The sequence below is a fragment of the Poecilia reticulata genome, chromosome 3 (genome assembly GCF_904066995.2).
Source record: "Poecilia reticulata chromosome 3, P_reticulata-male-v2, whole genome shotgun sequence".
Taxonomy (NCBI): domain Eukaryota; kingdom Metazoa; phylum Chordata; class Actinopteri; order Cyprinodontiformes; family Poeciliidae; genus Poecilia; species Poecilia reticulata.
In genome coordinates, this window is record NC_088832.1 from 19,725,588 (window position 1) to 19,869,157 (window position 143,570).

The window sequence follows — 143,570 nt, forward strand, 5'->3', positions numbered from 1 at the left end:
TTTTTATTAAATGAGATACAGATTTTCCTCTCCCCATAGTTAGATTTTTATGTTTTACATCTCAGGTTCATGGAGAAAATCACATTTAACATCCAATATTTAACAAGCTGCTTGAAGAAATGATCTAATACACCTATTATTTATTATTTACTTTTACTTTAGACATTATAGTTTATTCTATTACTGAGCGCTCAGAGGCTCTTTGTATTAATAATGGAAAACACATTCTACCTCATAAACCTGCATTATTAACCATTAAATATTTATACTGCCACTCAAAACTATAAAAATTCACAATAGTGAAATTCTCTGATTTTTAGATTCAGTTTAGATTTCAAGTGCTAATAAAATTATGAAACAAGTATGTATTAAACCAGAATTGTGTTTTTTAATCAACCCACTCAATAAAATGTACATAATTTGAATGGTAAACAATCTTTAAAATGCATGTTACTGTAGATTAAGACAGAAAAATGTGAATCCTGATGAGGTTTGATCAAATCATAACCAGGTTTTCTGATTAAATTAAACACTATTAAACAAAATAGAAATGAAAAGCAAAAAGGGAAATCTGAGTAAAAAACAACACCAAAATAATAAGTTATTTTTGATTTCATACAGAAAAACTTTTGTATGGAGGACCAAAACTGACATTAATCAAAAGTAAAATAATTTTAATTACGTCAGTTTTGGTCTTCCACATGTTTGACCTATAATCAGGTAAAAAGTTAGAAATCAAAGATTGTGATGTGAGGAATAAATCAACCAAAACTTCAGTTTATTTTGGAGAGATGTGTAAAAAGGGAACATGCAGTAATTTTATTTCTCACAGATATAAAATAAAATAAATCTCAGTTTGTTTCATTCTGGTCTTTTCATTCATGAGGAAGAAAATCAGATGCTGACGTCAATTACAGCTGGTAAAAACTAAGAGTCCACTGCACTGAAAACCTCCTGGTTTGTCCACCAAATATTAATATTTCTGAACTCTTCATGGGGTAAAACATTAATATTGTTGTTTCAAAATGAATATGAACTTGTTTTCTTTGCATTATTGGAGCTCTGAAAGCACTGCATCTTTTTGTTATTTCAACCATTTCTCATTTTCTGCAAATAAATACTACAATTTTGCTTGTAATTTTAGAGACATGATATCTGTAGCTTATAGAATAAAAGAGCAATGTTCATTTCACTCAAACATACATCAATAGAGAGTAAAACCAGAGAACCTGATCGTTTTAAGTGTCTCTTCATTTTTTTACTGCTTGACTCAAAGATCTGCGGCCCAGCCGGCTCTTTTCCTCGTGTTGTTGTTTATATTTGTGTCTGCAGTCGGTGCAGCTACACAGTATTTACTCCTCCTAACCTCTGGGTCTGCTGCAGCGGGACACAATAGGATCTCTGTTTTGCGCCACAGCTGGGCTTTCTGAGCATGCTCAGTGCGTCGCCCGGTCCGGTTCTGATTCTGAGGAGAAGTCCAGCCTCGGTAATGCAGCTGCTGCAGATGTTCAGTTTCTCTTCAGTGAACTCACAGAAGCTGATTGTATCAGATCCATTTGATAAAATCAATATTGATTTTAAATTGGTTTTAAGTCAGTTGAAGTTGTGCAAAACATTCAGCATCAGTATGGGACCCAGTTCTGACACAAAGCTTTCCTGAATCCATTTATTACTGAAATAAATACACATTTCATGTATCTGTGCTCAAGTAGATTTAGCATGAGTACTTTTGACTCCATTACGTTTCTACAATGTGTTGCGTTACATTCATGTCACAAACGCACTTTTTTCATTTATTAGTTTGACAGTAATTCATCTGTCATGTTTATATTTATATCACATTTCAGCAACCAGGCGCTTCAAGCTGCTTACGTCATGAAAACACAAAATTACAGAAAACAATCAATGATTTTAGTCGAGTTAACCGATTCAGAAAACGACCCCGCTTTCAAAATGACGTCAGAAAATTTAACTTTGCTCACAGGTGACCCATTTCAAGGTCGATTATGAAATACATTTTAGCTGTGGCGTTGATGACAAACTGAGGGGAAATTATCAGTGCCTGTTCCTCTGTTTACGTCTCTTTTTTCAGGCAGATAAATTATACTTGAATGTGTTCACTGCAGTTAAAATAACACTTTGATTTTGCTTTGTGCTAAATAAAAACATTCAAAAGCATAATCCTTCCTGTTTTTTATTTTGATTTAACTCTGCTATTTAGTCTCTGTGACGAAGCTGAACACAATAAAAATGTTCATTATCTGCAGAATTGTTCCTTAAAATGGCACAACAATCCTTATTTTTTAAATAAAATATACACATACAGGGTCACTTAATGATATTCTAGACCAGGAGTGTCAAACTCGTTTTCGTTTTGGACCAAATCAAGCTCTTAAAGGGTCAGAATGTATTGATAAAACCTGTTCACAAACTGTTAAGATATCAATAAATTCTTAAAATTAAATATTATTGAACATATTTCAGTCCCTCCAGGATTTTATGTTACTTTTTGTGTTTCACTTTTTTGTGTTTGTGGAACTAATTTGGAAATATTTGCAATATTTGAGTTCATTTGTGATATCAGTAAAGTCTGAAGCAGCTGTTTAGGACAAGTAAAAAAGTTTTTTGACAATTTTTGAAAAAAATCTGCAATAAACTCCCAATTATTAGTGAAGAAAAGTGCAGGGATTTGTTGATTTTGAATGAATTTCCACAATAATTCTCAAGAAACTGGAGGGACTGATTGATATAATTTGGCAGCAAACAGATAAAAACTGGCCTCGAGTTTGACACACGTGTTCTAGACCAAAACAAGTACTTTTACTTTTAAGTACTTATTTTTTGTCTGTTTGTAAATTTTACTTACATACAGTATTTGAGTAATTTTTCCAACACTGTTCCAGTATTAAATGCTGTCCTGGCGACAGCCTGCAGGGGGCAGTAGAGGGAGCATCACAGTCAGATGTTCGCTGAAGTTTTCATCAACTACAAAGAAGGTATAAGCCTCTGATTTAAAAAAGAAGTAGAAAAGTTTTTATAATTATCCCAAATACACAAGATAATTTCTGAAACACAACGGACAGTGTTTTACAGGAACTGATACACTGTAAAATCACAACATCTCACTAGCAGATTATTATATAACACAGGAACAATTAAATTAAAGGTGAAATAATCAGGCAGTATTTTTAAGATCAATATTCAAGAATTATTGACATAAAAACAAGCTAATATGTGTAGCTGAAAAATTACTTTTTTGTGGCTTTACTACAAGTGATGCAACACACTGCAAAAACAAAACATCTCATCAAGTATTTTTGGTCTACTTTATCAGTTTAAGGATGTTGATAAATGTTTCTAGAGGTCATCAAAGGTCAACCAGCACCAAATGACACCAAAACTAATGGTGTCAAACAACTGTGCTACAAAACATTAGCACCAAAATAGAACAATTAATTTAAATCAATTTAGTTTGATTTTGTTAATCCAGTGGGGATGGAGGCAGGTTGATCTCTGGGGGCAAAAATGTTCTTAAAATGTTTTTTTTTTTTTTTTTTTTTGCTGCACAAGCATAGCAGAGTTGATTGGCACCATGTTTTATTTGATTTTGTAAATTTATGATATATGGAGAAATTTACAGCTTTAAAATGAAAATGCAACACGAACGAAAGCTGCACAAATGTTTGACAACAGTTTTATTTAAATTTAATAAGATGGGAGGGCAACGTAGGAGCTATTTCTCTATTTTCAGTTAAATCTTAGAATTTTGATTATTTAGCTAATTTTTATTTGCTTATATTCTAGTTGATTTATAATTAGAATTTTTGTTTTAGTTATTTAGAATAGGTTTTTGGCTAGTAATTCAGTTAAATTAGTTAATTAATTTCAGTTTGGGGTGTTTAAATAGGCTTTAGGTGGTGACATGGTTTTTACCAGTCAGTCAGTCAATCTACTAGCCTGTAACTTGTTCTACCTGAACTGTGGAATAAATTTAAAAAAAATAACTGCATTTTTGACTTTTGGTATTTTTGAATCCCACGGTGCATCAAGTGGCTCTTTGAGTTGAAGTCACCTTTTTGCTTTGATCACTTTGAAATCTTAAGTTTTTTGATTTTTGGGATTTGAATTTTGGACAAATAGTCACTACAAGCAGCTTCACTCACAAACCAAGGAAATAATTTCCATCTAGACACTAAATGTTATCCACTTTAGTCCATAATCAGACAGAAATAAAAGTTTAGTGTGGAGTTTGTGTCTTGATTTCAAACCTTTTCCGCAGCAACACTGCAGCGGACGGAGAGTGGAGGTTAGAAAAGTGATAATTTTCCATAAATGAGCGCCTCTAAGAAGAACCGGAGAGAGAAATGTGACGAGATGAGGCTGGTTTGGTGCAGCTTGCCTCCTGAACGTTGGATGATCTCACCGTCAGCGCAGGAGGAGCAGCCGGCTCTTTGGGCCGCTTTCAAGGACGGGAGCCAAGGACCTTCTGTCAGCTGCCTCAGCCAGCAGCCATGACAGGAAGTCAGCCTTCAAACATGGTGGTCCCACTCCCACTGAAAACGTGTACGCCCACCACTCTCACACGCTCTGCCATGGATTTCGTCTGATGACAGCTCTGCGATTTACGCCGCAGACAGAAACGGCAGTCAGCGTTTTTTGGCCCCTTTGAGCGTCTTACCTCGGCGGGGCTGAGACCCACGCTGATATCGTGGAGATAACTCGGTGCAGATGTGGAGTCACAGCGTTTGAGGCACGCAGGGACTTTTGACAACAGAGCAGCGGACGGGCTTACAGAAACACTGAAAAACAAGAGAGAGAGAGAAAAAATGGACCAAAATAAATGAAACATTGACCAACATTTTGATTTATAACGATGTCACTGAAGAAAATGTAATGTTTACTGGTTTACTCTATGATGTAAAGGTTCTTATCTGCCTAAATAACTCACTTTATCTACGTTTGTTTAACAAAAAACCTTAATTGGATGAACTTGTAACAAATTAAGCCTTTCATGCATAGCGGTCGCTGCAGTGGACAGCTAGCTAAAAGACATTTTATTGCGTTTCTTCTGGATTTTTATGTTATAAATCCACACTAGTGGACACTTGTGCATCGTACAATACACTGCCAACTAGTGGTCATCCACTGCAAGTGCAAGAAAAGTTTTGTTAAATCCAATATGGCCGACAGACGAAAAACCAACTCATAATATTCAGTCCCTACTAAAAGTAATCCCTAAAGACTGAAGGTACTTGCGTGTTTTACAAATAACGACTTTGTATTTGGAGAAAATTACAACTGATCACCCAGAGAAAAAAAATTACAAAGTTTTTCCACAAAATTATATTTCTCCAACTTTTACCTCTGAATTCACTTTATTTTCAGCTTCTCTAAAAATCCAGTTAGGGGTGAAACTAGTGATTTTAGTTATTGATTATTCTGATAATTTAATCGATTAAAAGTTGGCCCATTCTACAGATTTTTTTAAATTTAATTTAGCCACTTAAATTAACTAACCTGTAGCCTGAAGACACTGACCCTCATTATCAAGAGAAATAGATAAATGAATGAATATAAATAAGAATAAAGAAGCCAATTACTTATTTATTTCCCTATTTAAGTTTGGCTCAAATGGCTCTCCATACTTCAGTATAAGTGAAATAATCTGCCAGTGGAGCCAGTAAATGTGATAAATATGACGGGATTATTGATTTCAAACAATCTCCTATAGCTGCTTGTAATTTAGTCGTATTTAAAGTGCATTAATATATTTTCTCCAGAAACTAGAAAAGAACATTTGATGTTGTGCTTTCGCTCCTGAACAGAGACGATGTCGGACGTTTCTTACCTGCAGGTGAAGGTCACTGGATCGTTGATGCACAGGAGAAAAATCAGATTTTATTTAAAAAATAATCATCTGAAGATCCAAGTTACCTCAGATAAACATACAAATCCTTTTGTTTTGGTGTTATTCTACAAAACAGAAGTGTTTTCATCCAAATCAGCAGAAACAAAAGCTTCAGGTTCGTCAGTGAGAGTCTCACTGTTTGAATTTAATAAATCTTTTAATGATATTTTACTATACTTGGATGTAATTGTATATCGGCTCAGTTCTGCTGCCACTGTAGGGAAACGTTGAGGCATTGAAGGACGACAGCACATCACGCTGCTATCACACTTTATTAAAAATAGAAACATATATATTCATATTACTTTTCATACAGACTACAATGGTCCACTGGTAAAAAGAAGTTACATACTATAAAACACTCATTTGGCCTAAATCCACTGTAGAAACGTCTCCAAAAGCAAAAACAGAAACAATAATAAAGTCTAATAATCGAGACTCTTTCTTCTGAGGCGACCTTCGTTTTCATTGCTTTACAGGAAAATGTTGCTGCGTTGGGGAGAAAAGGTAAAATCTGAGAGGACAACAGAAACAAAAACCTCTCTGCTCAGAGGGAAATGAATGCACATACAGTCCAGTTTAAAAAAAGATGGCACATTTATTGCAACATAAATGTTATATACATGTTTTCCTGCTGTAAAAGACAGAAAATTCAAATTCCCACCGCCACAGTTGTTTTATCTTTTTACCTTTGTCTTTTTTTCTCTTTTTTTTTAAAATGCAGATCGACACCTTTTCTTATTTGACACAAGATCAAATGTTTTATCAGCGAACAGCGGAGACCAAGGAGGAAGACGAAAGTCTCGGTTTCAGGAATCTGCAGCTCGATCGACGCCGTTTAAAGAACGACGAGCCGCAGCTCCGCCGCCTTCTGCCGCTTGTAAATCTCTTGTAATAATTGACAAGTTATGGTAAATAACCGTACATTTTACTATCTAACATAGTAAAATAAAGTAAGAAACTTTTTACTCAAAACTTTTGCTTTCAAAAATCTAGAAAGAGTAATATTTAGAATTCAAGAAATATTCTTACAGTATTATTATTGTATAAAAGACTAACTACAGTGAAAAATAAGCCAAATGTTTTTTTTTTCTTTTGATTTTCTTGTTTTTTCTCATATATTATACAAGGGAAAGCATCTGGGAATACAGCAAAGTCTAACTTGGCAAACAAAGGAGCAAAAAAAAAAACAAAAAAAAAACAAAGGAAGAACAGCAAACAAAATGAAGGAAATAAGAGCTGGAAGTGACACAGATGACACCCTCAGTCTGTCGACATGAAATACTGAAGGAGGAAGAAGAGGAAGAAGAATAATGCCACATTCAGTCAGAGGACACACATCATTTTACAGTTTTCGTCATAATAAATGTAAACTCCTGCTGCGAATCGTTGATTCTGGATGAAAACTCGTGAACGTGGCCGCCTGCCTCGCTTCGAATGGAGGAAGTCACATAATGTACAAAGAAATATATGGAATATAAAGCAAGTCTTAAGACCAAAGATACAAAAAGAGAGATGTAAAGCATGCACACTGCTGGGGAAAACAGAAACATGATCAACGTTTTGAGGTGTGAAAGGAAACCTGGCGTTTGTTCAAACTAACCGCCTCGATCCGAACTGGAGAATAACTTAGACGGCTGGAAGTCGAAACAAAGAACGGACTCGCAGACAAGCAGAACTCTGAATAACTGAGCTGGAAGATTAGTGAAATATCAACAAAAAGAAAACTGATATGTTCGTCGGGCCAGGAGATAGCATGGTCGTCGTTCTCTTCTTCTTTTCTTTTTTTGTAAAACTTCTTGCAACTTCTACTCTTTCACTACATCTCATTAAGCATTTTGATTCGCTGGTGGCGACAACGCCAAAAACAAAACAAAAAACAACAACAATGGGAAGGAAATGAGGCTAAATGCTGACAGGAGTCTGTAAAACCATTGACATGCTTTTTGTTTAACACTATATGGCAGAGGGACGCCAAGTCCTATTCTTACTTTAGTTAAGACACTAAATATGCTGGGAATGCTAACCAGTTTGCTTCTTAATGTCTAAACGGAGGGGAAACAAAAACAAAACTACATCTGAGCCTTCAGCGAAACTACAGTTTGCCAATCACCATTAGAAAATACACATTAGGTAGTTTTGGTTTCACACGTGGCCAGCGGCAAAATCAAGCAAATAAATATAAATAATATATCTTCTTTAACAAAAAAAACAAAAAAACATTGGACATTTCTGTTGTTCGCATCTAAAAGCTAGTATTTTTTTGGTTGCAGGGTATAAATATTAGTCTAAACTGGCCAATAAATTAATCCTCTCAAATGTTTTCCCCTGGTCTCAGCAGGGGGCAGTGCTCTGGTTGAACGGTGACACAGCAAACTATAGCTCGACTGAAAAGCCGCTCGCTTCTCTGTGATTTTACCAAACCTTCCCTTTCGGCAAACACCATACAGCTCAATAAATAGAAAAAAAACCAAAACAAAAACAGACAGACAGAATAAAATTGCTGTTACAATGCATTCGTCAATTCAGTTTAGGCACAAGGCAACTTCCACGTACGGTTGGCGGAGGCTGCGTAGGTCTCTGATTGTTCAGGAGCAACGCGCTTCTTCTTCTTGCAGACACTGATATGTGGGTTTTTTTTCTTTGTGGGGAGAAATTTTCAGATGAAAACTGGTCGGTGGATGGAGCTGGACGCTTGGCTCTCTTCAGTCTGAGGGCTGGGTCGTGTTGGACTCTTTTAGTTTCGCTTCAAGTGGTCTGACTCCTGCGACTGGTGTGGGAACCACGAGTCCAGTCCGTCACTGGGAAGCAGGTTCACCGGCTCACATGGGCCAGGAGTGAGCCGCGTCGCATCGATCTGCGGAGGAGACGCAGCGATCAGACGCCAATAATCAAAAATCAACCAAACAGAAGACGTAACTTTGACATATTTGACATGTTGAAGCCATTGGAGTCAGAAAAAAAACACATTTCTGCCAAAAGAACGGCCAGAAATTTCTGGTTGGAAAAGTAGAAAACAATTTTCATTAATCTCAGACATTTTTAATAGAAAAAAATACAAAAATTTTGAGGTCAAAAATTTGCTAGAAAAACTCAGGATTTTTTAAATTAACAGCAGAATTCTTTGAAAAAAAAAAAAAAAAAAAAACACGTTGAAATTTCCAAGTTTGAAAAGCAGAAAATTTGCTGGAAATTTTTTTAGATTAATCTCAGAAGTTTCATAGAAAAAATAAGTAAATTTCAAAGCTTCAAAAGTCGAACATTTGCTGGAAAAAACTCCAGTTCTTCTAGAACAGTCACAGAAATCTTTGAGAATTTTTGTTTTTGGAAATTTCAGAGTTTGAAAAGTAAAGAATTTGCTGGAAAACATTTTTTAATTAATCTCAAACATTTTGTAGAAAAAAATTTACTCCTCCGTTTTCTTCTTTACCTCACATGTTGTCGTAAATGATTCCTCTCTTACTTCATGCAAATAAAATTAACAGGTTAATTACAAAATTAACCAGACGTGTTTTGTGTTTTTCTGTTTCTTTCTTGTTATTTTGGTTGTTTGGTAATAAAAAACAAAACAGTTTGGAGAATCAGAAAAAACAGGTGATCCAAGTTAAAAACATTCTGTTAATTTGTTACAAGTAATAAAATTACATTTGTCCAGGTGGATATATTAAGTTTATTGAGTTGTCATGTTAAATATAGATAAATGAAACCCAGTTGGGAGCCGCTGCGTACCTGCCTCCTGCTCAGAGGTGACCCATGGGGTTGGACGTGTCGGTCAGGCCCGGATGGACTCCAGTGTGCCCCTGCTGGGCGTCACTGGAACTGCCGGAAACCTTCTCCTCCTCTCGTCTCTTAAGGCAGGCCGCTTTGGGGTTCAGGTTCCTCTCTGCAGATCCACACACACAGAAAACAAACTTATATTCCAGGTGGTGGAGATTCAGAATCAAACAAACATACAAGGAAAGATGGACAGATTAAAAACGTGTTAATAATTTCAAGAATAAGCTTTTACTAAAGGCATAAAGAATAAAACTGTCATTAAAAACTGAGCTATAAACACACAGGACATAAAGATGAAATCACTGACTTTCTGCAGGTTTTACAGGATTGGTGATAAAACTATCCGATATCTATATGCGAAGCTCCTAATACAGATATAATATTAAAACATGCGCTGAAAAAAATGGTTTTTTGAACCAAATTAGAAAAATTAATTATTTGTAGCTATAATTCTGATGTCAGAACAATTCAAATCAGAACCACAGCTATTAAGAGCAGCTGTAACAAGTATTTCTGTATGAATCTAATTTACAATGTGAATATTAGTCATACATGTTATCTGAAAAACATTTTATGGACGTTGAATTGCAAACTTTTTTTTTGCTGTTAAGAAATTAAATTTTCAGCCTTCAGCGAGGCTCATTTTTATTTTACGCTTCTCAAACTATTTCTACTTATTCCAGTTATTTTCCTGATTTTAACCCAACTTATTTCTAAATAAGCCTTTAAACTGCACAAATGTCATAAATATCTAAAATATTTTCGGCTCTGAAGATTTGTGGTGAAAAGGAAGAAAAATAATTTGTGATTTTTGAAGAATATCATATTTGTATCCAGTCATGTTGTGTAAAATAAAGACCAACTCCAGCATCTTTTCACATTTAAACCTTATTTCATAAATAAATCAGTTTAACAATGACTCCGTGAATAAATGAAAGCGTCTTACGCCCTGCTGATCTGCTTGTGTTTTAAAAGAAAAGCCCAAGGTTGACGTGATGTGAGGCAGCGTTGACATTTCATCTGCAGCAGCAGCAGCAGCAGCAGCAGCGCTGCAGCACTGACCTCTGACCTGCTGCTCCAAGCTAAGAATGACGGCCACCGCCTGATGCAGGATGAGTAGTTTAGTCTGGGGCTTCTCGCTTTTCAAGTGCAGCTGGCACATGCGGCCCAGCTCCTTGAAGGCCTCGTTGATGTCTCGGACCCGCAGGCGCTCGCGGGCGTTGTTCGCCATCCTCCTCTCGCGCTCGCGCTCGGCCTTCTGCTCCGGATTCAGATCCTCGTCTTCAGTGATGCTGCAAGGGAGAGAGTGAAAGAGAGAGAAAGAGGAGAGAGAGAGAGAGAGAGAGAAAGAAGAGAGAGAGAGGGTGGGAGAAGAAAACCAAACCAAACAGCTTATATTAAATATATTAATCCAATAATAATCCAGAATCTAACACTCAGATCCTTCGTTTTCTTGGATTAGGTGAATTCCCAACAGGAATGATTTCAAATTAATCTATCGATTGTCCTGACGATTAATCACATAAAAAAATGATACATTTTAAATATTTTTGATTTCGCCTTTTAATGCACCATTAGGAATACGTTAAAATATGCAAAAAAACAACAAATTTAATTCTTTTTAAATAAGAAAAAAACATTTCATTGCCTAAAATGCGATAACGTATCCTATCAATGCAATAACGTATCATTTCAATGCGATAACGTATCATATCAATGCGATAAGTAATCATATCAATGCGATAACCTATCCTATCAATGCGATAACGTATCATATCAATTCGATAACGTATTACATCAATGCGATAAGTAATCATATCAATGCGATAACGTATCATATCAATGCGATAACGTATCATATCAATGCGATAAGTAATCATATCAATGCGATAACGTATCCTATCAATGCGATAACCTATCCTATCAATGCGATAACGTATCATATCAATGCGATAACGTATCCTATCAATGCGATAACGTATCCTATCAATGCGATAACGTATCATATCAATGCGATAACGTATCATATCAATGCGATAACGTATCATATCAATGCGATAGCGTATCCTATCAATGCGATAACGTATCATTCCTATAGTGAATCTGAAGATAAATCGATTCCTCTCGAGTTTTGGCTGAAACACGTTGACAGACAAAAGTGTTTTTATCCTAGATGCATACATGTATATTTATATATTTTAAGCCGTTTTGACTCATTTATTGCTCTGAATGTTTTGCTTCTTTTTTCGTCTACTTCAGTTAATGATTGACAGATAATTAAATTAGTTGACGATTATTTCAGCAATCGATTAATGGTGATTAATCGTTTCCTACCTCGTGCGTTGGCCTGTCCTGGGCGTCTTTATGTCTCTCCCATCGCTCTCGTCGTCTGATTTGCTGTCGGACAGGCTGTCATGCATGTCGTCCTTCTCCTGCTTCTCGATCTTCAGCTCCAGGGAGGCAGGAATATGACCGGACAGCACGGAAGTCAGACCTGCGAAAAACACTCAGCGGTGAGACATCGCAGGGCTGCAGATCTTTGTGAGGAACACGAAGGGTGACCTCTGACCTCTGAAGGCCTCCACCTGGTGGTTGAGCTCCGTGGTGGACGTGGAGCCATGGCTGTTGGTGAGGCTGGCCGCGTCGTCGCCGCCCTGCTGGAGCGCAGACAGGAAGTGGATGAGCAGAAAGGAAACAGAAGAGCTTAAAATAAAACGAGAGGAGAAAACGGCCTGGAAAAGAGAAAACCTCGTTACGGTGAAGCTCTACCAGCAGGAAGATCTGAGAAACACTGATTTATTTTAAGAGCTGCTTCTAACAGGATTAATTTAATCTAATCTGAGATCCCTTTGGGATTAATAAAGTATCTTTGAATTGAATTGAATTGTTGGGATTATTCAGTTATTTTATTTATTTATTTATTTTGAACAGACAAAAAAAGTAAAAACAAGAAAAAATAAACAATAAAACAAATTATCACGTCCGTTTGTTCAAAAAGGAGCAGGTAGAATACACATGATATTATAATCGATTATTGAAATAATCAACTATTTTAGTAATCAAATAAGCGTTAAGTAGAGTGTGAAGAATAAACAGTAATTAAGGCAAAACTGTATAAAAATATATACATTTTGCACTTAAAATAGAAAAAAATATTTTTCTGTAAATATTTTCTACCTAAATTTCCTCTAATGGGATAATTTTAGCTTCGCTTGGTTCAAATTATGTAGAAACAGAATAAAAAGCATTAACTGCTTGATCAGAAATGGTGAACAGATCCTCCCTACACTGCACTGACATTAGTTAAAGCAGAAAATCTTTCCACATGCTGATGGTGGAAGTATCTTTGTAGCTGCAGATGCATGCATTTTTCACATTATATAACCTTATGTTTTTATTGTGTCTTTGTTTTATTCACTTTAATTCTTTATGCGATGCATAAAGTTTGCTCTTCTCTTTAATTTCTAAGCGGCGTTCAAATCGAATTCTTCGGAGCCACAAATAAAAACACGTCTCTTTAGCGAGGCTTCAACTCCCCAGAGTTTCTTTTCCAAAAATGTTCAACTGCTCTCAGTCCAAGTTCCTAAACTAAATCCCTTATTCTTTACAGATTGTTGCTATAAAACAATCAGCAGGATGGAGTCCGTCCTTCATCACATGCTGAAACACAAAACGGCTCCCAGTGGAGGAGCTGGGAGAAGAGTTTCTCCGTCTTTCCTCCAGGAATGTGATCCCCAGCCACTGCTGGCCTCTGTTCACCCTGCCACGCCGAGATCCTCCCCTTCCTTGGCGCTACGCTAATCTTTGCTGCGCGCTCAACAGGTGTCCAAACAACTCTTTGTCTGTGGGAGGAGGAGGAGGAGGAGGGAAAAAGGCCGGGGTCTGTGGTGAGAAAAGAGCGCTGCCATTTTCACGGCTGGGCCTGATTACCATACAGCTGAGCTGCTCTGTTTGGGCTCAGACACACGTTTCCAACCATTCACATTTCCTGGGCTGTTAAAAAGCGGCGATGAAAAGGGGAGCGAGGGGGCAGAGGGCGGGGAGTCGACCCGCGGACCCCCGTCTGGAGGGACCTCTTCCCGCACAGGAAGCGCTGTGTTAGCGCAGACACAGTATGTTCTATCTCACAGTCGGTCAGCATCAGAGCCACAAGCCAACAAACACCGAGCTCCTCTGACGAGCACAGAAGCGTTTCTGGTCACGACGACGACCCGCATCAGGAAACGACGACACAAAACACGCCGCCTTCAAACAGCACGAACTAAAACCCTGAAGGATGAACCTCCGTTCATTATCGACAGCACTGCTGGTCTCACATGTAAGGAAATAACATGTTTGTGTTTTTATGCTTTCCTTCATTTTGAGTCAAGTTATATTTCAACAACAGTAAGAGGTTGAAACACTGGAAGAAATGATAACATTTGGTCAAATGTGATCAACATACAGAGGTAGGCAGAGAGCACAAAGTAAAAGTAGCAGAACTTCATCATATCTTTACTCAAGTAAAGTACAAAGTAGCTGTCCAAGAAATTATCAAGTAAGAGTTAAAAAGTATTTGGTCAAAAGTCCTGAGTAACTGATTAAATTATTAATCATCTAATATTAACATTTACAGAATCAGACGGACCTAAATCTAAAGTTAAGTGAAAATGTTTGTATTTTAAGGACTAAAAGGACAATAATTCGTTAAAGTAACTAAAAGTATCAAAATCAGGTATTTATTTTCCTCAAATCAGTTTCTTTCAATATAAAACTTAGAAAATTTCAGCAGGAACTGCAGGTGTCTGTCTGTTCAGGGTGAATTTTTGTTAAAAGACGTTTGTTTTTCATTCAGTGGGTCCAGAAAATACAGAAATGTAACTCAAGTAAGAGTAGAGATACTTAATAAAATCACAAATAAATAAATAAATAAATAAAAAGGACAGCGTTGTAAAAAAAAAACAAAAATCTTAAAAGTTATTTTTTTTCAAAGAGTTACTCAAGTAAATATAACTGAGTAAATATAACTGTCAACATATATTTACTTTAACAAAGTAAAAGAAAAAAATGTGTCATATAATCTGTAATATTATTAAATCTCTGTTCTGCTAGTTAAAGTGGGTGGGATTAATGGCTTTGTGCCAGATTAGCTCATATTTTACTTCCAGGACCAGAACTAAATTTGTGAATCATAAATCTCGGTGAAAAACAACGTAGAGTTCCTCAGAGCTCCAGGTTTAATTTGGTTTAAAGCTCCCACTTTAATTTGGCATCTCTGCTCCCCTAATCTCAGATTACTAATCTCAACAACATTTCTCATGACTTCCTGAGTCCAAAGAACACCCAGCTGGCAAAAACCATCATCACGGACCAGGCCGTATTTTATTCTGTTACTAAACATTTGAACACAAAGCTGGAATAAAGAGTCTACCTGGGTCACAGAAAACCTCATGAATGGTTTCAGCAGGTTGGATCATTGAAATGGCGTCTCTTCCTGCTTCTTTAAAACTCCACCAGGCAGACGCAGCTAATCCAACGTCCGTCAAACTAAAAATCAAATTAAAAACCTGAATACTCTTAAAGGGCCGGTTGTGCCAGAATCTACTGATAAAACCAATTAAACTGTTAAAATGAAATAAGCTTCATTTCACATCCAGGATTCTGTGATTGTTTTTCTGTTTTTTGCAATCAGAATCACAGATTTTGTGGTGATAATTTGGAAATATTTTTTTATGATATTTATGCTAATGTATAATGTTAAATGTGACTTTCTTTTTTTAATCGCCCTACTTGACATCAAGTAAGGCTGAGGCAGCAGCCACTTAAACTCAATGTTTTTGGTCAATTTTGAGAAAAAATGTGGAGATCTGTTGATTTTGTGTGAATTTTGCTGATTTTTGAAAAACTGGAGCAAAAACTGGAATTCAGAGGGCCACATAAAAATCCACGACGGGCCAGATTTAGCCCCCGGGTCTTGAGTTTGACAGCTAGAGCCTCATTTCTTCAGGGTTGTGTTAATCAAATGGAGGCATTTGATTAAGTTTTTATGCTTGTTAAATTTGGATAAAACTTCCTTAAAACCCAGAACAAATTGTTAAAACGTCATTAAATAACTTTGAATTACCCTTTAATTGCACAGATAAACCTGCCTTGCTTTGTTGTTACAACAAGTAATCTGGATTTGCATCCATAATAAAACCGACATTGCTCGGCTTCTTTCATAGTTTTTGAGTGACCCAAATTATTTCCAAACAACTCCGGATTACAACAAGATGAGCTGTCCCGTTTTGATTTCCCCTGCAGATGTGTTCAAAACTCTTGGCTGCAGAAAATGAAATACCTCAGACTGGATGAACACATCCTGATTTATTCCGGGTTGTGCATTCTCCGTCTCCTCAAGAGGCTTCGACTTTAAGAGGAAAAGAAATACAAACAAGTCCTACGGAGAAGTGCAACCTCTCTTCGCTGCGCCTGCTTTTCTCATTCCTCCTTCACCCCGGCCGCTCTCCAGAGGAGGGTGAGCTTTAGGCCAGCCATTACGCTTATGGAAAATATGTCGGTATAAATTCAACTATTCATGTGTGGAAAACGTCTAGTTTTCACTCGTGGCGGCCCACCAGCTTTGAGCAGGTGGTTGAGCCTGCGATGGGGGGAGTTTTAATGCAAACCATACATGAAAACGTCAAAGCGTTCGTCGTACCATCGCCGCAGTCCGACTTGGAACGAGTGCAGAGGCGGGAAAGTTTGGTCCGATGGTTGTTATTGGCCCGTTCTGCGCCTGTCCCAGCAGGCTGTGAATGTCGCTGGGCAGGCTGGCGGTGGAGCCCACTGCATGGTTCCTCAAAACGAGGATTGCATCATCCAATCTGTCCAGGCGATCTTCCATCCGAGACTGGAAGGACCGGGGGGGATTGTGGAAACAAAGATTTAGGGAAAGAGTAGAAGAGAAAAGGAAGAACAGAGCAGCTTAGTATAAGCACATTAGGATGAAAACTGAAAACACTGATTGTATGGTGAGGACTTGGAGGGGCGGGGATGAAACAGAAGATAAAGACGGCCGTTCAAACTCAAGATAAACTCAGCCATTTCAGCTTGAGCTGCAAAGACAAACTGTCCGCTTTTGTTCTCTATTAATCGTCTGATCAAACAATCATTTATAAATCTGCACCAAACATAATCGCTGCAAGCTGGAATGACTGGAAAAGACAACATGACATGGAAAATAAAGGCAACTTGGGTAAAAAAAAATTTAAAAAATCATACTTTTAAAACCAATAATGTGTTTGTGCAACAAAACAAAAAGGTGAAGATGCATGGAGGATGCATGGATGTAGACTATCGGATCAGTACCTCGCAGACATCCTTTAAGAAAGACATGGCATCCTGGAGATGCTCATGTAACTGCTGATGGACTCTGTTTTTCTGGCAAAGTCAAATAAGAATAAAAAGAATTATAAGAAGAGATCAGAGCCTATAAATACCACAAACACACTCAAGATAAAGATTGCTTTTCTGAAGAAGTAAGGGATTTGGAGAGAAGCATGCAGCTGCTGACCGTCCACTTTGAAAAGATGAAAATGTTTCCACGTTTGCACATTTAACAGCCCAAACTACGCCACTGTTCATGGGGTTTATTCTTTAAATGTATTATTTAGATCTTATTTCGCTCTTCTGAACAGTTTATAGGGATGAAAAACTGAATGTTTAAGTTAGATGCATTTCTGCGAGCTTTAATAAATGACGTTTGGCAGTAAAATGACTCGTCTCTGCTTTAATCCAATTTCTGACTCTCTTCATCGCCTCCTGAACCTGATGGGACTTTTTCATTTTCCTGGTAGTTCTGACTCAACAAGCAGGGAAACTTAGGTTTTATTTCAACACTTTTAATCAAATCCTCATCATGAAAGCATTCCTTCATTGCGTGCCAGTAGAAATATTTATCACTTACAAGAAAACAGTGCAGAGAATGTATGTCTGCTGCATCCAGGCTGAATAAAAACCTAGAATCTTTTAGTTTAGTCTTCTATTACAAAATTAACGTACTACTTAGACTTAAAACATGGGAAATGTGTTTTATCAATCAATCAATCAAGTTTATTTGACTAGCGCTTTTCAGCAGCAAGGCAGTTCAAAGTGATTCACATAATAAAGACACAAAATTACAAAGTTATAAAGAAAACACCATAAAGTCAACAACTGAAGGAACATATTTTGATGAGTGCCATCAAATATGTTGGTGATTGTTTCATTTATTATAGTTCAAAAGCAAACAAGTTTAGTCTTTATTTTATTATTAGTGAAATAATCTGTGAGTGTAAGTTAGCTTTGTCTAATTTCAAATGGTAAGAAACGAAGATTCTGTGTTTTTGCAGTGTGGTGATTGTTTTATGTTACATGTTCCTGCGCCTCTAATTATCCGGTGGTTTGTGTTTAAAAGCTTGCAGGCTTGCAGCAGGTAATGCAAATGAACGTCAACAGGTAGCTGGGCTGGGTGAAATGTGATCCTCGGCTCTGGTTGCATGGCAGCGGAGGAATTCAGGAGAAGTGGCTCAGCAAACAGCTGCCATCCCTCCACACCCTCCCACTGTAGCCTGCTTAGCTCAGCCCTCCCCACCCCCAACTGTCATCCACGCCCGGGAGCGGGCCCTCGGAGCCGGGGACAGATGGCAGGCCCCGAGGGACGAGTATTGTTCAGTTTGGTTATCCCTCGACCCCCGTCTTCCTCAGCAGAACATTTGTCGGACAGGAATCTGCATGTAATGCTAGCTCATGGATATCGTATCTATCGCAGGGTCGAGTCGCCGGGAGCTTACCAGCGAGTGGAGGGAGTTCTCATAGTTTGGAGAGGAGGGAGTCTGTCCGCTCGCACGGGGCCACTGGTTGGCACCTGGGAGGAGAGGAAATGATGCGAAGAGGGTCGTAGTTAGCAACGCTGCGGCTGAGTTTCACATCAGCACAATCAGGAGCCGTGGGGAGTCCTGCTGAATCATCCACACGTCACACAAAAAGTAGCTGACAAACACAATGACATGCAGTCATAACACACCGACATCCTGATTTTCTGGCCTCTTCTTGTTCCATTTAAGATATTTTTATCTTTTAAAGATCCAACTGCATCACTTCCTGCAGGCTGGACTGCATCCTGAAATGTGAGCCAGCAAAGGGTTCGACTAACTCCCACTTCCACCCTGAGACGTTCACGGCATCGGGCAGAACCAAGATATGGTTTCTGCAGCGTCCAGAAACCATATCAGAAACCATAGTGAGCCCTGAAAACTCACACTAGTTTCTAGAGACTGGCTCTGTCTCTGAGCACATTTAACACGTTTTGACACAGCGAGGCCTCTTTGTTCTCCAACAGCTGGAGTCGAGAGAGACAGAACGTTCTCCATAGGTGCTTTAATTAAACAATATGGGAAAACACACTCAAAAATGGACGTTTGCTGAACAGAACAACACAGTCAGAACAGCAATGCAGCTAAAAAAGGGCAAAAAAAAATGCATTTTGTATTTAAGATGGAAAAAAATCTTCATTGTCTTGTAAATATGTTTTACCCTGAGTTTTGGCTTCATCAGGTTAAAATTTAGCAAAATACTCCAATTAAGTAACTTTATTATCCAATTATTAAACCTGTAACCCAAAAAAAAAAACAATCAGCAAATTAGAGCTAAGTAACGTTAAATCAAACAGAGAAAGTTTTCCCCATGTGTTGAGGTTAGAAGGATTTTAACTGCGTCCAATGATCAAGCGCTCACTAAAGGAATTTAATTATTTGTTCATTTGCATCTTGTATAAAATAAAAAATCTGCTGAATAAAACATTTTTTTTATCCAAGTTGCAGCTGTAAATATTTGCAAACATTTATTACACAAAGTTGGACAGAAATTCAAAATAAAGAAAACTACTGCATCTTAATCAGATTGTCCTGATGTAAAGTAATCAAGCTTTCTCTTCACTCGGGGTTACGATTTCCAGCTTGGCTTGTAAATGCTCACTCTGGATTCAGTGAACGTGTGAGAGCCAAGAGGCTGAGCTGCAGGCCAGCACCGGAAGACAAATCAAGCTGATTTGATCTGGTGTAAATTAAAGAAAAGGAATCCACATCTGCTCGTCACATTTGAAGCTACGCAACGCTTCTTCCCTTCGTTTTCTTCTGCATGACTGTCCTACTAACTTGTCTTGCACATGTAACATGAGACAATGTGTTAAAGTACATTTAAAAAATCTCAATGGGCTTAGACAATATTGAATCTTTCCAGGTTGTTTCCAGGGTAGGGTGTCTCTGGCCGGTCCGGCCCGCTCCCCTCTGGCGTCCTTCCCTGTGGACGGACGCCAGACTCAACCTACATGGTTGTAAATGAGACCTGCTGTCGCACAGCTCACAGATGGAGGCTTTCATACTGTTTTAATTAGTGTAAACCCTGAAATTCATTTATGAAGACAGCTATGCGCTTCTTACAACAGAAATGTATTTTTAAGTGTAGGGTTAGAAAGACCTAGAAAACCTACGGTTTCAAAACGCCTTTTGGATGTTTTCACACCTGAAATCTGGTAAAACTGCAACATTTGTTACATTTTTAGCTGGTGTGGTTTGATTTCACACTGCATTCAAATGCACCAAATTCTTTGAGAAACCTGTTCCCCTCCTCGCCTGTGGGGGCGCTGCACCAACAACCACTGATGAAAACGACATGAAAACCTCAGAAGACATGAACGCAACTTTCTTCTTCACAAAACGTAAATAGAAATGGAGCAGAGTCAGATTTTAGCTGCTGTAGGATTTAGTAAAAAAAACATGAGCTACCTCTCTCCAGCTAGCATCAGACTCTTGCGTTTGTTTTGGTTGTATTTACCCAGAATGCCTTGTGCTGTAGTTCACTTCCTGCTTTTGGACCTTACATCAACATATGCATTGGAACTGAGACTTTTTAGGGTGACCAGAGTTTGATTTCTTGGTCCGTATCAGTATCACTCCTCCCCAAACGAACTAGAGTCTGATTAAAGTGGACTAAAGACGGCTGGTGTGAACGGACTCTTTGTTAAAATGCTCCTGTGATTTAAATGGTATACGGACTGAACTTATATAGAGCTTTTCCAATCATTTTGACCACTCAAAGCGCTTTACAGTCCCTCATTCACATTCACATTTTTACACTGATCGGTGGGCAGTTTGGGGTTAAGTGCCTTGCCCAGGAGTGTGTCGACATGTGGCTGGAATCAAACCTACAACCTTCACATCACAATTCAACTTCTCTACCCACAGTCGCCCCTGTCATTTCAATAAGAATTAAGAGAAACTACTGGAATGATCAGAGTTTTCTACATGGAGCATATAGTAGCTGCACAGCCCCACCCCCACATGTTTCTGCTCAACCACCAAAAGAAGGCTCCGATTTTCCATTGTTTACAATTGGCTGTCTGGAAATAGTTTAGGTTGTAAAAGCCCTGGAGAGTCATGGTGTGGAGACCAATGCCTCCATCACATCAGCTGCATTTCAAGGGTGTAGGAAAAAATTAACTCATCGGAAAATCACCTCTCTCTGTAGCATGCACAAATAAAACGCCAGCTAACACAGACTGCCACACATGTTTACTGGCATCCGTTCTGCGTTTGTGTAATGTAAGCGTACTGCAAATGTGAACCTCTAAATTGCACATCTAGTCTAATTGATGCAATTTGAGCTTAAATTTGAGGTAAAGCTGTGTTTAAAAAAGCACTGAATTCCTCAACTTTCATCCTCATAAACATGCACTATTCAGAAAAGCATTAAAAACAACAAACATACTTCAAAACATGACAGGGTTTTTATGTTCAAATGATAGCGATGGGCATTTATTGTATCGCTTCTTGTTCATCATAAATAAGAATTGACTAAAATGTTATTTTTACTATTTTGTTCTTTATATTTTTCCATGAGAGCATCAATAAACATCAGTAAATTTGGGAATATGTTTAAATGAAGTCTCGATGTGCAGATTAGCTGTATAAATCAAGATCTTCTTTCAAATATGAATGTTTTAAAGCGCAGCACCTTGAATGCTGCAACACCTAAAAAAAGAAGTGAGGAATAGTTTTTTTTTAATCATTATTACAATAGTACTACAGAATATTGTGATAAACGGTACATAATATAACAGGAGAAACAGAATAATTTCTTCACTACAAACAGGGCAATGTATTTTTTAGCTGATGAAGAAGCACAAAAAAAAAAAAAGTTACACCTCCCTACCGCCAGGAAACCGTTCCCAGCATTTTCCATTAATTAATTCCACTGAAATGTCTGACTGAACCTCTAAAGTCTTTTGTGCTCGGGTTTTTATGTTCCCTCACACTCTGCCTTTGAGAAAGCAGACTTTAATTAACAGACTATTAAAAGTGAAGGAAATGAAAGTCTGCTCTGCCTCAGCTCCCTCCCAGGTGAGTGAGGAAAGCACTTCGCATGAGCATTCGCTGGCTGGCGGCTGTGAAAAATTAGCCTGAGGCTCAGTTCCCCACATGCACCGGAGAGGGCTAATTGAACAAACCAGTCTTGAGTAATGTGCTGTATATTGGTGTAATCCCGGTGATGAATGGATTTTGCAACTAACATTAACAGAGAGAAAATTTTGGGCCAATTTGGAAGACTTGCTCTTTTTCTGGCCCAATAAGAGCAAATAATTAGAGACACAATATCCCTTTGCTGCAGCCTGACATGAATGTATTCCATATTATTAGCTTAAGAGTTCAATTAATCATCATTGTTACGCTTATGTGATGCAAATAGATGAAGAAAGTCATCAGAGTTTGGATCAGCTGAGTCAGAGGCACCTTCCTTCACACAAAGGCAAATGAAAAGTCTTTTCCAGTCTGCGCTCTCTTTCTCTCTCTCTCCCTCTCTGTGTGTGTGTATGTGTGTGTGTGTGTGTGTGTTTGGAGAACAGCTGTCCGTGGGGCAGGGTAACAGCTGAGGATGAGGGGGCATACGTGGAGACAGCTGTCGCCACTCCATTACCGCACATGACACAACTGCCCGCTAAAACAACACACCGGGCTTTCCCTCACCGTTCCCCCTCGTTCTCTTTCCATTACTCTCCCACCTCTGTCAACACCTCTGACAGTCCTTATTACTGTAACGCACATCTCTTTTGTCCGTACTTAAACAACCGGCGCGCTACAAACGAGAACGAGTTTTTGCTGCTCTCTCATGCGTGAAAAGACGCGCTGAGCTGTTTTCTTTTTCTCTGTTTTTGCTCTGGGGTTTGGTGCAGAAACTAATTACAATTTAGAGGGAAACATGCGTGTCCGTCCTCAAAAATCATACAGTACCACAAAGCCCTTGTAGTGGAAAGCAGGATTACGTTACAACAAATCCACTCTCTAAATTCTCTCTCATTACAAAGGAGGGCGAATGCCAAGAGCTGCTATTATGAGTCAATAAAACAGTTTTGCACGAATGAAATGCTTTTCAAGAACAGTAATCCAGGACCCACTTCAAAGACTTTAAATGTAAGATTTTGGTATCCTTCACCACTCTAAAAGCCGCGGCGTAATTTCTTTTGTAAGAGCTTGCCCAGAGATGGTTTGGAAATTGGTTTAAATTGAAAATAAAGTCCCAGATAAGTCAAAGAATGAATGTTATTCTGTCGGGTAGGATGTAAATTAACAAAGCTGAGAGAAAAAGTCTCTCAATGTCTGCAGGGATTAGCTCTGTAAGACCAAAATATGTGGCGAAGAGTGGACCAACACAGCGCTGATCTTATGATTTTAATGCAAGTCTCATTATTATTCCTCTCATATAGCGCAGATAAGAAAAGGCCAACTTTCTTATTTGAGGTTAATGTTGTATTTGTTCACTTAAAAAGATTAAATTTCAAATATCATCAAAGTTGTTAACTGCACTGCTTAGAGGATGAGAGGCAAAGCTGGATGGATTCCTTAGAAACTGTTCACACATGGCTTAAAGAGCAAGTATGAAATGATTAGACTTACTCTAAAGCTGAAAGTGGTATTTAATTAAGTTTTGGAAGAACTTTCAACTAGCCATTCTGCTCAGGCTTTGATTAATCAAAGCAGAATGTAGCGCGCAGTAAAAGTCATTAAATTAATTAAAGTCATAGGGGCCTCGTATTTGTGGCTGTGCGACGGCAAGTGCAAGGAAATCTGCGACAGTTTGGCAAATACCAGACCTTGAAATTCACTTCATCTGTTTGGTGTTTTGGTGCCAAGCACAGAGTGCACAGCACATACAGTGGGTGGGAGGCGCACTCGAACGAGGCAGCATGAAGCCACTTGTTGGCTGTTTGGTGGAAAATATAAACATGAAGAATTTTTATGGATCTACAAAAAAAAAAAAAATTGATATGTTGTCCTGAGCTTGAAATCGCTGCAGCCCCTGAAGAAACCACTCCCTTTGATTTGAGAATTGCCAAACCAAACAACACGCACAACAGTGCGCTGTGTTTGCTTTAATTAAATCGCATGCAAATGACACCCGGCTGCTCCGAAGTCGCTCAGTTCAATTCTACAGGCAACAGAGCATTCTGCTGTGAGCAAGACTTGAGCTTTTATGAAGGGAAGGGAGATTACAGCAGCTCCTCCGTCAAGCCTCGTCTCAAACCTTCCTTTCAGTAAAAGTACTTTTGTTTTGATGCGCGACAAGAAACATTTAGACCAAACTTTTACCGTTCCTAAGAGATAATTACACACCTTACAGATGTTAGTTTGCTCTGCTTTATTCTGGATGCTGCAGTTCAAGGTCAGAGAAATAATCTCTGTTCATTCGGTCGTTTTCAAAGTTTACAGGGTTGATGGATGGAAACAGCGGGTTTCTTATGAGCTTGTTATTATTCTTCTGCAGTTAAAACTGGATCCCCATTAATTAAATCCTTTTAATTGGGTCAAAGCAAAACGCAAACACAATGTATGAACTGTCTAAACAGTGACACAAGAAGTAACTGTCAGATTTGCTTCTAGTAAAACCAGGACTTCTTTTTCTGAAATAAAAACATTGTTTTTCCTATTTTAATATCCTAACTGATATATAAGACTTTTAGGATTATAAAAAATAAAACATATGGCAACATAATGACTTGATACAGCACGTTCTTGAGGAAAGCACAAGCTTTGTTAGAGAGGCAGAGATTTGGAAAGACTTGCATCAAAAAAAGATACATTTGGCTCAGATCCTGAAGCTGTAAAGAAGCTTTTCCATGCTGGTATGGAATCCATTTATTTAATCTTACTGCTGGTATTTAGAGGTTAAGTTGTGTGTGTGTGTGTGTGTGTGTGTGTGTGTGAGAGAGATTAAAATCTGAAGGCTGGAGCTGTACCTGGCCTTGCAGACGGGGTCCCTGCGGCGCTCACAACGGTCCCGGCCGAAGCGGCTCCTGCTGTCAGAGGCGAGGGGGAACCCACAGGTGTGGACGGATTGGACGGGAAGCTGCTGCTAGTGTGGTCAGGTGAGTAAATCTGGAAACACGAAGAAAGACAGCCCAGAGTCAGCCCTGCTTAACAAGAAGCAAGAATGAGACACAAGCAGGTCAGTTTATGTGATGAAAACACCAAGGGACAAATAACTTGAGAGATTAAATGAGACGTTTCTCATTCAATCTCAGTTGTTTTCTTTGTTTTTCTTGAGCAGCTTTTCAAATAAAGACAAATTCTCAGCTTGTGTTGCCCTTGTATGAAGACAGTTGTGTTCGATCGAGTCACTCTGCTTATTATTCCACTGAGGTTTCTGGAGGTGCAGACGCCCAACCTGGAAACCCCGTTAAGCCAAACACAGAAAATCTCCAGGGCCATGTTTTAGTCTGCAGCCAGAGATTGTGCCGTGGTCCATACATCAACATCTACAAGGATCCAACCGTTGTTTATTTTTGCATCCGTTTGAAACTTTGCCGCTCCTGTAAAGAGGACAACTAGGACAAAAGTTTTCCATGAGACGCCACGATTATTAGTCATGTCGGTTTCAGCGTATCTTTTTGTTTCAGTGCTGCTCTGTTTGGTAGGTGAGGCAGAGTTCGTCGGGTTCTGCTTCGAGATTGAGGAGATCAGATCTTCATTTATTTAACCAAGCACTAGATTAAAATATAAACATATTCCTGTTTTTTTCCCCCTTTTAATCATAGAATGTTTATGCCATAAAAGAACATGTCTCACCACTGAATCCTGACTAATTAGCAAGGGGGGGAAAAACAGACTTCTGGGACGAATTAAGATCTAGTCGAACTTGAAAGCAACTGTTTCACTTGTGCAGGAATGATAGAAAGACCTCAGTCTTCTTATGGTTTTCCAGTCAACTTGGAGAATCAAGGTGGAGGTTCCTCTAGGTTTCAAACTCAAGGCCGGGGGGCCAAATCTGGCCCGCCGTAGCTTTTTATTACAATCTATAAGTCCCTCCAGTTTTTCACAGATCTGCAAAATTCACACAAAATCAACAAATCTCCACATTTTCTTCTGATTTTACTGTAAATTTTCTCAAAATTGGTCAAAAACATTAAGTTTAATTTACTGCTTCCTCAGCCTGACTTGAGGTCAAGTTATAGCCCGTAACTGATAAGACAAATGTTAAAAAGTCACATTTAACATCATACAGACTGCTAAAAAACACTAAAATAATCACAAAATATTGAGGGAACAACTGTTTATTGATACTTTAACAGCTTAATTGGTTTTATCAACATATTCTGGGGCAGCCGGCCCTTTAAGAAAATGAGTTTGACTCCCCAGCTCTAAAGTTTTTTCTGGTTGAGGTGAAGAGTCGCTCACTGTATCATTTATGCTTATTTTTCTCTCTGTTTGGACACACAGCAGGCAGAAACCAATAAAACTCTCCAAATATCTTCCCAGTGTCTAAAAATCAACCCGTTTATAACCGTGACTCCTGACCAGACGATATATTGGCTTTCTCTTCTTTTCATTGCATTGAAAGTGAAGCACGGCTCATTTTACTGGAATAAATGAAGCCCCGCCTCGTCATCAGTTACACTCCCGCAGGCGGCATGGGGCCAATAAGCCCGGCCAATTTAAAAGGGCGGAGAACAAAAGCCCCACAGAGGCGGGGGGGGCCGTGGAGTAGAGCCACAGCAGTTATAAACTCCCATGTGCCCCGTGATCCGCGCCCCCACCCGGGTCCAACCGTGTCCGTTTCACTCCGGCTTTGTCATGCTAATAGAATTGAGTCTGCAAATATAAAAGACTTAATTTGTTATTACCATCCCAGAACTCTCATTATGTGAAGTCGCAGAGGTTAGGAAATATCCTTCCTGAAGGAACAGCTTGTGCTTCAAGTTTTAGTTTTACCAAAATATTGCAGATCGCACTCGGTCGACCAGCAGCATTTTAGGACACTTTGTTGAGATCCACCACACATTTGAATCTTATCTTGCTCCAGACACAGACTGCACATATTCAAATATGTCACAGGGCAGTATAAATGATAAAAAACCCTCACAAATGACAATACTGTCCTCAGGCGTTGCTTTTATTCTTGAGAAACGTTTCTGAAGAGTAAATGTAGCAGAAGAAACACAACTTTCACCAAACGATGAGACGACAGAGTCCTGCAGGAACGTGGGGACTAAAACAAAGCTTAAGCCACGCTGAGTCTTCTGAGAAAAACAATGCAATAAATGAGCCTCCCACACAGAGTCCAGCTGATTTTAAAATGAAATGGTTTAACCTTTAAAGCCTGGTACAAGAAATTACACTCAGAAACTGCATATTTAATCTCATTATCAACAAATAGTTTTTTAAAACATTGTTTTTTTTGTATTGTAATTAAATAAAAAGCTTCAAATGTTGCGTTATAAAACCTTTAAATTTATCTTTAACATTTGTACATGATCCAGCGGGTTTTAAAGATGTCATCCATCTAGAATGATAAGTTTGATTATAAAACACACAAAATCTTTTTTATAATTCCATAACCGTAAATGCCTAATGTGTCAAATATGACACAGAAAGAAAAATAATATAAAAACAGGTTTATTTCACAGTAAAAAATATTAAATGAATTGTATCGTAAGGCTTTCATTTTAAAAATCAGCAGCAATCAGATGATGTCAGTGAGGTTAATTGGATGGTTTTTCTTAGAAGAATCAACACAACTGAAGCTTTTTTTGTCCAATACTTAATAATCTCTACCTTTCTGTTTGGCTCCATGAACCCTCTAAAGCCAAAATGTTGTTTTATTGTTATAATGCACACAAAATTCACCTTTGGTTATAAAAACAACATGACCAAAATAAAGAAAAGCAGGTGATGTTTCAAAAGATGGGATGTATTTTCTTTGTTTTAGTAACTGTTTCAAATAAAGTTACATTTGTAAAAAAAAATCTGTGTTTTTAGATATTTCTTCTGTCAACTGGTTAATGAAACACCTGACCAATTTTGACACTTTCCTATTTCATGACAACATTTTATTTAGCAGAGTGATTAAGAAGTTTGAGAAAACATTTATCAAACTTATACTTGGGGCTTCAGGGTTACTTGGATGGTAGAGCAGGTTTCTAACTCACCGAGGCCAGAGCCTTGCCCAGTGCATCTCCAGTCTGCGAGCTTCCAGTAGTCGTCCCCCGATTCGCAGCGACTGGGAGAACACAGAGTGCCGCCTTGTTAGTACAAACTCCGACAGATCGGTCATGATATACAGAAGCTGTTCAACTGACTCACAGCCTCAACAGAACGGACTTTGATCACGCTGAAGGTCAGCGGATTAGTCATGTTGGAGAAAACGTGCCGAGCCGTACGTACCCATAACCCCGTCGACGGAGTTGACGGATGAAGTGTGTGCTGCGGTGACAAACGGCGAGGTGCTGGTGTTGCTCCGGTGGAAGCTTGACATGGGAGGAAGACTGGCGTTGATATCCGGAGAGACCGAATGTGCGGGGTAATTCTGAGGGATTAAATATAAATAAATAAGCAGAAGCAGTTCGTCTTCAAACGTGGATGTGTGCACGTGCGTCAGGACAAAAACAGAGCTTTTTGTTCTCTAAATTGTAATTGTCCTTTGACATCTCCCAGGCTGTGATGGAGGAAAAGTTAATGGGGGTGGAGGGATGGAGATAAAGAGAGGGCAGGCAGCATCTGCAGGCTCCCTGTGATGCTCTGCCAGCTGAAGCAGGCAGGCAGACGAGGCCAGATCAAACACTGACAAAAACCGGGTCAATAGTGTCTTCTCTGATAATAACCAGACAACGACTTAATGCACATACACGCACGCACGCACGCACGCACACTGCAGGAGTGGATGCAGCGCTAAAAAGAAACAAGGAGGAGGGAGAATTTAGAAGCAACACAATTCACACACTTTCAGCAAAAAAAAAGTAATGAACATTAATTCATGACCAGTTTATCCGGGTAGGTCTTGTGCAGACTGCTTACCAAACGGTCATGTGAGTGCAGGCTGCTGTAGTTTCCCGTCTGGGCCATGTGAGATGAAGATCCTGCCAGCATTCCCCCGTAGCCGGGCTGACTGATCCCGCTGGACGAATTCCAGGGGTCAGACGAACTGTGGGTACCGTCTACCAGAAACACACAATGTTTCACTTTATAATGCAATGTAGCAACATGTTTTCACACAGCGAGACACTAATAACCCACTTTATAACTTTGGGCTCTATAAAGAAGGGCTTTTAAAGCTGGTTGGGTTTTTTTTTTCCTTTCTGGGACTGAAACATAACAGCTGAGATAACAAAGGAGCTCACGCCTGAAAGTCACATTAAAGCTTAAAAAAAGAGAAAATATAACAATGTCTAGATTGTTGTTCAGGTCTTTCAAATCTGTAAACTGGACTTCAATAAAACACATAAAAGTCCAGATTATTTTTGTTTGACAAAATAAGTAGACATTAATATTACTTGATCCATCAGGTCCTCTCTTTATAAAAGAATATCAAAAAGAAAAACCTCTGGCCACTTTGGACTGGAAAAATAAAAAAATAAATTAAAAGACTGCCCTGCTTTGAACTTACCAAAGAAAGTGCTTGCAAACATACTGCTGGAAGGTTTAGGCGAGGAGTACGAGGGGGAATCTCTGTTGAAGTCCTCTGAGTTTGGAGACGGTGCATACACCTGTCAAAACAACGCAGATTTACAACAACAACTGGCCAAACAAACACTAAAACACTCCAGCATCTATTTGTGCGTTTAGACAGAAAACTACAGTACAGCGTTAATAAAAAGATGAAAGGCGCTCTTGAATGTTTTCTTCCAGAAGGAAATGCGCGACCACACAGACATAAAACTGCTTAATCTCGCAACTAGAACCAAGTCCTGCTGATGCAGCCCAAAGCCAACAAATACACACACAAGCGCACGCTTTAATGACTAGCGAGCAATCAAGCTCACGAAGAGAGGAGTGGATTATCAGGAGTATTTGCATTTCAGGTCAACTCAGTCTCTAATGGAAGTATAATGATACCGCTTACGCTCAAAGACTAAAAGCCTGGCAAATTAAAGCATTCCCACAGAGGCAAAAATCAAATAAGTGCTACAAGAAGGGCCTGTTTAGCATTCCTCGCATCTGTACCTGCGTGTTGGGGTTGGGGAAAGGGAGGCTCAATGGGCAGGCTGTTGTACAGCTGAGTGTTTGTGCCAAGCTGGGCGGTGGGGATCAAAGGGACTGTAGGCCAAACACCAGTGATGTGGTCTGCAGCTTCACATGGTGGGAGCGAGTGTGAGGGTGGATTCTTCCTCCCACAGACAGAACTGGATGACCTTCGTCATCATGTAGCTCTAATCAGAGCCAGACCTGCCAGATACATGCACCTGCACGGTCCCAGCTCACTCACGCACGCACGCACACACACACACACACACACACACACACACACACACACACACACACACACACACACACACACACACACACACACACACACACACACACACACACACACACTCCACATGTTTAATCCCTCGTTTAATAGCCTCATTTCACACCCTGACGTTGACGGCTCACTCATCCAAACTGCTTCCTAGAGCACATCAGAGATGACATGTTGTTTATCTGCGTTGTTCTTGTCCGACACAACGCATTGCCCAAGTAAATGAATTCAACTAAAATGCTCAATTAATCAGATGAATCTTTATTAATCAATTATTGTAGTGATAGTCAACTAATTTAGTAATCAATAAACCGATAACCGGAGTACACAGACTCTAAAATGACAGTCAGAGCAGCGATTAAGCCAAAACTTTATAAAAGGCATTTTACCCCAAGTTTCAAATCTCTGCCTGGATATTTTTTGCCTATTTTAATTGTTTGCAGTTCTTTAAATGTCCTGTGATTAAATATATTTACCCATTTATCCATAACAACTGGAACCTTCAATATCTAGCAAGTTATTTTTACAATTTACCATCTATTAAACGACGGCCCCTCATATTAATTTCACTCCCTACTTCGGCGGGGGTGAAATTACCGTAATAACCAGATATTAGCTGGAAAGTGCAACGTCTCCCCTTTCAGAAACCGTTGCAATTTTTCAGACAGTTTGGCAGAATTACGGATCGCCGGCGCTATGTTTGGTCTGGAAAGATTAAGATATAAGAAACGTTTGTAAATATACCCAAAAGCTCATCAAGTTTCATTTTTAGCTTTACCTGGTTTGAATTCTGTAAAATAAAAAAATATATCCTGTTAACCACCTTTTGCTGTTGAATTATTAGTCAGATCAGCCCTACACTGTATGAATGTTAAGTCAACCAGAAATGGTTGAACTTTGCACATGTTGATGCTAGAAGAACTTTTAATCTGCAGAAAAATCCTTTCCTACAAATAATCAAGTTCACTAAGGAATATGTTGTTGCATTTTAGGCAATAACATGTTAATGTTCTTATTTAAAAAGAAGACCTTTTAAATAAGAACATTTAAGTATTTCTCATATTCTGTAAAATGAAAAGCTTAAGTGATTGGATAAAAAATCGGCAGACTTTTTTCATCCGATTAATCGATGACTCAGACTAATCAATAGACTATAATCATGGTTATCTGCAGCAGAGGGCGCGTTGTGGAGGCAGAACGTGAGTGTGAGCTGAGTGAGCAGGACTCCGGCGTTCTGCTGTCTGGATGTGTAATTAAAGTGCTCTGGGAGGGGCGGAGCTCTCCTGGGCCTTCTGGCTTACACATGTGACCCAGGTTGATCGTAGTCCACAGAGATCTCAGGTTAGCCAGGGCTTTGTCTTTTCCCCGTGTCAGACGCTCCACGGGCAGCATATGGCGCTGGATAATGCTAATTGTCCTTTTTACCCTGGGCTAACCAGTCCAAGCATTAATAAACCATCCCTAACACCGGGTGCCTCATTCCGTCGGCCTATGGAAGAGAGAGCCCGCCTGGGTTTCCTTTTACAAGGCCATTAATTAAAAGCCGTCACTCACACGGATCAGCACACCAACACAGGCTTACACCGGCTATTAGAGCAGCAGCCGGTAAAGCTTAAATAAAATGACCCGTAACAGTGACACCGGAGTTCAAAGCATTCATTCAGGCAAGATACTTTCTAAAACTTTTAACAAAACATTAGTTTTGTTTTTGCTTGTTTTCTTCATTTTTTTTAATGTTCCGTTACTAGAAACCACAAGTCAAGATAAATGCAAGACAAAAACGTCTGGAGAAAGAAAGTAAAGACACTCATTGTGCCCTGTTGACACCGAAAGCCTCGGCTGAGTGAATATTACACCTCTCCACATGTCTCAGAGCGAACCAGCCCGCCTTTGAAGCTCACGCCACACCAATCACAACATCACATGTTAAAACACAATCTGTCAACCATCACAAAGGACGAAGCACGACGACATGAAGGGGAATCTACAGCGATAAAAGTAAGGTAAAAACAGGCTCATGGCCAAACAGCTCAAAGGGAAGAACTTCAAACAAACTCTTAGCAGCGTGTCCTGTTTTTCTTTTCTTTTATTTAGGAGCATGTCATTACTTGGATTCAAACCAAATCACTTGGGGGCATTTTCAAGTCCAACTCCAAATCTTAGACACTGACAAGGCTTAGTTTGCCTTTTCAAACAACTACTAAGCTTAGCCTGCTTTTAATAATAATAACGTGAAATACCTATGAAAGGTTTAGGTAAACATAAAACACTCAAAATAAATAAATGTAAGTAATGTTTAAGCTCAACTTAACATGTAGCAAGTGATTACAAAGTACATAACATGTTGAATCATTTTAATATAACTGAGATGTACAGCTCTGGAAAAATTCAGAAATCACTTGAAATGATCAGTTCTTTGATTTTATTCTCTATAGGTTTACATTTGAGTAAAATGAACATTGTTCTTTTATTCTATGAACTACGGACAACATGTTAATGAAACTCCAAGCTAAAATTTTGTATCTATTTACAGAATATAACAAAACAAATGCAGCGCTTTCAGACCTCAAATTATGCAAAGAAAACAAGTTCATATTCATTTAGAAACAATAATACTAATGTTTTAACTGAGGAAGAGTTCAGAAATCAGTTTTTGGTGGAAAAATCAAGAGGTTTTCAATGGGGCTTAGAGCAGTGGGCTCTTAGATTTTACCAGAGCTGTATACAGTAAAAAATGCCAAAAAATACTTCAAAATCTAAATAAATGATTAAAGCATTTTGCAGACTTAAGTCCAAAGACATCAGTAAAAAAAATAAAATATAAAAATAACAATCTAATAAAAAAAAAAAATCTATTGAGGCAAGGATCTGAAAATATCAAAATAAAATAAAATAAGGTGTGACTCAGAATAATGGGACCAGTCAAAGTAAACACAGTCTATGTGTTTGATGCATACAGGACATGGTGGGTCAAGACACACACACGCACACACACGCACGAACGCACACGCATACAGAGACTTTGTTTTGGACATGCAGTGAAGCGTGCATGTTTAAGTGCAGCAGCGCAGCATGCAGGAGGGGGGATTAGCTTTAGAAGGAGTGATGTAACCTGTTGCACCGCATAAACAACAACAGGTAAACAACACTTGAAGAAAAAGGTGTCCTAATATTCCCTTTTTTTTAAGGATCGACTCCAACGGCGCGCCACCTTACAAGAAGCGTATTCGGGGGGGAAAATGTCGACAAACCGGTGCAGCATCAGATTTAATTTGTTCCTCTTTCGCTAACAGGCAGTGGAAGATAGATCAGCGAAATGCTCCATCTGTATTGGTGCCGTGCCACCAGTTCACAAGCCAATGGCCCACTGTGAATTCTCCCAGTGCTCCAGATGGTGAGCCTGCTATGCAACTTTGCACTGCAACAAATTAATGTGGATCAAGTAGTTTTACAGAATGAGCACCATCTATTTTTTTTCCCCTTGCATGAAAATCAGAGGGGGGAAGAAAAAAAAAGTTTGAGGTTGTTTAGCAAAAGCTTTTGATCAGAAAGTTTGCCCGTTCTGTCCACATGCTATCAATTTTCCCCCCATCACTAACTGTAACACAAGTCTGTTAATGCTTAATATAAAAAGAGATCAAAGTCATTTTTTCCAGAGGGAAGAAAGGGGAAATGCTTTAATAGGCTCTAAGAAAAATTTTAACTGAATCCAGAGAGAGATGACCTTTTGAATAAAAATCTATAAAACCTTTTTCTCTTCCTTCAAACACATGTGGCCTTTGTAAAATATTAAAAGCACAGGAAATGACAGGTGGAAACCGACTTGTGTAATCGACTGATAACAGGACCGATAGTTTAGGATTTCACCGATGCAATGTGGAGCAAATTACTTTAGTGGCCTCACCGTGAAAACAGCAGAAGAAAAAAGACAGGCGCAAACGGCACTAAAACACTGTCAAGCACCTTCATCACGCATGTACACAAAAAGAAGCACTTACAACACAGAGCATTTTCAGAGCAACAAAAATCAAAGAGGTGATTACAGAGAAGTTCAGAAATCACATTAGGCTCCCTGTGGCGTCCAGAATGCCAAAGTGATTAAAAACAGATGGAATAACAGCAACACTGGTGCTTGGAGCTCAATCTGCAAACAGGAAAGTCTAACCTCAACAGGCAGCCTCTTTGCCTTAATCATTCCCAGACTCCCACTTGTTATTATTTCAACCAGGTCTTAGAGCTGAAGGAACCAGCCAGTAAAAATAAATTCAAGACTTGCAAGAAACGCTTGGTTCTGTGCATGAGAAACTTGTCCTGAGCTGTAAAGTCGAATTGGACCGACATAAAGTTTAAAGCACTTTTTACACACTCGAACCCACTGGATGGTAATTACACAGAAACAGTGGAACTGATGTCATGGAAAATCAGCAGGAGTAGCCCTGCTTTTCAACACGCTGAATCCTGTGTTTTCACTTGAAACGACTAAAACACAAAACTTAGGCGAGCTTAGAAACGCAGGCAGACCGAAGCAGAGAAGGAAACACACACTTCTTCACAGCTCTCGTCTGTGTCCCTCTCACACACACACACACACACACACATTCCCAAAGAGACTACTCACCGATTTCCCGTTGTAGTAATACATTAAAGAGTTACTGCCCATTCCAGGGACTGGGTAGGCGCAATACATTATAGCTTCAACTATTTAGGTGATAACGGTGTTATAACAGCAGCGCACTAGCTTTCTCTCTACACATACATCCAAACCGTTCAAAAGGGACTAATAATTCTTTCAGTACTGGCCTCCACACAAGACCCACTCAGAGGAAACTTATGCAAAGCAGGATCGTACCACTGCACGCTGTGGGAAAGGGGGGAGAGGCTGCAAGAAGGGAGTGGCTCGCGTGGTACATCCCTCGCTTAAGCCTCTAAATGCTGAGGCCAAGAGGAAGAGAGGATGGGGGGAAGGGAAGCGAAGGGGAGGTGGGTCGAGAGAAGATAAAGGGAAGTGGGTGGGACGGAAAACAAACGTGTGAGTGGATTTAGAGAGGGAAAGAAAGAAAACGTTTAATTCCAGGCATAAAAAAATGCAGAGAAAAAAATCCAGCTTTTCTGCAGGGTAACCCCCGACAAACTGGAACTAAAATAATGGCTTTCTAAGCAGGATTTCATTAATATGTGTGGCGATCAAATGAATGCTTAAATAAGCACACAGAGCCCGTTCTCATCCCAACGTTTTAATCCCGAGTGTCTAATCTTTTTGTTTTTGTGATGATGAAATGAGTCTGCAGGCAGCGGAGCAAATTATTTGTAAGGAGACAACAACCTGGAAACCGATTTTTACCTGCTCCCACACATGGATCAGTTCCCAATTAGGAGTTATTAGAGGGAGAAAGTGAAATCTACACATGTAGGGAAGGGAAAAAGCGTCCAAAACCCTTGGAAACGGAGGGAGAAACAGAGGGAAAGTTGAGTCTTTTTAGTTTGGTGTGTTCAATATGAGCGCTGTGGTGTTATTTGACAGGAACCTTTTGCTGAAGTGGCTGCAAAGAGAGTTTTAAAGCATGCAACAGCTGCAGAGGGGTTTGGCTTGTGACGTCGAACAGGAAAATAATGCTCCGTTTTCTAAACGCTGGGGGCCTCAGACGGGGGAGAGCGGTGGGAGGACGCCGGGGGGGGGAAACGAAATACTGACAGCCATTTTACCATGGTTTACTGTCACACAGCTACCCATTACCTTTATAAGGTGGAGGGGAGCAGAAGAAAAGAGAGGATGGATACCATATTCCAGTGAGACGCAGTCTGCCTGGAGCCTTTCATGTGCGCCACTTGAAGCCTGCTGGACTAAACCCAGGCATGTAGACTCATTGAGAACATTACAGTCATAGAAAGATGAAAGCCTCCACTTCCCTGACAAAACTAGGCCCTTATTATGCTTTTCCTTTTAGCACTGTTATTATTTATCCCCCTTTCTTCTCAGAATCTCTTTTAAACTCATCCAAAACACTGGCTCTACATGTTGTTGCCGTTTTATATTTGGCTCCGTTTCAAGTTGATCCTTCAAGGAAAAATTGCTCACGATGGAAACGTTTGAAGGGGTCTAAAGCAAGTCCAGACACAGCGCAGAGCTGCACGAGGGGGGGAAAAGCAGGAACGGAAAGGCAATAACGAAGGAAATAAGATCACACAACACGACCAGATGATTTAGGACAAAACAGCCTCAATTTAACTCAGCTATAACAAGCATACCACACAATCCAAAGCTTTGTTTCAGTGGGAAGTGTTTAAGAGAGACGCAGGTCCAACTCTCTGCACCTGTTCACGTCAAACACTACAAGGTGCTTTTCAGGAGATTTGTTTGGAGGGTTCAAGACAAATCCACGATCTGAGCTCACTTCGATCTCATGAATGGATTTAGCGGTGATGTCATCGGGCAGGGAGATTGTTTCCGGTAAGAAGATCTGGTTCTAATTAGGGAAGGTCGACTCAGAGAGCAGGGGGACGTTCCAGGATTCAGACCCTCCAAACCCCCTGACTGCAATATTCTGAATGTCTTTAACACATTTCAGACTTTTGGTAGAAAAACAGGAAACATGAGACTCATGAAGGGAGATTTCTAATTTTCAACCTGTTCAACCAAATGAGGAACGATTCAATTAATATTATATTTATACGAAGTTCTAACAGGATTAGGAAAAACAGATCCATATCAATAAAAACAAACAAAAACTACACATCTGTATGAAAAAAGTATTTACATCCTTACAGGTCCCTGAGTAAATGTTTATTACGGGAAAAAACGTTTTTAAACTTATATGAAAATATAATTTCTGTCAATATTAAAGATGAATTAACTAATTAACCACATTTTTAGAGTTCAATTTTAATAACGAAATCAACTGTCATTTCATTACAGAAAAGCAAAAACCGAAAAAATCTATAAAGATGTAAATGGATTTATTTATGATTCACCATTTATTTGTTTTTGCAAAATTTTTTATTATTTTGGCACATTCCCTTCCATTTTTGTTATTTTTACACACACACACACACACACACACACACACACACACACACACACACACACACACACACACACACACACACACACACACACACACACACACACACACACTATCTGTTTTGCATCTAAAGATGTATTTATCTGGATGGCTGATTGATGTTTAGTTGTTTATGGTGTAGTTGCTTTTGAGAGAAAGCGTATACTGTACAATATGTTTTTCTTCAAACTATTCATTTTCATTCAAGTCAATTATGTCAACATGGGGCATGTTCATTTTAAACTGTAAATAAATTAAACAAATAAAAATCCTCTTAATGGTGTAATCTCTTATCCACATTTTCAAGCCATTTTTGGTGAGCAAAACTAAAAAAACAACAACAAAGAATTACAGAAATAAAATTTTAAAAAAATCTCCAAAGTGGAGAATCAAAAAAACATTTTTGTGATCATGTGTGATGCTACAACTGCTTCTTTGTACCCAAAACTGTTTTATACACTAGGATCAAGAGTTTTATATTGGTTTTCCATAATGTTTGCTCTTTTATAACTAATAAAAGTATGTCAGCTCATAATGATTCACTAATCAGGGCTTTTCTGCTGTAAATGTACACAAATATCTAAAACTGCAGACATACCCCGAAGACAAATAATTTCAGGTGGGATTCTGTTAAGATCTTTAAAATACTTTGAGATGAAATTCATTGAGTATCTAATTAATTTTGACTATTACTTAATAAAACTACTAAAACCTCCAAAACATAACTTGTAAAACAAACAAAAAAAAGATAAAATTTCCTGACAAAGATCTTGTTTAAGCCACATTATCTTTTTTCAGCATTTTGGAAAATGTCTAAAACTGTAATTCAGAGGAATATGGGAGCTGATCATGTAAAAGACAGGGAGAAGATACGCATCAGCGGGGAGAAAGAGACGTTGTAAGTCTCTGAAAGATTAGACTAATCTGATTTCAGATGATGAGGGGGAGATTGTTTTGTTCTGGCAGGACCAGGGAAGCTTCTGCATCACAGGGGAGACAGATATGACAAGGCTGAGGAGAGAAATGTCAAACTGATTCAAACAAACACCTAAAAACTGCACAACATCACCGTTTGGAAATGAGCATGATTTTATCTGGGTAAACAAGCTCTCCTTTCTTTTGTGCTGAATCAATTACAGCTTTCTATCGAGCAAAAACACGGCTTTCACGTCTCCGGCGCAGATGGAGACAGCGTGACCACAAGCTTATTCCTGGTATCTTCGAATCTGAAGACTTGGCAGCCTAGACGCTGCTGCGTACTGTACTTACCGCACATGCAGAAATACTTTGAAGTAAATTTTCACTGACATTTTTACAGTGTTGTCCTGTGTAATTGACAGGCGGTGTCAGACGGTAAACTAACAACAGATGAGCTTTTAATGGTGTGAGGTCTGAATTGCAAAAACAAGAGGCTCAAAGGCATTTTATTACTATCCTTCACAAGTTGGTTTGAGAAATGGAGCTTATATCTTCTGCTCGTATTATCCTAAAACATCATGATGATGGTTCACAAAGCTGAAATGTTTAAGTGCAGCTGCAGCTTAAACATTTACACGGCAGACTGATACTTGGTTTTCTTTCTCTACCACTTCTAATGTCCAGAATGAACACCAATGCCTGACAGTGCGGTAGACTCGGTTCGTTTGGGGACCAAAATTGCAGCATTTGTTACATTTTGAGCTCGTGATTCGCTTTCACACTGCACTGTCAAGCGAACCAAATGCTTTGAGCAACCTGTTCCCTTCCTCGCCTGTGGTGGCGTTGCACTAAGAACCACTGAAGTAAACGACATGAAAACCTCTGAAGAAGACATGAGCACAACTTTCTTATTCAACAAATGTAAACCAAAATGTAGTGGCGTCCAAAAGACCACGAGTCATTTCTCCTGCTAGCGCTTACTAGCGCTGTAGTCCACTTCCTGTTTTTGGAGCGGCCTCCAGTCCACTTAAGATTTGAACCACACCAGAGTTCACTTCTACCGAACACAGATCTTTAGGTTCACATTTCTGCTCCGCATCAGAGTTTGATTGCGCATTCACACCTCCCCGAACAAACTGGACTTTCTAAAGTACTCGTGCTGACGTACAGAGCTTTAAATGTTGGGCTCCTGATCATCTCAGTCAACTTTTAACCAAATATTCTGCTGCACTTGGCCTTCGTTCTCAATTTTTAAATCTCTTGGTTGCTCCACGTACATGGTTAAAAAGTAAAGGGGACCAGAACTTTCACTTGGTAGAACAGTTTGCCTTTGCAGCTCCGTTTTGCTGAGTCTGTGGAGGTTTTCAAAAAGCAACTAAACATTTTTTATTTTCCCAGGCTTTTATCTCTTGATTTTTCTTTTGTGCAGCGCTTTGTGATTTTATGCCTGTGAAAAGCGCTTTATAAATAAACTTTGCTTACTTATTTGTGGAAACGGACTAGATTTCAGTTAAAGCAGACTAAACAGACTAAAATGCAGCTTAAGTGTCAGGAAACTGGCTGTCGGCCCTTTACAACCTGCTTCATTAAATCCAACCAGGTTAATGGAAACTAGTCTGTAGGACAAACTCCATGAAGAAAAGCAAAACAGCCTCTAACTTTTTGTTAGCAGCTCTGTGATAAACCAGCCACTTGTCCTGCGTTGTTCCCATCCCCTCACCCCATTGTAGCTGCTACTGGCCCCACCCAATCTGACCAATATAAAACCACTACACACACAGGGTGGATGCTAATGTTTGAACTCAATTGTAGGAAGGAAGAAACAAAAAGACAGCACTGAATGGTATATGTATTTCTAATAACACGCTGATTTATTGCTCAGTATCTGTGAATTATGTACCTTTTTGACACAACCAGAGACTCTGAGCTTCCCGCTGCATCGCCATGTATTTACTGAGCTGCAGCAGCAAGACTCAGTCTCTAAATAACAAACACTCTACCTTGGTGATTGTTGACAGACTGCGTTCCTGTTTCTGCCAGCGATCTGAAATCAGGGTTTGCATTAATACTGCAGACTCACGCAAGGCCAACATGAATAATTTACAACAGCGGTGAATGCGCGTAATGACTTTAATGTGTGCATTATTTTCATTCTCTGTCCTTTTAACTCCTTGCTCTCCTCGCAGATGAAAGAGGCCCGGTCTCTGGCTTATTCGCCTGCTCTATTATCTCAAGCCTCTAATGCATGTGGTAAATTTCAACAACCCAAACAAAGATAAACGCGAGGCCCAGAGGTCCCAGAGGTGGCTGCGACTGTTTAGCATCACCACGTCAAACCAAGTGTGTCTATCTAATCAGCCATCTGATGAGGGCATCTCCAGGGAGCGTACTAACTGGGGTCGGGTCACAGACTCAAATACTGCCCCCTGCCAGATGTAGGGAGGAAACTTTTCATCTCCTGCAGCAAAAATGCAGCAAAATGTAATATCTAGGAAATAAACTAACTACCTGTCTGCACGACTCGATGCACAAACAGTGATCAGAGGGTGCAGTAAGATCTTACACATCAAATATGAATAAAATTCAAGGAATGTCGTCAAAGAGCCACAGACAGTGCCTATAAATCTGCAATAAAAGGACATAAGTAACAACAAATATTTGAATTAAACTTTATAAAATTGTTGAAAGTAATATATTTAAACTTAGATGTTGAGGTCAGACTCCCAAAATTCAAGATGCACCTCACACCTCGTTTCCTCAAAGAACTTATACAATTCTCTAAAACAAATAAGAAAAATGTGAATCTTTGATTGATTTGTTTAAGTGTTTAAAGTTTAGATGCATTTTAACTTTGTGCTGATCTGCAAACAAAACTAATTTACCTTCTTCCTGTTGAAATCCCATTTAATTATGTTAATATCTGAAGAAATCTAATTTAAACCATGCACACTCAAAAATATTACCTACAGGCAATAAATACAAATTGCAGTTTTTATGAGAGAAAAACAGGAACTGATTTTTTTCCCTTTAGCATCTCAATCGTAACTGAACTGATTTTATCCAGTTGAGTCTCATCAACTGGATAAATTCAGTAATATATTTATATTACATTTGATTGTTTAGTATAACTTGATGTGTGCTGTGGAATGCAGTACAAGTTTATTGTAAAAGCAAATGCAAGTAAAATAAACATTTTCTTGGAGACAATTAATGGTTTAGATTAACCAATTAATCAAAAAATGATTAATAATGTTAAGGCTTAATAATAAAGCCCTTAGTGGCAGTTCAAAATGTTGCAAAATAAATCAAAGGATTAACTTGATTAATTGATCTAACTTTTCTGAAAAACTTAAATCATTCTGGAAAATAAAGTGGGCATAGAAAAAAAGATACCTGGTTTTATCTTACATCTTTTATTAATATTGCTTGTATTAGTATTATTATCCTGCTAATGTTTCATTTAATATCCTGAACTTGTTTTTATCATTAAATACATTAAAGGTGCTCATTGTTTTTCTAGAACTAGGAATGATTGTTAGTGAAATAACATGTAGCAAATATGTGATCATGTTTATCCTTTCTCAGTTTCTCAGTCAAGTCAGTGTTTCTGAAAACAGACCAGTTCTTTTAATGCAGGCCATGTGTGTGGCTTTATAGTTAAATTACATCTAATTTAAAACAAAGCTGTTCTTTTACAGTCCCACCCTGCTGTACTTCAAACCAGAAATCAAAAAAACATCCTCCTTTTCTTTCAAAAAATAGATAAATCAGGTTTCTTCTGTCGTGTGTTGTTATCTCGTGTTTTTCAGCTGTTAAAGACAAACTGATGGAAAGACGGGCAAACTGTCTGAATGTCATGCAGAAGACAGCACTGCGAGGAACATTTCTAGGTCTTAAGATTCAGAGCCTTGAGCACACTTCCTTTCTTACAGCTCACACAGTACAAATCTCTGAGAAACAAGGGTGTCTGAGTGATCTGTCAAAAGCAAATGTCAATCTTTTTTGTCATCCACACTGAGGGTTCTCGCTTGCAAAACTCCCCGAGGGCAGAGGAATCTCAACCCACCACTTTCTTTTTCTTATCCCGGAGCTATAGCGTCACCAAAGCCAGGGAGGAAGTGTCACATCAAAACGCTACGCCTCTGACAAGGGGGAGGAAAAAAAAAAATACACTGTTTACACAAACAAGCTGACACGCAGACGAACACACACATACAGATCGTGCCCTTGCAGATTCCCATAAATATCCTACAAGATGCAAGTTTCCCCCACGAGCTACAAAACGCTCCCTCTCCTCCTCCTTCAGTCCTGTCAAGACAGGTGCCCACGCAGCTGCCCGTCAGCATCCTTCAGCGCAGCCTCTCATCTGTCCAACGACAGCACTCTGTCCTTCGCTCCTGGTGCTCAGTTTATGCAGCCCAACAATTTCAGGGAGCCAATTATAGCTGAGTAATCTAGTGTAATAAAAACGAAAGCATTTGTGCTTTGTGTAGCTTTTTCCCATAAACAAATTGATCTTGGAATTAAAGCCGCCGCTACATCCAAAGTTTTCAAGCAACATCAGACCACAGAGGAAAGTCTGTGTGCAGCTTGAAGAGGAGACTGTCTGTATACATGATGAAAAAACCCCATAAACATTTAACTGTTTGCAATCACCAGCTGGCCTGTCTAGATAGTCTTCACATCCTGGTGAGCTGCAGTGTCAAAAACTAAATGCACAGAGGATGTGCTCCTGTAAATATTTTGATTCAGCTTCATCATGGAGTGTACACACACACACACACACACAAACGCACACACACCCACACACGAGCAGACGCACAAACACACATCAAGCCTCGGCTTGCAACTTGCAAACGCTCATCTGATTTAAACTCCGAAAATTATTTTTAGACTTGGGGAGCAAGAATACAAGCCGGATAAAAAAAAAAAGAAGGGTTGTGGGGGGATTTGAGGAAGAAATAAATAAATAAGAAAATTCCCAGCAGCAGACATAATGATAGGAAGCACTGTGTTGATCTTTTTTTTTTTTTTTTTAAATCACCCCAGCTATTCAGGTCTCTGCTGGGGCCCTTGAGTTTGCTTACACCAGCAGAAGCTTTCAGCAGCATGTGCAGCTGCATTCATGCTTTACAGGTACGCTGCAGGCTCCTCACACAGCTGCCTCTGGCACAGCAGATCAGGCTCCAGGTGCTGCCTTCCCCTCCACACTTCTTCAGCATCACCATCGCCGCTCCATGTATCGCTGCCGGCAGTACAAGCACAGATTATGGCTGATAAACCAACCCTCCGCATACAGCTTGCACTCAAACGCCTCACCTTTGCTTCCAGTGATGGCAACAGCAAAAACGAAACCAGAAAACCTCCGGCTTAGACGCTTCCCACTTCTGCCATCTACAGAAAACAGATTGAAGTTTTGCCTTCTCTGTCGGCAGCCTATAAGGCATCTATAGCGGGTTATTCAACAGTGCAATCTTTATTCTTTCAAATGGGATCAAAGACTAACTGGGATTATTCCTCCAAGCTCCGGGCTTTATCTTCTGAGCGGTGCGGAGTGACAAGAAGGAGCTGTATTTTATCCCATGCTCTGTCACTGTTTCTCCCCATCCAGCATTGTGCTGCTTGATTGTACTCTTATGAGTCACAGAACCGCACCTGCGCCCATGTGTTAAGTACTGACAAATAAAAGCCCGGCGTCCATTTACACAACAAAGAGATGTAACCCGTGAGGCAGCCATTCTTTACCTCCCTCCCTCCGCCTGACAAGGCCTCAAATATATCACTTAGTTAAGAAGGAGGCAGCTCACGTTCCTGCCTCTGCCGGGGACCGGGACGCTCTCTCATGCTCCGACAAACTTCTTTTCAAACACAAATCCAGAAACAAAACACAAGCCACCCCTTTATGCTCGGTGCCCTGTTCCATATTTAATTTCAGACGAACAGCGGTAGAAGAAGTGACGATTATCAGAGCTCTGAAAGGCAAATCCAATCTCAGACTCCCTCATCCCCCCACCCCCAAAAAAAAAAAAACAGAAAGGAAAAGAAAGCCTGTCATTGTTTAAGGAAATGAAAAAAGAGGATTTTGGAAAAGCACTTGCTTCTTATTAAATATGGGGAAAAAAAATCTCATTCTCCTCTGTAAGTTCCAGAAAATTTAAGAAAACCTTTAATAAAATTCTTTACCTAACCACCGGGGTTTTAACAATGAACATCTGACTTACTGATTTATGCATATTTATGGACTCCAGCACCCCCTGTCTAACCGAATACAAGCTGAGCTCCACACTTCTCTGCATCCTAATGGTTTCTGCTCCGCCGGGATCATTACCAATAGAAATTTCAGATATTCTGTGCTATTAATCTCTGTCTGTCCTCCTGTTCAGCCACGTAATGACTAATTAAACATCAAAAGAGCAGAGCTGGGGATCCGCGCTGACAGCCTCTCCTTCTCCCAGGAGAGGCTGTGAGGAAGCTAGCCTGTGACAGGTCAGCACTGAAAATCAATCACCCCAAGGTCCACAAACACACACACACACACACACACACACACACACACACACACACACACACACACACACACACACACACGCGCACACGCGCACACACACACACACACACACACACACGCGCACACACACACACACACACACACACACAGATGCATGTAAGCCTGCACAAAAAAGCTAAATAAATACAGAAAAGGGTGTTTCCAACAGAGACCTTTGCATGTTAAGATTAAACAACAAGAACGCAAACAACAAACATCCCTGAGGTGTCACCGTCAAACAAAGCGAACAAACAAGACAAAATTTCCTGAAGTGCGGAGCGGATGTCAAGTCGGCTCTTTGTGTACATGCGTGGAAAGGGAGAGCAGTAAAAGAAGTGTGTGTGTTTGCTCAGGTAGGCTCACTGTGAGATCTATTTATATGAGAGGTAGATGATCTTCCACTCACAGATGAAGGCAGGCCAGGAGGGACCTTGCGAACCTTTTTTGTTTGTAGTGGATCTGTGAAAAGATGAAAGCGCACAGATTCATTTAAAAGCAAAACAAAAAAGAAGTAAAAACAACTGGAAAACAAAACTTGTTTTGCATTACTACCGATGCATTATGACTGTAACAAGAACAAACAAGACACTTTCTTTACATTACATACAACAGTAACGTGGACCAGAGAGGATTGATTTATCTACATGTTCTGATCTCTGTCCGACAGAAAAATGTGGGTAGAGCTTAAACTAAGCTAACAACATGCACATAACTTTCAGAAAATGAAGTTTTTAAACATTTTGAAACTAATCTTTCCCTCTCCTTATTCTGGAAAATAGCAAACAGATATTTTTTGGCCATATTAAATATCCTGAAACACATTATTTACATAGCTTTCTATGCTATTTTAAGGGTCTATTTTTAGCTTTACTTTGTAATTTTCTAAAGATTTTCCTCTGTGTGTTTGATAAGCCTCAACAGTAATTTATCAATCACTGCAGCTATAAAAGGTAGCAGTGCTTTTTACAGCTTTACACAGCTGCCTGCTTGTAAACCAGGGCACTGAGATTTACTGTACATGCATCCCTCAGCGCAGTGCGTTGATAAACACTTCTCTACACCAGTAGTGGAATAAATAAGAAACATTTTAAAAGCTCCAGACTTCAAGATTGTGTACATTAGAAGAACCTTCGCTGCCTCGGAAACTTTAAATATTATTCTAAAATCTGCTTTATGTTCTTCTACGAGACATTTCGGAGGTTTCTTTGAAGTCGTTACGACTAACCGATGGGTGGAGCGTCTTGCAGAGAACGTCTTCTGGGATTGGCTGCATTGAAGGAGTAAAACGGAGCAGTGGATTTCCCCGACGTAGTCACAGAACTGGGACTAGTCAGAGCTGCATCTGGCCTGAGAGACGCCTGAAAGGTAAAGAAAACACAACGACAATAACATAAGTAACGCATAATTATAGATACTTATAGAATTACAAAGACCAAAAGAAATTCAACCATAACAGCAGCTTTTAAAGCATCTCTACGTCATGATGCCACGAATATATTTGACCCCCTGTTGAGCCTCAACAAATTGGGTTAAGTGTCCATTTAAAGGCTTGGTCTAATCAGACTAATCTGCTGTAGAGAGTCAGGATCATAGGAATAAGTACTATTCAGAGTGATCTGTAGTAGTTGGCTGGAAAACAGGCTAAGCGTGCCGAGTCGGCCGAGCACTGACACGGTGATTACACACACCTCAAAGGCAAGGCTTTTATTTTAATAACGCTTTTTAAAGAAAAAGTGTCTTGCGAGGGCATTCATATTTAGCTAATTCACAAGTTGTCATATTACAACAGGTTTCATTGAATTTTATTGGGATAATACAGCCCTGGAGAAAATTAAGAGACCACTTAAAGTGATCAGTTTCTCCAATTTTACTCTTTATAGGTAAATGTTTGAGTAAAATGAACATTGTTCTTTTATTCTATCAACTACTGACAGCATGTCTCCGATACAGCAAGCAAAAATTTTGTATTCATTTGCAGAAAATGAGAAATGGTCAAAATAACAAAAAAGATGCAGTGCTTTTAGGCCTCAAATAATGCAAAGAAAACAAGTTCATGTTCATTCAGAAACAACAAAACTAATGTTTTAACTCAGGAAGAGTTCAGAAATCAACATGGTAATGGCAGCATCATGCTTTGGGGTCACAAGTTACAGGAATATGAATGAATGCAGATAAACGCAGGCCAGCCCAGGAAGAAACCTGTAGCTGAGTGGGAGGTTCAGATTCCAATAGGAAGATTTACATAAAAAACACATAAACATATCAGTGGTTCAGATGAAGTCCAGAGAAAATCCCATTTTTATTTTGTGGCAACACCTGAGACATTGATGCCAACAGGCTTCCAATCTGGTTCATCCTGAGAAATTTTGCAAAGAACAATGGGGGAACATAACCCATACCACTCAAAAATTTACAGCTGTAATTTTAAAAGCGATTCAACAATGTATTTACTCTGGTGGGCTGAAAAAAATGGAGATCACAAATTTAATCTAAAACTGATTTTTGAACCATAAAATTCCAATAAATATAATAAAGTTTGTAGTTGAAACATGACAAAATAGGATCCAGATTCTTAGGTTTGCAAACACAACCTGGTGTGAAAAAATATTTAAAAAAACAACGACAAAAAATTCAGGTTTCAACAAAATCTTTGTTTCAAGGTTCAAGGACAGAGAGGAATCTCCAGATTTGCTCTTCTGGACTTTCAGCTGAACAAAATGTAAATTATCTCTCTCCAAATTCCTGTGAATTAAAATTTAATACAATTACCAGCAAACTGTTCACCTCACAGAGAGAAAGGCAACAGAAGAGGAGAAACCAGGAGTAAAATTTTCATCGCTAGGAAGAGCATAAACATGCAAAAGCTGAGTTTTGTGTGAGACTCTGTGGCAAAAGAAAAATTCTCAGATGTATCATAGAAAACCCGACATGGAAGGAAGCCAAACAGAAACAGTTTTAGTGAAGTGATATACGACAGATTAGGAGAGTGCGCTCTTCTTCCAGCTCTGCCAAGAACTCAGCAGATATACGAGTTTTATTACGGTAGGAGAAAACAACACAAGCCAAATAAATAAAAAATAAATCAAACAAAAGAAAAAAAACAAGTTGAAGAGAGCCTGATTAAATTGGTGTTTACTGTTCATCCATCTGGACCAAACAAACTCACAGAGGAAGTACAAACAAATTATGTATTACTTCAACTGTAGCAAGCAAATGTTTAAATACAACTCATGTTGCTGTGAGCTGTTAGGTAAACACAAGTTATCTTAAGTTATAAAAACAAAAACTTTCTTTGGTGAAAAACTCAAATGAAGGCCAAACATTTCAGTTTCTGTCAAAAACAAAACCTTTAACAAATTTTAGATCATTAGTGCTACCTTCCTGTTCATGCTTTGAGTTAATTCATACCATCAATTATATTCAACTATATTAAGCAAGGCAACTTGATTAACAAGGCTGTAAATATCACACATAACCTGCAGCTTGAGGGAGTTTATAGCTGATTTAAAGCTGTACTTATGAATATCTTGTTGTAAAAGCAATCCTAGTAACCTTCTTTTCACATTTTTGTCTACAAATATGTAGACGCTTAATAACAAAAGTTATTAAGCGTCATTATCTGTCGGTGTCCAGAAAACTAGGTTTGATTATAACCAATATTGCTATCACAATGAGTTTGCAGATTAAGTTCATTTGATTTTACTCTCTCTCAAAATAAACCATGTTTGGGCTTCTGAACAAATTGCCTGTCACCTGTTTAACAAAAAAAGCTACAAATTATTTACCTGAAATTTCTTTGCTAAATTCTTCTACTAAATTTGACTTATTAGGAAGAAGTAATGACTTCCAGTTTGCAGCAGTAACAGAAGAGCAACTCTTTTTTACCAAACTGCTCAGTTTTTATAAGAGGAGCTGTAACAATATCTGACTCATCACTGAGTTTGTTTACAACAGACTTTAATGTTCTGAGATTTACCACCTTCAGTTGTTTTCTCTGCACAGACAACCCACAACAGCGAAGAGTAAAAAATCTCACTTGATTTAAAGAGTTTTCTTCGTAGTATTGTGTTTTTGTCAATGAAACCTACCTGGCAACCAGCTGCTCCAGGATCCCTCCCATAGCCAAGAAACGAAGCCCTCTCAGTTTTACCTGCAACAACACAAAGGATGGAAATAAAATCTGAATGGGGTTTTGCACAATGGCAGCACCGTCGTCAAGCTCGGTCTTTAGTACTTCTGGCAGTGTGGGCAGGTACCGGGTCCTGCTGGTTCTCTGTAAAACTTTTCAGAAGAGGGGATTATGAAGTGCTCTGAAAAGTCCTGGTACAGAGCGGCGCTGACCTTGGACTTGGCCTTACGAAGTGGAACAACATCAGCTGGGCTCTGATCAACAACCGTCTGAAGGCCGCAGTTTTCTCTGTCATTTCTCTCATTTTCCCTGGATAAAAACTCTTTTCTGGCTTGTTTTGTCAATCGCTTTTACTGGACAGCCTGTGATTGTTGTCACAATAACAAATTTTACTGGGGGATAAATTGTCCCAGTAATTATCCCAATAAACTATAATATTGTTTTTTTATTGAGACCATTTTCAAGTGATTTATTGATAATAGCATAAAATGTACGCGCACCCTGTCAAAGACCAATAATCTTTAATTTTGTAAAGAACACTTGGCATTGGAACTGGAAGATTTTTAAAACATCCAAAAATAAAAGACAACAAAAAATAATAAATAAAATGGAAATAAAAGAAGCACTTGCCACCGAAACCGTAAACAAAATGGAATATGAAAACTCCTTCAAAAATGTTAATCATCAGAATAGAAATGATTGAACTCAATTAATGCTAATAATTGATTTTTAACGTAACATTTCTGTTGCAAACTTTGTGTGGTATTCTACTTTTTTGAAAAATGAAATTTTGCATTTTAAGATATACGAGTCTCACCGTTTAAATTATTGAAATAGTTCAATTATTCCCACATATTAGATCTTTAGCTGATAAAAACTGAAAAGAAAGAAAAAATGCCATTAATGGATTTAATGATACATTTCTGTTCTTTACTTTGGAGACAAATCTCCCAGTCTGACAGGAAAGTTTTCTGCCAAATGTATAAATCACATTAAAGTGAACTCAGCTTTTTCTCCTTTACATCACATATATATATAGCATAAATATACTAAAAATAATCAAATGCATGCAACAAAAAAAAAATCTCATCCTTCAGCAGAAGTGCAATGGCTCATGGTGCTGTCAGCATGCAAAGGATGTTTTCAGTGAATTAATTGAGAGAGTAACAATTGTCAGAGTCCTTCGATCAGTGTCACATCCAGTCTGCATGGCTTAACGGAGAGCTAGCAAGCAGCCGTCAGGGGAGAAATAAAAATCTGAGCGCAGAAAATACATGAATCACACACATCACAACATCCAAACTCAGCAGTTTTACTCCCCTAGAAAAACAAACAAATAAACAAATGAGAGCTCCTCGGGGAGAAAGATGAATAACTTTAACACCATCATGCATTATTTTTTGTCAGACTTCCAAATATTACAAGCACAGACACAAACCCTGGAACTAAACTCTGCGTTCTCTGGGGACGTGGTAATTTATTTTATTTTTTATGTGTGTTAAAAAACATGGATAGCCTGGATCTTTTGTTCCACAGTGACTGATCTGAGCCCCGTTTCCACCAGGGCAGGTGAACACAGGTACATCTAAGAGAATCCACTTGTGCTTATCTGAGCACTCCTGAAGGAGACAGTTGTTCTGCATCTGTGCACACCGTCTCCGGGGACGCAGGAAGCTGAGGAAATCAGGGAAGATGGTTTAACTGGCAAAGCTGCTTCTCCTCCAACAATAATGCGATACTGTTCTGAGCCATTGCTCTTGCGAAAGGAAATAGGATTAAGTTGTCGGTTACCACCAACGTTCACCATAATGGCAGGATGATGAAACGTCTCCTGTGACGAGAATTTCAATTTCTTTACTTTCCGTCTGATATGTAAAAGTGGTCCAGTAAGAATCATTTTTTATTCTTTAGAAACGAGGTCTGCTCAAGTGCAAGAGTTAAATATTCATTGCCAGCATGTGTTTTGTCACACACACTGGTTTTGATATGAATAATTGATGGACGTTGTTGTAATTCAGGCCCAGCGAGCAGACAGATGTGAAAACACAGACACCGACTACAAGCTAATGCAATAAAGCAGCAGTTCAGATCTCAACTTTAAAAAATGCCTTGTTAAAGAAGAACAAGCTTGGCTGTATAAAATTTGGGAAATTAGTTTGACACAGTTCAAGTCTAAATTAAAGAGATGACTCAATACTCTAAAAAAGGGTTGTGCAAAACAACTTTATGAGTGGTTAGTATTTTACTGGCTTTAGACAGGCATTAGAATCTGTTTAGGGAATTAGGAGAAGTTTTTATGAAAGAGTTGAGCTAACCAAAAAGCCAAAAGCACCTGTCAACATGCAAAAAGCTGTTCAGAAAATGGATTTAACTGATTATTGAGACACATATTATTTGGCATCTTTAAGTCAGTACACATTTTTAAAACTGATCCTCACAGAAATATATTGTTTTACGATCTTTTGCAAAATGCCTTTTTCATTTCCGAAAAGAAATAAACTGACTGCTTGACTGAAAATCATTTTAAATCTAAATGTAATTGGCATAAATGGACTTGGGTTTAACTGTAAGACTCAAATTTGTCTTTTGTTCTTCAATCACAGCAGAGTAAAAAATAAATAAATTATCTGCTTAGATTTCAATGTTCGGCTCTCGGTAAAAAAAAAAAACATTTTCAATTTATCCATTGCTAATTTCCACAAATTGCTAATTTCAACAGTCAACCCGGGTAAGAAGTTTAGCTTTTCAGATAATCTAATCTGATCCCTTTGGCTTTAACGTGAAGCTCATCACTTCAGATGGAGCTGAGTGAACGCTACAGCAGCGCCAGGTTTCCTTTCAGCTCAGATTAGAGCCAGCTGGGTGTGACCGCCGTCTTCAACACAACGCCATCCTAGCACAGTATCATTTACATTTTTACTCATTTCAAACTGCTTTTAAAAACAAGAAAACAAGCAGGACAGAGAAAACGTGTGCATGCACAACCAAGAACAAAATAAGAAAGAAGAAGTGATTTTTAAAAATGTATTTTGGCTATCTTTATGCATGATAAAGATTATCACGCATCTTTATGCTTGATAAAGACAGCCAAAATATCTTTATCAAGTAAGCTCATGTGTTTTAACATCACATCTTTCAAGAACTTAATACCTGAAGTAATGCAAAACTTTTAAATCTGGCAACCATCTGTTCAGCTGTATGGCCTTAAATAATCAAAAAATAAAAATCATAAAGCCTTTGTTTAGTTAACTTTGATTCTGTTATTAATGGAAAGCTTTTCAACTGTTTTCTCAAATGAAATAAATCACATAAAATCATTTCTTTTAACAGCTGCTTTAGATTAGTGCAGATCTTTGTAATAAATGCCAGGGTGGGGAAAAATGGCATGGCAGACAGACTGCTGAATCTCACAAATCTGAGTCTGTTCATGCTAAATTTCTCATGAATCAACCACTAAGAAAAATGGATTCATCAGCGCTCCGATCCCCAAAACATTTACAAAGATCACCAAAGAAAATAAGTCCTGAAGAAGAAGAAAAACCCAGTAAGGTTTCTCTCCACTTTTCATGCCAAGTTCTTATAATTTCATGTTTAAATTTGTCTGTTTCATCCGCCTGCTTACGAAGATTTACAGAAATCTGCACACAAATTTCAGGAGAATGTATGTTCATGCTGCAGGAGTAAAGTAGAACAAAGTGATACATCAAGTGGAGCATACTGCTGGCTTGGTCACTTCCAAAGCAGAGAGCCTAAATTAGCTGAATAAAATATCTCGCAGTGACACAATCTCCTGTCTGATGCTCAGCTGCTGTAACTCACGGTGAGCAAAATAGGTCACCATGATAAACGGCGCTTGGCAAAAACAAAATGTTTGAAGCTAAATGTTAAACAATTTAAATGTTCAGGTTGGAATCAGCTCATTAAGAGTGGGTTGTTTATGCTGTAAGGGAAGAGGAGCTAAAAGCAGAACGTGTCTGTTCACATGTGTTGCAGGCTTGTTCTGTTTTCCCTCCTCTGAACGGGCCCGTGTGAGATCACAGCATCACAAGAGCAACACTAATATTGTTATTATTACGTCTCTCCTATTTGTTCGGCCCTACGAGGAACCGAGCATGTGTTTTTCTTTTTCTGCCACACAACTATTAATTAAACTGCGAGCGGGCGCTGACGGGAAGTAAAATTCACTGTCGTCCTTAAAACATCAGGAATGGACAGATAATACGGAAACTACCATGATTAAAACGCTTTAATTACTGCAGCCGTAATCAATCACATAAATTGTACGAGGCCTACCATCGCTTAGTATGTCCGTGTTCAAATGAAAACGTAATCTCATGAGGGGAAAAGATTTCATGAGTTCAGATGAAAACGCTCTGTGAGCCTGATAATTAGCATATCACTCAAAGGTGTGAAGGTGTGAGCTTGCTTGCGAGGCATCTCACTGCAGAAGGGAGTCCATGTTCACCACCGTGTCGTAGAGATGTAAACAGCACTTTATTATGAGCTAAATATAATATGCAGCAAGTATAGAACTGGGTGGGAAACAACTCTGTTGAGAGCAAAACTGAATCGAAGAAATGCAAGAAAAAATTAATTACCATCCTACATGACAAGAAAGTTGTGTTTATAATATTCTTTTTGGTGTTTATAGCCCAGTATAAATGCCTAAATATCTTATTTTCTGGATTTGTCAGTTTATCTGCTGTTTGAAATAATATTTTCTTGATATTCGAGTCGTACGCAATCAAAAAATGGTTCTGCAGCATCAAAAACGACATTGACTATTGCATATTTTACTCAGTGTCAAGTTTATATTTTTGCACTGTGTCAACCCTCTATCACACGTGTCAAACTTCTGCGGGCCAAGCTTTTTATGTGGCCGTCCGGACTCTAAATTGCATACAGATCCCCACATTTTTTTTCTGATTTTACTAAAACTTTTTTCTCAAAATTGGCCAAACATACTGAGTTTAAGTGACTGATAGCTCAGCCTTACTTGATGTTGAGCTATAGACCGTGATTGATGCAGCAATTAATAAAAAGTCACATTTAAAATCATACATTAGCAAAAAATTTGTAAAAAAAAGAAAAACCCTTACAAATATTTCTAAATTACCACCACAAAATCTGTGGTAGAAAATCCTGGATACAAAATCAGTGTGAAAAGATGTTCAATATTATTTCATTTTAAGAAACGCTTACTGAATGCTGAAACAGACAGATTTATTGATATTTTAACAATTTAATGGGTTCCAGCAATACATTCTGGCACAACCGAGCCTTCAAGAACATTCAGATTTTTGATTTGGCCCAAAATCAAACTGACTTCAACACCCCTGTGATCATCAAAAGCTTTTGGTCTGATTTGAATTTGATTTCACAGAAAACAGAGCATAGACGATCAGATTAGACAACCTTGTGTCCAGAAAAGCCACGTTGACCATCAGCATTGAATTAACAACAATTGTTTTAGATGAAATCCTTCCGGATAAAAAGTCAAGCTGGTCGGTTCCTCATAGATCACATTCTTACTGATCAAAGAGCAGCAGAGCAGCGCAGCATGATGCTCCATTTAGCTCTTTATTTTGATCATGTGAGCAGCGGTGACCTCACCGTCCGCCGGGATCAATTCAAAACCATTGCCACAAAACTTAGCCAATTAGTGAGCGTGCTTCACTGCCTCTCAGATGCATTCCAAGGGCTTATTTTTCCATCCAGAAGAAATGAGTGTATTTTCCTTGCTCCCAGGAAAGCCAAGACCGTGAAAACAAACATGAGATACTGAATGGCTGCATGCAGTTAATGTCGAAACCAAATGTACTTCACCATGCACCAGCTCACTCGTTTTCTTTTTTGCTGATTAACTATGTGTTTGGTGTTGATGTCTGGGGCTTATGTTCCAGTCTGATGAGATTCATGGCACATTACTGCAAAACATTATTCCTATAATTAGATCATTACGGGACGCAAAACATAAACAAGAGAAAACTTTTTAGCACTCAATCACAAGGAGCTGTGAATCCATGGAAAAGATTGGAATATGAAGAGCAGGGAGTTCTCCAGTGTATAAAGTTCAGGATTCGGCCCGTCTGGCTGCGTTGGAAGTAAAATTAGACAGGAGGCTCCATGGTTACTAATACATTCCTCTGGCAACCAGAGACGGCACGGGAACACATCAGACGTACACTCACTCATTCGCCTTTTCATCACACCTTTTAACATGCCTCCTTTTGTTTCCCTTTTAGGAGTTTGTGTACATCCATTCTGTCAAAGCCGTTTGATGCTTCCCCTCGGGTTTTCTTTTTTTTCCTCCACTGTAAGTAAAAGCTGGCTGGGTTAGAGGTTAGGTCAGCGGCACGGATGAGGAAATAAGGGGGCGGAGGGGCGCTGGATCATATCAGCTTCCTCCCTGCCTGTCGGAAGAATGTTTGCAGCTCGGTATTAGGAACAACAGTGGGATAGAGGAGCACGACGGAGCAACAAAACACCAAGGAAACATGGCTCTCCTGCCCTGAGCTCGACATCAATTTCTGCGTACATCCCTCTCAGCATGTGACATTATTCAAAGCAGCAAGAGCAAATGTTAATGAGTTCTTATTTGCATATTTATTTATTTTTTTCTTTGTTGAAATGTCACTGATTATTACGTACGAGGATGATGAATGTATCTGCTCATGCAGCTTGATGTGTAATTAGCCATTAGGTGAAATGAATAGATCAATTAAAGGCAAGGGACTGGGATTAAGAGAAATCAAACTGGGAAGAACACAGGAATAAGAAAGAGGATAACACATTAGGCTCATGGGGAAATAAACGCCACCGCTTTTATAAATCAGGCTACTAATCAAAACAAGATGGCGCAATCAGCAAAATCACATACATCCAACATTTTGGTAAATACGGTTTTCAGTATCTGGAGCTAAACTGTTTATTTTCTCCTAAAATCCATCGCAACACAGGAGAGAGAGAGAGGGAGAGAGAGAGAGAGGAAAAGTGGATTTCCTGATTGTGTTTATCCCCTCCCAGGATTATCAGGTGCCACGGCTCGGTCTATTTGAATTTTTTCTAACTCTGTAAAAAGAAGGAGGGGAAAAAAAACGGGGGAGGTGGACAGGGGAAAATGTTTTCGCTTGGCCTTTGCCGTTTTCCGATCCCAACAGCTCTCCCGCCGGTGCTTGTTATTCACAAACGAGGAAAAAAATGCATTACTGTGGACCAGATGGGAACATTCCACATGACCAAACCAATCAATCACTTCGGTGGGACGCAGGTGTGACACAGCCGTGCAGCAACACACCATTTCACAGTCTATCAGGCACAAACACATGGTCACCAATCAATGGCACCCCGAGGACCCGCGCGGAGGGGCGCTCCTCTGTAGCCACGCTGGTTCAAAGCTGATGACTTCATAATCACGCATCCATTCTCTCAGAGGAGAAAGGCGATGAGCTCCCTAATAACGTCTCCCAACATTCGAGCGCCAGCTCCGTAACGGATGCCGCCGCCGGAACACGCTCTCCTGCATCTCACGAGCTCAGTGCCATCGTCCCTGTCAAGTTTTGAGATTGCTTTAAAGGAAGAATAAGGAGGAAAAAAAAAGAAAGAAACAGAGCGTGTTTAACAAGCTGCAGAAATGTCTCCCTGTTGGCTGTTAGAATCAGGACGGCATGCAACATCAAAGAATGAGTCAATGTTTGGTATTAGATGCCAAACAACTGTTGAGCAGCAAAACAACGGAGAGCTAAAGAGAGGTGAAGGACGAGGAAGGATGCACACATGGGTTAGGAATGCTGATTCGACTCACAGCACTGTGGGCATATTTTCTTACACGAAATCCCCCACAAACCCTGAGCGGTCTGCAGTTTAAGAGCACACGGCTGCACTAAATAAAACATCCAACCAGCCAGAAGGGGGGAAACTTTTGATGATCTCTCTATGTGGGGATGGCATAGTAGGAGAGCAAAAACTAGAGCAACCATAGAAGACAGTCTTGCTGGTTTTAAGTTGATAAAAAAAAATAAAAAAAATCTACCTAACCACCCCCATATCCTTGGCATTAAAGTCTCACAGAGACGTTCTTCTCTCTTCACTTCCCACACTTTACACTGTCGGGGCTATGCCAGCGTAGGAGAAAATGTCAGGCATCGTCAAGTGGGAGTAAAGGCGAAACAAATGTTTGCATTTCATTATCCAATCACAATCCACTACAGAGGAAAAAGAGGGGAGGGGAACATTAGCTAGTATTTTGCTTGCCAGTACACAAAGCATGTACACAGGAGGACGAACACTGGTGGCTGTGGGAGTCGGAGAGTACTGGGAAAGAAAGTTCGGCAACGCAAACGGACCGAAGTGGTGACAACTGAGGCAGCATTTGGTTTATCACACACAGTAAACTTTATGAAATTCATTGTTTTCCATCTTGGACAGATTGATGGGAGGACGTCATTCCCACCTTCTAAAGGTTCAACGCCATTTAAAAAATATTTGAGGGAGCGTCTAACCATAAATTTATCATCCCGCTTTGTCTGAGCTGGATTTGTGACATGGCTTAAAAATAAAATCTGATTTTCTTCATAACAGTTGGGTGTTGTGGTGGCGCAGGAGCAAAGTACAACCCACGTATTGAGGCCTTGGTCCTCGTGGCGGGTGGTTGCAGGTTCAATTCCTGGCCTGGTGACATTTGCTGCATGTCTTCCCCCTCTCTCATTGCCCCCTTTCCTGTCGAACTACTTTCAAATAAAGGCCACTATAGAGCCAACAAAAACTTTTAAAAAAAGATTTTCTTCATAACAGATACAATTTCTGACTAACTAAATAAAAATTAATGCTTTCTTTTCTAAAAAAAAATAAATTACAAACATTTTTCAAAAACTGGCTTTTACTTTAATCATCCTTTCTCTGAGTTACAAAAACTTTGCTTAATTTATTAGACTGAAGTGTGAATAAAGTGGATAATAAAGTCAAAATAATACAGGAATAAAGTTGTAATATATCTAAACAACCAGAGTTTAGTAATTGCTTCTTATGACTTACTGTGCTTGTGAAGCGTATCAATGACCATCTGCTGGGCGAAGTCAACATCTTCCCCATGTTTGTGCAGACCAAATTAGGCTTTGTGCATTTAAAACCATCTTGTATTGGTTTCATGTAATCACATTTTCTGACAAACAAAATTAAAAGTAATGAATATTTGAAATAGATTGCTCTCTTTTCAGTTTTGAAGTGGTTCAAAACTGAAACTACAGAACACTTCAATAATAATATAATTTAATTAGACTCATTGAAAGACCAACTTTAATTATCTGTGGATACCAGATGTGCTCAAGTATTTTGTTAAATCTTTTAAAGTAAATGCAAAATAAACTGTTAATATGGAAAGAGCATCCAAAAATGTTAGACTAAATTTAAGAATACCGAGTCCACTGCTAATCTGAGCTATGAATAATTCTCTGTTCGTATTGAACTTGTATTATATGAGCTCCAGCAGCAACACTGGCCGCAGCTGCAGGCAGCATGAAGTGAGGGAGGAAACAGGGAGGGTTAGAGGAAGAAAGACGTAGCTATTGGAGGTAGAAGCACAGCCTGTCTCTGAAGCAGATATTAGGTTTAGCTGAACCTTTTTTTATAAGCCCCATCAGCAGAAAAGTTCTTTGAAGAAAGAAATTAAACTCTTCTTCCAACATCTTCAGACATATATATGCAACTACCTACAAAAATCTAACAAAGATGGCTGACCTTTCCTAGGAATCTGTCTTTCCTTTAGAAAAGTTTAAAAGTACATTGAGAAGAAACTCAAACAAACTGCATTTTCCAATTATTCTAATGTTTTATATTCTGATCCTTGCAGCTGCTTCCTGAAAGACTGGTTATGTCATCACAACTTGGCTATACCACTGCTGCTCCTCCATCCTCTTTAGAAAGGCGGCCCTTGGGGTATTACTCAGTATACAGCTGATCCTCTACAGCTGGTCAGCCTCGCCAGCCTCACGCTGGGGGCCAGGACCCGAGGACGGGAGACAGGGGCGGGGCGGGGCCGAGACGGGCCGAGGGAAGCATGGAGGCGGCGCGGGATGTGGGAAGCACGGGCAGCACGGGGAAGGAGAAATGGGGATTTTTGCCCTTTCAGCTCATCTTCAGCTCTTCACGCTTCACTGACCACAGTAACAGATAAGCACACCCAGCAGCTCTGCATAATGAACGGCTACAGCAACTAAACAGTGCTGCATACATCTCATTTGCTCAGCACACATCCCATCTTACATGGCGCCTGTGTGAACACTACACACACACACACGCACATATATATTTAATTATTTTAGTAATCGATTGTTCTATTGATTATTTTGACCGTTTAATCAGACAGAAACAATTGGTACATAAGCCCAATATGTACCAATAAATACAATAAACAATAAATCAATGAATCGCATGATAAATTAAAACAAGCTCAATAATCATCATTTGCATGATTTATAAAAATAATACTAATAATAATAAGTAAATAAAATGAAAATAAAACATCACAACAGAAAGGTTACAGTACCAGGCCTCAATTAAATGCCAACAAATAAAAATAAGTGATTGTTCCAGAGGATAGGAGCAGCAATGGAGAAAGCCTGATCTCCTTTACTCTTAAATCCAAGAAATTTTCAGCAACTGATTTATTTAATTGGTTAATTTTTTGGGATTAATCGACTAATAACAGGAGCAAAAGGTTGTTAGTAAAAGATGTTTGTTACCAAATCTGAAACAGGTGAAGCACTGAACACTTTGCCACTAGAGGAGGTCTGAGAAAAGCATATTTTTTAATCTTAGATGCAAAACGTATATATTTGTAGTTTGTGTTTTAGATTCTGTACACTCCAATTGATTACTAAATTATCAATAATCGATCCATTGTGATCAATGCAGTTCTGATAAATGCGTATATATCTGCAGACTCACATTATCAGTGTGTGTTGCCACTACATTATGTCCTGAAGGCCTGCAGAGCGTACGTGTGTGTGGGTATGAACAGCAGCGAGGTAAAAGGATGCAGCGCTGGCAGCACCTGTGACCCACGCTGCTCTGCAAACTGAGTGCACACCTGAACAGCACCTGGCCACAATCACAGCCTGGGTCTGGGGATGTTCTCCCGTGAGACAAAGCATTAGCAGATGACACCTGCCCCAGTAAAAACACACTGGGGATGCCAGTATGATGTGGGATTTGACACCTCGTGCAGAGCTTTAGGGATCAATTAAGTGGAAAAGAAAAAGGAGAGAGGAGAATCTGCAAAGGGCTGGCCGGTGCACAGTGCAGAATCAATGTCTTTTTTTATTACTTTTAAAAGAAAACGCCACAGACACAAATGTTTCATATAAAGAAATCCCATGTTTGCAAACACAAATTGTAGGGTAGGTAAGCTTTCCTATAAATAAATGTAAATATAATTCCTCAGAACTAATTGGTGCAAATATTTGAGACCAGATTGTTGTGTATTATAATACAACAATTAAAAAGGAACAGTTGTCAGTTTAGTCTTTAAAGATCAGATACTTCAGCTGGCATTTTTATGCACATTCAATTTCAAACCCTACCTACACAAAAACAGTCTAAAATTAGATTTACCTTTTCTGTCCGAATGTTCCCGGTGCTTTTCTGTAGCCTCAGTTTGTTGTTTACATGAACCAGCACATCAGCACACATTGGAAGTATTTGATAAATAGCAGTCAAAAATAAATCAGCTCAGTAAAGCAGCAGCATCAGCTGAGGAATCCTGCTGCACTGTACTGCACTGAAGTGCCTCGGGAAGCAAAAAACCTTTTGTGTTTATGCATAATTTGCAGTTATTGCGATAAAATAATTATTATATGGAGACAGAAAAGACCTACTACATGCAGTGGTTCCTGTGTTTAATCATCATTGGTGTAATAAACTAAAACATGGACTCTTTGAAACTACAAATACAGTCCCAGCTTGTAAGGTCCAATGTAAATCAGTGGCTGTGACAAACTTTAATGAGTCAGCTTCTAAATTAAGCCATGCCAGTCAGGTAGTCTTCTTAAGGTCACACGTGTTTGTCTGCAGGGCATCTGCATGCGGCTGTATGCATGCGGCTGTATGCATGCGTCGATGACACCGCTGTAAGCTGATTAGCTTTTATGCAAGACTAAAGCCGTATGAACCGTAGATATGAAGCAGGACAGAGAAACGTGAGTATTAAACGACGACTCAGCAGTTGTGATGTCACGCCCCGAGGCACATGGCAGGAGAGAACGGACGTGAAAACCTCCAGAGCTAAGAACTCACTTAGTTTTTCAACGATGCAGGATAAAGTTGTTGATTTGAATTTATGAACAAAAAAGAAGGAGGGATTGTTCAGATCTTAGTGCAGAACGTTTTTGAGCATGGACAGCCTGCATGTTTCAATCTAGAAAGTAGAACTGGGCGATATGGATTACAAATAAAACATCAGATCTTTTCATACCAGAACTGATGACCGATTTTAACCGTTTTTTTCTTGCTTTCTTTTCTAAAAGAATTAAATTACAAATGACAGAAAAAAGTAGCTTTTATTTCAATTGTCCCTTCTGTACGTTCTCCGACAGAGTACTAGAGCCAGGCTACGAGAATTTGTGTTTAATTACGTAAATATACAGCCAGAATATTTGTGGAATAAAGACACAATTTTACAAGAACATCTTAAAATTACAAGAAAAAACTGCTTTAATAAGAAAAATGCCCAGGTTTATCAATGAGTTATCAAGGTCTGACATGACCAGCTGGGCCCGTGCTGTTTTCTTCAAAATAAACTCAGTCATTTGGTTCAAGATCGTGCTACTGATGATAATTTCATACTGATGTGTTAAAAAAATGAAGTATTTCCTTATCGGTAAAGAATAACTAAGGGATGTTTAAAATTCCTCATTTTCATTTTTTGTTAATTTTTGTGTTGGGTTCATAAAATTATTTTGTTCTTGTAACATTATGACATTATCATCATAATTTAAAACAAAGAATTGTAGCCTCACTTTAATATTTAATGTCTAAATGAATAACAGTTGTAAAACTTGCTTGTCAAACAAGATGATTGGCTTTGGTCGTGCTGACATCACTGTGAACTACAGAAACTCAACGGGATCCATAAGCGGAAAGAAATCCAGATTTCCAAAAATGTTATCCTTGAAAGCCAAAAATTTGATTAATTGGTAAAATCAATTACTTGCCCAGCCCTACCAGAAGTGACAAATAATAAAGAGACAGTTGTAAGAAATACAGATGTTGAATTGAAGTTAACTCTTATTTTAGACTTTGAGAGCCTTAGAGACTCTAACCAATTTACTGTTGTCTTATTTTCTACAGTCTAATCACACCTGTAACTAACGATAGCTTAGAGCCGCTTCAGTCCTTCATAACGACTTTAAAATCAAATCGTCTCTGATCTTGAGTAAAAACAGAAATCTAACGGCATAAGCTACGAGCAGTGGGTTACGCTCACAATATAAATTAGTTAAATGAGCAGCTCTGTCAGGTGTAGCTCATTGCCTGAGGTAATTGCCCAGATTGCCTGAAATGAGCCTTCCCCACTGACTTCCCCATTTCAAGCCGACACCACCAGAAAAAACTCTCAGCGGGTAATCAGATGTAACCATTTCTTGTCAGTACTACGAACACTTGGCCATCCCTGCGGCTAAATAATTAGAACAAGGAAATCGAGGCCAAACACCCACTAGGACCTACAGAAGACCTCGAGTGAAACACTGATAAAACTACTTTTACAATTTTCTGTCCTCTGACTTTTAATATGCCACACAGGTAATGGCTGTATTCAAATTAAATCTTGTGCTTTTTTTTTTTTTACTTAACTGGGGCATTACAGAACTAGAGGTTTATATGGACGAAACAACAGAAGAATTGTTCTAGTTGGGAATCAACTGTCTGGCTGTCAATTAATGAGCCAGAGCAGTAAATGTTACTTATGTTGACAGGATAAATTATAATATTAATAATTACTAGATATAATTACTAGATATCCACCAATTAATCAGTTAGAGAGCTAATTATCCCCTGATTTGTTCTCGTCTGTGATCAGCAAGTCAAGACATTTTATTCCCAAAGCGTCAAAAAGAAATGACTATATTCACAATTTTCAGCCTTTCTAAGCTAAATAAAGATCAGATAAAAGAATGAGACAAATGTTTTGATGCATAAATGGACATAATCTTGAAATTCCTTACTTTTCTGCTGGATCCAAAAATATTATTTCTAGCACAACTTCACCATTCTGCGAGTTACAGTCCTTAGAAATGTCCCAGTCCTTTAAGAAAAACAACTGGTGAATCACTTACAATTAGATAATGTGAGTACATGTGTGATGACTGAGTATAAATATACAAAACCTGTCGCAAATCTCCTTGAGAAAAGCTCTAAAGCATCAGGAGTAGCATGTTTATCATTGTTACGACCAGCTGAGTCACAGAGTTTCATGTAGCGGTGACTAAGACTCCTTGTGATGTTCTGTGTACATGGACATTGCGGCTGCCACCTACCAGGTAGTTTGCAGTGTACACAGAGCAAACCAGTAAGAGGTTTGTCGCAAATGTAGGTGGAGAAAAGATTCATGATTTGTTCTTACTTCCAGGCCTGCTGAGAGACCGGCGTCACCACTGGATACTGAATTAAAAGAATCTCTCCTGATAACTTTTTAATGCACATTATGCATAACATGATGCAAAAATAACCACTTTATTTTGGAACAACAGAAATCCTTATAAGCTAATTATCCACTGCTTGTAACTTCTATGTAGTGAGCAAGAAGTAAGAAATAGCTGAAACAATTACAAAATCTCATCAGGTTGTTTTTGCATTTTTTCCCAGAGGAATTTTCCATTCAGAGTCGTATTTTTAAAAACAAAGGCCATTTATGATCTAGCAGGCTGATAAACTTCACATTACGTAGACCAGTCTTTTAGGTTTGTATTGGGGACTTCCAACCAGGAAGGATACTCTGAGTAAGAGGCAGGAAGTATGAAGTATCCCTAAGAGGTTTGCGTAACCGGCCTCAGTTTTGCCTGTCAGTGGACATTTTCCAAAGCTCTTTTATTTTTTCCTGAATAATTGATGCTGGATGTGGTAAGCGGGCTGACAAACATCTGAATCAACAGCTCACTCCAGTAAAGTCTGCAACACACACAGATGCTTCCAGATTTAAAGCAATTACTTTAAAAGTTTAAAAAGGACCCACTAAATGAAGGTTTCACTTCTTCTGTGGTAACACAAACTGTTGCTTGAAACACAACCTACCAAGCAGTATAACGGCATCTTTATACTGCATGACTGTGCTGCCAGAAGCACTGCTGAGAAATAACCTTTCAAGCTTAGTTTAATGAGAACACAGGGAAAAAAAAAAAACATGATTTATGCAAGTCTCGGATCTTACTCTGGAAAACAATTCAATAAGACTGCAGACTTCTGAGCCTGAGATAAGAAACGGCAATACAAAGTTTACAATCATGCTGTCGAGAACTGACATATCGCAGCAACAGATCGCATCTATAACCTGCTGCTGTAGAGCATATTAGAGGCACAGCTGAAGCAGCCACGTGATCAATTACAAGAGAGATAACATTTTAGTTCAATTCAGCAGCAGCCATTTGTGAACTAATCACTGTGCTTGAAAACCAGTCTTCAGGGCCATCATATAATGAGCTGAGACGTAGTTAGCCATAAAAGTGTCAAGTGGTTACACATCACAATGACGCTGGACGCCCAGCAACATACAGCTTTTAATTGCTGTAATGTCAGCGCATGTTGCCACTCAGTAATAACGTGCAAAGAGGGGGAGAAGCTGTCTAATGATTTTGTTCAGAGCTAAAACAGAAAATATGTTGAGGTTGAAAAGTGCATTATCCAGAGCCTGGTGAATGGAACATGATGGTAGTTTTGATAAACAGCTTGGCAGCAATGTTAAAACTTCATAAAATATAAACAAAATCTAATTTATAATTGTATTTATGTACTGTATTTTCTGGACTATAGAGCGCATCTTACCACTCAGGTCTCACTATAAATCGCATCTAGAAAAGATTTTTTTTTTAAACTGGAAATGTACATATGTAAGCCGCACCGGGCTATAAGCTGCTGGTATGTCTGACGCTCTCAATTTCCTTAATAAATCTGCTATTAAGGACGCAGCCCTTCGTCTCCCATGAAGAACCATGTTTTCGTTCACGCAGAGTTTACATGCAGCAGCTCGGTTTCCCTCCTGTCCTGCCAGATCGATAGGCTTCAACTTAAAAGCTGCATCATATGAACGTCTTCGTGTTGTTTCCATGATGAGGGGGTATGAGTTTGAAAACATTTCTCCGTCATGCCTTCTGCTAGTATGTGCTTGTTCTAAATGAAAATCACCACTTTCTTCTTTGATTTCCAATTTTGACTTCCAATTCCACTTCCTGCTAAAGCGCCCCAGGGTGGTTGAAGAAAAATCCACAGAAAAGCCGCACCGGGCTGCAAGCCACATGGTTCAAGGCGTGGGGGAATAGTAGCGGCTTATAGTCCGAAAAATATGGTAATCGTATTTACAAAATAAAATTAGATGGTGGCTACATGCAGTATTTTCTGAAACCTTAACTGAATATCACAAAAAAAATCATGATATAAAATGAAGGTGCTTAAATCAAGTGTTAACCCTACACACAGCGGAAGCTGATGGCAAATTTCATGTTTCGGACAGAGCTTCGTCTGACGGAAAGCTATACTGATGGTGTGACTCCTACCCTGGGGGAGGGTCATCACAGAAGGAGGGAGAGGGAGATGAAGAAAAGAGAGAGGGGGGGAAATACCGTCTTGTACCCAAGCAAGGCTTTCAGCATTTCCACCTCCAGATGCACCGTGCGTCTTGCACATCAGTCAGACCAATTTGTTTTACAGTCCAACACCAAAGGGCATGTGAGGGCTGATTTAAGAGGAGTTGCTTACTTACCAATTATGTTTGAGTTCATAAAAGGTGTTGGGGACAATTCTTCATGGGACACTAATCGGCTGTCACTCATATGATCGCCGTAATGAGGGCTGTCTGCAAAACCCTGGGGAAGGAGATCAGAGTATTATTCACAATATTGAGCAACTTCAGTGAGCAGTAAAAGGAGAACACATCTGGTCATTAATGTCAATAAGCAATCTGGATAATCCTCCAGAAAAAAATACAAATATTAGGATTAGCTGGTTACAGCTCACCTTAATGGCATTCAACACTTTTATTTCATGTATTTTATTTGAGATTATTCAATCTAAATAAACGATAATAAAAACAATAAAACAACTATTTTTTTGAGCCCTACGTATTTGTGCCGCGTTCTGTGCGGATCAGGAGACACTGTTGTTTACTGAAAGGGGGAAAACACAGACGATGTTTCCTGACACCTGCAGCTTATAAAAATTGCCTTTTTCTCCTGCAGTTTCACGCAGCCTTTTCATGACAGATATCAGCATCTGGGGCTTAGGTCTAAATATCGGTCACAGTGTGGTCCTGGAGAACTTGGGGTCCCATGTAATAAAAGATGCTTCGTTACAGAGTTAATCCCAAACCCTGTGAAAATCCTCCAGTCGAACGCATCTTCCAAAACTACATTAACTTTCACCAGACGGACCAAGCAGCGCTACGCTTGCATTTCTATAGAGCTCCTTTTTTTTTTTTTTTTTTTCACCAACTTATAGTCTTTGCATTCAACATGGGGTAAAAAAAAAAGTAAATCTTATTATCCATCTTTTTTTGTGAGCGGATGGTGATGGAGTAATTTCAAAGGCAACGAAGTGTTGTGCTGCGTCGAGGGATTCCCTATTGTGCTCCTGCCAGCCTGCACACTCTGTTAATCACACCATGAACCGACTCAATAACAACAACAGCCCCGTGAGAAGCTCAAGCAAACTAATACACACACATGCACAAAGACTGGCGCACACACACACCGCTGAATGAAGGAAGTGAAAAACATTTCATCTTTTCAACTGCAAAACAACGAGCGAGTTTTGTGAATTAAATTAGAAGGTGAGCCCTTATTTCATTTTCCTTCAGAGGAGTCAGATTTTATTACCAGAAGGTAATAAAAGGGCTTATCTCCATGAAACCCATGGTTGGTCAAGTAAATTTGTAAAATTGCACTTCAGATAAGACCGATGTAGTGAGAAACTATATTTGAGATTGGCACACCAAGGACTCATCAATGGGAGTCAACAAGGAAAGTGTTGCATGTTTTGGTTCAAAATATACTTTAAGCTTCACTGATGAAACGGTTTTGTCCTCTTGAGATCGACATCTGAGTGTTCAAAAATATTTAGTTTTCAGTGCAGCACAAATTATTAATTGACCAAAGAGACTACATACATCACACACCAGAAGTTTGTAAAGTTTGGCTTTAGTTGTCATCCAGTTAACCTCTAAATTAACTTTTACTTCTGACAAACTTTTATTTCCGTCTTTGTGCATCTTGGACAGTTTTAACATTTTTTATGGTTTTAAGCAAACTATTACAGAACTAAACCAATTTACACTATAACATAAAAATTATAAACATGAAGAATGAAACCTTAAAAAAAAAAACTATTTAGACAATTTAGGGGTTAGTTGCTCTTTAAAGTTAGAGGATATTTTGAAACAAGCAAAGCCTCAGCAGGAAAACCAGCACCTGATAATTACAGCAAAACATAATACAGACAACTGACTCGACATAATAATCTTGTTTATTTTCTTGCAAAGTATACCAGTTAAATTATTATCGTTTTTGGTTTTTGGGGTGTTTTTTGAAGCATTTAATTGATTACCAAAAATCCAAACTAGATTATCTTAATGTTAATTAAAACCTCACTTTAAAGGACGCAAAGCTCTGAGTGCTGCATCCAGACGGTTTGCATGTAAAGCCAGTAGCAAACAGAAGCTTTACCCTCTGCAATAAGAGACGAGAACATACAACACGGGTAAAACTGAAATGTAATATTTTTAAAATATGACAAACACGAGGAGCCGCGTCACATGGTTCACCCAGAGGCATAAGAGAAAAACTTGTCTGCCGTCATCAGCAGACAACCGTAGAGCCAGAAGTGTGAAAGTTCACCTTAAGGGGAAAGGTCAAGCCAATTACAAAATCCATAGCAACAAAGTTTTGACATCACTATTAGCTGTTAGGACAGCCACTAAATAAGTGGAGTATAATGTTTATTAAATCTCATTCTTGCATTTTTCTTGCTGTGTTGTTTGGTGGATCTTATTGTTGGACTGCTCAGAAGAAGCATTGAACATGTTATTGTACTTTGACATTAAATATTTTACACCATTCTTCTTTCTTTCCTTCGTTTTTTGTAAAAACAGGCAATGTTAAAAATAACACGGATTAAATTGAATTATGGATTACACATCAGTGTCCTTTTTAATGTCCGTTTAACCAGCTTGAGCTTCACGTGTCAGTTTAAATTATTACATTGACTAAATCGAAGTTTTGTCATCATCATTTATAAATTTTGCAATATCTAATCGATTTGTGCAAATAATTTAAGGTAAAATTCTCCTGGTATTGAACATAAAAACAAATACCCAGAGAGAGTACCAGCATGCTGTCTGAAACACAAAGACGCCACTGTGTTTTTCCTACATTAACAGCCTTACTGCCCTGTGTTTGCTGCTTTGAGTCAGTTAGATCATCAATCACAGGTCCCTCATCATTCCCAAACACTGGTGGCCTACATCTATCCAAGACACTAACGTATCCTGTCATGGCCGCCACGGGGCTGCGTTTGCACTACTGGCTAAATAACTGTCAGATAACTATGGCAGCAAGCAGGCCAGAGCTCACGCCTCGCTCCCCTATCACTCACCGCACTGTTTAAACAGTCATTTCTTCACACTCTGGGCAGCATCCCAGGTGAACGTGTGGCTGCATGTGGCTCCTTGGGAAGTCATGATATGGTCGTGATGGATGCGCGTGGGGTCGGATATCAATTGGGGCAGGGCACGTGGGAGAAGGGGGGCTGTCGTGCGGTGGCAGCGGGCACAGCCCTGCCTGTCAGAGCGCCAGTCTGCAGCCGCGGCTGCCCAGGAAACAGCGGCTGGCTGCGAGCCAAGGTCAGCGCGGCAGGTCTCTGGACTGTTCACAGTCGACTGATCACACATTCATAGCGCACCAGCAAACAAGCTCAGGGACAAGACTGAATTCCCTTTGTAGCCGACTGAAGGATGAGGCACGCAGAATTTCTTCCAACAGCCTTGGACACATTTAGTGAATAAACCATAAATTGATTTTCTTTAAAGTTTTTGATTCTGTTCTTTGTTTTTTTGTTGTTGTTTTTTTAAGTATACTGAAAGAAGTAACAGGCACGTCTTCACTTTATCGAGCAAAAGAGAATCTTTTGATGAAAAAAAGTCATTCTGACCTCTTCTTACACAATGAAAGAAAAGAAGAAAATATGAGGTAGGTCTTAAATGCATAACGTATTTCTAAAGAGAAATCTTAGGAACTTAATCATGTCTGAAAACATTCAGAAACATGCAAGTTATGCATTGACTCAAACTAGCTGAATACAATGCCATGTCCTCAAAATACCTGAAAAAATAAGGGAAGCAGCATTTAACCCAACCTGTTATAAACAAAGTATGACATGTTCAAAGTAGTCAGGTTTGGTTTGGAAACATCAATAAATAAAATCTAATTATTCACACAAACCTTTAGCAACTAATGATTCTAACCTTTCATTTGATCATTTTTATGTAAATTATTGATCTTGTATTATGCTAGGTGAGTTCTCAGGTTAAACTGCAAAGGTAATTCAAGCAATTCTTTACTTTAATAATATCTAATGACTTTAGTTAAGTAATCATAACCTTGAAGCAGAAATCACTAATGTTAACATTTGCTTTCTTAAAATGCTAATTGGTAAAAATTTACACTAAAATTCTTTAATTCAAAATAATGAATTTCCATCCCTATTTCGGAGTGGCCTAGTCCAAGTCTGGACTTCAAATGAGATGCTGTGGCTTGACCTTAAACCCTCCAAAGTGACAGAACCAATGTAAAACACTTATTCATTCATTCATTCATATGGCCGGATGATAAGGGTGGACAATGTGAACTTAACAAGTTTTATATTATATTGTGATAATGATAAACGTGGAGATAAAACCATTTATTACCTCTTTTATAGGGAACTCTGATGTTGACATACACCCATTTGTAAAACACTTCTCGGGACACTAGTTATATAAATAAGTTATTTGTATCACTAAACTTCACACAGAAGCTGTATTAATCATGTTTTTAAATTTATTGATATTTACTGATGCTTTAATTTAACAAAAAGTGGAGAACATTGTTAGTAAAGCTAACAATCCCAACAATATGGACAGTTTTGGGGGTTTTAAACATTAACTGTAAGTTATCATTACAACAATAAATCAAAAATCTTATCATTATAAGTAGTATATCACAATAAATAATAAACAATACGATAAATGCCCATCCCGAATGGATGGACAACTTAATGTTAAATAAAATAGTCACAAAAAAAAAGCTTTATATTCAAGTCTGTGTGAGGATACAGATGTGCAGCTGTTTCAGAGAGTGCATGCAGGCCTTATGGATGTGCAAACAGCTGTCTGCTGGCTGACGCCGCGCCTTGTAATGTCAGAATCACTCATTTATATGCACCTGGAGCGAAGATATCTCAAGCTTCTCTGTCTTCCAATTCAAATCAAGCCGCCTATGTTACCATAGCCTGTAGATGTTCATTCGGGAAGGGCACCGAGAAATAAACAAGGTAACGCAGGCCGAGTGGCTCTGACATTTAGCTGAGTTCTAATAGAAAGTGACAGGAGATTGACATTAACTGGAATTCATACAGGGCATCGGGAACAGCCAACGTGTGAGAGACAAACAAACAGGCAGAGCTGTTCACACTTGCTCATACAAACACTGAGAGCTTCTTATTTAGACGCAAGAAAGACATGCAGTGAACCTCTATGTAAAAGTTGATATAATCACACAAATATCAGGTTTAAACTGCACAACATTTTAAGATGGGTGATTTAAAGGTTTACACTGAGAAAGGCAACACAGTTTCAAAAGATAAAAAGTGGATAAATTATAGTTTATTCAAAATAAAAGCTGCATAAAACATTTCCTGAGATGCTCAGAAGGCAAAAAGCTTGTTGTGACTGTAAGACGTAGAACATCTTTCCCCATAAATGTATATATTTTTTTGTGTTTTCTTTATTGTGGTGTCAAGAACACAGCCCTTCATATAAGCTCCTGTGACGGCAGCAGATGAAAAGCAGTGACCTTCAGCAATACAACCATAACTGATGATTTTATCTCAGTGGTTACACTTTGTAACTTAGGTTATTCTCTATTTTTAAGAATGATGATAAGGATAAGCCAAAACCTGTGAATTTATTCACTTGAAACTGAATTAAAGTCTCTTCAAAATTAGAGGAAGCTTGTATCATTCACATTTTTCATAATTAAAGCCTGAAACATGGCTTTAATAACAGAATTTAATTAATTATCAGTGCTGTTTAAACAGACAGACCTAAAGCTTTAATGGTTAATTAATTGATCAATAAAAGGTTAACATACAAGTAAATGACAAAGCCTGTTTAAACTTAAAAGCTAGTTTTCCTATAATCATCACAGTCAAATACAGATTCGCTTATTTCTCAATATTACACCATTAACCAGCGAATGTTTAGGTTTGCATCACTTTGTGGTACAAAAAAGAAACTGCAGTTTCTGTAGTTTTAATCAGACTGAACAAATGTTCAGTATTTCAGCCAAACAACATTTCTCCAGGTAATATTTGTTCCCTGTTCAATATTATCATCAGATATACAAGATGTAGTTTTACATTGCTTGTGAGGCAAAACTGAATTTAGGAGCAGCTAAAAATGAAATGTTAGGTGTTACACGAAAACCGCTGATCACCGACCAAGAACTGTAATAAAAACATTTTTACTTTGTGCTTTAAAAGAGAAAAATAACACATTTTCTTTTAGATGAAAAGAACTTAAACATTTTAAATCTACCAAAGAGAAATGTGTCTATAACAGGTCAAATAACACAACAGGCTCTGGGAAAAGGTGAGATAAAACACTGTGAATTCCCCACTTTGACGTAATGAGTGTTAAATGATGCGCCGTGGAGCAGAAAGGCCACTCAGAGGCATTAGATTGTGGGTCATCTTACCCGGGAGGATTCATAGGAAGGACTGGACTCGCCACCTGGGGCCCAAGACGCTTGGTTGGTCCGCTCATCCATACCTGTCAGAACAAGAGATGCACGATTCAGTCAGTCCCCCCAACTCTCACAGTTCAAACTACATTTACAAGTCACTGCTTCACACTTTAACTGAATGTATAGGAAGAAAAACAAACCATTCTTCACAACAGGCAAGTTTTAGCATTGCACATTGTGTTTATATGTGTACACCATAGATTTAAAGAAAGATCTGATCCAATAATAAGAAAAAAATAAGCTTACTTTTTAAATTATCTAGGTTGTTTTCAGGTAATCTACAACACAAACAACTAGGGGATGTTTAATTTTAATATCACAGAAAAATTAACGCACACTATTTTGTTTCATTACCTTAAAAATTAGACATCCTTTTTTGATTTTTAATGATTGGTAGGAAAAAAATATCAGCATTTGTTAGCATCTTACAAGTAAATAAACCTGATGGAAAATCCTTGTAAAATGAAAAGCAAGCTTTAAAAAGGCTAGCCTCCAGGTTAGTAAATATCTTCTAGGGCTGCAACGACTCCGTGAATGATTTGAGTAACTCGATTATTAAGATTCCTCGATGAAAATGTATCATCGAGGAATCTTTAATTTAAGCTTCGTTAAACTATGTTTGGTTATTTAGCGCACCGTGTTCCAGCTGGATCATTATTTGTGTTGGGCAGCGCTCTCACTTCCATCTATGAATTGTTGCTAATTGCTAGCAGCACGTAGAATTTTCAGGGTTTTCAGCATTTTGGGGGGGACAGATAAGTTTCCTTAAATTGCCTGCTGCAATGCTTGGAGTACGAGAGAGAGAGGGAGAGAGAGAGAAATCCGATTACTCTATTAATCGTGAAAATAATCAATAGAGTACTCGATTACTAAAATATTTTAACAACAACCCTAATATCTAGTGAAAAAATACCAAAACAATTTTTTCATAAAACTTACCAAGCTCTTAAGCTTAGGTTATGTCATATAAATTAAGTAATTTATAACACACACAAAAAAAAATCCTGCTTCATGTGAGTGACTGGCATTAAACACTCGTCTCGTAATGGAAAGGTTGGCCCTGTTTTAGAGATGCACTGATAATGCTTTACCGATTTCTAGTTGTCTGAAACTAAACCCGTCGATTCTGTTTTGATAATTCCGTTTTTTAAAGTAAATTTTAATTACAGTTGACGATGTTGGTTATTGATCTTGCAGGCTGAAAATTATGGAAGGTCTTGATGCATTTTATGAAAATGGAAACAAATTTTGGATTTTTGTTTTGTTATTCCATCTGCCAGTAACCAGTTAGAGATTATTAGGGGAGAATTGTTGTAACTCTGTTATGTTACCATCAATACATAAGAAAAGAAATGTCAAAATGTAATATCTTCAGATGTTCAAAAGTTTCAAGATCTTGTTTATTTAACTTTAAATGCCTGGACAACTTTATTGGTACATATGCTCCAAATGCACCAAAAGGCGACCAGCAACTGGATGATTTGATGCAGGCCAGGCTAAGCACCTGAGAACTGAAACATAATAAAACTAATTCTTCAGACGAACAAAAACCTCCATCTCATCTTTCAAAAGACAAACAGAAAAACGCAAAAATCAATAATGCCAACCAAACTGTCAACCAAGACCATCTGGCATATGTTGAAAAATATAATATCTGGTATTTACAATCTAATTTATGTGATATAGCCATTAAGAAATATTTGATGCCTCGCTTCTTCTTGCTGTTTAAAACAATATTGTGCTGTAGTATCAACAAAACCGCAGCAACAGAGCATCTACATTTATCGCGTTATTGATTATTTCTCTTGTAATTCCATCTGTCTCTGTAGAAAGCAATATAATATGCTCTGCTTCAAGTTCAAATAAAGAAAATTAGATTTCAAAAAATGGGTGCATTTGAAAACAATAATACTCAACAAAGCAAAATACTTAATTTTATTGTGTATTTTCTCCAATTCAAGTTTCACATATTTTACTTAGACTCAACGCAACAAAGACAACCTTGTTACAAAAGAGGTCAAATTAATAAAGCCATTTATTTGCAATCAATAATCGTAGACTACAATGTGTCCACCTGTTTTTAACTTACTGAGAATAGAGAACATTTCGAGGTTGATCTATCTGTATGGTTACAGTAAACATACAGAAAAATTCAAATTTGATGCACAGTAGGTTATTACCGTTAGTCGTATTTTTATTCTCCTTGATGGAAATAAGTTCTTCACAAGAAATTTGTACAGCTAATTATACACTTGTGCAGAAAGTTGGTGACATTTCACTACCCAGAAATCACGCTCCAGTGAGCAGAGCTGTAGATTTGAAGTTTCATCCTGACAAACACAATGCCTCGCCGCTCGCACGCTGTAGATTCGTTTCCTCTTCTGCACCGCCGCTATGGAAAAACTACACACGTAACTGTATCTCACTTTCTGAATTTTGGTTGAGATGTTTTACATTTTTAGCTCTGATACTTGTGTAACTAATTCAAGCACTCACATAGGTATTTGAGCTATTTCATTGTGATGCATTTCAGCCGAACGGAGAACTTTCACACGCAAACTGCAGCAGCGGTCAGTGTTTGCAGTCTCACCTGACCCGCCTATTCACAAACCCATGAGAATTAGAGCAAAACAATGAAAGCACTGGATTCAGTGAAAGAACAAGGACTTCAGAAATCCAAGCTGCTGTTAGCACTCTTAGAGAGCCTAACAATAAGAATCATCTCAGATGTGACCAAAAAGAAGAAGAAGCTACCTCTATGTTTCCTTTGTAAAATGCATTTGGATGTTTTTATTTCTCAACATTTGTGGTGAGAATCCTGTTTCATAAAGTAATTGTAAAGGGGAAATGACAGAGAAAGCCCATAGGTTGCCTCTCATAACTGATTGCTCTCTGCTGGACCATTAAGAAACAGCTGCACGCTCTCAAAACCCGGATTCAGCAAGAGCTTTTACAACAGGAATACAGAGGGGCGAGTTTTGGCATGAAAGGGAACATTTCAGAAGTATGAACTACAATACAACAATATGCGACAAGGCTGAAACTCCACAGACCATCAGCCTGGTCATCAGTGGAATAAATCCCCTCAATGTCAACTATTTATTGGATCTTAAGTATTTACACTGGGAATTTTCTCATTTGGCATAATTGATTTCAGCAGGCATGAAAACTGGGCTATGCAGCTCTAGTTTTTTTTTTGTTTTTTTTCCCCGTCATTATCATTACATGTAAAAACTTCAAAACGATTAATCGGATTAATTGTGATTAATCGATTATTGAAATAATTGTCAACTATTTTACTAATCAATCAATTGTTAACTGGAGTACACATACTTAAAACAGTCGCTTGAAGACAGAACACATTCAGAGCTGTAATTTAAACAATACGTTTAAGACAAAAACATCTTTATCCGTAGACAGGTTTTAGCCAAAACTCCTCAAATGTTAGCTTCACCCTGTTCAGATTTACTAAAGGAATTATATTTTAGGAATAACATGTTTGTTTTCTTGCTTAAAAAAGAAATTGAGCTATTGGTCTATATTAATGTATTTCTAATGTATAAAAAAGTCTTAAGTGGTTAAATGAAAAATATGTACTATGTGCCTTTTTTTTTTTTTTAAATCAAACAAGATTTAGCCTAAATCTTGTTTGAATTGCACTCGGATTACACACATTAGTAGTTGAAAACCGATGTGCCACCACCAAAGGTCCTGGCTAAAATAAAGAAATAAAATTTCTCAGTGAACTAAGACAAAAAAATTTAAACGTTCCATGTCCATCCACAGCCACACAATGGTTCAAATCAATGTCCCCAAATTTAAGATAAATCTCACACCGGAACACTGTCGTTCTATTGACCTTCAGCGATCCGATCTACTTACTTAACACTAAATATAACCTTTTTTGAAAAATGTCAATAACCCATATCAAGTGTGGTTTAGTTATTTTCTAAGACTTCTGAAACTGCGGGTACATCTGATTTGCTTATCAAGCCTGATCTTTAACACAGACCGTCAGCACTGTTAGCTGCAAGTAATCAGATTTTTAAGTAAGCAGATTTGTGAAATCTAATCTGAATGGCAATTCAAACTACCTCCCCATGTGATTTTCATCTGAATTACATTTCGTAGATGAGTGCAAGAGTGCTGCAGCCAGCAAGAGGACGACTTTTGGATTATTGAGGATTGGTTTATTTGATCAAATGTGTAAATAGAAATGAGGAGAGAAACAAAGTGTCTCTGGTTTTTACATTCCAATATATTTGCAGATTTTACTTCTAGTGATAAATGTTCAATAGTTCATTCTGATCATTGCAGACCAGGCTCTTTATTTTTTAATATTCTGATACACAAAGCTGCACATGAAGCGAGGCAGGAGTGAGGATCTGTAGGACTGTGGTCAGGAATGAGTTACACACAACCAACCAATGCATCACTATGCAGCGCTGAAAGAAAATTAGCTACTTCACAATGGGCTCATCAGGTCTGCATCATCAACACAGCTGGAAGGGAGAAGCGATGAATCTCTGCTAGAGCCATTTTCCCAATCCATCTTCTCCAGCATAATTTTCAAGGGTTTTTGCCCGTCCCACTCTGGTTCAATTATCAGGCTATGCCCAGCTGAGATGCAATAATCCAAACCTTCATTCCCAGCAATTTCCACACTCGTGTCTGCACACTCACTTGCCTTAAGTTCACTAGCACTTATATAGGTGCTTCTTCCCTAACCTTGAAGATCTGAGAGACATGCGCTCTGACTGTAGTCTGAAGGGGGGATTTACCCTACACAGGCCCTCAGTACTGGAATATTCAAATGAAAATGTGTGCAGATGCAATCTAATTTTAGCCTCCTGAAATTAGAATCCACTCCAGAGGTAAAGTCGTGTAGGGGCCTGTTTGCTGAAATCTGAAATACTAGGCAAGGATGTAAAAAGTCCAGCCTGATTCCAGACTCGGCTAGTACTTATCCATAAAATGTCATACTCGGGTCATCTTTTAAATGTAAATCTGCATCCCAGGATTTCTATGATGCACTAAATTTTCTTCTCCTTGATGGAAAAATGCTTTTCTATTTTAAAATTGATTACAGGTGTACCACTTTATGTCAAACTGTCAGAATATCGGGCACTAGTTCAAAAGGTTTCAATGCAAAATTGTGTATAACATAGTGCTTCCATTATCCCTTGTGTGTGTTATGCAACAATTCAGCCGCATGTAGCCAATTGGAAACCTTTTGTTGCCTGATGCAGTCTGCTGCTGGATCTAGAAATGTACAACAAACCTGTTTTGGCTGTAGCAGAAAGCCATATATTTACTATGAATGCCAAGAGTCTGCTCAGATGACAGGATTTTGAGGTCAGTTCAGTCGACTTTGAAGTCGTTTCAGGAAAAAAACCAGACATTTGGTGCCGTGTGCCAAAGAAAGACCATTCAGACAGTTACTGTAAAAAGATGCAAAAGCAACCATCTGTGGCGGTATGGGGCGCATATTTGTGAAGGCACCGCTGATGGAGAGGCATTTATTTTGAATTTTAAAGGCACTCCAGCTAGCATGAAGGCAACACCTTTTCCACTAAGGGTTGCAGACATTTCAACGGGGCAATGCCAAACCTCATTCTGCCCCACTTACAAAAGCATGACTTCATAGACACACAATGTGCTCAACTGACCTGTTAGCAGTCCAGATCAGACTCCTCTTGTAAATGTGTGGCAAAGAGACCTCTTGCAAAACAGCACAAAGAAGGTTCAAAGTTAACATTTGTGTAGTTTTTAAATGTTTTGGAACATGAGTTTCCCTCTAATACGATCTATTTAAGTTAGCAGGACTGTATTGTTTCTAATCTACTTCCAGAATGGAAGCAGACCAACTTTCAGACAATTAAGTCTATAAACAGATTTGCACTGACCAGGCTTCTGCTGCCCAATACTGACTACTGGTTTCTTTGAGGTCTAATTAGCAAATTTTAGTCATGTTTTAAAAGAACTCTCAAAACGTAACACTTAAAAGAGCTTAAATGCGCAGCAGCTTCTTTTGAATCACCCTGAAAAAATGAATCAACAACTGTTCTGATGTTCATTAAACTCAAAAAGTGAATCAAATTACGTCCTGGGAGTTAAGGCAGATATAGACCAAATAATTAGTAAGTAAGGGAAAATACATTTTCAGTACTTAATCTGCTGATTGGATGATAAATTGGGTAAATAAAATTGCAAATTTTGTTTAAAATATAATTGGCCAACTGATTTTAGGATGCCTATTGACAATGCAAGAGAAACAATGAGCCAAACCTAAGAAAACATTATCAAGTGTTCACGCCTATGTCATACAAATTCCCTTAAATCTTTTGCTATCCTGTCATGTATAATAAAATGTAGCACAAGTATTGAAAAACATTTGTCATGTGGATCTAAAATGATGCATCAAAAAAGGTTTTATAGAACATCGAGTCTTTTCATGTCTTTCAAACAAGAGTTTCGATTTTGATCCCCTCCTGTTCTGAATAGGGCATCTGCACTGGGATCAAGGGTGTAGACTGTTAGAAATAATATGAGGTCTGTTGTATCAGGACATTAGGTCACCGTCTCATTTATGTTCTCATATCTAATGATATACCAAATGTCTGAGAATTAAATTGAAAGCTCTGTGAGGATACTGGGATAGCCTGTACAATATTCAATTACCAAAAATGTGCAGCAAAATATTCAAACAACCTTTTTGTAGAAATGAGCAAGGTATTTGTAGACTGAAACAGAACATGTTTGAACACGGTCTGGAAAATTCTGTTTTTACCATCATCACAGTGGCTGACCTTGTCAGATTTTACTCCATTTTACTCAGATTAAATTATAAAAAGTTAAAGCAAAAATACTCTGTTTTAGAGGCTAAACCCAGTCTGCTCATTTTATGTCTACACATGTCACTGCATTCATTTATCAAACACAACGCTACGCCCCTTTCTGTGAGAACACACACACTGTGATGATTCAGTCCAGTTTTAAAAAACATGCATGTTACTGTAAGCACAAGTTAATCTTTACAAATTTGTTCTGAAACATTTGGGTAGAAAACAATAAAAATAATAATTATTAAAATAAATATGGACAAAGATGCATTATCTACAAGCTTATTAAAAATCATAATGTCATTTTGCTGTCAGACAAAATAGTCAGAAATAGCTGTATTTCTGTAATGCCTAATGCAGATCTCAGTGCAAACCAGGATAATGTGACATTTCAAATCTAAAACCAGACTCTTTGTCATTTGTTTTACTGAAGAGTACCCACAAACATAATCCTTCTCAGCTGAATGATTAGGTATCACAAAAGCCATCGTCACAGCTCCACAGGTCATGTGTGACAGCTCTGTTCTTGTTTCTTTGTCATTTCTCCTCAATGTGTGTCTTTCGCTTCACAGATAACCCACTACAACGACGGCCTTTGTGGATTCGCACAAGACACGCTTTCAGGAAACATAATGCTCGATTGTTGACTTTCTCTAGTGGCACATGAGACAATAGACGTGCTTCAGATTAATGTCCTGTAGTGTTTATTTCTAGAGGAAGCGATCCAGAAGAAGAGGGGCCTGAGCTCTTGCTAGTGCAACTAAGCCATTCACAAACACTCAAGGGGAATTAAGATCCTCATATATATACATAAAAATAAGGTAGGTAATTGTGTGGGAGAGTTCTTTAATGGGAAGAGCAATTATCAGTGCGAGTTCCTCACTAACAGGGAAAAAAAAAGCTCAACAAGATGTTTTACCACCCCTTCACACTACACAGTATAAGCAGCTCCACCACTCGCATATGCTGAAACTAATTTCCTCTAAAACACCTCACCGCAAATCCTCTGTAATAACAGTCTCTGCAAGCATCACAGCACCTGATCATTCAAGCCTAAACACGGCTGATTTATGCATTATTTATTCATCGGACAGTAATGCAAAACATGATTAACATTCACAGCGGTGTGCTATAATTGCACACAGATCAATAAAACATGTCTATGGTCTAAACTGCTTGGTTCAACTTCTTTACTGCAGCACCGCTCCACAACCCCAGGTGGGGGGTTCAGGTTTCAAGCGCCAGATGTGAGGAGAACACACAGAGGAATTACATCCAAGACTGAAGGCTGAGACACTTTTCCTACAGACTCCATTCATAAATAACTCTGGGAGCAGCGCGAACAAAAGCAAAAGACGTCCAGACACTGATACATTTGTGTGCAGACTTTAAGCAGGAATAAACATAGAGCTCATGTCAAAGGGTTTGCAGAAAATGGAGAAAGGTTTAAGGGATCACTTCCTACCTGATGCACTGAACTGACTGCTTCCAAGTGTGGTGGGCCTATTTTTCCCTCCGCCTACAGGTGGAGAGAACATCTGAAAGCACAAATACAGACACGGATCAAAAACCACAGCAAGGACTCGGCTATGTGGAGCAGAGATGCACAGTTCAGGCTTTTCCTGTCCGATACTGATTTACGTTTTTCTTTGAGAATTGAGACGCTGACTCCAATTTTGACCGATTCAGATTTTTTTTTCAAAAGTACAATAAGACATAACAGAAACAAATGTGCAGCAAGCCCCTTAACAGAAAAGTAATGTTTGTAATTTAACTGAAAACTAATGCATTAAAAAATCATCTCATTTATGCAAGGCGGAGCTTCATCTGATATTTAGTAAACACAACAAAGTGCATCAGACAGTATGTGGTTGATTTAAGGAAGAGAAAATTGAGAATTTTTTTTCTCTAATTTTACCTGCCAATTAAAGGAAGATCAGACTAAAGTAACTCCTGAGCTTAACTCAAACTCTCCAGATTAATTATTTTTTTTATCTTAAATAACTTGGATCACTACATTTACAATTTCACAATTACAGTATTGTGATTTTTTTTAAACCCTGATCATTTCCAGACTCATTTAGCTAAAAACAAATAGATATAATTTATATCCATCACCATTTTCAACACCAGACACATTTGACTGATGCTGTTGAGGTTAAAAATGTGCTGACTGTGAGTATATGGATTCCCCTGCAGAGCCAAACAGAACTAGATAACTGTGGGAACATTTTAGAAATAAATCACGTAAAAACGGGGGTGGACCAATAACTTGGAGGGGAGTGGGCTGCTAGATTTGTGGCGAATGAATGCATACAACCTTGATAGTTCAAATTTAAAACACAAAGAACAGCGCAGTTAAGGAACATAAGCTCAGATTAATAGGGAAATAACAAAAAACTATATATCTGTAATGAATTTTTAAACCTCAAACTTGAGAGGAATCACACCAACAGGTAACAACAAGGAGTCCTACCGCACTAAAATCCAGCAGGTCACTCAATTCCTTATCAGTTCCGAGAGCGGCAATCCGCTGCTGAGGATTCATCCTGACGATCTAGAAACCTGGGAGTAAAAAAAACACAAAAAAAACAAACACAGAATCTATCAGATCGCATCACTGCTGCTTTATTTAACAGCGGGGTCTAGCTCCACAGGAAATCATCTCCACGGGAGGCATTTCTTATGGACGCAGAATTTAAAAAAAAAAAAAAAGACCATCACCGTGAAGTAAACTTCGCTCTGCCGTTGCCGTCCTCATCATCATCACAGAGATGAAGGCAACACAAACACATTGTAATTGATGAAATGGTGCTAAAGCGTGTCATAAACACATTCGGTTTGTATCTTTTATTCGCTGGTAAAGAGAGATGAGGGAGCGCTCTGAATGGATGCGTTAAACCCAGGACCTGCAGCATCGCATCAGCGCAGGAACAATATCACTCCGTAACAACACCGCATGCTGATTGTTACACATGTATACAATCCGCTGATAATGCTGCAATACGCCTTGTTAATGTCAGTGGTTTCTGGAGCCTTGTATGCAAGCAGGGAGATGGTTTCCCCTGCGCTGAAGCACCTAACGTTTCTGGGCTAGCCACGGCTAACGCTAGCTGCAGTTACTCGTTCGCAGATGCAGCCTCTTACTACTGGCTTTGTTGGCTGTACAACGAGGAAGACAGTGTGGTTTCGGCGCCTAAAACCTAAATTAAAGACGGGCAACAGAGACAAACAAACACTGGACGTGACAATCTCAGTGTCCAGCTCCAGAAAACAAAACGCAATGATGGTCTATATCTCTCTCAACTCCCAACTTATTTCACGGGTCCGAAAGCTTCTGGAAAACTCCCCTTGATATTTTACCTGCTTCTCGATTAAAATCCGGACTAGGGTGATCTGGTGAAGAGTCGTTTTCTTCCGACGCGCCTCGCAAAGGCAGAATTCGGGTTTAAACGGAGATACGTGGGAAAATATCCTCTATATATCAGTTACGAGTTTCCCTTAGGCAGACATTTTTGCTTTGCAAAAAGCCTCAGCACCACGATGACAGCGGCTGTTGTATCCCTCCGCCGAGGGTCCCACACAGCGGGAGATGCTGTGGGAGTCACTCTGATGAACTGCAGCTTTATCACCGCATTATTACCATTGTCCTCACATGTGTTGGCTTTATGCACAGCAGCGGCCACGGTATCATCCACAATGTGCCAAAGTTTCAACAACTAGCCTGCTAGAGCTTATGGATCAGTGTTTTAAGGTTAAACTACGACTACAGGTCAATAAATTGCAAATGTGTCTAAAAGCTGTTGTAATTTGCGGCTTTGCTGACTTTTATAGGAAGAAGCACAGCGGACCGTCAATCCTCACAAGGCTGTAGTCGTTGTTGCTTTTGTCTTTTATTTTCTATCGCAGTTTTTTCTTCCACTCAACTTTCCATCAGTGTAACAGCACTTTGTGATCAGCCGCTTCTTTAGCAATGACAAGTTAATACAAACTTTAGTTGTATTAACTTTTTTTGCTCTTTGCCAAGAGCTGCTGCTTGTTTTTATATGTTTTCTATAATGTAGTTTGTTAAAATATACTTCCATCAATGTATTCATTTGTATTTTGTTGGAAGAATTTCTTTACAACTTTGAAAAATGCTTCAGCTCTTTTTTTCCCCAAATTTTGTTTGCCTTTACATCTGATGTACATACAGCATTATTACTGCATGTTTCTAGTTGTTTGCTTCGTCTTTTTATATTACTTGAAATACTTTTTTATGATGTATGGCATCTTACTCTATGTGAGAGGGATTCCAAGCAGAACGTTTTCTTAAAATTTTGTCTTTTTCCGACATTGTGCCTTAGCAGTTCTAAGAATACTGGGAGAATTCACTCCTTTTGTATTTAGGTCTAAACAGTAATACAGCTATTTCTTGTTGGAGTGCATTTGTCACTACAGCTAAATATATTTAAAAGGACAGTATTGTGTGTTTTCCAGGCACATACAGGCATTTTATGGCACAACCAAGAAACAATGTTACCTTCAGGTGTCATGAAAATGCTGCAAATATTAGACATATCTTAAAAGAAATTTGACTTCACAACTTAATTCCTTGAATTTGGCCCCCGTCTCTTTAAAAAGCTCCTGCCCCTTTCCGACACTCAGCACATCATCACAGCAATGCTTCTCCATTGTGCCTTTTACTTTTCTTAGGAGTGTTGGACTGAAAAACATTTGTATGATGAGCTCAGCAGACGGGCTGCACAGTGGCGCAGTTGGTAGAGCTGTTGCCTTGCAGAAAGAAGGTTCTGGGTTCGATTCCCGGCCCCGGTCTTTCTGCATGGAGTTTGCATGTTCTCCCTGTGCATGCGTGGGTTTTCTCCGGGTACTCCGGTTTCCTCCCACAGTCCAAAAACATGACTGTCAGGTTAATTGGCCCCTCCAAATTGCCCCTACGTGTGTGTGTGCAAGGTTCTGTGTCCTGTGTTGCCCTGCGACAGACTGGCGACCTGTCCTGGGTGTACACCGCCTCTCGCCCAGTACGCTAGCTGGAGATGGGCACCAGCACCCCTCCCAACCCCACTGAGGGACAAGGGTGTAAGAAAATGGATGGATGGATGGATGGATGGAGCTCAGCAGACTTCCACCAGGTATTTGCTAATTGCTGCTGCTAGTTTGTAGGAGTGGAGAGGGGGAAGCACAGACGAGGGCCCCCCTGGGAGGCATAAGCTCAACTGGAGACTGCAGCTCCAAGGTGAAGCTTTGGGTAAATAGGCGTAGCTTTTGGTAAATGGGTGGAGCTTTGGGAGAACATTTAGGCACCCCGAATGGTTGCTATGGCAGATGTAAGGATTTCTCAAACATTCATGAAAGAATCAAAGCAACACTCCAGATGTCACTATGATGAGGGGGAAACATTATAACTTCATATAAAGCTAAAAAGAAAAGTTTATTTTACATAATAATTCCCCTTTAAACTCTACAGTAGCAGAGGTTTAAGCCACTATTTTTACACTGTTCAAACCTAATGTCATTCTACAAGAGTCTGACATGCCGTACTTAAAGCCTTTGAGTAAAATGAACATTGTTCTTTTACTCTATGAACTAGACAACATGTCTTCAAAATTACAAGCAAAAATGTTGTATTTATTAGCAGACAATAACGAAAAAGGTGTAGAGCTTTCAGACCTCAATGCAACGAAAACAAGTTCATATTCATTTAGAAACAATACCAATGTTTTAATAGTTCAGGAAGAGTTCAGAAATGACTATTTGGTGGAAAAACCAGGAGGTTTTCAATGGGGTTCAGTGCAGTGGGCTTTTAATTTCTTCCACAGCTGTATATAAAACTACCAGTGAAAACATAATCTTCTACAGAAAAGTCTGTCTCTGTTAAACCAGATAAAAGGATCAACTGATTTTAACGTAAGAACTCGTCTTTTCCACATATTTCCACAATGGTGGAACAATGTTTGAACTAACCAAATCCCTGCCTTCTGATGGCTTTATTATTAAACTACAACAATTTAACTCATAATGTGCAACTTTCACCTGTCTCAGGTCTGCATTGCTGTTATTATTTTGGCAATCAAAAACCACAAATACACATCCAAATGTCCTGGGATTTCATAAGGACCTAAAAAGACTTGCTGTTCCCACCACTAACAGGAAAAATGACTCAGTAGAGGAAAATTGTTCTTGAAAAGTTGCTGTTCCAGCATTGGGAGCAACTGCTTACACAGCAAAGTAACCCTCTACATACAGTATGAAGAGGGGTGTGCATACTAAACAGATTACCACAAACTGTAAACATGTTCAAAGGACGTCTTTTAAAAAGGTTCATAACCACAGCAGAGCTTTTGCGCTGTCATCATGTAGGGAAGCTCAGCTAAATATGCTCCTTTTTTTACAAAGATGCAACAATAACAGATGGAAATGATTAAGCAGACACAAAGAAAGCACAAGAATAGTCAAATATTTGAGCCTTCCTCTGCTCCATACACGGCATGTTTCTCATATTACAACCCAAAACTTGATGAGTTTTGGACATTATTTCAGTTGATTATTGCTCATGTTTAGGTGAAAAATACCTGCTGTAATCCATTTCAGAGTTTAGGATTCTCAAGTATGTCTTTTTTGAAGATTTTGATCAAATGTATGACACCTTGAGTCATATTGGTTGCTTCTTAGCACGTATACTGCATTTTATTTGAACTAGAAGTCATGCTTGTGTTTACTGATCCATGTCAATTTTTCTTTAACTTAATGCCAATTTGCAAACACACAGATATGAATAGGTTTAGTTTGCTTTACTGTTATTCTACATAGGATCCGTTTGAACCCAGAAGTGGGTTTATGCAATCATTTTCTTAGCTCTCTATTTAGGATCCGTCTACTGAAGAGAAGACTAGACAGAAATACACCTGCTGCTGACCTGGTCGCGTCTAATGAATCTCAGATGTAATTTATGTCTTGAATGTATGAACACTACATATTGGGGCATCACAGTTTATCTTTATGATGATTGGTCATACATTTGATAGTTTATTTTTTGGAGTACTTGTAATATTGTATCTTTAATCTGTACTATCTGTTGTTTAGCTTAGGGTTAAATAATGTTCATTTGTAGATTGTGCTACCTACTTTTTGGAGGATGAAAAAATTACTTTGGATTTTGTTCTTTACTCTGCTTCAAATGTGTTAGTGAAAAAATATTTAGATATACAGCTGTGGAAAACATTGAGAGTCCACTGCACTGAACTCCATTGAAAACTTCCTGGCTTCTCCACCAAATATTAATTTCTGAACTCTTCCTGAGGTAAAACATCAGTATTGTTTCAAAATGAATATGAATCTTTGCTTTTTTTTAGGTCTGAAAGTACTGCATCTTTTTTATTATTTTGACTATTTCTCATTTTGTTTTTCTGTTTGGAATTTCAGAGACATGTCAGTAGTTCATAAAATACAAGAACAATGTTCATTTTACTCACACATATTTCTATAAAAAGTAAAATCAGAGAAATGGATCATTTTGAAGCGGTCTCTTAACTTTTTCCAGAGCTGTATGTGCCTCCAGGTTCTACCAGTAGCACCGCTACCAAAATTTACGAGAAAGCATGTTTTAGCACATCAAATCATCTGGTGTGTGGAATGGTAAGTTTGAAGCCAGACTGTTGGATTGTTTAAAGAAATCTTAAAGGTTCAAGTATTTGTTTTTAATCGACCCTGCATTGTAAATTCCAGCATCACATTCATTAAACCTCTTGCAGTTCTGCTCTGGTTTTTGGTTTCATGTGTAGAGCAAATAATCAGTGGTCCAAACTGTGGACAGTTGTGAAACCTACTGAATTTGCCCCATGCAGGTTTGTAAGGCAAATCTGGTGTTTGGGAGATTTTCTAGGGGAAGAAAGTTTTAAATTGAATTCTGCTTGTGTCATAATGTTCTTAAACTTTAAAGTGTTTTACTTTAAATGATGATAAATGTTTATACTTTGTTGAACTTTATGCTACTGTTTTGGATTGGAGGCAAGCAGTGATGTTGCTTCAATAGAGAGGAGGGAAATCGATTGGTTGGGTGGGGTCCAGATTTGCCTGATCATCATCACATCCTTTTTGAACTGTCATTAGTCCATTTTTTTTGTACATAAGACAATATCATTAGACCACTGCTTCAACAAGACAAGAGGTTAGTAGGTAAAATAAATATTATCTGTAATCTCTGGGTGTTGGTTCATCACCAGAGGTTTCCTCTCCAACCAGATCCAGATGTTTCACTAACAGAGGCCTGTTCTTTCCACACCTTTGTCAATGCTCGTGCCAGAACCACCAACACATTTGGGTCCGTCCTCAATGAATTATCAAACGTGGGAGGAAAATGTCTGTTTTTCTTTAAGACAATGGATCGTACAGTATGAGAGAAGATGGTTTTTGTGTGTGAACTGAATTAACTCAGGTTGACTTGAGCCGCACATTGTTGAAATCCATCAAATCACAGCATATTTTCTCTCAACTGTATTTTTTTGGAGGGTCTTTATAAATTGAGCTGTTCTCCGTTTCTTCATAGTATTTTAACTGCCAACTTTCTCAACATTTGTATGTGTGGGAATTTCCAAGGTAAAGACAAAACGTATCCACATCAAACATCGATTTGGTTTAGTTTTTTTTTTTTACTGATCTCTTTTTCTGCAAATGACTGATAAAATCTATCTTAAATGTTTCCTGAAAACCCCTGACTTTATTTTGCCCTACAGCACCAAACACATTATTTCTGACACAAATATTTCTAAGACCTTTACTGCATCTATTCCTCTGAAATGTACTGTATCCAGTGAATGTGGTGAACTACATCTTACACTAGCTCTGTAGAAATGGAGTCTAGTGTATCATTGTGATGCAAAAAATGTGAGAAAAAAATACTAAGAAAAAGTGATAAGATTAGGTAATGTTTAAAAAATAGATTATAAATATTACAATAAAATCTTTTGAATCAGACTTTAAATAGTTAACATTTTCCCATAAAACTGTGGAATCTTAAATTACCGTGTGACTTTTATCATATATAGATTGAAAACACTTTTTTATACATAATAACTTTTTGTTTACAACATGGTGACAAAGCATTCAACAGTTTTTTCTTTATCATTTCTCAGAACACTGTTTTGCATGAATTTGAGCATAATGCACTGAATGCCAGCAGCTTTTGAAGAATAAAAATGCTGATTCACAGAGTCGAGATAAAAAAACACAAAAAACCCAGAGATTTAAAGCTTTATCCTCGTTTTTAAATGAAAGTGTGTGAGGATCCTTTACTGTGGATTACTAATTCCAGACTGCCACCTGTTGGTCAGATCTGTCAAACCTCTCCAGCAGCTACTCCATCAGACAGTTAACCCACATTTACAGTTATATGTATTGTATTTCATCACTCCACGCTAAACCTCATAGAGCAATGTTGAACATTTAAAGATCTAGAATATACTTTTTAAAATTATTTTGTAAGTATTATCCGTTATACCTACCCAGGGAATATTGGAAACACTGCACTGCATTGTATTTTCTGTTATCTGTAACCACAAAACATGAAATTTAAAATACTTTATGTTGCTCTGTACACTTACAATCACCGTGCATCAGTTCTGGTGTCGCCTAATAAACCAAAGTTGACTCTTCAGAGCCGATTTGCTTCTTGGAACCTGGTCAGAATACATCCACTCTCCCTCTGAAACAGCATCTTGCTTTTCCACGCAAAATGCAAACTAATGCAAAATGAACAGTTAAAATTAAAACTGCACAGGCTGAGCTTTTCCAGACTTTTTACGGTCTATACATTAAGATTCAGATACACGGTGCTCTAGTTTCTACAATGTACCAGATGTTGACTCAGTATTAGTACTTCAGCATAAATCATGGAATAAAGACTCTTATCCTTAAATGTCTTAGTTAAGAGAATCAGATCACACATTTTCAATTAAAAATATTTTTAAAAGAGCATTTTGAGGCTCGTTCTCTGCATGTTAAGTGACATACAGCCTGTTGTAAGTCCTTTAAAGGAATAGTTTACTTTCCATCTTTTCATTGGTACTATGCAATTATAATATACCCAGCTTTACTCTGTAATTACTGCATGGATCAACATGGATGGTTTTACTTCACTCATATCATTGGAAGTTTATGTAGTCTTTTACGTCCACACAACTTCTTCATTTTATACATTTATTATGAAATGTATCTTTTCCACATTGTACAGATTTTAGCGTTGTTATTATTATTATTAATAGTAGTATCCATTTTCTCTTCACTCCTACAGACTCAGGGAAATTGATTTTAAAATAAAATACAACATTTGCTTTTATTCTCTAAATTCTCTATATAAGGAATTTGGATCACTGAGCAACAGCCCAGGCTTCTTATAACATGCAAGAAGCTTCTGGTTCAATAGTATCTCAACAAGGAGCGTTTTAAAACATACCTGGGTTCTGGACATTTCTGTGTGTGGTGACTCAGGTTTAAATGTTCTGAGTCTGCCTAAAACTCTTTAGTGGACATCGCTTTACTCTCCATTAAGGTTGTGGATAAATATTTCCATTGCATTTTTTTTATTAAATCGCTTTTTTATTCCACTCAACTTTCCATTAACACAGTTGTATATAACACACTGTATACAGTCAGAGGCGATAACGTTTTCTGGCTTATCCTCCTGGTGGAGGGTGCCGGTGGACAATTGTCAAGTCAGCAGTTTTCCTGTGATCATTATAAACAATCCTATGTTAAAATGTGTTGTTGGTGTTATTAAATATAACTTTTTTAGACATAAGACATCATAAAATTCTCAGAAAGAAACATTAGAAAGATATAAATTTCATTTTTTTTAAACTAAGTACATTTCCAAAAGGCCTCTGATGACCTTCATCAGCTTCATTGACCAAATTTATTTTTATCTTCAATAAATGTTTCCTCTTTTTAACAGTTTTCATGATAGTTGTTGTGTTAATAGCCCAAGATCTTAGCAAGAAGAATTTCAAACTAAACAGCTAATAAATTAATGTAATAAGCCACAAAAGCATTATTACAAATTATTTATGTTTACATAAATGCAGTTTTCTTTCATGTGCCCTGGAAAGCAAAGGCAGGTGACCCACTAGCAAAGGTGGCAGTGCGTCTTCAACACATATTTACTGCAGTAAAAGTAAAAAGTATCTGTCCATAAAATTACTTAAGAGTAAAAAGTATTTGGTAACAACTCATGTACTGAGTAACTCATCAAATTATCAACCATTTAAAATAAAAAATAAAAAATACTCCATCAGCTGGACCAAAATATAAAGTGCAAATTTTGGTATTCTAAAGACCAAAATGATTCATATACAGAATTACAAAATAGCAAAACCAGGCAAAAGATAAATTTTTCCCAATCAATTTATTTCAACATAAAACATGCACTTATGTGAAAATGTATTTTTTTTTAAAGACCAAGACGAAAATAATTCACAATTACAAAATAATAAAATCAAGCAAAAGGAAAAAGAAAAAAAAAATCTAAACTAATTTCTTAATATGAAACTTCTGAAACTTTAACAAAAACACAGGCGTGTATATCTGGTGATTTTTGTTTAAAACAAACTTGTTCTTCGTTCACTGAAGTTACTCTATATCTAAACTCTTAAATATACAAGTAAAAGAAATAACGCACGGAGACGTAGTTCAAAGTGGGTAGAGGATCCAGAAATTTTACTCAAGTGAAAGTAGTGATACTTCATGATAGAATTACTAAAGTAAAAGTAAAAAAAATACAGTCTAGTTAAAATACTATTGCTGGGTTGAAGATGACGTAGTATCGACGCCACGAGACGCCCGTGGGGGTCAGGGAGTAAATGCAGCCAATTTATTTCTGTTCATCCAGCTTCAAAATGCCTGGAATATGTGTCGTGTACGGATGTTTCAACCGTTCCAACAGAGAGAAAGATAAGCGTTTTTTCCGTGTTCCGAAAGTAGTTGGTCACAAAGGAGTTAAATTTCAAAAACTTACCGAAGAAAGACGAGAAGCATGGATCAACAATCTACGGCTAAATGCAAGAGCTGCGCAAAGTATGCATGCCAGAGTTTGCAGCGACCACTTTCTAACAGGTAAGATTCGCGTCGTTTAAGTTGTGTTTTCAGATATTTTATTGGACAGTTATTTAGAAAGACAAACATTCATACGTAAGGTTAGATATGTTAATTTTACGCCCTAGCTTGGTTGAAACCAAAAAGTGTTTGAGTGCTAATGTTGTTAGCAGCTAGCTTAGGGCTGACATTGGCATTTCACATCTTACTTTACTATTTTTTAGGTTGTCCGAGCGCAGCACATGAGGTAGATTCCCAAGACTGGGCCCCTACTGTTCACCTGGGATACCAAAAAATTGGATACCAAAGAATTAACAAGAGGCCACAAACAGAAGCATCAGGACAGCAGAGGAAAGAGCTAAGGCACGGAAACGTCCCTGCACCCTGTTATCACTAACTGCTTAAAAACTCGCTACTCACCCAGGCAGAAACAAGTCGACAGCCATTTAATACTTCTTTTGATCCTAAATGGTTGACCCAAACTGAAACAAAATAAGTGTATCCTTCCAGGCTTTTGAAAGCTTTCATCTGGCTCGTTGTATAATATGAGGTTTACAGCAGCAGATAGTTATGTTGACGCCGGGTAAATCCTCCAGATTACATGAGAAGTCTTTTTTTTGCCGAGATAATATGGATCATATCCTAAATATACTCGTATTTTTTTGCGATACCTCGTTTGTGCCAGCCCATTTGGGGTATTAGCGTACTCTGTGTGATCCATTTTGCTTTTGAACCGAAGAAATCCACTTCCTGAAAAACCATCTGAATTTCGCGCGTCATCCGGGTCACGTGTCTTCGACCCAGCGATTGTTTTTTCCAAGAAGTTACTCAAGTAAATGTAATTAGTTACTTCCTAACTCTGCTCACGAGTATCCTACAGCAGCTTACTATGTTTATAATAATTTACAAAATGTTTATACTATTCTCTCTGCGTCCGGACTCGGCATGGATCCCAGAGTTTAAAACGCTTTAAAAATACAGGGTCTGATATAGTTCGAGATGTGCATACCTTAATAAAATCAAAGTGTAATTGTTAGCAAACACGGTGTCAAGATTGAATTGGAGGCTTCTTGGATTTTCATTTTGATGAAGCCAAAGGAGAAACATTAAGATCAAACAGGCTAAAGGAGTACATGCCATAGACTCTGGAAGTATTTAAAGACGTATGGAGCAAATTAAAACCCCGCCAGAGGGACTGGGAAGCAGTCTGTTCCCGGGAATGTGATTGGTCCAGACTCTCCGAGTATTTCCGCTGCCTGGGACTAGCTAACCGACAAGCATCAGACCCCCCCTCTCCTCTGTGTGATGTACAGCGGTAAAAAAAAAAAAAAAAAAAGGCCAATCCCACCGCTTTTAGGACTCGGAATAAACTGTAAACCGCATGTGGAAAGTTACGTCTCCTGAACCCAGAGAGTTGGAATAAAAAAGGTGAGCTGACAAACAAATCCTATTCAGCAGGTCTTTGTGCCAGATCCCACCTGCTAATGCTAGCTAGTCAATGCTGCTGTTATGGAGCAACATTAGCAGGTATCGATAATCAATAGCTGTTACGACGTGGTGCGAAGCTGGATTGGAGAGAAGATCTTAAAATGTAAAAGGGTTTTAATTTCTGCCGTTGTGTTGAAGCTGAAAGCAGATGCATCAGCGTGGAGAACAAAAGCTCTGCAAAAGCCCAACATTAGCATTAGCTTGTCTGCAGAAAGGGCTGCTGTGCATAATAGCAGCTCTGCAAGAGTAGCAAGACTGTAGCTTATAATGTCTGCTGCTCGGGTTCTTGCATGCATTAAAAAGAAGTGTTAGTAGCAGGTAGGTTGTTTCAACAAGCTATACTTTTCCTGTTGTAGCTTGTTGTTTTGTTTTAGGTTTCTCGTGTTTTGTTTTAGGTTTTTTTACTTAATGATTTAGTACAGTCAAATTACAATGCTTTGTTTGTTTAGCCCTCTTCATGTTCATTAGCTTATAATGAATGAATTAGTGTTAAAAAGAAAGAAAAACCTTTATAGACTGGTTTTATCTGGGAAGTGCTTTAAAGAATTGAATAGAAATCTGTTTTATTGTCCCTTAGTGGGGATATTCAGGTGTGTTCAGCTAAGTCGAAGCATGTAGGTTTACACAAAAATGAACATGTAAAAGCAGAACTAAGAATAACCTACTGTTCAGTTAACCTACAAGACAATAAAGTACTGTACAAGTATTACACATAGCAGATTCAAAGAAACTGCTATGTCTTCCTCTTGACAACAGTCCACAAATACTCTACTATGCTAAGCCAAGACGAGCAGGGTTATTTAAAAATGTGCATAAGAAACAACAGCAGCTTGTTTATAAGAAGTGCAAACAACAACGGTGAAAGTGCTACTGGGAGGAAGGATCTCCTGTAACGCTCATATGTGCACGTAGGATGCAGCAGGAGCTTTTCAGATCTGTAACATGGAGTTACAGATCTGGGGTGGGTGGCATTATCAAACAGTGCATTATGTGGAGGGGTCATCCTACGACACAGCTGGCCTTCCTGATTGATAATGAACACTGTTGTCAACTGTAATTCAACTCGGTTAAATTTATTACAGTGGTGTCAATTCACAACAAAAATCATCCATAAGAACTACGGATGCACCGATTTAACGGTGCCGATTTCCCTAATTTTGGGAAATCCTTTTATAGGAGAAAAGGAACTAATCTATGAACTACTCCATGTCATGCAGAATATTATCACATCAATCTAATCGTAAAGAGATATTGAAATTCCATAAAATCAAGTTTAACTGTAGTTGTATTACAATACTGTTGACTTCAGATTATAATGCCAAGTGGCAAAAAGTTACTCATTTAAGAAGCCCCACCAATTGCATCGACTTCCTCAGCAAATCCACTTGAGCAAGCATATGGCGACTGCCGATAGATGATTGCATCAAATAGAGTTAAAAACTATCTCTCTTTCTGAGCAAACATGTGGCAACAGTCCAAAAGACAGACTCAATTTTAACCTGAACAAACCTTTAGGTAAATGCATCTTTCTGCCTCTTTGAAGGCAGTTAGACGACCTTCTTTAATTAAGGCTTTATGGTGGAGTTTGTTTCTGTGCTGAAGTTGGTATTTTTACTTGAAAAGTCAGAGTTCTCGAACAACCCTGGTTTCAAATCCAATAGGGCTTCCATTTGTTTAAAACCTTGTGAAAATTCCAGAAATATACATTTTTATTTCTGCTGTTTGCTCCATTCTGCTCTGAAATCAGGACTCAGACCTGAGTCTGATTGGACCTGAGAATCGGGTTTTCTTCCATCATCGTCAAGGTCTGGAAAAATATGGAAAAAGGAAAGTTGAGTGTGAAATATATTAGATATTTCCAGTTTTTTTTTTTTTTTACACACATCTTTCATTTCTAAATGACAAAAATTCATTTGTGCTTACTAAAGTCAATAGTTTTCCTTCCAAAAATAAAAAACATGCAATTTAACTACATGTTTGTCACTAGATAGATTGCTCACGTGCCTCTTAAACTAGGGGAAGATGTAAATGTTAATATGTAAAAGTGGCTGATTATGCTTCATTGAACAGCTTAGGAAAAGGTCTATGGGCTAAACAAAACATTTTCAGCATATTTTTTCCACGGTCATTATTACATAATGAGATTTTAGTCTGCTCAGTTCTGCCTATTTTTAAAACGGCTTCTTTCAGAATGAGCTGCCTGTTTTAGGACCTCTTGTCACCTTAAACCCAAAGGTTTACATGAAAATGGCTGTGAACAAATGTGCAGTTATACAACCGTCTTTGAACATTGTACAAACACCTTTTCTGAGTCAACTAACAAAACACTTAATTTATTTTATTTTTTTTTTCCTCAGCTGTCATTTTGCAGCTCATACAGCAGTAAGACCAGCAGATCGAAGGAATTCCACTTGTGTTGCTAGGTGAGGGACTGGGGTTTGGCTGGTGTTGCTAGGTAACGGGCTGGGGTTGCTAAGTAACAGTGCAGTGCCAGTTGGTTCTGATTTAACAGTTGGGAGGTTTTTGAAACGGCTTCTTCTTCAGACACCAAAAAGCATTAACTTGTTGCCAAAAAAACGACTGGGTGGGTTTTTTTAAGAGCTTAAGCTGTTTTTAGAGAAGCAGTTGAGACTAAATGGAAGTAAAAAATGTGTTTTTTTTTTGTTTGTTTTTTTTGTTTGTTTCAGGTCCACCATGTCTGAGCTTTTCATGGAGTGTGTAGAGGAGGAGCTGGAACCGTGGCAGAAACAAGTTCCTCAGGTTCATCTCATCGATGATGATGATGATGACGACGATGAACCCATCTTCGTTGGCGTTCTCTGTATGTAAAAGTGTATTCTCTATATGCTCAACATTTCTCAGTAAATTGAAATATCCTGAATTTTGTTTAAAAGTAATTTAAAAAACTGAAATTCGTATTACAGAGTTACACATTTTAAGTGTTTATTTCTGTTTTGTTTTTTTATGGCTTTAGCTTGTAGCTAATGAAAGCCCAAAATCCAGTTTCACAGTACATTTTAATATTATATAACATCAATAAATGTGTGAAACAGTTTGTAATACTGGAATGCTAGCTTATTAAAAAGTACATTCATGTACTGCACATTATAAAGACTCAATGTTTGGTTACGTTTTCATGAATTATTGCATCAATGCAGCGTGGCATGGAGGAGATTAGACTGTGACTAATCTCAGCCCATGAGGATTGTTGGTTCTGTTAACTCTCATCTTCCTCTTGACAACAGTCCACAGTTACTCTTGTAGGCTAAGGCAAGACAAGTTCAGTGAGTTCATTCATTAATATGCTCTGATGCAGTACTCTGAACTGGCAGCGTCTTTGCAGCTCATTTTTTCTGTAGCTTACCTTCGTGGACATTCTGCCTGACATGATTGTGCAGGCTTTCACTGGGGAAAAGGCCAAACATTTCTGTATTAAAAATGGTTTGTCTCATGTATTTTTTTTTTTTTAGAAACTAAATATTCAGTTTTATTTAAAATTAGTAATATTTTAGCTTTTGAATTGAATTGCCTAAATAAATTAGCTTTTGACAATATTCCAACTCATTGAGATGCACCTGTAGAGCAGCTCTGAAACTAAATATGAATGTGTTTTTGGTGAAAGTTGGAGTTGCATCTTACCTCCTGCAGCAACATGTGATCACCTCCTTGTATTTTCTTACAGCTGGTAACCAGAAGGACAGTAAGCCCAGCCCCGCTCCTCCTCAGAGGACCAGTGCAGGGACACAACAGAAGAAAGTTACTCCAGTTCAGGCCCCTGCAGGCCCCTCACCTATAGTGCTGCCACTGAATGTACCTGTGACTACGGTGAAAACCGTATCCCCCTCCCTCACAACAGTGGCTCCTCAACCTGTTATAGTTAACAATCAGGTATTTGCAGTGAGATTTATAAGGAGTAATGATCAATAGGAATAAAAAAAAATAAAAGACATTTCATGTTGATTTTCTTTTCTCTTTAAGGGGTTTATTGTCACTTCTCCACAATTAGCAAACAGCAGTGACCTTATTGCCACCCTTGGATCCCAGTATCCCCCTGGAACATCATTCACAATTGTTCCAGGTAAATCCTGATTAGCTGTGCTTGTTAGCCCATTTGAAATCAACAGGTTACAGCTGATATTTTTTTGATTCTGTTTGTCAGCGCCTCGGCAGCAGGTTTTCCAGCAGGTCTCTTCAGCCACAGGTTTGCCTGGTGTGGTCCACCGGCCTCAAGTTCAGCAGATCAGAAACAACGTGGTGACTCTGGCGAACGTCCAGAGCCCTGCCATGTATTCAGCTCAGTCTAATCAGCTGCAGCCCCAAAGGTCCAACACGCCGTCCCTTCAAAACCTTTCTGGGAAGGACTTGAGCGGTATTTGACTTTATGTGCTGTACAGACTTTACTTCAGCATCCGCTGGAAGTGATTTAGAGTATAATTGTTTCTGTTTGACCTCGTTCAGATCAGAGCTCAGTCAAGCGGGGATTGATGGCGTCGGAGGTTGACAGAGTAGTCAAAAAAGTCAAAATTGATTCTGGTAGGTTTTCACCTTAAAATGTGAACATATTTTTTATTTTCTCATTGTCAAAATAGTGCAAATTGTCATTTGTAACTTCTGTCACTCTTCTGTGCAAAAGTAACCATCCAAGTGGAAAATGGCGTTTTAAAGAGAACCTGTTCCAAATGTCATGAAGACTTTCCTTCAGAGGAGGCTGTGAACTTTCATATTGTGGTGAGTAAACTGTTGTAAAATCATGCAAGATCCAATTTTGAATATAAAGGGGTCAAATTTCATATTTAGATCTGTTTGTTTTTAAGTCTATATATTAGGGTTGCACCAATTGCAGCTTTCTGACTGAACGCCGATTACCGTTCTTTTAAAAAGCCTAACTTACTGATTCTGATTTTGGCCGATACCAGTTTTTTGTCTGAAATGTTGCTCAGTATATCAAGAAAGTTGCTGAGTTGGCAATATGCCCCCTATTGCTCTACGGTATGACAAATCTGCCCTGTAGAGCTAAACTTGTCTTTTTATTTCAGCGTTGTTGTGCGACTGCAGGAAGTGCAGCTCCGTCAGCTCAGAGCATCACCAACGCTAACAAACTCATCATGCTAGTCGCAGATTTCTACTATGGAAACTTCGAAGGAGATGCAGAAAAAAAGGAGGCACAGAAGACCAACACAACCTTCAAGTGCCAAAGCTGTTTGAAAGTTCTCAAGAACAACATTAGGTAGGTTTGTTGTTTTATAAGTGGGTGTACTTTAATTTATATCCAGAGATCAAATATGTACCATAAATAATTCCAGCTAAATAATTAATTTCTAAACAAGAAGATATGTTTTGTGTTTTAGTTCTTAGGTTATATTATTTTAGTAAACCAATCAGCGTGGAATATCTAACACTTTACTAGAGGTAAAAAAAAATCCATAATAATGTCAGCTAATGTCAAACCATTTCTTATAGTTAAATATCATTAATCATCAACTTTTAAGAACATGACTACATACCATTTACAGAAGAAGAATCAATAAAAAACAAACTTTTTTAAATATATTGGTTAAAATGGATTACATATGTTAAAGTTATCAGGAAGAGAAGAAAAGCTATAAGATTTTGTGGCTTTTTAATTATTAAATGAGAACTTTTAAGTGTCAAAAAAGCTAATAATTAAAAAAAGTCACTGGAGATTTAAGCCCACATTAAAGACTTAAAATGGTCCTAATGAGCTTTACTCAAAAATAGTCAGCATAGAAAATAATACATATAAATAATTTGAACGCCTTGTAACAGTGTGTTATTTTTTAAAAAAATTTTTTCCCGTTGTGACTTATTCCTTTAATGAACAAAAGTTTCTCTTGAGAATCTGGTTCCCTACTCGTTTCCGGGTTGGGGTCATCATACAACCAATTGCAAGTCGATTTTGTTGTTACTATGGCAACATGTTGGCAGAGTTGGGGAGGATATAGTGGACCTACTTTACAGAGACAAAACATATGCAGCTCCAGAGTATCAACAGTGTCCTTAATGGGGGTTACAGAAGCAAAACTGCACAACTGTAGGCAAAGTTGGAAAAACAATCATTATTGTTTTTTAGAAACTAAGACTCTTTAAGGGTGAGAGTATTTTTTTTTTTTTGATTAATTATACAATCCAGCTGAAGTGGAGGGAGGAGCTTGTAGGTGAAAGGTACATTTTTAAAGGTGAGCTTCGTGTGGATAAATAAATTATTTTTATTCATATCTTGTCTGTGCTTGGAATCACAGAATATTGCATTTTTTGCCTTGTTCGTTAACATTTTTGAGCCAGACTCTCTCCACCACTGAGTGGTTTATGAAATCTCCATCACACAGTGATGAGCATGTTCTCAAACAGCACCTGAGGACTTTAAGAAGTTCCTTGGAAATATATCTGTCTTGTGCAAACGCCGGAGCAGCGCACATCCTTGTCTGCCCTAACTTTCCTCCCAGATAGATGACTGCATCACACCGTTTTCCCTCCTGGGCCTAAAGATGAAAAATGACTTCTAGTTTACTCGGCGTGAAAACTGCCCCTTTGATTAAATAACTTTGCTTCAGAACAGTGCAAAAAAAGCTTCTGTAAGCTGCTTTTAATGGGGAAGCACATTTGTACTGGTACGGCACTCTTCACAGTCGGGGGTCATAGTTCACCCACAAGAAAATTTCTGCTGGGGGAGCTGAGGCTGCAGAACGTTCAGGCTGAAAAATGGGCTGCGCCTTGTCAGGGCAGCGGAGGCAGGTAGCTGCGGAGGTGCTGGAAGCAGCCATGGAGCACTACATCATTAGGAAGAACAAAAACATTCCCATATAATTGCTGATATTATAACGCCCATTATACATACTTAGAAAGTGAGTTGTGGGAAGATTTCTTCATTTATCTTAAAACCCCCAAGGACTGGGACTAATGTACACAAGTCATGAATAATTGATTATCTCTCCACATCTTAATGACGTTTTATCTCCTTTGAGAAACTAATATACCAAAAAATGTAATGAAAACCCAATTTTTTTGGCGTTTTAATAAAATTGATGTGTTTAGCACAACATATTTGTTCATTGAAGTTGTCTTCAGTTTAAATTGAATGTTTAAGGGGAACCTATTAAGCGCTTAAAAAAAAAAAACATCCAGTAATTTTTTTTTTCTTCAGTAACTTTATATTTTTTGGTGCCTGGAAAATTAGCTATTTCAAAAACTTCTTAAGTCACATGCTGCACTGCACCGTTACCTAGCTACCCCAGCAAAGCCCAGCCCGTCACCTAGCAACTCAAGTGCCGCTCTCATGTTTGGTCCGCTGATTTTATCGCTGTATGCGATGTATAATGGCTACTGGAAAAGACAAATGTTTTGTTGTTAGCTTACTGTTCAGAAACCCCTTTGCTGCCTTCTTGTTGGCTGTGCAGGAGGCTCCACTTCTGTTTTTCAAAGATCTACAGTTCTACAATTGTTTTTAGGCAGATCTAACCAGACCAAATTCTCGTTATCCAAGAATAATTTTGTGTAAAAACAATGTAATGAACATGTTTTGTATATACTTATCCTAACTTGTTCCAGAAGCATAACAGGTCACCTTTAAGCTTCTTCTTACCTCAATGTGTAAAATACATCTCTGTATTTTAAGGACTCGGTATCACTTCCACCTCTTCTTGGCGGCAATAAAGAGTTTGTTTAACTGCTGGTGTGAAGTCAGCTTTAATGCAAATCTTTAAGGTTGTTCTTGTTACAACTCCACGTTCGTTCCCACTGACACGAACACCAGTGTCGAACTAAAATACAATATAAACTTAAATGAGATGGCGTCATGAGTACAATAATGACATAAAAATGTTTTAAGACATATAAACATACTTCGCTGGCTGACCCTTCTTTCGAGGTAGAAATGAGGTTATTCAATAAACTATTTAAACTTAAATAACTTTTCTACAGCCACTTGCTGTGTCTGGGAAGTCTTGCTTCCATATGTCGTGCATCTTTTTTCTGGTTTCCCAGCGAACATGCTGGATTCTACTTCCTACTTAACCTTTCAAAATAAATGTCACATAACAAAAATATGCATAATGCAAAATAAAACGCATAAACTAAACTTATGGAAGTGAAACTCGGGGTGCGTGTCTGTCTTTCTGTGCAGGTTCATGAACCACATGAAGCACCACCTGGAGCTGGAGAAGCAGAACAGCGAGAGCTGGGAAAGCCACACGACCTGCCACCACTGCTACAGGCAGTACATGACTCCCTTCCAGCTGCAGTGCCACATCGAGAGCGCTCACAGCCCAATTGAATCTTCAAGTAAAAAAATATGATCCAAACATCTCTCCCCCCCACCTCATACTTTTTGATTTAATGTTGGGGCATTGATTACTTTCGTTTGTGCTCACTTTGCAGCCAACTGCAAGATATGTGAGCTGGCGTTTGAATCGGAGCAGGTGCTCCTGGAGCACATGAAGGCCAACCACAAACCCGGTGAAATGCCTTATGTCTGCCAGGTCTACTGCTTGTCATTATTGTTCAGCTATTGCTTACCTAATGTTTCCTGAAAAGTGGAAACCAGACGCTAACGTTGTGCTCAACTGACTCCACAGGTTTGCGATTACAGGTCTTCCTTCTTCTCAGACTTGGAGGCACATTTCCGAAGCGTCCACGAGAATACAAAAGACCTGCTCTGCCCGTTCTGCCTCAAAGTGCTGAGAACGAGTCACATATACATGCAGCACTACATGAAGCATCAGGTGCGACGCTAACGTGCTGCATGGAGAGGAGTTTGTTTTTCTTTTGCAGAGAAAAAAGAGAAAGATGATAGAAATTAGCAGCAAAAACATAATAGCAGTGGTGGGACTTGATTAAAATTTTTTATTGACTTAATCGCAGAATGTGTAATTAATAAATTGTATTTTAATTGAAAACCATATATTGACAAAATAAGCAACATTTTTGATTCAAAACCCGTTTTTGCTGCTAATTTATTGAATAAAAGGTCATATGAGCTCAGCAACAAAGAAATGTATTGCTTAACTTCTTTGAAAACATACTTAGAAATGTGGACTGTAAGTGTTGGGGATGGCTCATATTTTATATATATATATATATTATATTTTAGGCCTGAATAGCTCAACATTGGCCAACTCCTTTTTGTTAATGTCTTTGTAAGCGTCCCATCATTAGATGTCTTTTTTTTTTTTTTATTCAAAAATGAACCCCAAAGGTGGGACAAGAGAAGCAGCTTCGTCAACCGCGACCTTTGTTTCCAGATGTCGCTTGTGCGACAGATTTAAGGCTGTACCAGAAACGCAACACAAAGGTTCCTCCTGCTCAGGACTTCTATATCTAAAAAAAAGTGATTGTTTTATATTTTTAACACATTTAAACTTTTGAAATAAATTTTTTTTAATTAACCGGTTAAAGTCCTGGCCCTAAATTAATTATATTGGAACAATAAGGGGAACAAATGTTTGGTAGAGGTAAAGATGTGAGTTGAAAAACTTTCTAAAGCTTCATAAAAATGTCACCTGGAGGTGAAATTAGGTTTGACCTGAAGCCTCCTCTCTTTCAGACTCTTCTACTGCAGTCACCTTCTTCGGGGTTGTCTAACAATGTAAGTGTTTTAAAAATAAACATTGTTATATTTCAGAAAAAAGGGATCCATCGATGTGGAAAATGCAGACTACATTTCCTCACCTACAAGGAAAAAGCGGAGCACCGGACTCACGTCCACAAGACTTTTAGGAAGCCTATAGCGCTGGAGGGTCTTCCTCCGGGTACCAAGGTCTGAACCGCTCAACCATATCAATTTGGACATTTTATTTTAGTTCAACTGGCTGAATCCATGTTCTGTTGTTGCTGCAGGTTACAATCCGGGCCTCGCTGACAGGAAAGGGACCGATAATGCCACACGGCTCCAATCGATCAGCGGTTACCGTGACTCCAGAGCCTACGGGTTTCCCGAACTTCAAAGTCAAGGCTCCGGTAAACCTATCCAGGTCTAAAATGAAAGACCCTCGGATGGGAAAGGCCAAGTCTACCTATAGCAGAAAGCAAGAACGTCGACCTTCCAAGCACAACCTGGCACTCAAGAATCTCAGGTTCGTTAAGGATTCACTGCACGGTTCTCTAAATTCACAGACGGCTTCAGTCAAAACGCACAAGACGGAGCAGGAAACTGAAAGGCTTATATAGTATTTTATATAGTGGTTAAAGAGCTGACCTGAAAGAAAACACTCGCACCAACAATCTGAGAATGAAGTAGAAACATGAAGTTCCACCTTCCACATTTTCTTGACAAAATGAATTAGTTGTTGTAGGTTTGCAATCCACAATTAGGGTTTAAGTTAATTTTACGGCCTATATTGGGGTTGCTAACCATAATATAGCAAGATATCCTGGTGTAAAATGGTGTTATATTTAGATATTTTGGCTAAGATTTAACTTTGCTGACTTTAAGCCTGAACATAATCTTAAAAAAAAATGACTGCCTTTCTCCCTGATGTTCTTTGTCCTGCGTTTTCAGTGCCAGTGGCGGTTGCTACACATGCATCGAGTGCAACAGCAAGGTCGACGACTTCTTTTCACATTTTCCGATGCTCTCAAACTGTGGCGCATGCACGTACCGAACAGGATGCAAAGTGTCTTTCGGGAATCACATGATAAAGTGATTAACAAGTCGTCGTTTTTTGCTGTTAGCCGCTTTCCCACACCGTGACTATCACCACCAATCTGATGTTGCCTCTTCACCCCCTTTTATTAGATTTCATAGCACCATCAGCAAACAGAGGATTTTAAAAATGGATCGCAGAAAGACTTCACCTGGAATAAAGTAAGGAAGCTTTTTCTTATCTCTGAAGGCAAAAGATCTGAGGCGGAAAGTGACGGAAGATTTCTTGTTTTTGTTCAGATTAACCCTCATCTGTCTCAACTGCGATCTGCTTGTTGATGCGTCCGGTGGAGACCTGATGTCCAAGCATTTAACCGATCAGCCGCAGCACACATGTAGAGTCATTCAGGAAAAAGGTTTGTATTTTTTTAAATTCTCAGGCTTGTTGCAAGCTTTCTTATAATTGTGAATAAAGAAAGAAGTGTTTCTTTCTTGGTTTAACTAAACAGACATCAGACCTGAAGACAAAGACCAGGACAAAGTGTGAGTAGAAACTCTTACTGGCATTAAATCTTAAACTAAAGAACTGCTATTCTACTTACAGGGACTTACTGGTGGCCTACATAAGCAGCCATTAGCAGTTTTTAATTTCCAAATGAAAGAAAAAGTAAGGAAGTTGCTTCATCTAGCAGAGAAACACAGCCAAACATTACTGATCTGAGTCGGTAATCAAATTATAACGTGTTCATCGCATCTTTTGCACATAATCATTCTTGGATATTAAGATTTTAGTCTGCCTATTTTGATCTCCTTTCAGAATGAGCTGTTTTAAGGTCTCTTGTCACTTTAAATCCAAATTAATAAACTGCTGCTGGACACAGCCACCAACTCTGACTTTATTCACACTGCAAACAGATGTACAACTATACATCTTTGAGAAGTATAAGTAGAGCCTTCCACACAACCAACAAGAATGCAGCAAGTGGTTTCTGGATACTTGGGTTACGTTCACACTGCAGCCTGAAGTGACCCAGTTCTGATTTTTTGTCAAATCAGATATTTTTTTGCCATTCACACTTCCAAATAAGTGTGATCTGTATGTGTCCTCCAGTATGAACTGCAAACGACCTGAAAGTGTCCTGCATGCGCAATAACATCACACATGGAGAGCGTGCTCAGTGTTTTACCAACCCCTATAAAAAGAAGTGCTCAGTGTTTGCAGAAGTAAACATGGATGCTAACAGTGAAGCTCATACATTTGAAGTTGTTGTCCGACCGGAGCAGCATATCAACAACTTAATCCTCATTATAGTTCATTGTGATTGTTGTTTTTTCTTCCTGCTTGTGCCTAACAGGGCGCAGAATAGTGACGTTTGTCAAGAATCTGTATTGTTCAGGTCGGATGAAGGCGACTTGCAGATTCAGGACACATTTGAATCGGATACGCATCGGATATCCAAGTGGTCCGGGTCGCATTTGAAAAAACTCTGACCGCTGTTGTTCAGATAGTCATAAAAAGATCAGACACATATCGTATTACGGCAAAATAATAATAAATTGGTATTGGGTCACTTCAGGCTATAGTGTGAACGCAGCCTAAGTCAGCAGCAAAGTACATTTGTCTTTTCCAGCAGCCAAACCCCTGAGTAAAAACCAACTGGCCAAATGTGCTTTAGTTCTGTTTCGTTTGGGTTGCTAGGTAACCGTCTAGCTTTGGCTGGGGTTGCTAGGTAACGGCGCAGTACCTGTTGAATGTGACTTTAGAATTTTTCCCTAAATTAAAAAAACATTACTGCCAAAAAATGACTAAATGTTTTCTTTTGTCTTGTTTGTTTTAAGGGCTCAGGTTGTTTTTAGCCATACAGATCCAAAAGCAAGTACAAAAATGTGAATTTTAATATACTTTTTTAATTTAATTTGACACAGGCATATCCAGCAGTCAGCAGATGACAAAGAGGCAGCGACCCTCTTGCCAACGACAACAGCTTTAGAGCCAGAAGAAACGGACTCGAAACCGTCTGATAACGACATATCTGCAAGTGAGGCACCTGATGATGCCCACCGGCCTGAATTGGAGCAGAAACTACCAGCAGATGAGCAGGAAAACGACTCGCCAAATCCCAGATCGGGGGAAGGCGTTGATTTAAAGCAGCCGCCTTCGGAGGCCGCTTCGCCGTCTTCATCAGATGTGCTTCTGATTCCCTCTGAGGAATCTGAGGGTCACACAGAGAGCCTGCACGTCAAAGAGCAGCTGTCCGTCTCAGACGGTTTGCTGGATCCAGTGACTGGAGAAAAAACACCTTAAATTATCCGTCGCTGACATCAGCCGAAGAAAGCGGATGATTCACTAAAGATCTGTACGTTGTTTTCAAAGTACGATGAAAATATACCTTTTTTTTTTTGTCCTGCTTCGGCTGTTCTGAACTTTGGTTTTACGAACAAGAACAATCATTTAAAATATAGTTGAAAGGTTTTTCACCACTTGTCTTTTTAATAATAAAAAAAAACCATTAAATGCATCCCTGCTGATTCCAGGATACGTCTGTTTGCCATTAGACTTGAATGTTTTAGGCTAATTCTGTGTTTCTTACATGCTGATGTAGTCTTTGCAGCACACATGTTAACATCTTTTATGAAACTAGGTAATTGTGCTGTTTTTTTTTTTTTAAACTTTGGAAATTTTATTTTTTTAATCGCTTTTATTTTAATGACTTAACTGAAATGGATCTGTAAGATGGTTTTATTTTGAGAAAAAGCTTTTTCGTTAAGCTTGTGCATGTAGTCATCCCCTAACCGTGCATTAAAAAAATAACAGTTGGTTTGGGGGATTGCTTTAGCAGTGTGTGAACCTTTGCAGAAAAATCTGTTTTTATTTTTATTTTTTTATTTTTAATGATCTGAATGAGGTTTTACTCTAACATCAGTTTTAAACCTAGTGTTAATTTGTAGTTTGGTCATCGTGTGATGTTTTTTTAGTATTATTATTTGTGATCTTCCATCAGCTGAAACTAACTTTTTTTTTTTTTTTTTTACTAAAATGTTCAATTGTTTACATAAGATTCCTGAGCGTGCATAGGGAAAAGTATCGCCTTTCTTTCAGTATTGACTAATAGTTTGCAGCATCCCAGACTGACTTTGTATTCTGCACTCTGCTGATTTTCAACCATGATTAAAATCATGAGCAGAAAATCGTTTGGGATCTCATAGGAAATGTTTCTGGTGCAGCTTTGTGAACGGCGTGGCTCAGACGAGCACAGTGGGAAAATATTTATGTACGTTTTCTGTCTTTACCAGGCTGAAAGTTCCATGTAATAGAGATGTTAAGATGTTCCCTTCAGAAAAAAGGTGAAAATGACAAAAGTCATTTCATTGTTTTTAATTTTTTACGTGTAAAAATTACCCTGTAAATACATTTACTTCTATGTATAAATGTTTTGATGATATTCCTGTTATATTCTCTATATACATCACATTATGCCGGAATCTGCATTGTGGATTATAGCAGCAGTTCTGTTTTTTTTTTCCCTGTAAATAAACATTGAATAGAAGACTTGTGTGTTAATTTTACTCTAAATCATTTGTTATATTACACCTGCAACTTGTTAAATATAGTGAATAATAAATCCAGCAAAATTGGATAATTGTGAAGTAATTTTTTTTTTACTTGAAAATGGGAAGTTGTTCTCAATTTACTTGGTTAAAAAAATTATAAATATAAAAATAAAAACTTGTTTTTGAACTGGTTTAATTTCTAGTGCAAATATCTACACTTTAACAATTTTCCAGTAAAATATAGAACCTCATTTTAAGTACGAGGTAAATACATCCTTATAATAAAAGAAGTACCGGTTCCACTGGCAGATTATTTTACTTATACATTTTTATCATAAATGAAATAATCTGCAAGTGGAAGTACTACTTCTTCATTGTTATTAAAAAATTAAAACAAGTTCCTAATTCCAATATGTTGCTGAAAAGTTTAATTGTTGATTTTGTCTTATTTCAAGTGTACCAAGATATTTGCCTTAGAAACTTGACCAAAAATACTAGTTTAAGATTCTTTGCTTTTGGGGTTAACATAATAGATCGTAATTTTGTCAGAATCAAATCACATCAGCTTCTAAAATTGAATGTATTACCTAATATTTGAGGCCATCATTAAGCATTTTGATCCACTAAAGACTCAACAAAAACATCCATAGTTGGATGTGTTCATGGCGTTAAAAATGAGGCTCCGTTGGTTATTAGTAGTTCTGATGGCATGTTGCCTTATCTGTTGTTTTTGCATTATGTTACATTATTTTTGCAGCTTCACATCTGTTTCTAAAACAGGTCAACATTTAAGCAGACGGCTTCCTCTGCAAAGAAATACCTTTGAATACCAGTGAAGACTTCAGAAAGCAATGTTTCTCCCCTATTGACCACTAGATGGCGGTATTGTTGCAGTGAATTGTGTAGGTTTAGTAAAAAGACTTTTAGTTTAACTAGTTTTTTTTTAAGTTTATTTAGTTTTTATTTAGACTGTTAACATTTATTAAATTCTTAAACGACATCTTATGAGGAAACAAGTTACAGTGAACTAATCAAATCTAAACAGATCACAATACAAAACATAGGAACATCTCTAAAAGGAGCCTGGTGAAGTATTTATCTTAAAAGAAAAAAAAAACATAAAAGTAATTCAATAAATTGTGTATATCTCCATGTTCATGACTTCCCCCAGTCCAGAGCTTTCATGAATTCCTCTTCTGCGAAGGACAGCAGCTTTGCAGCTTCAAAGTGCATCTGCAACCACAAAGTAATATTTTCAAAGATAAAACACGAGTAGAGCGCGGGTGTAAAGTAGAAATCCTCACCTTTTGTCTTTTGAGAATGTCGATCAACTTCAGTTGTTTCTTGAAACCAGCAATAAGTTCAGCTTTCTGCTTCTTCAGAATCTGGTTTTCAGCCAGAAGACTTTCTTTATTTTGTTGTTCTTCACTGACTTTGTCCTTGGTTAACACACACATTAATTAAGAAGTTATAGTTGAATTAGACCAACCTTTCATGCAAGACTTTAGGCATCAGATCACATGAAATTCAGAATATATAGAATAATTTAAGAAGAACAACTTTACCTTCCATAAAATAAAAGATAACTTGAATTATTAGCTAATAAAATCGTAGCTAATAAACATTTGGTCGCTGGTGTCATATTTTAAGTCATTTTGTTAAGTCTGGGCTACGAAAGTTTTTATTCACAAACTTAACCCTTAAAGTACAAATCACATTTCTAAATATGATCTCTGACCAAATTCCACAAACTTCTGACATCACAACTAAAACGATTCTAAGGTCTCTGAGATTTTTCTCATGTAAATAAAAATACTCGGGTGTTGCTAGATGACCACTAGACTTTGCTAAAGACATGTGGCATGATGAGTAAAATTACTCACATGATGCAGATAATGATAACACATGGATTCCTGGTATTTAGTATTAATCCACTATGAAAAGCAGTCAGGTTCTTACCTTGTTCATTTGTTTTGTCTTGGCGAGCTGAGACTTCAGCCTCTCCGCCTCCTCCACTGCTCTGTTCAGACGAACCTCCATGGTGCTGTGGATGAACGCCGCTTGCTTTTGAGATCTAGTCAGAGTTTCTACTTCCTATTCAAAGCGCAGCAGGCGTCACTGTTATAAGTTCTGATTAGATTGCATGAGCGGTGAAGGCTGCTGTCATTTCTGACAGATTTGTCTAAGCAGTTCCGTGGACACAAACCTTGTTTAACGCAGAGACTTGCAGCTGGAGATCGTCGCATTTTCTGGCCAACTCTTCAGCTAAGGCTTTCTGCTTCTCAGTCTGTGTTTGGTGGATGTTGATGGTCCTCTGCAGCCGGACTCTGTCCTCCTCAAGCTCTTTAATTTTTGCAGCCAGCTTTGAATTTTCTTCTTCCTGAAAGGTGAGGGGCATTTTCTAAATACCAGTAGTCTGCTTATTTCTTGAGACTGAAGGTGTAAATAGTCCAGGAGCTGTGTTTTAGCCTCTCCTTTACATTTATGGTGATAGATAAGATTACAGTGAAGCAAAATTAGTTACTGGAATGTGTTTTATTTATTTTTTTTACCTTCTTATGATAATCACAAGAAAGCGTGTCGATCTCTTCTTGCATAATTCGAAGCTTTGCCTTCAACACTCGTGTTTGAGCATCAGAAACGGCTGCAAAGGAAAATGCGGTGATCACAGTAAATAGTTACTCATTCTAAAACAATCAATAAATATCAAATACTGGACACACTGATCAATAATTTTCTTACAGTATTTTTTAATCTAAAACAGTGTAAATCCAAGTGCTTCTTACAGGAATAAAAAACTTTTACACAAAGGTGTCGAGCCACAGTTCTCAGACTGAGGAAGTTCGGCTGTTTTAATATTTTTTTGAAGGGTAAATTTGAGCAGATTAAATGTAATGGGGAGCTGCTAAACACCAATAGCCAAAAACACGATCTGTTCACATTAGTTACCGTTTCATCAGAATCTTTCAAAAAAGAAAAGTGCTGCGGCAGAAATTTCAAGAACTCCCAGCATAAAGACCTGGAACCAGAAACAAGCCGGGTTTCCTTCACCTCTGAAGTTCAAACTTTGATCTGGAAACAGGATTGATCTGACCTTAATTTAACCATGTTCCAGTTGCAAGTTTGAAAAATTACTGGGGTACATTAATGCTGGAAGACCAGCTCAACTACGACATGCAGCACAACCTACTAGCACTGTGAGTCTCTACGACTAGCATTTTCAGAATAAGAGCACAAAAAGTTTGGGTCCTTCCAAGCTGAATATTGAACTGTTTTCTAATTTGTTCAAATCATTTGTATCAACATATAAATGTGACTTCATTCTACTTTGGTCATTACCTAATCCTCCGTAATCTTCAGCATTGTCCACTATGTTTTCCTGACCAGAGTCTATCTCCTGCAGGCCCAGAATCGTCTTTGCTAAAAAGAGATCAGCTTTATTCAATGTAGCTTCATCATCACGAGAGTCCTTCAGTGTTCTGGAATAAACAATATGTCCGTTTTAAGCCATCATAATAAACAAGGATGTAGCTGATAATGCAAGTAAAAATCAAACTCACACTGTTTGAAATTGTGGCTTCTTTTCTTGTTTCCCAGCGTGCTTACTCTGTGTTGTTGATGTGACCCTTTTCTTGCTCACCTTTTAAGGAGTACACAAATCATACTGAGCAAAAATATTATTAGATTGTTTTTATTACATTGTTCAGCCTGAAGGACATGCTGCTTCAGATTAAAAAACAAACATCTGACCAAGAACCAAAGTTTCCTTTTATGGACTAATACCTTCATTCCAGGATCCTGTGCAGCTTTTGGTTGAGATTTTGAGTTTCTGTTGCAGAGGAGTCGGACACACACATACACAAATATCACCTGCTTTGTTAGTTATATTATTTTCATGAACAACAAAGATCTGAATGTATGTGCCTGCACAGTGGGCTCCCTATGCACATTGTTCAGTATGCTCTGCCCTCTTGTCACAGCTCTTACCTGAAACCATCTCCATCCTCCGTTTCCACGGTGAGTTCATTAGAGAGAGGATATGACAGAACTTCACTTTGCTCTCTCTAAAATCCCACAAACAGAAAATATTTACTTTGATTTCTACAAGGAAAAAATGCATTACGTTTTTCCGCATATTTCTGCATCTTTTAGGTATTGAAATTCACAAGATTAGGTTTTAAATCTATATTCACAACTTACCATGAGTTGCTCTGCTTGTCTCACCAGCTCTGATGTTTTGGCTTCAAGCTCAGCATTTAACAGCCTGATGGAAACAAGAGGATGCATAAAATAGTTTTGAATACAAGCTGTGAAAATTTGTATTATTTATCTGTTTATTTTATTATTATTGGAGCCTGGCAACAAAATGTTACTAAATATGTACATTTTATATGAACAGCTGAATGACTAAAGTATGTCTATGTATATGGTGAGTGTATGTTACCATTTATAGGAAGGAATAATTACTTTGTTTAAAAAAGGGGGGGATGAGGTGATTAGGCCATTAACACGTTTAACTATCTTACTTGTACTGCTCCTCCTTGGCATACATGTCATCAATATGTTTTTTTGTTGGACTCGAGTTACATCTTTCCTTCGGTTTAGCTTCCACCTTCTTGGCGCTCTCAGCTGTACTGGATGATGGACGCTTCTTGGTCTGCAACACAAAAACAAATAACAGAACTGAGTTACAGAGAGATTTAGTATTTAACCCGAGCTTTAGAAGCACTGGGATTGAATTTTTATTTTGTCTGAACTCAGCATTTTGTGAATAATTTCACATTATCCACTTCGAACACAACCACAAAACGGGGGTAAAAATGATTTTTAAGCCGATTTAAAATGTAAAAAAAAGTTTTTTAAGCTGAGAGAAAATGTTCTGTTTGAACTTTTCTAACACCCAAAGTTAAATATATTCATTACATACCTCCGAAATAACGGCTTTATCCTTTTTCTTACAACTTTTGTCCGCCATTGTTGTGGATAAATCCGGATTGCCTAGCAACTGTTCAACAGCCGAAAGTACGGAAGCTCCTGAAAGACATTTGGATGGAATTTTGGCGTTTGGCAACAAACGTGAGAGTACTGCGAATTCTTCTTCAACAAAGACACATGCCCTCAATTTTTGAAAAAATAAATACTGAATAAGGTGATTTACTGAGGTCAGATTTGTTCGGGAATAGTAATTAAATAAATTACAACAACATTTAATTTCCCTTTGGGATCAATAAAATAATTTTGAATTTAATTGAATTAAATATAACAGTTAAAACATGAAACATTGGACTGGGGAGGGGTCATGGTACCTCATGGGGACCTAATTTAAAATAATAATAATAATAATAATAATAATAATAATAATAATAATAATAATAATAATAATAATAATAATAATAATAATAATACGTATTTTTTTTCTCCACATCCTTCACATTTGTCATTGTTTTTCTTCTTCCTCCATTTGGTGTATTGCAAAAATGTGTGCTGCATAACACCGACGACTGTACAGGAATGACCCGGTGTCATTACATATCAATCATCTGAGACATTACTTGGAGGGCCAATCTGGTGTCATAGTGGAGAAACACTGTTTTCATTCACAGTAGGAGATATTCAATCCTAATTTTTTAGATTTCACTAATGTTTTGAATTCAACCAAGAAACAAAAAAAATCTGTTGAATCACATGAATAGGACTTTGGACATCTGTAGATTAAAAAAAAACTTTTACATGGTACACTCCTGCTGATAGGCTCCTAACAATGAAGAATGTATGCTGAAATTGCACCTAAAACCTGTTTCAACAAAGTGAGAACATTTGTGCAACTAGGTTAATGCCCATTTTTTCATTTTTGTGCTTTTCCCCCAATTACTTGTTCTGTGAATTGTATAGAGTAAATGTCACATTAAAGGTGGACAAAGTCTGTAAATTATTTATTGTTTTGTTTATTGTGTGAGAATTTCTTCTCAAAACTTTACAGCCTAATCTGGTCTGAACATTTCACAATGAAAACCAGAGAACAACAAAAGAAGTAGCTCAAATTAAGACCAGATTATTTATATAGCACATTTCAGCAACAAGCCAGTTCAAAAGTATGAAATAAACAATAAACAGTACATTTCTCAAATGTCATCAAAAGCTCTAAAAAATCAAAGCTCTAAACATGAGGGTTTTCAGCCCACATGTTTAGATCTTACATGTGGGCTGAGTTCCTTTGATTTAAAGGAACTCAGTGTTTCAGCTGTTTTACAGTTTTCTGGAAGTTTGTTCCACATTAGTGGAGCATAAAAATTTAATGCTACTTCGCCCATGTTTGGTTTAGTTTGACAAAAGAAAAATTATTTTTTCACAACGTCATTCAAACTGATATGCATGTATGTATTTGCATAATAGAAAAACAAACTTTTCCTTAAGTGTAGATAAAGATGCAACAGACACTAAAATATCATACATTTTTAGTTTGGAGGAGACATAAAGAGAAAAAAGTTGAACTGCCAGCTTTTCTCTATTTTCTGTTACGTGAGCAACATGTAACAGAATAATATTTTTATTAATAAAAACATTTTTGTTGATATATTTTTATGTATTAAGCTGTGCTTTAACAATATATTTTTCAAAATATGTTTAAAAAAACCTTCTGAGTGAATAAGTGAACAAAATATTAATCAACGCAACTTCAAACATTTACAGTGCAGCCCCATAACATGAAGAAATGGCTTTTTAAGAAGGACTGTGAGGATCACGTTTATTGTGTCACCAGCATGGCCTTGATGAACTCATCCTCTGTGAAGGACAGCAGCTTTGCTGCCTCAACGTGCATCTGCACACAAAAAGTTATGTAATGTTTTGAAATGTGAAACAAACCACACTGATTACGACAGTAAAATAAAAATACTTACTATATGTCTTTTCAGAATGTCGATCAGCTTGGCTTGCTTCTTGAAACCCGAAATAAGGTCGTATTTCTGCTTCTTAAGGAGTTTGTTCTCAGCCAGCAGACTTTCAATAGTTAGATTTTCTTCACTGTTCAGGACCTAGATTAACACAAGAAATCAAAATGATTCAATTAAATTCAGTTGAATTCAGTTTATTTGCATGGATCTAATTCACAATAAATGTGGTCTTGTGACTTTACAAAGAAAAACACTGCATATACAGAAATATAGAGTAAATTCAATCACTCCCCCGATTGCTAGTTCCTAGCCATTATAGGTGAAGCTGTTCTGCTGGTTCTTGATCGTTCCTCTTTAAATCCTAAGATAAAAACTCCTGTTTTATTTCTGTTCAGCTGCAGGAAGTTATGGCACATAAACAGATTGATTTGTATTTAAACATCACTCAGGTGGGTTAAGAGTCACCTGCTGACATTGTTAAGAAGAGCTAGTTTAACAACTGTCCACAGTTCTCAACTGGACTCAGTTTAGGTGAGGAAGTTTTCCATCTGGCGAGCATTGAAGAGGAGTACCCAGATGCATGTGATGGAGCTTTGTGTCTTTTTGAAAGACTCAGACTTATTCCTGTACCTCTGTTTGAATAAAGGTTCAACCAGCTCATACCAGAACCCCCATCTCCTCCTTGCTGGTGCCTGACTCAAAAGTGGAGCTATTTGCCGGTTACTGATCCACCTATAGATCCATCCATCTGGTCCACCAGAGTCACTCTTATGTCATCAGTAAAACCTTAGAAAACTCTTGTCTATTTCTTGGCCCAATCTAGACGTTTCAGCTTATGCGTCGTCTTCAGAACGGGTCAGGTTTGTTTCCACAACACGTTTCTGTTGATTATTTGCAGCAAAACGTTTGATGGTTCTATGATCATACCCCAACATCTCAGCAATTTCAAGAGTGCTGCATCCATCTGGTAGATTTTTGGTAATGTTTGACTTTTCAGAGCCAGCTAAATCTCTTTTTTGGCCCGTTTTACCTAAAGAGAAGAACCTGCCTAATAATTATGCACACCTTGAGTATCATCACACAGATACTCATCATCTACTAAGCTTAAATAGTCTGAACAGATTGCATTTTTTTCAGCTTGGAGTTAAAATATGACTAAAAATGAGAATCTGGTTAAAATACTCACTTGCCTAATAATTGTGCACACAGTGTAGAAGTATTATTATTAAACTGAACTCCCCATTTGGATAAACAATATTTACTAGAGTCTGGAAACCGTTACACTCTCTACTTTTAAAAGACGCTCTTCGATGTATTTTAGTTCTCTGTTGACAACTAATCAGCTTTCTAATGCAATTTTATTTATTTCTACTAACTCCAAGTAGGAAAAACAAGTTTATGTTTTTCCTATGTTTAGGATAAACATATCTTTAGTCCGTTGTATTTAATATAAAGAATTTAAATGAATTCAGCAGACCTTCTTCTTCTTCGCCAGATTGGCTGCAGTCAGTTGGCAGTTCATCCTCTCCACCTCCTCATCATAACCTTTAACCAGCTTAGAGAAACAATGAAGGTTATTGTTATTTATTATGGTAAATAGGGAACCATTCAAGATTATTGTCAGAATCTAGACATTAAACTTAAAAAATGCTTCAAGCTCATGCTTCAGTTGCCACTGACACAAACCTCGTTTAAGTCACACACTTGCAGATGGAGATTATGACATATTTGGGCAAGATCTTTAATTGAAGCTTTCTGCTCCTTAATCTGTATTTCCTGGACATCAATGGTCTTCTGCAGTCTGGCTCGATCGTCGCCCAGCCTCTTATTTGTTGCAAAAAGCTTAGCAAATTCATCATTCTGAAAGAGGAGAATTTACAAGTGTAAAGTCAGGCCAAAACCAATCAGACTCCAAGAAGATTTAGATTTAAATTTTTAAAAAGAAATCTGTGTATTTATATTTTTACATTTATTAACTTGATATTTAGATACATTTAAAATTAAAATGCTGTTGCATAAACAGGCCAAGAGACTATTGTTGGTATATTTGGGAAATTATAGGGCTTTTAAAATTAAGAATGAAAACATGCTGATAGTTCTAATAAACGTCCACAAAAGCAAAATAAGTTTGAACTACATGGGAGTTTGTTCAGATTTATAACTCTACCTTATTATGATATTCAGTGGAAAGCAGATCAAGTTCTTCTTGCACAATGTGCAGCTTGGTTCTTAAAACCCGAGTTTCGTGGTCAGAAAAAGCTGTAAAGTAAAACTGAATGAGTAAAATATGAATAATATGATTACTAAACTTTACTAAACTTTCAATAAATCACAATCATTAAGTTTATTATGGATAAAAACCAAATTAGAACAATATGTTGTTCTAATTTATTAATAAATCTTAACTAATAAATGGAGGGTTTATTAGTTTTTTTTGAGTTGACTCAAACATTCAGCATTTAGCAGGTTACCTGCAGCCTTTTCCTGAACACAATCATTTATTTTCTCCTCCTTTTCTTCTTGGTCAGCATCCACATATTTTTCTGTTATTGACACCCTTTTATTGGCCAAATACTAGAGATTACAAAAATAAATCACGTTTTTAGCCTCAGGAAAAGGCATCTGCAGAATACTCACAATTTAATCCAGGAAAAAATCTGGACGTATACCTTCATTCCAGGATCCTGCATGGTTCTTTCTTTGGACTTTGAAATCCTGCAGCTGAGAAGTTGGACACAGACGCATTTGTCTTTTAATGAACAGTGAGGCTAATGTGACGTTAATGTTTTAATTATAACTTCTAACTGCTGTTTAACACCTAAAAAGACGCAGTTCTGGTTGCCTAGCAACGACTCTAAAGTACGGAAGCTTCTGAAGGGCATTTGGCGATACCGCAAACAGAGATAGACATGTTTATGGTGCTTTGATAAAATAAAATAAAACTGCTGAAATTATTGAGTTATTAAGGTCATATTGAGTTAATCTTGTTTTTATCCGTCATTGAGGTAATTTGAAGTTCAAAAGTATAGTACTTCATAAAATCTTGAGAATAATATATCTGAATTACTGAAAATCTACATCATCACCTAAAATGTTTATTTTAAATTATGATAAAGTAAATGTTAACGATAAAATTCGACCTTTTCCAAATGTTGTTTGACTAAATGCTGATATTGTAGTTTTGTCGTATTGATAATTTGAGCAATTATAATAGATAAACGTCAAACTTTGATAAAAACACAAATCGTCTAGTAGCATTCACTTATACAGTTTTTTAAATTATTTATTACATCTGACACTGACCAAACATACTACTTAAACCCTCCACCAGGGGGCATAATTCAATACAGCAGGTTTTACAATGACCAGAAACCCCCAAATAAGAGACATTTCAAGGACACAGCTTTCATTTAAGAATGTCAATATTTTCCTCATCTGACAAATATCTGCAGGCATGATAATGTATTTAGTGTCTTTGGTGTGTTCTAATCTGCTATTAATGAGCAAAAAATAGTCAAAGTAATATATTTCACAATGTAAACATTTTATCATCACTCCAACCATTATTGTGTGTAAATTAAGGCATACTAATGTGTTTTTGTGTAACGTATTTCTCAAGTTTTTTTTTAAACAAGCCTTATGAAAAACACACATCATATCTTTTTAACACATGTTCAGATGTATTTTCATTTGGCATCATGTTTTTTGTGTTTGTAAGGGTTTCTGCAGGACTGATAAGTGAAGAGAATCCAAACAGGGACATTAAATCATACTGAGAATCAGTGGAAACTGAGGTTGTTTCTTGAAGGAATGTCTCGTTTCTAAGAGGGATGTTTTAACCACCACAAACAAAATCTGTGAACATAAATAATTTAAATATTTTTAATGCGTAATAATAAGGATATGTATTTAGATTTTATTTATTTTTTAGCTATTGTGGTACATTTTGTTCCGATCATAAACTGTCAATGAAAACAGTCAAAGCCATAACATTTGGTGATTTGGATATGAGCGAACAGAATCAATAGCATAATAAATATGCACGAACATTTCTATAATTTCAACTTAATGTCAGAAGAACAAGAAATCACTCAGATGCACTTCGGCTGACAGTTCAGCTCGTTTTTGATGCTGGCTTCACCACCGCGCATGCGCGTCCCCAGCCGCTACTACTCTCCATGCACATGCGGACAAATCCCACAACGTGCGGGGCAGAGCAGGGCTCACCGGAGGGAGTGATTAGTTTGTTTTCCAGCTGTCTGATCTGCTGTTGGCGCTCCTTTTTATTTATATCCACGCATCACCCAGGCTCCGGGCAGCGGCGCCTATTTCGGCTGCACAACCTCCAGACGGACCGACCGGCCGGCCGGTGGGTGTCCGGAGTCTGAAGCGAGCGATGTCGAAGGAGGAGCCCTGGGTGGCCACAACAACAACAACAACAACAACAACAACAACAGGGCGCGCTGCTGTCCCGCTGCAACGTGTCCCGGCCCATGTCCGCTAACCCGACTCCGCCTGTCTCCATCCAGCCCCGTTCATTCCAGGCCAGTCCCGCTCAGAGGCGCACCCCGATGGCCGATGAGGATCCCCAGCAGCCGGACACCGGAGCGGGGAGTCTACCCGGCCTGCTTCCCGGGCTGCAGGGTGCTGAGGCCAGCGCTCTGCAGCTCAGGATCAAGAACTCCATCTGGTGAGGTTTTACACCTAACTGTTTGGGCATGCACCATGCTGGACAAGACATCTCATCACTACCCATAGGTTTTGTTTTAGAGCAACACACGAGATAAGTATAAACTTATCTCTTAATTTTAAGTATAAACTGCAGTAGTCTTTGTGGAAATGAAAATGCGAGTACTTCTGGTGCTCAAGTGAAGATAAAAAGTAGTCATAAAATAGAGAAACAAACAAATACTCAAGTAAGAGGAGGCTATTAAAGTGTTTGGTGAAAGCTGATTACGTCTTCAACTAATGGTTATTTTAATAATCGACCATCGATCGATTAATTGGGAAAAAATGCTCACATTCTGGAGACTATTAATTTAACTACGGTACTTACGCCGTTTTTATACAGCATTATAAATACATTAAAAGATGCAAACACATAAATTAAGTTCCTTTTTTAAATAAGAAAGTAAACATGTCATTGCCTAAATGTAATAACATAAGAACATTTTTCTTTTTTTAGAATTTGAACCAGGTGAGGGTAAAACTAGACCATTACAGACAAAACGTTTCATCATCCCATTAACGATTAATCAATTACTAAATTAGTCGTTGATTATTTCAATAATTTATTCATCACCATTAGTCCGATTAATTGCTTCAGCCTGATAGCTGATCATAATATCTGATATTATTTAGCAATTATGAGATCAGACAAATAATATTAAAGTAAATGCAAGTTGGAGTTTTTCAAAGATCAGTGTTTTGTACATTGACCTCCATATTAGAGAGTGGATTAAGTTGATAGAAAATAACATTAGAACAATTAAAGGTAAGGTAATTTTAAATGTATAGCACATTTCAGCAACAAGACAAAGTGCTTTACATGAGTTAGAGGAAATACTGTGGTGATTTGAGTTCTTTGTATATTTATTTTGAGGTGTTTCTGTGTTTAGTTCTGTTTCCTGATAGTCTCTGTGTTGTCCTGTCTGCCCTGTTGATGGTGCCCATCTGTTTCTAGTTCCTGCGATGACCCTCCCCGTGTATTTAGTCCCCCCCTCTTCTCTGTGTTCCTTGTCGGATCCTTGTTGTGTGTACATCGTCTAACGTCATTTGTTGTTTGTCTTGCTTGCCTCCACAATCAAACTGTTAAATCCTGTGTTGGTTTAGCTCTCGTATTCAGTCTTCAGTTTTTCAGTTGCTACCGGCATTTAGCTGTGTGCTAATCTCTCTGCCGTGCCGCCTGTGATGGACTGTGTTTTGAGCTTCATCATTAAATTCATCATTTTCTTCACAACCTGGGTCTCAGCGTTCATCCTCACCACCTCTCAATCCCCACTTTATGACAAATACAAACAAAATGGCAAAAGAAAAGCAAGAGAAATAAATTACTCCACAATTTATAAAGTAATAGGAGTTTCTCTGAATAAACTAATAGAAAAGAAAAATAGTTTCTCTGAATTCTAAGTTTGTTCTAATTCCTGCTGTGAGTTGAGTGAAGTATATAATTAAAGTTATTTCCTTCACATGAGTTTGTGTTTTTCAATGTAGTTCATCACTGTTGATATTATAGATAACACTTTAGGAGAAACTTGGTGTCCCCGATAGTAACTTTAAGCTCATTTGAACTTTTTCTTAGTATAACCTAGTTGATTCTGCAAACAACACTAGATCCACCAATCACCGTCTTCTATTATTTTTACTAATTTTATCATTTTTATTTTAAAAGAATATAGGAATAAGTTAGAAAACGTGTGTTTTTGATTGAATTTGTTGTTTTGAATCAAACAGAAACTGAAAGAGATCATCCCCATTTATTCATCAAAGCATGCGTTTTTAACTTGTATTTTATTTCTACTAAACACGACATGCTGTTGATTCGTGTGTTTTAAAAGAACAAAAATGGTGGGAGTTATTGAATAGGAGGGAAAAATGCAGATTTCTTAGCATTTGATCGGCCTATCGTCAATCAGAGCAGATAAAAATTTCTTTATTCTGATCTCTGGTTAACAAAAGCATCTCTAAAGTCCTGATGTATTTGTTCATCCATTAATACCTTAATGTTCAAGCAGCATTAATGAAATTCTGTGTTCATTGTTAACGTTCCTCCACGTTAGCCTCCAAATGTTTAATCATGTTTCAAATACGAGTCCTTATATCAGCATGTTGTCTGTCAACATTAATGTTTTTAAATCCACTCTTCAAGAGTTTTGTGTAAGTAAAAGGTCACGACCCTCCGTTCTGCAGCAAGCTCTTCATGTTTATCAAGTTTGAGCTGCTGTGTTTGAATGTAGGAGTTTTGAGTATGCAATTATTTTTTAGCTGTGATTTCCAAGAAATCATTTAACTTATCATATTTTGGCCTTTTGATACAGTAAACATTGATCCATATGGTATTAAATTCACTCCATTATTAATATTACTGTGCGTGTGTGCATGCGTGCGTGTGTGTGTACTACCAATCAATTTCTTCCAGAGTGTGGGATAAGTTTCATTCACAATCCTCTCTAGTCTTTAGTTATCCTGCTTGATTTCGACCAAACGTTTTTCCTTCCACTCAACTTTTCACGTTTACAGCCAGATTCTTTACCAGTGACTTGCCCTGTAAATGACTGTCACCAGGAAATCTGACAACTCAGTAGTTTTCTCCATGACTGAGTAGGCCATAACATAACATTGAATCTATTTTCAAAAAACGTTTTTATTCTTCTTAATATTAACGTTTTCTGAAAAGCTGAATTCTGTGTTTTGGCTCATTGTTAGTCATAATTATCAAAAGTAACAGATAAAATGCTTGAAACAGAAATATGTGTGATTAATGAATCTGTAAATGAGCATCATTGTTTCAAACTCAAACTTGATATCCTAATGATATCCTAATGATATACTAATTTACTGAGATGCTTCGATTTCACCACTTTTAATGAAGGTTTATAGTTAGAAAACTGCAGAGTTTCAGAAAAAAACAAGACAGAGGCACAATTTCAAGGCACTAAATTACAAAGTCAAAATTTATGATTAAAATATTTGATATACAGCTCTGGAAAAAATTAAGAGACCACTTAAAATGATCAGTTTCTCTGATTTTACTGTTTATAGGTTTATGTTTGAGTAAAATGAACATTGTTCTTTTATTCTATGAACTACTGACAACATGTCTCTGAATAACAAGAAAAAAATTTGCATTTATTTGCAGAAAATAACAAAAAGATGCAGTGCTTTCAGACCTCAAATAAAGCAAAGAAAACAAGTTCATATTCATGTAGAAACAACAATACTGATGTTTTAACTCAGGAAAAGTTCAGAAATCAATAACCAGGAGGTTTTCAATGGGGTTCAGTGCAGTGGGCTCTTAGTTTTTTCCAGAGCTGTATATTACTGACATTTTTATAACAAAAATAAGATAAAGTAGTTGATTGTACTATAAAATAGCACTATAAAACCAATTAAGCTTGACTCAACTGCTTGTTTTCTGCTTGTGTTAAATTACTGAGCTGCGTTAAACCCTAAAACAGAGAAATGTATTCGTTTTGCATCATGTAAACAGTGATGCACACAGAACACTGTGTGCATCACAGTGTTCTGTGATGCACACAGAACACTGGCTTGTACTCAGGCCTCTGCTCTGACCTTTTATTTCTGTATGAAACCAAGGAGCCATGAAATGCCAAAAGGCTGAGTGACCAGAACCAGTTCAGAGTTCAACCGTCTGCAGAAACGTCACTTATCTGGTGTCGATGTCGTAGGCGTTTTCTGCTCTAAAAAGGCTGAAACTCACTGAGGTCAGAGTTCATTTTCTGTTGTAGCTGCATGGCAGGTGTCATTCAGCTTACCTGCCAGCTCTACCTCACAAAGAGCTTAATGACGGGCCTTCGGCAGCAGGAAATCCTCTGCCCCCTGGTGATAGCGAATTAAAGAGAGCCGCTCCTGTCACGGCTTAGAACATCTCCTGATTCTGACCCGCCCAGCGCCGCCGAGGGAGAGAAGCTACCCATCGCCCCCTTCTGTCTCAGAGTCAACAACTGTCAGACTCACCTGAACATGAGAGATGCAGCTCATTTAAAAACGAATAAAGGATTTAAAAATACTTTTCTGCTAGTTTATGATTCTGCATTTTGACTCGACCTGTTGTATTTTATTTATTTATATATATATATATATATATATATATTTTTTTTATTATTATTTTTTTTTTTTTTATTTATATATAACAGACATTTTTTCTCTTTATCATTATTAACAAAGAAAATAATTGATCATTATAAATTGTAGATATAATTTTTTTATATATATTTTAAAATATATTTTCTTATTTTTAAAAATAAACATTGCATTTTTTGTGTTAAAGATGTATTTATTTGGATGGTTTATTTATGCTTAGGTGCTTATATTATTGCAAATTAATTTAAGAGATAGACAAGATTTTTTTCCTCAAATTTTTGTTTATCTCCATTTTAAACAGTAAATTCAATAAGTAAATAAAATTAAATAACATGCAGTGTACCATGGGCTTACTATCAGCAGCAAACAAGAGGTAAACATTTATCTCTGATAATTAGGTTTAAAGTTTTTTAAAAGTTAATGTAAAATATTGTACAATTAGTGCTGTTAAAAACAGTTTTCTCTGTTGCATATTTCTTTTGTTTTTGCTTTTTTGTTAGATCATGAAAAAGTATTCTCATTTGTCAAAGTTGACTTGAGTAAATACAAGATGCAGTTTTCAATTAATGATTATTTTAAACATTTTCCAACCATATGTGATAAATATTATTCCAAACTACAGTTGGTGTTTTCTAGTTCACTGTGGAGGATTCTGGCCCTAAGTTGTTTAATTTGGCCACTCTATGGGTTTTTAGAGCACGATCAGCCCGCTTAAAGCCACAATATTCAACTTTTACAACATAATATGAGGCAGATAACCTGAAAAAAATAAAGTTTCTCCACTTCCTCCCAGTGATAACATTGCAGTCTACAAAAATGCTCCCAGTCAAAAACCAATCAGAGCCAGGAGGAGGGTCTTAGCGTTGACAATCATCCTCGGATAGACGCTGCTTAATGTGATATTGGTGGGAAACCATCATCGGTGGCCATGCTAACTAGCCTTAGCCTTCCTGTAGCGTAGCAGAGAGAAAACCCTCCTCCTGACTGGTTGTTTCTGACTGAGTGGTGTATTTCTGCAGATTGTACTGGGAGCACTGGGAGAAGGCAGAGGAGATCCATTTTTCACAGTTTATTTGTCTCACATTATACTGTCACAACATAATGATAATTTTAACAAGTATGTGGTGAACATGTTTTTATAAAAGCTGCATAATAAAACCTGCTTTATGGATTTTTTTATGGGTGGTTTGAAGCATCTCCCGTTAGCTTGAGATCACAACCTGACCGACGTTCTCCTTCAGGGGTTTTGGTAGAGAGCAGAATAACTTTATTTTTATCAGTTATGACAATTAGTTCAGGTCTGAATCTACAAAACAGCCTCAGACCATCACACATTTTTATTCTGAAAATGCTGCGATGAGGTAAGATAAGGTAATTATATGTAGCACATTTTCAGCAACGAGGCAGTTCAAAGTGCCTTTCATGAATTAGAAATACAGCAAAAACAAAATAAAGACAAAAAGGTAAGGGTAACAACAAGAAAGAAAGCAAAAGTACTACACAATTTAAACTAGGTCTAAAATTTGTTCTTGATTAGTAATAAATACTAATTTATAAACTAGTAGGACGGGCTGCACAGTGGCGCAGTTGGTAAAGCTGTTGCCTTGCAGCAAGAAGGTTCTGGGTTCGATTCCCGGCCCCGGTCTTTCTGCATGGAGTTTGCATGTTCTCCCTGTGCATGCGTGGGTTTTCTCTGGGTACTCCGGTTTCCTCCCACAGTCCAAAAACATGACTGTCAGGTTAATTGGCCTCTCCAAATTGCCCCTAGGTGTGAGTGTGTGTGTGCATGTGCATGGTTGTGTGTCCTGTGTGTCTCTGTGTTGCCCTGCGACAGACTGGCAACCTGTCCAGGGGGAACCCGCCTCTCGCTCGGAACGTCAGCTGGAGATAGGCACCAGCACCCCTCCCGACCCCACCAAGGGACAAGGGTGTAAGAAAATGGATGGATGGAAACTAATAGGACTTTCTTTGTCTCCATGTTTGATTCTTTGTTCTGGGTTGCTATTGATAAGTACAAACTAAATATTGGTTTTAATAGGAATGAGAATAAATAGTCAGTGATTTATAAACAAATAGGGGTTTCTCTGGATCTTAAGTTTGTTTTGCATTATTGAGGTATAAAACTAAATGTTGGTTCCAGTTCTGGGTTCAGTTCTGGATGTGTAAAATATAAAACCAAATTTTGGTTCTCTGTGTTGGATTCTTGTTCACACTTCATAAACTAATGAGAGTTTCTCTGTGTCTTGGTCTGATATCAAAGGTAAAAAGCTAAATGTTGGTTTAGAATAATAAGTACATGTTACTCCAGAACAGGACACATACTTTCTACTATTGTCCACAGGATATTTTCCTTTAAAGCTTTAGATTATCAAGATGTTTTATGGTAGATGTTTGTTTTTTATCTGACCTTGTAGCTCTCACTTTGATGTAATTTATGCCCATTTACTGTCAAAAACTATTCCTTTTCTGTTCTTTAATTAGATTGAAGCATCGTGTTTTGTTTTTGAGATCTTGTAGCATCCTCCATGTAATCAGTATAGGCTTGATTAGTGAAACTGAGCTCAGATTGAATGAATTTAATCACAATTATTTAATGATTTAGTACTTGTAAAAACTAGTTTTGCTGTTGTACGGCTGAAGCTACGTTTAATTAGACAGACAGCATGTGGTTTTCTTAGTGACGGTGAGTGAATTTCCTGATTGGTGGAGCGTCTCCCGTCTTAGAAACGTGTTTTTCTGTTTGTTTCGACATGTGGCTCCTGTAGTGGACGACCTGAGAGATGCTGCAGGGAGGGTCGTCACATACCAAACATTCCTCTGCTTTATAAATAAATACTGTTTAGGAACAAGCGTTCATGTTACACCAGCTTCATGCTAATTTATATTTTATGTCTGTTTTACAGCAAAACTGTCCAGTCAAAAGTGGAAAACATCCTGGTGAGTCCATGAAGTTCAACTAAAACCTTTTGGTTAATCTGATGTTTGTGGAACTAAAGATAATCATGATGTTCAACTTTTTACTTTTCCAATGATGAGGCGATCATTTTCATTTGTTGGGAGTTTGCATTTTGATCCTCTACTGTCCCTGTTGGTCTCTCAGAAAGACTGTTATCTATTCCTCATAGAGGTTTCAACTAAATAAATATTATTTCTGTCATTTATGTTTCACATCGTAGCTTCTTACAGGTTCTTTTATTAGGAAAATCCAGGACGGTACTTCCTGCTGGAAAGGAATCAAAATGTAAAAAAAAACAAAGACGGAATGATTTGACCGACGGCTCCAGGAGACTGAGTTACTACATCCAACCAACCAACCATCCAACCAACCATCCAATCAACCATCCAACCAACCATCCATCCACTCCATCAAACCGTCCATCGAACCAACCATACAACCAACCATCCAGCCAACCATCCATCCATCCATCCAACCAACCATCCATCCACTCCATCAAACCGTCCATCCATCCAACAATCTATCCATCCTCTCCATCAAACCATCCATCCAACCATTCATCCATCCACTCCATCAAACCGTCCATCCATCCAACCAACCATCCATTCAACGAACCATCCATCCAATCATCCAACCAACCATCCATCATCCATCCAACCATCCATCATCCATCCAACCATCCATCCATCCGTCCATCCATCCATTAGTTAATTTTTCCATCATACTGAACCAACAGCATCCATCAATTTATTCTACGTTTTATTATTTTGTCTAAATTATTATAACTTTTTCTTTTTTTGAAAATATGACATTAACTAAAAACCTAGAAAATTTTTAGAATTTTTAAAGCAAAAATAAAAGGTAACTCATTTGATAAATGGCTGGTTCTGATGAACCAATAAGAAAACGATCAGCATTAATATTGATTAGAACTGAGACTTCTCTCTAATTGACAGGTCACATTACGTCACTTTAGCTACACAAGTACAAACTCTGGCACCTCTAAAGTTACACCTGATGTGCGACCTTAATTATCCTTAATTATTTTTGTTTCATTGTGTGAAAGCTGCAGACAACCTTTGACCTTAACCCAGGGGGTGAACTCAGAGGATCAGTGGAGCTGTGCTGGGAGACGTGTTAACAGCAGAAGACTTTCGTTCAGTCTGCAGACCGTCCTGCCCCACAGGAGCCGGCCTGTCTGTCCGTCCGTCTATCCGCAGCGTCTTACTAAACTGAGTGTGTGCGCAGTGTTGTGTTGCACACACAGCAGATACATGAATCCCTCAGAGCTCACTCAGCTGCTGTCACCAACCCAAGACTCTGAAACATTTAACCTCTTATTAAGATGTAGGCACAATATAACCACATGACAATGCAGCAAGACTGCAGAGACTGTACCAGATAAACCTCAGACAGATTGCCATCTGTCATATAAAATACCAGTGAAGCTTTTGGGTATAAGTGAAAAATTTCAGTTACTGATTTAACTCCAAGTGAAATGATGTATTTAGGTGTTGTTGCTTGAACAGGGGTGTACAAACCTTTTGCCACATGGGCCAAATCGTCGAGTCTGAAGTATTCACTGGCCAAGAAAAAAACTAAAATAAAACGAAGCAAATAAAGTCCTCCAATTGTATTTTTTTTTTTTGTTGTTGTTATTCATCACAGATGCAAAACATAAACAGGATTTTGAACATTTGCATTTAATTTTGAAATTCTTTTGTGCTCAGCTGAACAAATTTATTCTCAGATATAAAAACAGGATTTGGGTCAGTTTCCTGTAAAATGTTTAAAGTGTTGTTCAATAAATTAAATAAAATCTGATTTAGATGCAGCAAAGTTTTCTTTTCAGTAAAAGTCCCTGAAAATGTTTCTACTTATTATACAAGCTTAGTTGTAAAAATAATACTTTGTGTTGTACTTAAGATTCACCCCGATTAAAAATATCTACTTTTATCCTCTCTTTTTAATGTCTACAGCAAGATGTGGAGAAGTTCTCAGACATTGAAAAACTCTACCTCTACCTCAAGTTGCCTACTGGTCCCAGCAGCAGCGCAGAGAAAAGGTAAAACCTCACAGGGCGATAAATCGACTTTTTTAACTAATCAAATTTTTGGTTTTTCCAAGATTAAATTTTTGGAAAATCAGGATTTTTTTCCCCATGGTGATGTCGGGACGCGAAGATGGCGGCCATCTTGACAAGCTTGTTTTACAGTTTCTATTTGTTTGAACTTTAAATTCAGAATATTAGAGCCAGGCTACAATTTTCTTTAAATTGCAAGAGTAAAGTCATGATATTACAAGAAACATATATGACAATAGAGTCAAAATAACACAAGAATAAATCACAATATTAGGAGAGTAAAGTAATAATTTTATATTTTAAAATAAAAAACTAAAATGAGAAATTTTAAGACTCTTGTGAAGTCATACTTTACAGATATTTAAAATGGTTGTAAAGTATGACTATTTTGAAGAAAGAACCACTTGAACTGAGCTAACCATTTTTCTATGTAAAACAACTCGTTTTCTCATCATTTTGAGACATTTTCTGATAAAAATGTGTTGTTTTTCTGCTAATTTTAGCTTAATATAGCCCAGTTCTAACACTCTCTAATTTCCTTTTAAGAAAATCAGATCTGGTATGAAAAAAAATCAGAGATTTTACCTTAAGCCATGTCGCCCAGCCCTGACCTCACCTGGATTATATAAATAAACATCTGAGAAATAACAATGATCCATGATCAAACCACAGGACATGTTTGTGATAAGCTGTTTGAGGAGGTTTTAGTGTTGCTGAATCAGTTTCTGTGCAGTCAGTGACTCGGCTCTTTTCTCAGTGACCAGAGCGCCCTGTCGTCCAGCCGCACTCAGCAGATGCACGCGTTTGGCTGGATCCGCGACCATCTGGAGGAATACCCGGAGACCTCGCTTCCCAAGCAGGAGGTCTACGATGAGTACAAGTACGGGCAAAACTCTGCTGCAGAATTCCACCTATTTTAGCCACAAATTCAGAGTTTCGCTTTTAGCATACAGCCACTAAATCAGACATTTTTCAGAAGTTGCTTTTGTTTTTCGTTTTTCTTTGTGCGAACACCTTACAGTGTTTGTGCCGCGTCCTGCCCTACATTACTGCAGGCTAAAGTGTCGGTATAAATAGATGCAGCAGGCATGAGAATCACAGAGCAGCATGTGTTGGTAATATTAGAATGGAAAATCTGAGACAGCCATTGAAAAGCTCTGACACTCTTATATAACTTTTTTTTTTTTTTTATCTATTTAACGCCACCAGAACAAAAATACAGCAGTCTCCAGAAACATTGGCGCCTTTGGAGCCGGCTACTAAAAAAAGACCAAAAACATGCAGCAGGCTTAGTGTTTGTTTGATGCCTACAAGGTTTGTCTAAGTGAACGGGAACTACAGCTGATAATCAATCAATAATCAACCAGGGCAGAGGTTTTGGTGAACTTTACATGTTTATTTTGGGACCTGAATTGACTCATACAACCTGATGGATCTGTAGTGTCAACAGGTGAAGGTTGTTCCTGCAGAATCTGGAAAAGTCTGGGATTTGATTCAGCATTGTTGGGCCAGTTTGGAAAACAAAAAATGAGTTTCCAAAAATTATTTGCAATTCCAGACTTTAATTCCTGTCCCATCTCTCCAAAAACCACAAATCTTGCCATCTGGTTTGTAGTGCAAATATTTTAGTGAGACAAAAGTAACTTACAAGTAACTTTTCATATATGAGCTTGTTTTATGTAAATAATTCCTTAAAAAAATACTAGTTCTACTGGCAGATTATTTCACTTATAATATAGACAAAATGTCTTCCGTCCTTCCTTCCCTCCGTCGGTCCATCTGTACCATTATTCTTTTTTGTTTCCTTCCCGTCAGTTCTCCTATCATCCCTCTCTTACTTTAAATGTGCCAAAAAGCTATAGTGAAGTACTGCTTACGGACCACAAAACACTTAAATCTATTAATTATTCATAAAGTGCTGAAATTCAGCGCACTGCAAAAATATTCACACCGTTTTTATACCCGTACCAATGTCTCCACATTTTATCACATTACAACCTTAAACTGTATTTTCTTGGTATTTTTGTGTGATACACCAACACAAATACATTTATTTTTTTAAATCAACTATTAATGACCGACTTTCATTTTATTCAAATAAAATTCTGAAAATTTAGTCCAGTTTCAGGCTGTCTCTCAATCAGCTGTGTGAAGTTTAGAGGCTGTGTGTTTTGTTTTTGTTGTCAATCCTATCGAAATAACTTCTGTGAAATTTTATGAAGGGCAACAATTTTGGGTTTTGGGGATGTTCAATTTTTAGGAAATAAGATTAAAAAAACACATACACAGAGTTTTAAACTTAAGACAGAGAAAGTTATGTAAGAAGCATGTGTTACTGTAGAATTTCGATGCAAAATCCATTTTTAAAAAAGAGTAAAAACTATTAAAACCTGCATTTGTTATTAGAGCTACACTTAAAAACATTAGTTGATTCTATATCGTTTGTTTAAGCAAAGATATTAAGTAAAGTTCAAGAGCCACTTGTGGCTCCGGAGCCTAAAATTATATTGATGTGACAAAAAGCAAAAGTCAGTGAGATAAAAATGCCATTGAAAGGCATTTCACAGTAAAAACACAGAGCCGAGGCGTCATGTGACCGCTCTCTCACGCTTTGCTGTTGTTATTTACTAATTTATTTTCTCTCTTGTATGATTCAGGAGCTTCTGTGACAATCTCAACTATCATCCACTGAGTGCCGCAGACTTTGGAAAGATGATGAAAAACGTCTTTCCAAACATGAAGGCGCGTCGGCTCGGCATGAGAGGGAAATCTAAATATCCTTTACTGGAATGGATCGTACTGTACTGGTCTGGCCCATGTCTGTCTGCATGTGTGTGTGTGTGTGTGTCTCAGACCATCTGCTGCAGCAGTTCATAAGCTCTCTAAATATAGATGTGAAATGAAATGAAGCCCCCTTCCACCTCAAAGGCAGCAGCAGAATACAGAGACCCTCGGGGGGGCGTCTCTGTGATCTTGACCTTCATGCGTAGCCGAGCCTGTTGAGCTCGTGACGTCAAGCTGCTGTTTAGTTTGCGTTCGTGACCTTCACTGAGGTTAATGTCATTATCTCAGAGGAAGGTGGGGTCAGATATCTTCAATTTCGTCAAGTGGCTAAAAAAGACGTCTTGGTCAGCTGAAGGAATACTGGTTTTTAGATAAAAGCTTCAGAAAAACTGTTTTTTATTAGCATTAGGTTGAATTAAAAAGCTAAAACATAGACTAGTTTTACTGTGTAAGATTTTTTTATTGCATGTATCAATAACAATGCAGTTTAAAGAGCTTAAAAATAATAAATAAAAAGAAACATTACAATTCAGTAGTAAAATAAAGCAAAGTAATAAAACTAGATGTTCAGTCAGTGTGCCAGTTATTAAACAATGGCAATTCTAAAATTGGTTTCTATCTTAAACGAACTCAATGTTTCAGCATTTTTTCAGTTTTCCTTGAATCTGGTTCTGAGCATCTCCAGCATGTTTGGTCAGCTGGTTTTACTGATGTGCAATGGCTACTGGAAAAGACAATAGTTTTGTTGTTGACTTATCATCCAGAAACCACTTCCTAAATCCTTGTTGGTTGTGCAGGAGACTCTACTTCTGCTTTTCAAAGATGTAGGGTTGCATAATTCCACATTTGTTTGCAGCCATTTTCACGTGAGCGTAAACGTTGAGTTGGGGGTGTGGCCAGCAGCAGCTTATTTGGATTTAAAGAGGCTCTACACTGCAAAATCTTACCAAGTAATTTTGGTCTAGTTTCCAGCACAAATATCTTAGCAAACTTGAAATAAGACAAAACTAACTTACAAGTAACTTTTAGCAAGATAGAGACTTGTTTTAAGTAAATAATTCTTTAATATTGATGAAAATGTACTAGTTCCATGGCAGATTATTTAACTTATAACAATACATTTTTCCCATATAATAAGTTAATTCATCTGCCAATAATAGAGCAATATTAAGGAATTATTTAATTAAAACAAGCCTCTATATCGAGCTGAAAAATTACTTTTAAATTAATTTTGTCTTATTTCAAGTGTAATAAGATGTTTGCACTGGAAACTAGACCAAAATTACTTGGTAAGATTTTGTGTTTTTGCAGTGTAAGCAGCTTGTTATGAAAGAAGCTCATTACAGAATAAAATCTCATTATTTAGGAATGCTTTTATATAAAAGTAATGAACATGTGTTGTTTAGCCCATAGAGCGTTCCTAACCTGTTTAAATACTTCCTAAAATGTTTTGGCCTTAACATGGACTTACATATTGCTACAGTGGACTAAGAAAGAGACCGTTCGTCCACATGCCGTCTTTACCCACTTTGGACCTCCATAAATCAGCAGATGGAGTAAGCAAATCGGACTTTCAAAAACATTTTGTAGTGCTGCTGCTGGAGAACCTTTTATTAATCTGTCCTTTCCTGTATAACTCCATCCGTCGAGCAGCTCCAGTGTGACGCCCTGGAGTCGCCATGCCATGTGAGCGGCATCAAGGAGGAGGTGCGGTTTGCAGCCTGTGATCTTGTGTGTGAGTGGGCCCAGAAGGTTCTGAAGCGCCAGTTTGATGCCGTGGAAGACCTGGCCCGCTTTCTGATCGACAGCCATTACATCAGCAACAAGTCTCTGGCAGCTCTCACGCTAATGACCGGCGCAGCAGCTGCAGCACCAGGTGAGCAAGTTAACGCTGCCGAAAGGTGGGGGAGACATCTAGTGGCACTTACGTGTTACTGCACTCTCTGTGGAGGACCAAAACTGACATAATTAGGAATAAAATCGGAAATTTGTATTTTTTGTTTTTCCTTTTCCTTAAACATGTGTTTTTGTAAAAAAAAAAAAAAAAAAAAAAAAAAAAAAAGCATATATTTTCTTTTTCCTTTTCCTTAAACATACATTTCATCAAGAAATTTATATTTTGTTTTGTCTTTTCCTTATACAAGCGTTTGTTCTTTTGTCATTGGCCTTGTCTCCTTTTTTAGTGTGCGTTGCTTTAAATTTGATTCATTTTGTCAAGTCAGTTTTTGACTTGAAATATTTTTACTAAAATGATCAAATGTTTTTTAGACACTTATTTGAGAGGACATTTATTTGAGAAACGTTTTGGGGAAAACATTACTTTTGGGAGTACTTTTACTACATTGTACTTTTACTATGGAGTATCAGCTTTACACTCGAGTGAAATTCCTGTATGCTCTATCCACTGTGAGTAACTTCAATTAATAAAAACCAAACTTGTTTTAACCAAAAATAAATAAAAACAAATCACGAGACACACACCAGAAGTTTTTGTTAAAGTTTGTTAAGTTTTACAATGAAACAAATTGATTTGGTAAAATGTTTATTTTGCCTGATTTTGTTATTTATATAAGTTATTTTCATTGTGATCTTACCAAATACCAAAATTTCCACATAGTTTTATATTTTGGTCCTTCTGGTTATGTATTTTTTAACTATTGATTGATGTTTAGATCAGTTACTCATTACTTGAGTTGACTTTTTGCTAAATCCTTTTTTACTATAACTTGAGTAATTTCTTTTTACTTTTTCTTGAATACAAATAAGTTGAAGCAGTGCTATACTCTTATTTGTGTTCAGTTTTTGGGTACTCTACCCACCACAGAGCAGTACAAAATATTTTTTCATTGTGAACAGTAAACTATAAATAACATTGTTGTTGCAGTGTGTCTTTAAGTCCTTCTCCTCTGTTTGTCTCCAGAAGTCAAACCTCAGCAGACCGTCTCAGCCTTTGCACCCACAGCCGAGGCTCAGCCTTTCCAGCCTCAAGTCAAAATGTTTTCGTCGCCGTCCGTAGACGCAAAGCAGCAGCTGCAGAGGAAGATCCAAAGGAAGCAGCAGGAGCAGAAGATGCTGTCTCCTGTTCTGGGAGAGGAACAGGCGAAGCGGATGCTGGACAGCGTGACTTGTAGCAGCCCCAGCCCTCCCTCGCCGCAGCCGACCATCGGCATCGTGGTGGCAGCTGTGCCGAGTCCCATCACAGTAAGAAATGAGGATTATGTCTTTTAATTTTACTCCCTGCTTCGGCGGGGGTGAAATTACAGTAATAACCCAAGATTGGCGGGAAAGCACAACGTCTCCCCTTTCAGAAACCACTGGAATGTTTCATATAGCGCAAAGTGTGGCGGAATTACGGTACTGCAAATTTGGCTGGATCCACGCCGATCCATTCAGTCTGGAAGGGTTCATCTTAGGGCTGAAACGATTCCTCCAATGATTCGAGTACCTCGATTATTAAAATTCCTCAAGGAAAATTTATCTGCCTCGAAGCTTCGTTAAATTATGTTTCATTATTTAGCGCACCGTGTTCTGCCCGGGTCGTTATTGTGGTGGGCAGCGCTCTCACTTCCGCCTATGAGTTGTTGCTAAGCGCTAGCAGCGTACATTGTGTGGCGCGATTATCAGAGTGCTGTCGGTACCGCGTCGTCACTGTGAGAGAGAGAGAGATAGAGAGAAAGATACTCAATTAATCTAAAAAATATTCAATAGAGTACTCGATTACTAAAATATTCATTTACGACAGCCCTGGTTCATCTGATTAATCGCTTCAGCCCTAACTGTATTTATAATTGTTTTTGTGTTTAGGTGCAGAAGAGCGGGCAGCTGCTGTCACCGAGTCCTGTGGCAGCAGTGGAGAGCAAAGTTCTGCCGATCAACTTCCAGATGGTTTCCCAGCCGGTTCAGGTAGTGAAGCAGAGCCCCAAACCCGCCCAGAATAACCTGGCCAGTCCAGTGGGGGAGCGCCCAGTTCGCCAGCGCTACGCTCAGATCCTGCCCAAGCCCTCTGCCACCTCCGGCATCGCCATGCGCTCGCCCTCCACCATGATCATCGCCAACAGCCCCATTAAGACGGTGATGACCACATGTCAGGTCAGCCCTGTCAGCCTGGTCAAGATGACCGCCATTTCTCTGGCGCCTACCAGCGGGGAGACGACGTCCCTCACAAACACCACGCTGCGGCCGACGTCTGCAGGCGTCGCTTCTGCAGCCGCAGCAGACGCCGGCTCCAACCAGAACGCACGGAGCGCTTCCGCTGTGGCCGTCCTGGCCCCGATAACCGGGGCAGACACTCAGAGCATGGATGTGGAAATGGAAGTTGAAGCAATACATATGAACAGGCAAATGCAAAATCCCAGCAGCCAGGCTTTGACCCAGGAGGGAGCAGCAAGCAGAGCTGGAGGTGCAGTTCAGAGAGCGGCTAGTGTGCCCATCCCTCACTCCAAAGGCTTCCTGGGTCTGGAGGAAACATTGGCCAACACAAGCAGTGGAAACTCCTCATCTGCGGTCAAAAGTAGCAGTAATACTGCCAATAAAGCCGGCTCTTTACTCTTAACCTCTCCTAATCTGAACACCAGCACTCTTTCTTTAGCAAACACCAGCAGACTATCGTCCTGCGGAGAATCCGCCCAAGCAGAAGACGGGTTCTTATCAACAAAGAGCTTCAGGAAACGCTCGGGCCTCACTTCAGACCTCTCCCCAGTCAAACGGGTTTTTATGCCCCAGCAGCCAGCAGAGGGCGCTGGTTATGTCCAAGGCCACTGTAGCTCAGGTAGACCAGAGAGTGCGCCAGCCTCCAGGGAGCTGGAGATGAAAATGAGCAGCGTCTTCTCCTCTCAGGTCCATGTACAAAGTTCTTCCTCTCTCTTCGACTCTGTTGCCAAAACACAAAGCTCAATGCAGAGGAAAAACACTCCCAGTGTTATGGAAACCGGTGACACCTTGATGCAGGAGCAGCGGGGGCACACGGTGGGTAACATTCACGGCATACCAGCTAACCCCGGCTACCAGAATCATGCAGGCATGACTTCAAACTCAGCTTATCAGTGCAGTGCTGCTGCAAACTCCCTTCAATTTGTGAATCAAGCAGCTTCTAATCAGCTCCCCATGCAGGAGCACATGGATTACTTCTCCTTTGATGATGATGTGACGCAGGACAGCATCGTGGAGGAGCTGGTCCAGATGGAGGAGCAGATGAAACTGAAACGGCTGCAGGAGCTGGGAAGCTGCGGCCTGCTGCAGGGCCAAGCCATCCTGACGCCCAACAACATCGCATCCGCCAGCCAGAGGATGAGTGGCTTCTACCAGGCCCCCAGCAGCCTCATCCACACCCCCACTCCCACCTCAGAGGTGATGGGTGGAGCCCAGGCCCTGACCGGAGACAGCCCCTTTTCCCGGATCGCCTCCACCACCCCAGTGGACAGTGCCCTGGGCAGCAGCCACCACACCCCCATCGGGACGCCTCACTCCAACTGCAGCAGCACCGTCCCTCCCAGTCCGGTGGAGTGCAGGAACCCATTCGCGTTCACGCCCATCAACTCCAGCGTGACGTGTTTCCACGACAGCAGCCCCGTCTCCAGCAGCCCCGTCAAGCCCATGCAGCGGCCCACGGCGACCCACCCCGACAAGGCCAGGCTGGAGTGGATGAGCAGCAGCTACAGCAGCGGCGGCAGCAGTGGCGGCGGCTCAAACAAATCAAACAGCGGGATGGGAATCCTCACCGGCTACAGAGGCCTGACAGACGAGCCGTTTCAGAAACCCCACGCCTTTGCTGTTCCCCATGTGCGCCACCATGACGGCCACTGTGGCCGCCTGACCCCCATCTCCCCGGTGCAGCAGGTCGCCAGCATGAGCAGACAGGAGGGCTTCGCCGTGCCGGCGCCTCTGGATAACAAAACCACCTGCATGACGTTTCGCTGTCGCAGCGTGAGCCCGGCCGTGCATCAGAGGAACCTCAGCGCTCTTCCCAACGTCCCGCGCTCGGTGGTGTCCCCCTTCAACTCGCCCGTGACGCCCGAGGTGCTGAACATCTTTGCCAACAGCGAGGCAAACCTTGGGGTCAGCAGCTTGGCTCAGAGGAGCCGCTCCGTGCCGCTGAACATTATGATGCAAACCGAAGTGCAGCAATGCAGCAACATCAGCAGCATCCTTCTGAGCAAGCTGGAAGGATGCTCAGAAGATGACGCGCTGCGCGGTTTGGGCGCGCATGGTGTTCCCTCCGCCTACACTGCTCGGATGAACCTGACCCAGATGCTGGAGTCCAACTCCAGCCGCCCCGGCGGCGATGACACCCTGAGCCTGATGGCATCTGAGTCCGGCGGCAGCTCACAGCAGCCAGGCTACCTCATGGAAAACACTGTTGGCGAACAAATGAGTCTCTCAGCGGGCAACAGCCAAACTCAGCCAGCCTCTGCCGAGCAGCAGCAGGCTCAGTCTGCAATGCTAGCTTTGAGCTCGCAGCAGCATTTGGACTTCAGGAACACGCAGCAGCACCACGTCCTGACGGGGCCGCTCATAGAGCAGGTGTCGGAGTTTGCCGCCGGCGGGGCAGACTTCCCCTGTGAGATCAGGATGACATCAGATCTCTCTGGCAGCATCACCGACCTGAACTCACTGGACACAAACCTGCTGTTTGACCCCAGCCAGCAGCAGAGCCGGTTCCACAGCGCCGCAGCCGAGGAGCTGAACGACCAGCTGTTCCAGCAAATCAGCAACACGCCACACTCAGGCGGACTGGACTGGCTGGAGAGCAAAGATCACCCCACTGTTGGGCTGATGGGCTGAGAAATGAGTCTTTTTCCATTTAAAACTGATGTAGCTGTGTGTTTTTTAATGTATCTATCAGGTATTTACACCGTAACTCTAATGTACTAACAAAGGACACACTGGAGGTTTGTCCGGTTCAAGTGCCAGGCTGAACTGATATAATGCTGCAACACTAAAACGTCCCTTTAATTATACAATAAAAAAAATCACCTCCTGTTTTATCAAAAGCAACTCCAGCAAGCAGACAGAGCAAAAAAGATCAACACTAGCCTAAACTCACTGTTGTATATTTCTCTAAACATACAGGTACATCATGGTATTTAACATTTAACAAACTGCATCAGTGTTTAAAAAAACATAATATAAATGAAACTATAATCTATTCTTAACTATTAATATATATTACCACAGATCTGTGTGTCTTTGACTTTAATGTAGGAATAAAACTCAACAGTTTACTTAGATATTAATATAAGTTAACCTGTGTGAAAGTGTTCACCTGTGCTGCATCGACGTCTAATATTCTCATGTTTCAAGACACACAAATTCAAAATTTTACATAAACACACAAAAATTTATTTCTTTTGACATATGTTCTCATTTGCTTGATAAATTAAACTTACTTAAAGGAACAAAGTATTCAGATTGTAAAGGGTTGGGAACGCAGTTTAATACATTTTTGTTTTAGCTGAAGTATAAAGTGTATACATGTGTTTGTGGTTCTATTTACTACAAAGTTTAGATGAATACAAAAACCTGGTTCAGAATGCGAAATAACTGACATTTTTCTATTTTTAGATTAAAAAGATAAAAATTATCCATCTAAACCAGCTGTCTGCTTCTAGGTACACACTAGTTTACACAAACATGACATTTTGATCCAAACTCATCCATGTAACTAATCTTATATACAAATATATTTATTATAATGTTTTATCTATCTAATCATATACAAATATAACCAGCCACATTTATTTTCAACCCTGGTGAAGAAATAAATAAATCACACAGAAATATTATAAAAAATCCAGCACTTAGAGTAGGAATTAAAAAATCCAGTGTTTAGAAATAATTACGTCTACAAAATCACCACTGGTGCAAATGTTGAAATGAATGTAGCTGAAGCCTTTATTATTTATTCTTTACTTATGTCTACTATTAACTTATTTATACGTTACACAGAGGTTTGTTTTCTTTAGCCGCTGGTGCATAATGATGCATATTTATTATCTGTATGTCCTTTAAAAAAGCGATTCAAACAGGAAGGGAGACCAATTACTCTGCCACTGTTGATCCAGTTAAATGCAGTTATTCCCTAACTTTGATTATTTACGTTATTTTCCTGTAAGAGACAATGCTACTGCAATACGAGAATGAATTATTGAGTTTTTCTTTACAAAACGTGTGTAAAAGTTATCTTTACAGAACCTTAAAAGGAAGGGGAAAATACTCCTAAAGATTTTCAAGCTTTAAAAACATTTTCAATGTTTGTTTTGTGCTTTTATTTAATAGAAACATCGTCGATCTGGGCAGATTTAGCGCTGATAATTCCCATAAAACTACACGATTTATGCAATTTCATCAAAAAGATGTTTTGAGATATTTTCTCAAAAATAGCTTTGAATAAAATATGTCTCACCAGCAGGGTCCTTTTCAACCACTAAATAAAAGAAAATGTTTATAATAAAACCACTTTACTAACAAAACCCATTGAATGGGTGGTTCTTGCACTGTTTTTATTAATAATGAACATGAAAAGCAATTGCAATCTCTTTTGTTTTTTTGTTGGTTTTTTTGCAAGTTTCCCGCTTCTCTCTTGTGGCTTTATGAATATTTATCTTAAACCACTGCATGCTAGAAACGAATTACCTGGATTTTATTTCATAACTCGAGCCAGGTGCTGTAAAATCCCTGCTGTGCTTAAACTGGCAGGACAATTAAACGGAGGGTCAGACTGAGACGTGGTGAAGAAAACTTCACCTTTACGTCAACAGAAACTCTCACAGAGGAATAAAGACAGAATACGGTTTAATCCTCATTAATATGTAACGTCAGACTCGATCCTTGTAACGAAAGCTGTGCTTTTATTTTATTGGCTGGGCTGTGTAATAAACCTGTGGCTACAGCGCTGACAATCTGTTGTGCTTTACAATAAAAACAAGAATAATCACTGTGTTCAGGCTGCCATGTGGAGCTCCTCTTCCTACCCAGGCAGCTTCACGCTAAACTAAAGACGTACCTGAGGATCTCTGGTTCCTGAGCCTTATGTCCATGCCAAAGATGTCTCCTCCAGAAACTTGCACTGTGCAGTGAGTGTAATGTTAAATAGTGCTGTGTGCTAGCAGCTAAAAGCCATGTAACTGCACTTTGAAGGTACGACGAGAAGCAGAAACCTTGTGACGTTTACAGCACTGAAAAGACGTTTGTCTCTAAAATTTAGTAGTCTCTCTGTTCACTGTCTTTGATGCTTTTGTTTAAGCAGCAGGAACATGTTTTATATAGGAAAACTGATCCTACAGGCGACGTATTGATCTACTGTTTGTAATTTTTATTGGTGTTTTTCTGATCTGACTCTGTACTGCTGTGTTTTTGTACAGACTGGAAGTGTGATCAGTTCTGGTTGCTTTACTGCTATTTATTTACGCCGGGTTGTTTGTACAGAAGAACTAAGACATGTAATGTTGCATAATCACAGTAACTCAACTGGTGTTTTATATTATGAACATATACTACCACAATAAGGTTAATCTCTTCTTGTTTTATTGAATTTCCTTTTAGATGCATCCTGGCTCCTTAGGTTCAGGATGGAGCTCCAAAAACGTTTGCACTTATGTGGAAGTGGCACTATGTGTAATGGGTGTCTGTTCAAAAAATAATGTCTGGATACATTAAAAATGCAGTCAGCTGAACCTTGCTAATTATATTTGACTGCTAAAATGCAGACTTTATATTTGTTGTGTGCATTTTTCCGCTCCAGGTTTCCATTGTTTAACTGTGTGTTCGTTAGCACTAATGTTTCACTAAGACTTTACCCTTCCTCTTGTAAGTGGTGCCGAGATGTAGAGCTTCTCTCCACTGTAATCATTTTGCTGTGACATTTTTTTTGTGTTTTGTATTTTAGACATTGCTTTTACGAGAGGAAGTGCTTGTTGATGCATTTTTTTTAAAACACTTTTTAAAACTAATAAACATTTTTAAGTACAAGAGTCTGCCGAGTTTTTATATCCGTGCGAAGGGAGATGAAGCAGGGGGTTTACCTCAGCAAGATCCCATATGAGAAATTACAAATGTTTTAGGCACATGAAAATAGTACGGAACAAGATTAGGGCCACTGGAAAGACAGAAGAATTACTTTTTTCTCAGAATTCTGAGATCAAAGGCAGAATTCTGATATTAAAGTCAGAATTTTGAGAAAAAAGTCAGAATTCTGAGAGTCAAAATTCTGACTTTAATCTCAGAATGACATTAATCTCAAAATTCTGAGATTAAAGTGAGAATTCTGAGGGGAAAAATTTCAAAGAAAAAAGTCAGAATTCTGAGATCCAAGACATTATTCTGAGATTAAAGTCAGATTTCTTTTCCAGTGGCCCTATTCCTTTTCTGTGAAAAAGGCATGTCACGATGAGAAATATTGCAAGATGTCTGAGTTTCCATAGCAACAAATGTCCTCTCTGTATAGTGCCAAGAGAGAATATTTTCTTGTAATGATTATGAATAGTTTTTCACACTTTCTAAATGTCACGCTTTCCTTTCAACTTCCAGTACCTGATCAGGCTCAGGAGGTTTAATGTTAACAGAAGAGGAGACTCCACATGCAGGTCCTTATTTGTCCAATTACTTTAATACTTTAAAGGTTAAATGTGAGATGAGTAATGTTACAGATCTGATTTTTAGTCTGATTTTTATTCATCTAAGTCCAAATGAAAAGGGACCATCACATTCTTTAAGTCACTTAAATCTAGCATAATTATTTTGGTGTAGGAAGGATGCTAAACTCAAACATAAGCTAATGTGTCCACAAATAGAAGATAAATAATTTTAAATTGGATATTTAAAATCTGATGTTCACAGACATTCTCTAACCAGTCTGACTGAGACCGAGATGTTTTGCAAAGAAGAAACAAAAAACATTCAGACTTCAGAGCTGCTGTCTCTCCCAAAAGACCTTCAGACGAAGCAGGAGGAGAGTCTATAAATTGCAGACTCTGGGGAAGTTGTTAGAGGCTGAAAAACACCTGAGACTGGCTTGTATTGGTTCAGCTACTAGCAAAACGATTAAACGTAAAGCCAGAGGAATTATTGAGATCGGAGCATGCTGTGTTTACATGTCAGAATGGCCTAGTCAAAGTCAAAATCCAAAATACCTGCATAATAGATCACTTCTGATCATAAAACTGTCAGGCAGTTTATGAAAATCTGGAAGTTTCTTCTGACAAGTCTCTAGTTTATGGAATGTTTGTTTGTTTTATAACTTTAATACAACTCTTTCCTACATCAAAACCAAAATCTAGATTAAAAAAATTATTCTGGGTACAGAATTTTATACCCACTTCATCGTTGCCACAGTAACAATGAAGCTGGGACTTTTTTATTGCAAGGCAGCAGAGCTAATATTAGAGCTAAGATCAAATAATGGAAAACTACTATAGCCATAAATAAATAACAGACTTGTACATTTTCAGAACTGTATTAGCATAAAAAATATAGAAAATAGGTCTCCTCACACTGCTGGGGGAAAAAATCTAAGGAAAATAATTTTGAATCTGTTTTCTTTTGTTAGGATTCTTTCAGGAGAGAATAGATAGTCTGAAACTACACCAAAAGATTTTTATGAGATGTATTCACAAAGTTTAATGCATTACAGTAATATTAAAATAATTAATATATTTGCCTTTGACAATAAGAACTCAATTTAAATTGACTAAATATGTTGTTTTCATAGAATTTAAAATAATGAAAACATTAAATCTTTAAATTTAACAAGTCTGGATTTTCTTGTTATTGTGGGGAAAACTTTAAAATTAATCAATGGCTGCCAGATTAACTTAAAAATTTACAACGTACTCACTTGTATCATATCTCTTTGGATCAACACCACTGTTGCTGCAGGTGAATATTTTGGCCTTTTGTGATATGCGTTTTACAGAAAAATGTGTGTTCTCTAAACAACAGTAGCAACTGTGGGCTGCTGGCGATCTCTAGCAATGTTTAAGCCAACTCCAGCCTCAGTACGAAGTCTGAACTTTTCTGGTGTGTATCTGCAGAAAATACAAAAGCAAGAGGAAAACTGTCACAGGGTCTCTGCCCTTTTCCAGAAAACTGTTGTTTTTGTCTGCAGGCTGGCCCAGAAGTTTGATGCACAGGTTGAAGCGCTCAGGCAAAATTAAAGAGAGATTTCTTGACAGAACTGATCACTGAAGCTGAAAATTGCAAGGCAAGAAACCTTAAGGATTGCAATGTGAATACTGCGTGAGAAAGAAAACATATTTTATATCTTGGTTAATCCAGATACTGCACTCAAAATACAATTTCTGAGTGCAGTATCTGACTGAAATGTATGTAATGCTTCAGTTCGACGCTTACCGGAGATTGTCTGCGCTGTAAACAACTATCCGACACTCCAAAGAGAGAAGTGCAGATCCGAATGAGGCGGCTGTTAATGTTAATTTAATACTTGGAAGCGTGGCCAACGTGGACTGAAAGACTTCGTTCACATCTTACTGCTATTTCCAAACTACGGCAAACTACAATTTTAAAGATGTGCACAACTTCTCCTTCTGTTTGCTGATTGGTTCGGTTGGAACTCTATTGGAGAAATCGAGCTCAATGGGAGAAGTCCCAGATGGAGCACTGAAGGGAGATGAGAATCGAGTGTAACTGCATAAGAAGGCAATGGCCAGGCTGGCATTAAGGTGGATATAGTGTGAAACATTTTGATCAATTTGATTTCTGAAAATGCACAGAATGGAGGACTTTGAATTGGTTTTATGTTGTGATCCTATATAAAGCTCCAGCGCACAACTCATCTGGTAGGCAAAAAGGTAAACTGGTGCTCAATATATACAGGTCCCTAACAGAGGATATCATTTTAATCCATACAAACCCTGTCCATCCCTGAGAACCCGAATTGTCCGGAACAATCACCAGGTCATCAACTTTTAGTGTGTGGACAGGAAATCACTTTGAAAACTTGATCCTTCATAGTAACTTTATTGCTGCTACTTCCTTGGAAATCAACTGATTCATGTGTGAAGAAACTTTGCCAGGAAACATGATTGATATGTTTCCTGTCCGCACAGACTAACGCTGGAAAAGGGAACGTGT

At 38.4% G+C, this 143,570-nt stretch overlaps 5 protein-coding genes across 13 annotated transcripts; 2 read left to right on the forward strand and 3 right to left on the reverse strand.

Annotated features, from left to right (window-relative positions):
• Positions 1-6,161: 6,161 nt before the first annotated feature.
• tcf12 (transcription factor 12) lies at positions 6,162-91,865 on the reverse strand. 4 transcript variants are annotated; one of them, XM_008405386.3, is made up of 21 exons: positions 91,729-91,865; positions 81,701-81,789; positions 80,690-80,762; positions 72,335-72,408; positions 66,091-66,193; positions 49,084-49,145; positions 46,221-46,353; positions 45,402-45,454; positions 29,618-29,717; positions 29,029-29,168; positions 28,399-28,540; positions 28,164-28,234; positions 24,975-25,113; positions 18,478-18,551; positions 17,015-17,086; positions 16,365-16,556; positions 12,255-12,342; positions 12,020-12,179; positions 10,748-10,977; positions 9,638-9,791; positions 6,162-8,765 (listed from the first exon to the last, which is right to left on the reverse strand). In XM_008405386.3, the coding sequence occupies exons 2-20, from the start codon at positions 81,770-81,772 to the stop codon at positions 9,649-9,651; spliced, it is 2,121 nt and encodes a 706-aa protein (XP_008403608.1). In that variant the 5' UTR covers positions 81,773-81,789; positions 91,729-91,865; the 3' UTR covers positions 6,162-8,765; positions 9,638-9,648. The 4 variants fall into 4 exon arrangements, with proteins under 4 accessions (XP_008403608.1, XP_008403609.1, XP_017159500.1 ...); XM_008405387.3 differs by lacking the exon at positions 91,729-91,865 and adding an exon at positions 82,588-82,774 and having other exon boundaries at positions 12,255-12,339; XM_017304011.2 differs by lacking the exon at positions 91,729-91,865 and adding an exon at positions 82,588-82,774.
• On the forward strand, positions 90,941-106,941 carry znf280d (zinc finger protein 280D). 5 transcript variants are annotated; one of them, XM_008405380.3, is made up of 19 exons: positions 90,942-91,329; positions 91,533-91,671; positions 95,484-95,617; positions 96,479-96,684; positions 96,775-96,874; positions 96,956-97,165; positions 97,255-97,329; positions 97,430-97,524; positions 97,833-98,023; positions 100,937-101,094; positions 101,191-101,291; positions 101,388-101,534; positions 102,434-102,568; positions 102,649-102,884; positions 103,310-103,450; positions 103,547-103,615; positions 103,694-103,809; positions 103,903-103,936; positions 105,320-106,941. In XM_008405380.3, exons 1-19 carry the CDS (start codon positions 91,077-91,079, stop codon positions 105,696-105,698), a joined length of 2,919 nt encoding a protein of 972 aa, XP_008403602.1. In that variant the 5' UTR covers positions 90,942-91,076; the 3' UTR covers positions 105,699-106,941. The 5 variants fall into 5 exon arrangements, with proteins under 5 accessions (XP_008403603.1, XP_008403602.1, XP_008403605.1 ...); XM_008405383.3 differs by lacking the exons at positions 90,942-91,329; positions 91,533-91,671 and adding exons at positions 91,997-92,736; positions 95,154-95,219; XM_008405381.3 differs by lacking the exon at positions 103,903-103,936 and having other exon boundaries at positions 90,941-91,329; positions 105,320-105,518.
• A 937-nt stretch (positions 106,942-107,878) lies between these two features.
• Positions 107,879-111,984, reverse strand: LOC103462526 (testis-expressed protein 9-like). Its single transcript, XM_008405388.2, has 12 exons — positions 111,873-111,984; positions 111,472-111,602; positions 111,146-111,209; positions 110,933-111,009; positions 110,729-110,774; positions 110,506-110,585; positions 110,285-110,424; positions 109,498-109,589; positions 109,152-109,325; positions 108,905-109,039; positions 108,250-108,384; positions 107,879-108,178 (listed from the first exon to the last, which is right to left on the reverse strand). The coding sequence occupies exons 1-12, from the start codon at positions 111,918-111,920 to the stop codon at positions 108,101-108,103; spliced, it is 1,200 nt and encodes a 399-aa protein (XP_008403610.1). The 5' UTR covers positions 111,921-111,984; the 3' UTR covers positions 107,879-108,100.
• A 1,689-nt stretch (positions 111,985-113,673) lies between these two features.
• Positions 113,674-118,181, reverse strand: LOC103462528 (testis-expressed protein 9-like). 2 transcript variants are annotated; one of them, XM_008405392.3, is made up of 8 exons: positions 118,066-118,181; positions 116,508-116,559; positions 116,310-116,412; positions 116,006-116,097; positions 115,525-115,698; positions 115,316-115,393; positions 113,845-113,979; positions 113,674-113,765 (listed from the first exon to the last, which is right to left on the reverse strand). In XM_008405392.3, the coding sequence occupies exons 2-8, from the start codon at positions 116,526-116,528 to the stop codon at positions 113,691-113,693; spliced, it is 678 nt and encodes a 225-aa protein (XP_008403614.1). In that variant the 5' UTR covers positions 116,529-116,559; positions 118,066-118,181; the 3' UTR covers positions 113,674-113,690. The 2 variants fall into 2 exon arrangements, with proteins under 2 accessions (XP_008403614.1, XP_008403613.1); XM_008405391.3 differs by lacking the exon at positions 118,066-118,181 and having other exon boundaries at positions 116,508-116,673.
• Positions 118,182-118,331: 150 nt separating this feature from the next.
• On the forward strand, positions 118,332-140,450 carry LOC103462527 (DNA-binding protein RFX7). Its single transcript, XM_008405390.3, has 9 exons — positions 118,332-118,528; positions 125,565-125,598; positions 127,597-127,682; positions 128,458-128,580; positions 130,358-130,474; positions 131,956-132,040; positions 132,138-132,360; positions 133,405-133,685; positions 134,289-140,450. The coding sequence occupies exons 1-9, from the start codon at positions 118,332-118,334 to the stop codon at positions 137,262-137,264; spliced, it is 4,122 nt and encodes a 1,373-aa protein (XP_008403612.1). The 3' UTR covers positions 137,265-140,450.
• Positions 140,451-143,570: the final 3,120 nt, after the last annotated feature.

Excerpts from the sequence above, each read along its gene's own strand:
- tcf12 (XM_008405386.3), bottom strand. The coding sequence starts at position 81,772 with ATGAATCCTCAGCAGCGGATTGCCGCTCTCGGAACTGATAAGGAATTG. Across the intron at positions 72,409-80,689 it reads CAGTCAGTTCAGTGCATCAG|GTATGGATGAGCGGACCAAC; the intron begins GTAGGAAGTGAT and ends TTGTTCTGACAG. Across the intron at positions 18,552-24,974 it reads GACCCCGTCTGCAAGGCCAG|GTGCCAACCAGTGGCCCCGT; the intron begins GTACAGCTCCAG and ends CTCTCCTCCCAG.
- znf280d (XM_008405380.3), top strand. The coding sequence starts at position 91,077 with ATGCAGCCAATTTATTTCTGTTCATCCAGCTTCAAAATGCCTGGAATA. Across the intron at positions 97,330-97,429 it reads AAAAGTCAAAATTGATTCTG|TAACCATCCAAGTGGAAAAT; the intron begins GTAGGTTTTCAC and ends TCTGTGCAAAAG. Across the intron at positions 98,024-100,936 it reads GTTCTCAAGAACAACATTAG|GTTCATGAACCACATGAAGC; the intron begins GTAGGTTTGTTG and ends CTTTCTGTGCAG.
- LOC103462526 (XM_008405388.2), bottom strand. The coding sequence starts at position 111,920 with ATGGCGGACAAAAGTTGTAAGAAAAAGGATAAAGCCGTTATTTCGGAG. Across the intron at positions 110,586-110,728 it reads CACAGGATCCTGGAATGAAG|GTGAGCAAGAAAAGGGTCAC; the intron begins GTATTAGTCCAT and ends ACTCCTTAAAAG. Across the intron at positions 109,590-110,284 it reads TGAAGATTACGGAGGATTAG|CCGTTTCTGATGCTCAAACA; the intron begins GTAATGACCAAA and ends TTTCCTTTGCAG.
- LOC103462528 (XM_008405392.3), bottom strand. The coding sequence starts at position 116,528 with ATGCAGGATCCTGGAATGAAG. Across the intron at positions 116,413-116,507 it reads TGCAGGATCCTGGAATGAAG|TATTTGGCCAATAAAAGGGT; the intron begins GTATACGTCCAG and ends TGTAATCTCTAG. Across the intron at positions 113,766-113,844 it reads ACATTCTGAAAAGACATATA|ATGCACGTTGAGGCAGCAAA; the intron begins GTAAGTATTTTT and ends TTTTGTGTGCAG.
- LOC103462527 (XM_008405390.3), top strand. The coding sequence starts at position 118,332 with ATGTCCGCTAACCCGACTCCGCCTGTCTCCATCCAGCCCCGTTCATTC. Across the intron at positions 118,529-125,564 it reads AGGATCAAGAACTCCATCTG|CAAAACTGTCCAGTCAAAAG; the intron begins GTGAGGTTTTAC and ends TCTGTTTTACAG. Across the intron at positions 128,581-130,357 it reads GAGGTCTACGATGAGTACAA|GAGCTTCTGTGACAATCTCA; the intron begins GTACGGGCAAAA and ends TGTATGATTCAG.